General features: G+C 45.6%; 6 protein-coding genes across 12 annotated transcripts in view; 3 read left to right on the forward strand and 3 right to left on the reverse strand.

The window, feature by feature from the left end:
• RAB11FIP4 (RAB11 family interacting protein 4) overlaps positions 1-33,183 on the reverse strand; it is a 56,347-nt gene extending 23,164 nt beyond the window's left edge. For 2 of the 6 annotated variants that reach the window (XM_042832942.1, XM_042832944.1), the window contains exon 1: positions 14,682-15,003. Coding sequence is in view for 2 of the 6 variants with exons in the window: in XM_042832945.1 (XP_042688879.1) it covers positions 4,905-4,937 (33 nt within the window). In the remaining 4 variants the exon portion in view is untranslated. Of the gene's footprint in view, positions 1-4,848; positions 4,867-4,904; positions 4,962-14,681; positions 15,004-32,711; positions 32,801-33,121 lie in introns of those variants that run through there. The other 4 variants (XM_042832945.1, XM_042832941.1, XM_042832946.1 and 1 more) reach the window with 3 other exon arrangements.
• A 38,477-nt stretch (positions 33,184-71,660) lies between these two features.
• SCPEP1 (serine carboxypeptidase 1) lies at positions 71,661-80,836 on the reverse strand. Its single transcript, XM_042833121.1, has 13 exons — positions 80,761-80,836; positions 80,373-80,509; positions 79,461-79,550; positions 78,435-78,590; positions 77,904-77,978; positions 77,627-77,699; positions 76,740-76,777; positions 76,419-76,547; positions 75,293-75,377; positions 74,415-74,528; positions 73,662-73,799; positions 73,201-73,364; positions 71,661-73,073 (listed from the first exon to the last, which is right to left on the reverse strand). Exons 1-13 carry the CDS (start codon positions 80,813-80,815, stop codon positions 73,008-73,010), a joined length of 1,320 nt encoding a protein of 439 aa, XP_042689055.1. The 5' UTR covers positions 80,816-80,836; the 3' UTR covers positions 71,661-73,007.
• Positions 80,837-80,935: 99 nt separating this feature from the next.
• COIL (coilin) lies at positions 80,936-86,097 on the forward strand. The gene is made up of 7 exons (XM_042832962.1): positions 80,936-81,186; positions 81,296-82,445; positions 83,195-83,281; positions 83,959-84,006; positions 84,606-84,681; positions 85,363-85,451; positions 85,877-86,097. Exons 1-7 carry the CDS (start codon positions 80,936-80,938, stop codon positions 85,964-85,966), a joined length of 1,791 nt encoding a protein of 596 aa, XP_042688896.1. The 3' UTR covers positions 85,967-86,097.
• A 1,220-nt stretch (positions 86,098-87,317) lies between these two features.
• Positions 87,318-96,584, forward strand: TRIM25 (tripartite motif containing 25). Its single transcript, XM_042832961.1, has 8 exons — positions 87,318-87,963; positions 88,848-88,943; positions 89,477-89,710; positions 90,216-90,372; positions 90,969-91,052; positions 91,482-91,547; positions 92,129-92,224; positions 92,895-96,584. The coding sequence occupies exons 1-8, from the start codon at positions 87,358-87,360 to the stop codon at positions 93,425-93,427; spliced, it is 1,872 nt and encodes a 623-aa protein (XP_042688895.1). The 5' UTR covers positions 87,318-87,357; the 3' UTR covers positions 93,428-96,584.
• Positions 96,585-97,367: 783 nt separating this feature from the next.
• DGKE (diacylglycerol kinase epsilon) lies at positions 97,368-110,814 on the reverse strand. 2 transcript variants are annotated; one of them, XM_042833068.1, is made up of 11 exons: positions 110,342-110,814; positions 108,567-108,726; positions 108,074-108,193; positions 107,047-107,190; positions 106,047-106,204; positions 105,729-105,780; positions 105,469-105,582; positions 105,053-105,124; positions 104,323-104,450; positions 103,763-103,874; positions 97,368-98,144 (listed from the first exon to the last, which is right to left on the reverse strand). In XM_042833068.1, the coding sequence occupies exons 1-11, from the start codon at positions 110,803-110,805 to the stop codon at positions 98,118-98,120; spliced, it is 1,551 nt and encodes a 516-aa protein (XP_042689002.1). In that variant the 5' UTR covers positions 110,806-110,814; the 3' UTR covers positions 97,368-98,117. The 2 variants fall into 2 exon arrangements, with proteins under 2 accessions (XP_042689002.1, XP_042689000.1); XM_042833066.1 differs by having other exon boundaries at positions 97,368-103,451.
• Positions 110,815-111,992: 1,178 nt separating this feature from the next.
• CUNH17orf67 (chromosome unknown C17orf67 homolog) lies at positions 111,993-117,607 on the forward strand. The gene is made up of 4 exons (XM_042833100.1): positions 111,993-112,070; positions 112,712-112,812; positions 115,541-115,680; positions 117,219-117,607. Exons 1-3 carry the CDS (start codon positions 112,016-112,018, stop codon positions 115,655-115,657), a joined length of 273 nt encoding a protein of 90 aa, XP_042689034.1. The 5' UTR covers positions 111,993-112,015; the 3' UTR covers positions 115,658-115,680; positions 117,219-117,607.
• The last annotated feature ends 22,072 nt before the right edge of the window (positions 117,608-139,679 follow it).

Here is a 139,679-nt window from a genome sequence, read left to right on the forward strand (position 1 = left end):
CACTCCCATATAAACAGCAGTACGTTTACACCATGTGAGCTGTAAACTTTTTAAAGCACATGTTCTTCCCTCAAAATATTTTCCAGTTGTCAGACAGGTATGGAGATGTCCACCTATCGTTTGTTCTGAGCTAATAGGAGGGAACTGTCAGAGGAAGACACAGAAGCACTGCCCAGGAGAAGGAAGGAACCCATGGCTGCAGGTCCTGCCATGCCTCACAGCCTTCAGACAGCTTGCCAGGGCAGCATGGAGGGCAGAGGCAGTGCAAACTGCTTCCATCTCCTGCTGCAGCACGGGAAGGGCACCATGTTTCTCCAAATAGCTGAGAGTTTAAAATCTCCAAGGGTTCAAGATGACTGTGCAGAGTGTTTTTACTAAGCTATTCAAATAAGAAGCTATTTCAGGGCCACAAATTAGGTTGCTCAATGCAATGGCTTCCTCCGATTGTGTAGTTACTCAAGTCTAACACTTGAAGCTCCATTTAAGGCAAACCCTCACACATCCCTGCTGCAGCCACTTTGGGAGCAAGTTTATCCCTGAGATCCAAATGCTGCCACCAGGGCAGCATGCTGGAAAGCCCCAAGGCAGGGACAAATTCTGGATGCGTTGCAGCGTGCTGCAAGCAGATGCTTCATACATAACATTTGCATCTCACACAAATGTAAGATTCAAGGACAGCAGGTTTGGATGAAGAGCCCAAGTCTCAGCCTCTGGGCTGCTGATGCTGAACCACTTGAGCAGAGGTTCTGAAAGGCTGCTCTGTGCGCTGGCAGGGAGCTGATGTGCCTTTTCCAAGAAGAAATCTCAAGCTGGAGCCAGCCTGGGAGCAGCAGGAGCAGGAATGTTTACAGTCCGCTACCTGTCACTGTAATTGGCCGTAATGGACTTGCCAGACCTCATCACACACAGGGGCCAGATTCAAACACTCCTTTTCACAGGTCATCGCTTATGCTCTGGAAGCTTTAACATTAAAAGACTTTAGCAGACAGCTAATTTGATCCTCTAAAGAAACCAATAAAAAGAAAGGCTCCTTCCCAGCACTTTGAAGCTGCATCTCATCACTCCCCAGGCTGCTTCCCACTGCTGAGCTATTGTATGCTCACCAGTTGTCACTGCAGGCTCAAAACAGGGAGCAATCCTTTGCAGGAGTAGAAAACATCCCAGCCTGCAGCTTCAGGATGGGGTCAGCACATCAGCCAGAGTTCAGGATAAAAGCCACCGTGGCCATTTGGCACCCTGTTCCAATACCCATCAGGGTCACTCCTAGTCTGCTAGGGACAGCTTCCATTCCCTTCCACATATCCATCAAAAGAAGTGCCAAGTGGCCTCATGCTGGCTTGCTGTTAAGGATGTCACAAGTACCAATTAAAAACTCCTACGGTAATCACTCCTCTAAATACAGGAACAAAACCTAATCACCTGAAGAAGCATCTGTAACATCTTGGGCACAAAATGCTGTTGGCTGTGCAAGCTGCCAGCCCCCTGGTGACACAGCCACCCAGCACAGCCTGCAGCAGTGTTCCTGCACCCACTGACCTGGGGCAGGGTGCCCAAGAGAGGCAGCAGGAGTTGAAACACATTCAGCTCAGCATCACCTCTGCACAAAGCAGCACCAGCCCTTGGTTTGAAGGGCACGGGTATACAGCAAAAATCCGTGTTTGTGGTATCTGCCCCAAAAGCTCCGCATAGCAGGTAAGGTGTGACGGCCTCCTGAGAAGCTGTGGCCTTGAGATGAGATGATCTCATCACAAAGCAATGATGAGAGGACAGAGAAAGTCACTCTGATTTGAGACACCGTGTCCTGGGTCTGACACTTGGGTCTGCCCTGATCCACGTGCTGTTTTAGTGCCAGCACAGCTACCAGTAGGACAGAGCCGACAGCAGCATTAATCAGCACATTGGCAGGGACAGCCAGTGACAAAATTACAGAGGCTGCTGTGCCCTGAGCACCACATGGCCAACCACAGGCCAGTGTCACAACAGCCCTCACTGACATGCAGGAAGCACAGAGCCGCAGCTCTCAGCCAGGACACGCAGTATGGACCAGCCTGCAGACCAGGGTCTGAGCAGAGTTCTGTCTGCATGTGAACACTTGTACTGTGTGAAAGAGAGCAGGAGGCTGCTCACAAAGAAGTGCCTTTATTTTAAGCCTCTTAATACAAGCACAGCCCAAGCACTCACTTTGTACTTCGGTTTAATTACCCATGTCCGTGAGTTACAGGATACCCTTCCCAGCCACTGTTTGCTGCTGAGGAGGCAGCTGAGCCTATGCCATAGCTTGTTTTCCTTGACAAGCCTCAAGGTCACCTAGTTGGGTGCTGGATAAACAGCAAAACCTTGCATCATGCCTGCAAGGTGCTGCGGGCACAGAGCTCTGCACACAGCACTGGGCTGTGGGGAGGGAAAAGTCGTCCAGGAGCAGCAGTGAGCAGAGTGAGGAGCAGCACGAAGCATGCTGTCACACAGTGACAATTCTGCCATGTCTAAGCTCTTAGCAGCAGCCCTGGTCAAACTCCTTTTCCACAGGGAGTTGGGGAACTTCAGCACGTACTTCTATATTACTTTAAGTGACCTCCAGGAAATAAAAGCACCTAAAGATAAATAAAGGAAACAAGACTTCTGCCTCATACCATGTATTTCTGTCTTCCTACCCAAGAGGGATAGATTACACTACAGTCTATAGAGATGAGGAACAGGAGTGATTTCAGATCCCAAGGGGTGGAGAAACATCCCAAGCTTCCATAGCACACAAAGAAATCCAGCCACGCTTGATAATAAGTAGTTTATGCTGGCAAACAGAGGGAAAGCATTAAGGATGTGGCTTTGCTCTAGTTTACATGGAAGCACTTCCCAGAGCTCATTGGTCAGCCTGAAAACAGACAAGCCGAAAAAACGAGTTCTCTTTATGCTCAGGAAACACCGCAGTAGTGCTGAAGTGCAGATCTCTGTGAGCAGGACGAGCTCCAGGACCTCAGCAGCCCTTCAGCAGCTGAGCAAACCAAAGGCTGAGGAGCTGCAGGAAGAACTGGAATTGCAACCTTCACGCAGCAAAGCTTGCGAGTTCTGAACTTGGACAGTTTTCAGCCTCCCCATCTGTGTCTGAAAGGATTGGTTTGTTTTATTGTTATTGAAAGACTCAAATTCCTAGAACAAAGTGAATAAACTGTATTTGTAGATGGGCTTCCCTTTATAAGTTCTTTAAGTCTGCCAAGCACATCATAGTGCTCAAAACATGACAAAGACAAGTTAAGATCCCAGTGAACTTGGGCACATTCAGCAGGCTGCTTTCTCACTTACACGATAAAATTAAAAACAACCCACCATGGTTTGTTGTGGAGTTTGCAGCCATGCACAAGCAGGAGATATTTCTATCCTTGAATCCACACAGACAAAACAAACAGGGATTGAGCAGAAAATGTTTGTAACAACATTCATCTGCACACCAAAAATGAGATTCCAAGCAGAGTCACATCCAAAGACGCCCTGCAGCCCTACAGCTGCAGCACTGTGCCCCAAGCATGGTTATGCTGGCAGAAAGTGCTTACAGAGTGCATCTTATGTTCAGTGCAGTCTTCGACCTAAAAGACTGTAGGATGATCAACAGGAATTCAATTATTATGCTACACTTCAGAATTTAAGGGGTCAGCTGCCCAAACACAGTGAGTGAGCACTTGGACTCTGAAGCCCAGCTAAGAGCACAGCAACCCCCGGGAGTTTTACAGTCATGTAGAACATTTCACTAGAACACCACATCCGAAACACTGAAAGAGTGGATAAAGGTGTGCTCCCGCAGGGAACCATGCTGGTTAATCAATAACTAAGGCAAAGCTATTCCATTCCTCTACTGTGCTGGAAGGGAAGCGTTCAGCCCTGCAGCTTCTGCATACGGCTGAGATTCCCCCACAAGGCTGGGCCATCTGCACAGCTTCCCAGGGGCAGCCATCATCCGCTGCAACTCTTCCAGTGGCAAAGTTAAAGGACATCAACTGAAAGGGGTTATAAAGCTGCTTAAAGCCTACCACATCCAGCAACGGGAACAGCTCAGGCTCCTCTCTGTTTGGGCAGGCACTACCAAACAGCTATGAGAAATTCCACCATTCCTCCCATCGCATGAACAACATTTCACGGTACCAAATGTCTACCACACTGACTAACACCACACTGCTCCCCCCATCCCAGGAACCTGAAGGGCCGTTGGTAGAAAGTTCTCCGCATCGCTGGTGAGACCACACTTCATTTCTTCTCATCGACAGCCAAGAAACCATTAGGGAAAAGCAACCCGGCCCCAACTGGCAGAGCAATCCCACACCGGGCAGGAGCGGGACCATACTTAACGGGAGCAGCAACAGTAATACACCAAACGGGACTGCAAGATCCACATTCTCGAACACAGGTAGCACAAAGCCCACACCGCGAGGCTTCTTCCAGATCAAGCTGCCGGTGCCCGCAGAGCCGCTAAGCTCGTACACCTGCCGGAGGAACGATCGCCATCGCAGCACCGCAGAGCCGCCACCCCGAGCCCAGCGCCGGCACCGCAGACACCGCCGGTACCCGCAGGGCCGCCCATCGCAGGGACCCCGCGGCGCAGCACCGCGCGGCTCCGCCCAGCAGTGCCGGGGAAGCGGCCGCGGGGCTCGCACACGAGGTCTGCGGCTCCGGACCACGCGGACTGCCGGCCGCCTACGATCCGCAGACGGGTGTTTTCCCGGCCGTACCACCGGCAGCCCGGCGCTCCAAACGCTCCGCTCGCGCTCGGCACCATCGCACCAAGGACGCGACAGATAACCACGCGCCCCGAGCGGGCGCTCCCCTCCCGCAGCGCCGCTCCCGAGGACGGCCTCCCCCTACCCTCACGGAGCCGGCACGGGGCTTGAGGCGGCCCCGCGGCACCGCCGTCTCCTCACCCGCCCGATCCGAGCCGCCGCCGCCGCCCGCATCTGTCCGTGCCGCACGGAGGTGCCGAGGTGAGGCGCCGTAGCGCCGCCCACCCCGCGCAGGGCGGCCCCGCTCCGCTCCGCGGCAACAGTTGGCGGCGCGCGCCCCGCCCCGCGGTTGCTAAGCGACGCGGGGGGTCCGGCGTCACCGCGCGGCACCGGGCTGCCGTGACGTCACAGCGCGGGGGCTGCGCCTTTCTCGCCTTTTTTCACTCTTTTTTTTTTTCCCCCCCCTTTTCTGGTTTTTGTTTTGTTTTGTTTTCTTCCATTTCCGCGGTTGACTTTTCCCGTGACGAATCGTTCTCGAATTTGTTCCCCAGCGCCCTGCCGCAAGGAGCTGGAGCTGAAACGTGCATTAGCGAGGCTGATTAATAATGAAGATAATGGCATCGCCGGGATGCACGGACTGAAACCCACGTCTCAATTATCTCGTGAGAACCGGCATCTGCAATCGGGGCCTCCCACCCCACTCTCTGTGTCGGTATTTTGCACAGACCCTTCTGCACATCACACTTGCTCTGATCTTCACCTCGTCTCCTCTCGTCTGATTTTGGAGTGCTTCCCTTGAAGCAAACGCAATGAGAGCAGTGTGAATTACTGCGGCATTATGATGAATCACATTTACTAATGCAGCACCGACCAAAAACAAGCCCTCATTGGGCCGATCGCTGCAGGAATGCACAGCCCGTCTCCCAGAGATCTCAGTCAGAATGGGCGAAGACTCCGAGAAAGAGAAGAGGTGGCAGTGCAAGTGCAGCAGGAAGGCTGTCCTGTGGGCAGCCCGTTCCTATGGTGTGTGGGGAAGTCAGCAGGGGTAAGGAAGTTGGGATACAGAGAAGCAGCTGGGTGCAGGTTGAGGCAGAGCTCCCTGCCCTCCCCACGCTGCACACCTGGCACGATGGGGTCGGTGCACAGCTCCAGCAGCACGGATCAATGCTGCACACACAGCAGGCTCAGCTCCAGCCCTGCTCCCGCTCCCAAAAACAAAGCCCCAAGTGCCTGCAGAGTCTTGCTCCAGCAAGTCAGGAAGCAGCTCTTTAGGCTGTATGCTGTGGGTCAGACCATGGGGGGCTGCTCTCCCTGTGATCCCCATTAACATTAATAAGAGCAGAGTTCTTGCTGGTGCGCTGCCATCCTGGCTGTGGCAGGCAGGCAGCAGATCAAACAGTACGGGTCGTGCTGAGGGCTCACAGCAGCAGGGAAAGCACTGGAGGCAGGACAGGGCTGGCTGAGGGCCCATTAGCATCAATTCCTTGGGCCTGTAACAAAGTTGGACATAACTACTGCATGCAATTATAGTATAAAGATGTTTTTGGGGGGTATTCCATTGGTCTCTCTAGAGACAAGCTGCTTGCAACCTCTTTGCTATCGGTAGGCTGCACTGTGGCTGCCTAATGAGGCTGTGGAGAGGTTCTGGTTCTTTGCAAAAGCCTGTGGATAAGAAGTCAAGAGGAGGCCAGATAGCAGAGCTGCAGAGGTAACCCCTCCAAAATGGGGATCGTTGCTGTCTGTATCATCAGGCTGTTCAGATCAAGCTCTGAAGGTGCCTCATAACAGCAGCTGTTAATCCACATTAAAGCACCTTTGTCAAAAGCATTACAAAATATGCCAGGCACACAATCTGTTCTATTCAGCTTTTGTTAAAAGGCCCAGAAATAAAAAATGAAATAAAACAACAAACTACAAGATAGAACTTAAGGGAAAAAAACATACTCTGTGCTTTAGAGATGGGCCAGAAGTGTGCAGAACGAAGGCATGGATTTGTGCACCTCACTCAGAAGAGCTCTAAGCTCAGAAAGGAAAGTGTGAGCAGGACGCAAGTACCTCTGAGCTAAAACCAAGGTGGAGCCAAGCAGCTCCACGTCACACCAGAAAGGTGTAATCACCCTTAGACAGCTGTCTTTAAAGTGGGAAAATAACTGCTCTTCTGAGGCTGGAGTGACTGGAGGTTTATTGGCTGTTTCAGCCAAGCAAACAGACGAGCCCTGGCCACATGGAGGGCAGTGGGTTCGGACGCGGGACGTGGTGCTCTGCTGGGCTCTGCTCCCCACAGTCTGTGCAACACAGGCTGCTAGACAAAGTGCACAGCTTTCAGAAGTTTCAGCTCTAAGCATGTCTTAGTGACAAGTTTTTAAGTTTTTGGGCCATACTCTGCGCAGTAGAATCTATAAGAGAAAAGAATTAGCTGGCCAGGACAGGAATAATTCATGCTTGCCATGCCATAGCATGCCTTAGAAGGCACACGGCTAACAGCAAGGCTGCAGAACAGAGCAACCTAAAGCCATGCAACACCTGTACTGAGCTGATGGGTGCAACTGCCCTTCAGTGCTATTGCTTGTTTGCATTAATGCATCCCTTCAGCCACACAACCACATGCCGTTTCCCACTGGTCTGGATTCATTCAGGAAACGGGCTGGATGGCGTTCAATTTATCTGCAACTATTCAATATCTGCTTTAGTCTCCTTGATCAAAGTGTAGCTTCATGTCTTATTTACGGCTACTACTAACAGCCTGCTCTGCAGACAGAACTCTTTATTTCCCCCCAAGCTCTTTCTGTGGTGTTCATCACTCTGACATCTGAGTGCTTTGCAAAGATTAATTCATCTTCATAAAGCCTCTTCAAAATGAGAGAAGATGCTATTCCCATTTTGCAGATCAGGAGCTGCTGCATAGACAGATTGAGGTCAAACATATCCACTCACGATCGGTCCTAATATGAAATGTCTCAGATCTAATCTTTTTAAGATATCTTCAAATATAACACCAAAACAGAAATCTCCTGTTTGTATGTTAAACTGGCTGACTTCTTGTGAAGCCTGGCAGTACAAGGATGGGAGATGTGTGGGAGCTCTACATGCTGGCCACCAGAAAGAAGGACAAAAGCTTTCCAAACGTCCAGAAACACTGGAAGCCATGTGAATATAGAAGACTTTATGAGCCCTCAGGAAAGCAGCAAAACGTTTCATGTAAAACTGTGCACGCAGGGATTTTTCTCTGCAGTTTGTAACACAGGACTGAATCCCAAGAGCACAGTTTAAGGTAAGAGAATTGCAGGTTCTCTGCATTTCTTGGGATCTGGCCAAGCACGAACAAATACAGAAAGCTTTGTAGTGCAGGAGACCACCCTGGGAAGTGAGGCTTTTGTTTTATTAGTGCCTTAAAAGCATCTGTGGATCAAATGTGCCACTATCACTTTACACCATGAAAATACTGCCCAGGGGACTCTCTAGACTCATCTTTACAAACGCTGATACCTCTTTGTCAGTTTTAATAAAAGGCAGCTACAAAAACAAAGTGGGCCATGTGGTCTCAATGAAGCGAAGACTGTGGCAATCAATAACAGAAACAATCTGCACTTACTTGCTGGAAGAATTTGCTTTTAGCAGCAACATCTATAAAACAAGACATCATTCAAGACCTCCCTTTGATTTTTCTAGGGACAGTGAGCTCACTGTGCCCAGAGCACATCTGTGCTTATAGACATTTTCAAATCCAGGACGGTGTTTAGACTGATAACATGACCATGCAATGTATGAGATGTGAATTGCTCCATTTCCTATTACTTCGCCTTTCTGTGAGCTGTGGCACTCACTGCAGCCCCTGTCTTTCCGTTCTTGCTACATTCCCAGCTCTTCACTTCACCAAATGAGGAACCAGATGTTTTCAGTTCCTTCTGTCCGAGAAGTACAGCAACACTTGGAAGCAGAGGAACTGGCTTGTCAGGATAAGTGTGCTTCAGTAATTAATGCTAATAAAATATCCAAGTTATGGCTGCTGCAAACCTGTCTGCTTCATAGAATCATAGAACTGCTCAGGTTGGAACAGACCTTAAAGATCATCGAGTCCAACCGCAACCTAACCACACTACCCAACTCTAACAACCCTCTGCTAAATCACGTCCTTAGTTTTAGTATCGTGGTTCATAGGGTAAGTCAGGAATGGCCTCAGCCACACTATCCAGAAACAGAACTGTCATTCTCTGGTAAGGCTAAAAAATAGCAACCACCAGCATATTAACAAATGGATGGAAAAAAATTTGCTTTCTCCATGTTATGCCTACTGAGCATTTCAGAGGCTCGGTTGGATATTGTGCACACAAGTCCAATCTCGGTAAGAACATACAGATTTTAATTTGAAAGTCACACATGGACAGTCTTATCAGCTGAAACATGAATTGTATTCCAACCTGAACGACTCAATACATCAAAGTTCATCAAAACAATCCAATTTCCAGCCTGGGCCACCCCCAGCACATCGCTCTATCTCTGCGATTTGTGTTCCCATTCACCCCTGTTGGCATTCATATTGATATCCAGCAAGGCACCGACTCTCCTCAGCTCTGCTTTGTAGCAGGAACAGACAGGAAGCCAATTTTCTGCAGCACCAGAGGGTGACAACTCAATATTTTCCACAGCATGGAATTCCTGGTGAATTTTCACCTCGAAGTAAGATGAGATGAAGTAAGATGATGATCTCATGGTTTACCTAAGAAATGGAGCTTAGAGCCACTGCTGTGTTGTTTTTTGTTTGGTTGTTTTCTCCTCAACTCACAGAGGCACTGTAAGGAGAGGAACAGTAGCGAGAAGGAAAGAAAACAAGATTTTTGCCATGGTGAAAGTAGTGCTTTTGAACACAAAAACACGCAGACAAACCTTCTGTGCAACTAGAGCCATGTCCTCTTCCTCTGTGCCATGCTTGCTCAGCCACCAGATCTCAGACCCCATTCTCAGTACTTTATTCCAAAATAAATCAAGGCGTTGCCCAGAGCCGAGGCTCCCTGAGTACACAGCACAGTACTGTGACATGGAGCAGCAGGAAACCAGGAGCTAAGTCACTACAGGTCAGTGATCACTGAGAGAGCGAGCAGCAAAGGAGTTTATCTGGAAACCAAGCATCTCAGAACAGTTGATTTTCCTCACACTTCCAGCTGCTTCACCTTACCAGACAGATACACCAGTACAGCGTTACCTGTTCCACCGAGATTTGGAAGCTAAGCCCTCCTGAATTGCCCAGGTGAATGGGATTAGTGGGACTTGCTCCCCGGGTATTTCTACAGCACAGGTAATACATAAGAAAAGACATAAAACTCAGTCCAAATACCACATCAAGCTGCTCCACAAGTGCTGTGGGAAACAGGCCATCTAATACAGAGACAAGAAAGCAACCCAGGTTGTCCTTGTCCAGGGATTCCGTGCTCTGCCCTTTGCTCGGGCTCAGCCAACTAGAGCCAGAGCCTCACTCGGGACACAAAGATCCCAGACCACAAGACATAAAAACATTTCTGTGCACTGATTGCCTCCTCACAATAACCTCATTATCACAGCTGTCAGTCACTGGGACATGCCGGCCACTAGCATGGGAACTACTGATAAGAGGTGCTCGCCCTCGAATGCTTCTGCTGTCTGCAACAAGGCAGGTCCTGGCAGCGCTACGCTGCGCTCTGCCTCCGCCAGCACATGGATGGGGCACAGAGAGCTTCCCTCAGCCTGATGTCCAAACTGCCACTTGCATGGTGCTGAGGACGTTCACACCATCATCTAGATTTGTGTCCCACAACTGTGGCATCCTGTGATCAGACTGAAAAACCTAAAGGCTGTTTCCCTTACAGATCTTCCAGTGCATAATTCTTGTATCTCCTCGCTAGCCCCCTGCAAAGCAGCAATCCAGGAGCTGTGAGTTACCAATCACTCACTGCGTATGCGACCTCTACTTCATGCCCCCCACTCCAGATAACAGGGGGCTGTGCTCCTAACATGGTGATGTACAGCCTGATTTGTTGCTCATATTTGTTGCTCAGACAGTGCTGTAGCAAAGAGAATTTGGTCCCGAGTTATTGAGCTGGACTGTGAAGCGATTTTAAGAAAATCCAGAGAAAATCTGTCACCATTTAAAATCAGCTGGAACACCTCTTCCAAGGCAGAGGTGTTTAAATCTTACAGAGGACACTGAACATCCAATGCTTGAATCAGAAACTGTAACAGATGGACTCAGAGGGCTTTTTTTAATTACGGCTATTAGTAAGTGCGAATGCTCACAATGACAAATGCAATTTATTTTTAGTTTCTGCTGGGAAATTAGCCTGGGCTTCTCCAGCCCTTTTGGTCAGACTGCCTGCTTTGGCACAGAAGCACCATGCCCTGTCTGACCCCCTGCACGGTGTCTGTCCTGCCGCCTTGTTTCACTCCTCTCCCAGCTCATGTGAATATTCTTCTAACCGGAAAAGTCTAAAGAGCGCAGTTCAGTTAATCTGGAATTATTCACAGTGTAATTCAACCCTGAGTTGGATAGATTAACCCAAGAGTTGGTGAGATAGGGAAGTCTGGCTCCATAGCCACAAAGACATTATGAACAGAGATGTCTTTACTAAAATCATTTCTTCTGCAGTTATTTTTCAAAGTCAAAGTGGCAGCAGCAAGGAGGGAGAATGTGGCCACATGAATCCATCAACACCAAAGCGACCTCGCTGTGAATCCTAGCAGCAAGAAACACGAGGATTTTGAATCTGATTCTCGTGGCCATTTCACTAGTTTACAAATGCAGTCTTAAACATTCCCAAAAGATCACTGTGGTAAATACAAACTGTGATAACAACTGATGTAAAATGGGGCTATTGTTTGTACTTCACTGGAAGCAGTCAGGATTTCATCCTGCAGTTTGTGGTTTCTTCTGGGATCTTTGCAGTAGTTTTTGCATATATTACAAGTTTATTCCAATAAAGGCTCTTTTTTTGAGACTGAGAGCACCAGAAGGGATGTGGGGAGACCTGGGTTATTGCACTTGCATGTCACAAGGAACATAAACCAGGCTTCATTACTATTCATAGGACAATTTGCTTTGCTAATACATTGACATGGGACTCTCTCCAAGAAGCGGGTCTCAGCCAGAGAAACAACTAATTCTGTTACAGGCTGCATGGTGGATTTTGCTTGTTAAGGTTTTCTGGAGAGGTTTCGTTGGGTTTTCTTTGTTTTCAGGTAGGGCACTATGATTTACCAAGTCAGCCACCACTGGGGCTGTGCCGAAGCACCTTGCTAGGATGGATGCTGCACAGCACTAGAATTGTTTGCAACCAGGAAATATTGTCGTTGTGTGTTTGGTTTTGCTCCTTCCTTTTCCCCAGGCAATGGGCACTATGGGGAGAGAGCATTTCACGTGATTAATTTCCTGCTGTGGCAGAGAGGATGTGCTCCGTTCTTCAGCTGTGTTTTTGCTCACTGGTGCTCAGACAAATGACTGAGCTGTGGGCAGTGATCTGCAGCAGTGCAGCACTGCTCTGAGCAGAGTGCAACAGCTCTGCCAGGACCGGCTGTCTTTCCCTCCTGAGTGATAGCAGCATTTTATCATTAAATCATAATAAGGTACATCACAGAACTCCTCAGCTGAAACTTATCTTTTATCTGCTGCTTCTAGGAAAAGCAATGATCCTTTGATATCCAAATATGCTCTAGCAGATACAGGCAGCACCCTGCAATAAATCAGTGAGCGTTTCTACCAAAGCCCAGGCTCAAACCTACTGACATCAATAACAGACCTTCCTTTGACTTAGGAGACATTTTGTGTCAGTCAGTCTGTTGTCTTTCATACAATCACAGAATGGCCTTGGTTGGAAGGGACCTTAAAGATCACTGAGTTCCAATGCCTGCCATGGGCCGGGATTCTGCCACAAACACCCATGCAAAGTGTCCCCCCAGTGCCAGCCCACCCTGCCTGCTGGGCAGCCCTGCCTTCTGCCTGCAGATGGAATCAGGACATCTGGCATTTCCCACTTTTTGGTTACAGATATCCACTTCTTGCTTACAGTGACCAGCACCTCTTATGGAATTACTCCTGAGGGTCTAACTGAACTTGTTTGTAGGGAAAAATAACACCTTATGGCAACTCAATGAGATCCACCAGCCTAGCAACAGCAAAATCTGGGATAACCAGGCTTCAGATTAGGCTTGTTTCATGCAACCTGCAGTACTCTGAGGTGTCAGCACACTGCTGGCCTCACTTGGCTGGGCTCACAGAAGGTGGGCACCGTGCCCCAGCCGTGGCTCCCATTGCCTGCTGGCAGCAGGACACCAAGCTCAGAGCCACAGCGCTGCCAGGGGAGCAGCCCAAGCTGCAGAAGGCTGCATGTGAGAGATGTCTTTTCTTGAAAATATCTCTATTAATAAAACAGTAGGGAATGTAGAAATGCAGAGTTATCTCAGAGTAAAAGGTTTCTTTTGGAGCTCCCTGAGGAGGCAGAAGCAGCTTGTTACGGAGCTAACATGTCTTTTATGGCCACAGCCACATGAATAAGAAATATTTCAGTGTGAGGAGCAGTTAAGAGAGGCACAAAGCAGGAAAGCCAGGCAAGCAGAACAAGTGGCTTTGAGTAACAAAACCTGCAGCCATTGGAAAACCTCCTGAAAGGTTTTGAGTCTGAAACAATCCATGACCTAATTAGGTGGCACCGTTACTGGAGAATACAGGAAGGAACAGAAAGGAAGGATGAGGAGATGAAGAGGAGACACAGAGAGGCCCAAACACACAGCTGGCAGCCCAGGCAAGGGCTGCCCAAGGTGATGCTCAGTGAACGAACACAAGTGCACTCAGCAGGGCACAGACAAGGGGAGTCTTGCCCCATTGCCCCATGCTTGTGCACAGCCTCCTCCATTACTAAAATATAACATTTTCCTCTAAGTGGGAGAAGTGGGTTGGGAAACCTAACTAGCCTTTGGGGAACAAGTATGGCAGCAAACTAGGGCAAAATACTGTAAGGATGTCATCTGCATCTTACAGCTGGGAGAATGGCCAGCCCAGCCCTCTGCTGTGCCTGCAAGACCCGCAGTGAACACACACTCCTACAAGCATGCTTCTATTGAAGATGTGCTGCAGTCTGTGCACGTCTCCGCCAAGAAATGTTTCAGCCAGGACTGCGTGCATACCTGCAGTGTGAGCTGCCTGAGCCAACGGCATGCAGAAAGGCCCATGCTCCAATCACAAGCACAGCATGGCACTACTGAAGGCTGGGCACTCTCTTTGAAAGTGGCAGCTACAGCGCACAGGAAAACCAGCTTTTTCCCTGATGTCATACAAATGCAGGCGGCTCAATCAACAGTACAACCACAAAAGTCATCTTTCTTCTGGGTTGAGGTAACCTCTGTAGGGCTGGTGTTTCTGCAGTCACTTTACCCACATTAAATACAAGCACAAATGCTTCAGAAAGCAGAAAAGTTCAGGGGGAACAGAGTGCACTGCTTGTTTGAGTTCTGCATGAGAAATTAGGAAGTACAGCCTAGCTCAGCTAAGATCTCATGTTTGAAACAACACCTCTGCACTACGGTTTCTGTCCTGGGTGCAAAAGGGGCTCAGTGCCCACCGCAGTGCCGGGCTGCCCTGTTGCATCAGCAGTGCAGGAAGGGATGTGCAGAGCCCATCAAAGGCAGGGATGGCTCTGGGAGGCTGCCCCAGCCCTCTCCTACAGGCAGCTCTGCTGTAGGCAGCACACATACACAATGAAAAGAAAAAGCTGACAAAGGGAGAAGGGTTGGGCTCAGCTTTCCCACTCTGCAAGATCTGCTAAGACTCATCTCCTTCAATCTCCCCCCTTCCCATTAATGGCTAGTTGGAGCAGTTTCACGCTGACTGAAAGCAGAATTCTGTGTATTTTAGCTTTGTCTTTTAGCATGATTTACTGCCCTGATCTACAACTTCCTTAACAAAAAAAAAAAAACCTCTGGGGAAGACAATTAATCATTTCTTAAAGCTATACTTACTGAGAAGGGCTGTGGAAATCTCCGTAGGATACCGCAGGGTCTCCAGTCTGTGAGCAACAGCCGCGTTTCTCCCTTGCCTTAGCTCAAAGGGACACGAAGCCAGAGCTGGAACTGCACTGTGCGGTGCAGATGAGGCTCTCACAGTGCATCGTTGCCAAGAAACCCGGGGCAGACTGCAAAGCCTGTGCTCTCGCCGGGCTCAGGCATTCCTCCTGGAGCTTTCAGCCAGCGCGGCGGGCACAGCAGGGCTGGGAACAGCACTGCTCCCCTTGGTGCAGGTACAGCTCAGCTTCCACACAGTGCTTCCAGTTTGAAATACTGCTTGTGTAGCAAATCATTTTCTATCTGGAACTGGAAGTAGCTACTTTTGTCTTACTTGTGAAACAAAACAAATGCGGTTCCTCCCACTCTGCTCTTAGCCAGACAGAGCAGATCGCAGAAGCGATGGCAGGACTGAAGTGTGTCTTCAGCTTTGCTGCCCAAGTCTGCAGTAGAATCAGTTATTTCTGAACAACTCAAAGAATCTGTCATGCCAAAATTTCATGACCTGCAGTTGAACAATTCCTGCCATCTGGAAATACACAGAATTCACACAACCTGCTGCTGCATGAGATGCAGCAATGCATGTGAATCGCCTTTTGCATTATGGGAACAGATCCTGGGCAGTCAGGTCATGCAGTTCCACACAAGTCCCCAGACCCTATCCAAAAGATCTCACAGTCCAAACCCTCTCTGTGGAGAGCAATAAATAAACAGAAGAAAGGAAGTCACAAGCCTAAAACACAGCCAAAGCCAAACCTCCACTCTGAAAACATAATATCTTTCTGCACATCTCAAACCAGTCACAAGGTGACATCTCAGGCTCCTACTCATTTGAATTTCTTGTTTTCTTCAGAAAGCTTTTACTGTGGCAATGGTTATTCCATATCTTAGTGGTGTAAAACACAGCTCATGGCATCCTGCACCAAACCAAAAGAAATGGGCTGGCATCTAAGGATCCCCTTTTCCATTGCTCGTATGTTACAGCTGATGCTGAATACACTCCAGCTTTCTCACTAAACACTTATCTTAGTCTCTGCAGGTAAATTGATAAGAATAAAAATAATTACATTCTGGAATTCAGATTGATTTAACGAATGTTTTCTATATATATATAAAACACATTTTTTTTCCCCTGTGAATCACACTTTGGTAATGACTTCTCATCTCAAATTAGGGTAGACAGTGTTTTTCAATATCTTTCGATTTAAAAACGTTCCCTGCCCTTTTCTCTTGGTTAATCATAAACCAGCTGAAGTTTATCTTCAGACTGAAACAACAGGAGTTCCCATCACAGTGTGTATCCCTTAAAATGCCTACATTTGGGCATCCTCATTCATGACAGAGGTGTACCATCAGACTGCCTCAACATGGTCACTCCTGCAGCAGCTTTACCTAGAGCTGCTGCAAATGACATGACATGAACAATAACTGAAGCCTGTTTAGCTCTGGAACTTCTAACATTCAGATCTGTGCACCAGGGGAAATGCGCAGACCCTTAATTTTGTTGATGAGTGCTTCTCAAAGTGGGAGAAGTCGAACAGTTCAAAGATTTGTGTTTTCAGCAGGGATATACTTTAATCTTCTTTCCTCCCAGATTTACCATCCTGTGCCTGTAAGTAATTTAAAATGAACTCCTCATACAAATCCATGTGTGCATCATGTGTAATGTGGCTAAAGTACGAGTTAAATGCACTTTCCCAGCAGGGCTTCTGTTCCTGATTTCAAACAGCAGTGATGTAAAGGAAGGTGGCAGGCAGAAGGAGGGAATCCTGGCTTCCCTCTTGCAGGGTTTTCTTGCAGGAACTTTTTACAAGTTATTCTCCAGATGATTTGCATTTACCCTTACAGACTATTTTTAGCTGCTTTTCTTTCAGCACGTATTCTTGGAGAGCCTCTGCTATTTATGTGGTCTCTGCTTCCCTGCAGAGCAGCTCCATGCAGCTGGGTGCTGAGGCTTTGCATGCCTTTCCTGCTGTGCACAGTGCACAAGGAAGCCCATCAGCCTCCTGAGGTCACAAGCAGCAGCCTTTGTCACCATGAAGATAGGCAGTGGAAAGAAAACAAGCCAGGGGATAGCAAACATACTCCATGTCCTTAGAGTGTTTGCAGGGCCATTTGGGATGGGCGAAGGTCTGATGGTCTGGACACATCTCAACAGATAACGTGAAGCTGGTGGTGCAGACAGGCTGTAAATACATACAAGGCAGCGGGGTGCAGCTGAGAGCAGAAAAGCATGAGAAAATCGCTGCAATTCTGGTAAATCTGACCCCAAGTCGTGAAGTTAGGGTCACACAGTTTTCCCAGCTTCAAAAAAGGGGAGGAATTAACTTGACATTGTGTCCATGGGCAGCATCAAGGCAGGCGTATGTACCCTGGCACTGAGGATTAGTTGTACAGCTTTGACACAGCCCCTGTGGGACATGGTCAACAACAGCCCCAAACACCTACATAACATTACCAGCCCCACGAGCAGCAGAGCGCTTTGTGTCAGGCTACACTGCTTTCTTTCACACATGGGAATAGCGTCACTGTAAATATAAATAATAAAGCCACAGAAATTAGGGCCTGTCTTGCTTTAACTATACCCACACAAAAGCCTATTGTTATGAACCATAAGAGTTTAGTGTTGAGGTACCTGTCTGTCTTCCAAAATTTTCTAACAAGTCTAAATTTGTAGACTGGGACTCATACACACATACAGTGCATGCACACAGCACAGACATTGGGCTACTTAACTAAAACAGAAGCAGATTAGCTAGCAAAAGAGTGAAATCACATTTAAGGTACAAATAAGAAGTAAGCTTTGAAGAAAAACTGCAGTTTTTATCTGTGCAGTCTTCCCTGGCTTACACATAAATCTCCCCTTACCAAGGAGAGATTCAGCATGCTCCAGTATGTATCACTGCCTTTTCAGATTCCACAAGTATGGCCCAAGCTTGTTGGCTCATAATGTGCTAGGTTAGGAAGAGCTCCTAGGGAGCCAACATATGGGTGTACTTAGGAACACATTAACAGCTCCAGTAGAGCAACTACGTCCATTACACTGAGCAGTGGAGCTGTACTCTTCTCCTGCTGCCAATCCTGCAATAATTAGGGCTGCGGTGTGGTTCAGCAGCCTAAAAGAACTGGCAGACCAAATTAATCCCACGAGTGATTCAAGGAAGACAGAGGAGTTACACCAAGAGTCATGGCCCTCCGTGTTTCTTTCCTTGAAGCTCTCCTTTGGAAATATTAGCTACTTGGAGGCTGAATTCTGGGCTACTGAATGGCAATTGGACAGCTACATGGGAAATAATTACCTGATTACAAGATGATTCATTAGTATTTTGTCAAGATTATCCTGGCATCTAGGGAATACACCGCATTTCTTCTTCGTTCCTTACAAGATGATGACAGCAGCATAAAGCACTTCTGTCCCAAATCCCCACAGAAAGGAATAGCAAAAGAGCACAGGCAGCAGTGCTCTGTACCCAGGGGTCTAATGAAGGCAGAAAAATGCAGGGCAGATTGACACAGCCCAGTCCTGTGATGACATGTCAAAATCAGACAAGGAAACAGCTTCACAAACAGCAAGAACCAAGTGAGATCCTACCCACACTATCCTCAAATACACCAAACGAACCACTCAACCACGAACTCACAGTCCCACACGGGGAGAGAAACAGTTTCTGGCAGCCCATGCATTGCAGCATAAGCATGCACTTTGTAACCATCAGCTCCACATCAAGCATTGCAATAAGGCATAGAAGCCTGACTGGAGGATAACAGCACATGTACCTCTGGCTCCTTAGACACCAGCAAAAAGCAGGAAGGCTGATACGGAGGGGAGAGGCAAGATGTACAGTGCTAGCTCCTAACAGCTTGCAGCCTGACCTCATTAGTTGAACAGGACGGTTTGTACAAAGGTGTAGCAAATTTGTAATGGCTCTCTTGATTGCTTTTATAAAGTAGAAGTAGATTTGAGACCTACAAATCTTTCTAGGCTTCACAAATAAGTGTAGGTGAGCAAGAAAGGAATCAGCCTTCAGCAGCATCAGAACTCTACTCTTCTCCTTGGTCAAGGCACAGCATCCTGCTTTGCACTTTGCCTTTCGTTCAGGCAGGCTCTGCAGAGCTAGGGAACAAGAAAAAGCTTTCTAGAAAGTTATCAGCCCATGAAATTTAGTATTCAGCTCCACCTACGTGCATAAGTGCACTGCTGAATTTTACATGTGCTCACATACAAAAGCTGGGCCAGCAGACAAGGCACCAGCTGAGACAAAGGCACGGGTCCCCGCGTGGTGACCGGTGTCTCCCATGACCTCAGTGGCACACAGTCACCTGGCTCCTCTGCAAAGCAGCCTCACTCTCCCACCTCTGACGTGGGCCTTAGCACTGCAGAGCTCAGTTCGTGTTCTGCAAACTTGGGATGAATAACAATTTTCCAGCTCCCAGAGACACCATGAGTTGAATTCATTAGAGCCCATGAAGCGCTTTGATAGTATAATAATAGAATAGGTATTGTAGATTCTATGCTAATTCCTTCATCTACATATCTGTGGCTGCCTCCTCCAGGAGTTTAACAGATATATGGCATGCAGAATAAACACCTCAGAAGTAACAAGCCTCAGTACAAAGTTTGCAGATCACATGCACATCTTGCCACTGGTGAATGGTCACCCTAAAGCTGCCTCTCTGGGACTACTGAGAGCAGCCTCTCATGAGATGATGGAAAATCAGTGCACAGAGCCCACGAATTCCGCTGCTTTGCACGTGCTTTGCACTTTTAAAAATCACCCACTGACAAAGACCATGCTGACCACATCTCTGGGATGGAGATGTGTGGCCTCTTGGCTCTCTCCCTCCTTCTGCGTGGTGGAGTCATTAGGGCTCTTCTGCTGGGCCATGTCCTGTCAAATCCTTAATTCCAGATGAAGCAAAGTGCTCAGCTGCCCAACACCTTTGGAAGCAGCACGAACTGACCCCTGTGCATGTTGGCACGCAGAGCCTCCAGCTGTCACCTCCCTGGGAACACAGCCTTGCAGCTCTGATGCTGAGCACCCCGCAATGAACTTTGCCTCTGTGCTACCCCTCTGCCAGACAGCTCCTGGTTAATGAGTCTGTGTGAGCCCAACTGGCTCTAGACAGTATTTTCAAATGTGACACTATGAAAGGAAAAAAAAGAAATAGGTCGAGGTGATTATGCAGAGTGACTAATGATTGCTGCATGCTAAGCTGATATGTGATGTCTGCCTATGTTTTCAAAGGTGCATAATAATATGTCCTTGTCTGACCTGTGGTTTTGCTGACACTTTTCCTGAGTTAATGTCATCTCAAAAATGCCCATTAGGCTGGAAGCTTGAACACCCACAGTGAATGATGCCAGCAGAGTGGAAGGGCTAGCAAACTTCACAGAACTCCTATGCTGAGGACATGTCTGTGGCTCCCAGGCACGAGGCTTTAATGCAGACTGATCCTGGAGCTAGGGAGGAAGAGAAGAGGGGGCTGTTCTGCTTGGCATTCCTAGGCAGGAGAGCACTGCCAGCCTGCCTGCCATCCAAACAGCCAGAACAGGTAAAATTGTGCTGAACCTGGACTTCCCTGGCCAACAAACAATGCAGCAGGCTGAGTTGCAAAAAACAGCCTTTCATTTATCTCACAGTTCTTTCAGGGACAAGGGTGTAAATACAATCCTCGAGAAATCTCCTTGACAGGTGCAGACATACCAGGAAAAGCATAACCTCTGGTTCAGCCTATCTGTGAGGAGGATCTGAACCACATTCTGCCTCAGGTGACAGAGGTAAGCCATCACATATGGGCTGCTGGGCCTGATATGGAGAGGGAATGACAGGGGCAGACCTGCTTAGAAGGCAGGACACCTTCTTCAACGTGCACCAGCAGTGCATTGCCATGGCAAGAGCAGTCTGTGAGCAAGCAACAGGGAGCAGCACACACAGGGCCCAGCAGTGCTGCTCCAGGCTCCCTGCCTCAGCCCCAAGGTGCTGCTCAGAAGTTAACAGGGATCAATTTTTGCCCCATTGTTAGATCTCTGCAATCACAGGCAGAGAAGAATATTTTTGCACAAGCTCCTTGATTTACCTCAACTAAAGTGACAGGAATACTTCTCCCACTTTTTTTAACAATTGCTTTTTTTTAAAAAAAGAAAGCTTGCCTGAGCCAACAGCCTGATTGTTCCCTACATGCATTTGTCTCCCACCTGAAAAAATCTCGTCTGCTCATCCTCTATCTTTCATCCTAATTAAATAGTAATGTGAAGTAATCAGCGGCATTGTCAGTGGCTCTGGTGCTGCACAGACACTTTTGAATATACAACATTAAAAGGAAACAAAACCAGATCTTCCCCAGCAGCTGCAGCAGGACCAGCTGTGTAGGCAGAAACAGCCCTGCGACACAGGTGGAGCTGCACTGACCCAGGGAGAACCTCTTGGGCTGCAGGACAGCCATGATTCAAGTCCCAGCAGCTTGCAAAGTGAAGAGAGGTGGGAGATTTAAATTGGTTGGAGGAACAATGTTGTCCTGGTGCTCTCCTATGGAAGGACTGACACCATGCTGTCATTAAAGCTGCCCTAGCTACCTGTAGGGGCTTGTAAGCATCACACATGCAAAGATAAGAATGAACCCAGACTTTGTCAGTATGACTGGAGGGAATGGCCTCAAGCTGTGCCAGGGGAGGATCAGGTCGGAAATTAGGAATCAGTTCTTCAAAAGAGTGGTCAGGTGCTGGAACAGGCTGCCCTGGGAGGTGGCCGAGTCCCTGTACCTGGAGGCATTCAAGAATCGTTCAGACACGGTACTGAGGGACATGGTACAGCGGGCAATGCTGGCGGATGGTTGGACTGGATGAGCTCAGAAATCTTTTCCAACCCTGGTGATTCTATGATTCTATGACTGTAGTGCTGGCAGAAGGTCTGGGCTGTGCACTGATGCAGGTGAGATAGGTCAGGCACGGACACCCTGCCTCCAACCCCACAGTTTCACATTTCTGCACAGATTTGTGACAGATTTCATCCCCACTATGAGAACCCTTCCTGTGCTGTATGCAGTGTGGCTTCCTTACCACTTCAGGACAGAGGAAACTACCTCTAGTTACCTTTCAGTTTCTGCTTCTGTAATCCAGTCAAATTAAAATACTGAAGAGCTCTTAAACACTGATCCCTGCCCTCAGTGCTCGGTTCTCCCTTCTTATTAATTACACTTAATACAGAAGCATTCAGATGCTTCAGAAAAGAGCTCCTGTTAGGCAGAGTTATCAGCAGGGGGGAAGCTCTGGGACCCCACGTCATCTGTGAAGCAGCTACAGATGGCAAAATACCATAGGAAATAGAAATGCCTATGGGTCCATGTGGTTCTTGTTACCACCAGCTCTTGGGGAAGTGGTGTGAGTGTGAAGGCAGCCCCAGACTGCTGGAGCTGGAGTCAAACCAAACATGAACATTTTGGTCTTGTAAGTATCGATAAGAAGAGTTTCTTCCCTTTCTTATGTCTTCATTCTAAAATGAAGAGGCCCTGTTCTCCTACAGGAGAGGCAACATCCCACACGAATGGCACTGTACAAATGCAATCCAGGAAAATCCTCTCTTCCTGTACAGGTTTTTGATCTGAAGAGATTATATGAGCTAGAGGAAATGTGTGCCACCCAGCAGCACAGCAAGTGATGCTCTTGCTCTAAGTCAGGAAACATCTGAGAATTTTGTTCTTGGGGAAAAAACAGCCATTTTTACTAATTGTAAAGAAAGTGACCCAGGACTTTCCCCAGCCCTGGGATTTGTTTCACAAAGCCCAAATCAGTGCTGCCAAAGCACACCTCCCTGCTTGGCAGGGCACGTCCTGTGGCACTCAAGTCCAAAGACTTTCCCCTTCAAGTACTACAACACAACATGGGACGTTTCCTGGTAGCAACATTTTGCTTTTGTGCAGTAATCTGCACAAGAAAAAAAAAAGAGAAATCTTACTCAGAATTCTTTTACAGGTGAGGAGATTTATCAGACAACAGGTGAGAGCTCTGAATTCACTGCACAACACTCCCTTTGATGGTGCCTCAGTAATATCTCACTGTTGGCTTTGTGATAAGACAGCCAGAAAGGTTTCGTGTGAAGTTTCTAAAGACTGCAGAAATACAACACAGCAATTCACTCTTTCACTTACTGACAGCTTCACAGATGAGAAACCTGTGGCAGCTCCCAGAGCTGGTGACTCAGAAAGGAACGGCTGTTATCTTCATGCTGGGGAGTTCAGAGGTAAACAAATGTTTATGAAAGCCAACTTTATCTATTAGTCTCACACAGTGCCACGCATTGCTCATATCAGACCTCACAGACACAGTGAAATCCTGACTTCATTCATTATTTAGGTCTTCCTCCTCCCTTTTCCACAGGATTAAAAGCAACTCACAAATCTTTCTTTGGAAACGTCTGTACAGGTTCATTTTAAAAATAAAGGAGCACCAAAGTATCTGACCAACAGTTCTTAATGGTTCCTCAACATGCCCTCGTTCCCACCCTTCCCTGGCCTCCTGTGAGCACTCCTTGGGGCACAGCAGCCATGTGGTCCATCTCAAGACAGAAGGCACTTGCTCCAGTTACCCCAACAAATCTTCCTTAATGAGGTTAACCTTCAAGGACACGGTAATGAAAAACTGATGGGAGCAACAAAGTGCAATAAGCCTTTGAACTTGCACGTGCCAGCAAGAAATATGGAACAGTTACTGTTAAAGGAAGCTTCTTGTGGGGGCTAAGCAAAAACACTTGAGGTTCTGTCTCTTGCTCTGCAGCTGGGAAATGATGGGAGCACATTCGGTCTGTATCAATTTAAAAGTTCCTCCAATTTTAAATAAGGTTAGGATTTCTATACAGTGTTATGAATGTATTTCTACAATGGGCAAGAAAGTTTACCTAAATATAGCACTATTTTACCAAAATAGCTGGATAAAGCTGTACAATACATGGGTTAGCTGTCCTCTGACAACCAGGAACAAAACAAACTCCTTTGCAAAGACAAATTGCTTGTTATCACAGCCCTATTGACAAAGGCTGGGAAAAGCTCCAAGGAATCAGCCTTTTCAATATACATTTTTATAACCTTACTGTATCTATCGATGCCTTTCCTTTCCAAACACTTCCCAGCCCTGCTGGTCGGAGAGCAGGCTGCCAGGTTTGTGCTGTCAGCCCCAAACACTCCTTATTTGCATCAACCCTGTATCAACGCTGCCATGGCTACATTATTACTCCACTTTAATCTTGCCAGCAGCTTATCATAACGCCTTGTACCAAAACAAGCCTGAGTTCCAGGGCACACACTCACCCAAAGGAGCTGCAGTATCTCACAGCCCGCTCCCCAGCTGACACCACAGTCAATATCAGCCCATACGAAACAGTGAGCCAAACAGCAAAGCTCTCGATTAATAAAGCCTCTCAAGGGTCTGATTAGCCTTCCTTGGATTTCTGTAAACTTAGGGAATGTAATAGTTGAAAAAAGGGGGAAAAACTGTCATGTTTGGCCAGATGCTGGAAGCACACCCAGCTGGGCTCCGCAGCGCATGGAGCAGCAGTGCCCGCTCCTGCTGCCCTGCGCTCCAGACCTCAGCAGCTCATCCTGGCATGGCACTCCCTGACAGAAGCTGCATTTCTCTGCATCTCTGTTCCAGACATGGCCTCTGTGTCCCTGATTAGAAGAAGGTCAAGTAGCCCGTATCTCTTTTTAATTTTTAATGGCAATTTCATGCTGTTATTTCAGCGGCTGGAGGCAGTGCAGCGCAAATCCCTCCGGAGCAGTTTGTGGATACTCTCTTGCAGTCTGGCCTACTTTACTTCCCTGTTCAGTTACAAATTGCTTATCACAGCCCAGATGTGTGGCACTACTGGAAATGTGCACCTTTACCCATCTAATAAATTCCCCACCGTACCACATAAAAAAAATGTATTTTGATCCTCCTCCAGTTTCTAAAATTAGAATATAATCAAGATCTAATTTTTTTGAGCCCAGCTGAGTGCTACAGTGCAAGTCTAATCAGCTCAGTTCACACCATTTTGGCCCTGGGCAGCACCAGCAGTGCAGAGCCAGCAGTGGGCATGGAGCTGGGGAGGCCAAAGCCCACCACTCTGAGGGGGCCTGGGGCTTTTCAAGAGCTGGGTGTCAAATGTGAGGACAAGGAACCTGGAAAGGCATCCCAAAGCTTTCACAGCTAGAATAGCATCAAGAAATTTCCTTAACTTCATTGGTAATTTTGGTGGCAATTCTTGAAGCTATTGAAATGGAGTATTTGAACTGTAAAGCACTGCAGGCAGCACAGCAGTAATTGTGTGATGGAAATATCGTCCGTAAGATTTCACCCTGGGAGGATTTTTATATATGTTTTTTTTCAAATATAAATAGGAGAATTCCTGGCAGTATATGAAGCACTTTTGTTTTGAAGAAATGAGAGAGGCTTCCTCCAACAAAACGCACTGCTCTCAGTCTGATCAGAGAGGCTAAAAAGCAGAAAAAAAGCAGGGAAATTCTCTCTGTTTGCTCATGCAAGGAGGGATTCCACTGGCTTTGTTTAGCTAGAACATTTCTTTGTGGTTGGCTTTCTCTCTGCTCTTTCATAACCACCTGGAACCTTGGCTTTATCAGACAGCTTTTACGTATCTGCACGCTTTTCTCCTAACTACAGACAAATCATAAAACAAATCCAAACCTACTTTAGACCATGATTCTTAGTCCACAGAAGACCTTATATTTCTATTGCACCACCTTCCTGCTCAAATATATGCAAAGAACACTGTGTAGTCCTGTATCTTTCATAAACGCAGCACAAATCTCCCCAAGAGCAAAAAAAAAGATATGAGGTGGAACGGGAAGCAAATAAAGAGCGAGTAAGCTTCAAGTTCATGAACTGAAGGGCAAAGATACCCTCATCCGTCACACGAGTGCCAAGAACCCCCAAATGCTATGTACACCACCTCTCATTTGGCCACTTTTATTACAGACATGTTGACATTCCCCAGAAGGCCGTATATCAGAATCAGGACAGCTTCACTGCTCTGACTGAGCAGCTGTATTTCTTCACAGGAGAGCAGTGCAGAGCGTGTGCTGTCACAGTATTTCTCTTGCTTCTATTAATAATGGTTTATTCAATACAGGTAATTAATGTGGATAGATTCTCAGCATAGCAAATAAAAGGACAAAAGGACTAAACCGAATCCGTGCTTACCTGAAGGATTAAATCAATAGGATGCAACTTTCCTGATAGAAAGAGATCAACTTTCAGCTCTCAGATGTTATCCAGCCTCTACCCAAAGAGCCCAGCTTAGTTTATCCATGGAGAAACATGGCTAGGAGGAACATTTTGCCATGGCAACTGACAATTCCAGAAAAAAAACACCCCCAAATATGTGCTCAGCCAGAAAATGGGCAGAGGAAAAGCTTGAAGATAATACTTTGGAAAGAAAGAACAGATGAGATGGAAAACGTCTCTTAAACATAGGTTCTGTCAGAGAGAAATGTGACAGGCTTTCAAATAGTAAAGCTTTTGAACACAAAACCCTACCTGGGCTAAGAACGGAACTAACTACACAAAATACAGTTGTGGATAACACGAGGTGCAGATGTGCAAGGTAACAACCCTGCTGGGGCCAGGAACAACATTGTGACGTTTTGCTCCCTTGCTGATTCGAGCTCTCCAGCCCAGGTCCTTCAGGCCTCAGCCTGTGGACTGAATCTGGAGCAGCATGGCAAGAACGGATTGGAAAGCATTCCTCCCAGCCTGGGAGCACCCAGATTTCAAAACATTTTCTTGTCCCAGCTCAGGATGAGAAGGTCAAACCTTAAGGTTGCTCTTTAATACAGCAACCAAGCAGAAACAAGTCCAGGGAAAAGTAATTTCTCCTCTAAAAATGTCAGTGTGTGATGTTCCACCAAATCACAGAATTCAAACTGCTTTTGAAACAGAAAACATCCTCAAACAATCTCCTTTAAGGCTGCTTTTGGAGGAGTCAGCATTTATTTTGTTGGAGGACATCTCCCTTAGCCCGAGTGCAAATCTGCTCCTCCTCTGAACAGCAGCTCACCAGGACAGCCCTTGCAGTCAGTCTGAGCAGCCAGAGAGACGCATTTCTATGCAGGTGTTTTGTACCAAGAACACTTTGTATGTATGCACAAGCATATAAAATATAATTCTGAACATCGCCAGGTGAAAGCAGGCAATTTCCATGTAAATTAGTCTCAAATAGAAGCACGCTGTGCTTTTCATTGCTCTTGGTAATTGTTCACTGGGGGTTTCTTGGCAGATGTAGTTAATATTGCTTTCTGGTGCTCTAGAGAAAATAGAGGAAAAAAGAGCTGCTGAGTGTTGCCCTTAGAGGTTATAACTAAACTCTAATCTCTGATGACACACCATTACCTATGTACAGTCCTACCTCAGCCTACCTGGAAACATGGAGATTTTTGCCTGTAACCGCATGGCTGTGCTTTATGAAGATTTCAAACAGAGCTGAGCTTAGAAACCTCTTCCACTAGGAAATTCAGGCAACAAACGCCTCAGAAAGAATGCCATGGTGTGGGCCTAGATTTACCAGGGACTGAGAAGCAGAGGCTGGGATCAGTCCCTGGGCTGGGCCCCTCAGAAGGCCATCCCTGAAGATGCTGACTGCACTCTTGTCCCATGGGATGCAATAAAAAGCTGAGGAGAAGGAGAATCTGGCAGATTTAGGAGCATCAAACATAAGCCAGATTTCTCTATCAACACATCCAAGGGAGATGCGAGACAGAGCAGTACTTCCCCAGCTGAACTATTGGAATATATCGACATCCTAAGTTTTGATTACTGCAGGAACGAAGATCCAGCCTCCAGCTTCTGGAGGAGAGACATTTGGATGGGTTGTCCCTAATCACAGCACGGGTCCCACAGTGACAGCAGGACAGGAGAGCCCACCAGCGCCTTGGTAAGGGGAGCAAATGACAAACATGCTCTGTGCTGATGGCTGCACAGCACGAACAGCTCAAGAACCCCCAGCACAGGGAGGCAGTCGCTGAGCATCTGCAATGCCAGAAGCACAAGGGGAGCCAAGAATGACTGAGAGCGTGTGGGTGGTGGAGAGAACTGGAGGCTGATAAGAAACAGAAAAAAATAAAGCTTCAATTTGCTGTATTTAACACTGCTTCTCCTTACCACGTAGGTCGTGTTTTTCAATTTGCTATCGGTTAGAAGACATTTCCAACTTCACAACTTCGCTTCTGTGCTCCTGCTAAGATGGGAGATCTGATATCCTTCACTCAAACTGCCTCAGCTTCCAGAAGGAAGCACAGTGAGGTCAGTACATCCGGCACACACGGACCCTTTGTGATCCACGTGGAAAGACATTTTCTTGGGGGCTCAGCCCTGCCAAGTCTGCACCAAAGACAAAACAAACCTTATCAACAGTTAAGCTGTGGAGGATGTGTGGTGCTTTCTTTGGGAAAGATCTGGTTTAACTTGAGGCATCAAGCTAGTACAATTCCTTGACTGTTATTTCCATGGTGGATAACACCCAAACCGGGCAGAACAGACTTCTGACTTTTCTGAAGCCGGTGGGGGACTCCTAATTGCTACTGAAAATATTTTCAAAGAAGTGGATCAGCTAGTAGTCCCAAATCCATCCCAGAGGCAAACACGATTTATTTGTCATGTTTCAACAATTCTTCTGCTGTTCATAGAGTGTAATTAATCACTTGGCAGGCAGCGAACACATGCAGGACACAGAAGGCAGCTCATTCTCTGATGTGCAGCAATCATTCTGCACCTTGTTAACAGGCAGAGTCACTCTTATTGACAGATGTGAGCAGCAAAAAAAAAAAGGAAAACAGCAGCTCAATACAGGACCAGTGACTAGGAAATAAATGGTCTTGTTTAAAACAGGGACCCTGGGATCATTGCATCTTACAAAGGCTCTTCCACTGGTTTGCACGTACAGCATTTGGGCACAGATTTCAGACGAAGGGATTCCTCATCTATAAGAACACCTACCCTGCTCTTCACAAGCAGCTGGTGAGGTATGCTGCTGCCTGGTCTCACTGGGAGAAGGCTCTCGAATCTTTCATTCAACCTGCTCTTGTTATCAAATCAGGGGATGGCCACTCCAATCTGAACAGCCAAAACGTGCCATGTGAAGTGCTGAAAAATCCAACTCCTTTTGCCGATTCCCTTTTCCTCTGACTTAGGAGCTGAGACAGAAGAGCACTTGAAGCCAGGCAACTCTTTCCCTGAGCCTGCAACACAAACCTTGGCCAGAGAGATGCGGATGTAGCCAGCCCAGTTCCCTGCTCCCAGCTGGCCAGGCGCCCAGCAGGGCCCAGAGCCAGCTGTTCAGAAATGCGAGACACAGGCACTTTGCTTTGTTTGAGCTGCCTGAATCTGGGTCTGGGTTTTCACTCAGATACTTCAGCGGTGGACTTTCTGTTGGTTCTCATCTCCAAAGGCTGCCCAGGGCTCTGAGGAGCTTGCAGAAACTTGCTATGGAGCAAAACCTGCACAGACTTTTGGCTTTGGCTACAACAGCAAACAGTGGGAAGAATTTGGGGTGGATAGACTGGCTTCTGCCACACTCTGGGCATTTTTCTATTGTCCCTCTAAGGGCTCTAAGAGACAGAAATTACACTGACAGCACTTCGCTGATGCAGTACCTCAAACAGACCACAATACAGACCCGAAATACCAAATCAACAGACTCCATTCACTCACAGAAATGTGGGAGTATTCACAGGTCCTGGAGCCGAGAGGCTCTACAGCTGCTAACTTGTGTAGCTTGTTGCAGAAGAGACCTGCTTCCCTAGTGTTTATAACCACTTCCTTAACATCCTAGAGGACTTTCAGCAGCAGTAGTAACATGAGCTTCTCCTGCATAGTGCCAGAACCCCGTGGTGTAAGCACAAGGTTGGCAGCGGCACAAGCAGGTGCTAACTCAGATCACCTCATCTCCTGACACTGCAGCCCAAGGAAAAGCTCAGCAGAAGCTCCCAGTCCCTCCTAACCCACCTCTCCCAGCACAGCTGCATCTCACAAACTCTTTTTCTACCTCTGTGAAAGAGCCTCCAAGGATGTATGGCAGAGCAGGGACTCAAACATTTTGTTTCAAATCTGACAGGAGTTTCCTATTCTCTGCATGCACTCACATACTGTGTGCAGTCTGACTCAGGGATGAGTGAGACACTTCCCTTTAATACGAGAATCCTGTAACACCCAATTGCTGCTCTTTGCTATTTATGCATCACACCCCAACAGACCTGAGCTTAGTGTTCTGTGTTGGCCTGAAATACCATCCTGACACAGCCTCTCATTATAGGCCATTAAAAACCTTCCATGGAATGGCCTTTGCAGTTTAAATTGCATACACAGTATATTTTTCTCCTTCTGTTTTGGGCAAAGGTTTTAGATATTAAAAGCTCATCAGTTTTTGTTCTTGTTTACACTAAAGAAAAAAATAGGTAAAAACAGACCATTTAAAAAATGTCAAATGAAACGTCCCACTGGTATCTGAGGATCCTGCATATCAATTTAAATTAAATTGCATTCAGTTGGTTTCAATTAAAGGCTTGAGGTTTGTCAGTTTCATCTTCCCCCATTTGACTTGAAATACACAAACAGGCTGATGAGTTCAGCACCTTACTGTGGCTCCTGCCTCTACCTCATCCCACTTCTTGGCATTACCTTCACTTCCTCAGGTTTCTGCTTCACTTTGGACTTCAGAAAGCTACAGGACAGGCAATAAGCCCATGGAGAGAAAGTCAAAGTGACAGCAGAGGAGAGGAGAAATAATGTAAATGAGGATTACGTCTCTTCTTCCTTTTCTCACTCCTAAATCACATCATGAATGCAGAGAGACTGCATACCAACAAACCAGCCCAGTATCTATCTGCCTTTGTCTAAGCGCAACCTTTCAGGTGCAATAAAAGAGATCATTCCCTTTAAAGTACCTACTTGTGCCACCACAGCAGATGGTCCTTCTGCTGCCTCCTTCTCCTGGCTGCACCTGAGAATTAGACAGACGTGCAAAGGCTGTACTGGGATGAATGTCAGATTAACAGGCAAATGCAGTTTGTGCCACTGGGAGCTGCCCATAAGCTCGACTACAGGAATTCACACTCAGTAAGGCCTGGGAAACACAGAGTGAGCTCATGTTCTCAGCAAGTTCTTCGTTGGGAGCTCAGCACAAAATTCAGAGATAACCTCAAATCCACCCAGGCCTCAGAAAACTTCCTCTACGGAAAAGCTCATCTTCCTTCCCCATAGGAGGGGCTCCTTAACGCAGCCTGTTCTCTGCCTTCTCTCAGCCCTTAACTGACATCTAGTGAACAGTTTCTGAATTGCACCTGAAATACCTGGAAACTGCAGGTAACCGAGATGCTCTTCCTGGAAGGCAGAGCTGTGCAGAGGAGCTGTGAGAAGCGTGGAGCATCGTGCATCATTTCCTGTCCTCTTACCACCACTTCTCAGAGGCCACACAAACACTGCATCGACCCAAAGTGGGCAGACAGTTAGCTGTTCCTCTCCCAGAGGCACAAATCTAGGATGCAAAAGGGAATGCCAAGAGCTGCTCTCAGCATTAGCAGCAAACACAGCTCCCACCTCTTCTGGCTGCTGGGAAGCTTTGCAGCCACGTCTCTTAGCTCATCTTCAAGCACCTTCTCTGCAGTGTGCCCTTGGTTAATAGCAACTCCCAGAGGAATAGAGACCCAACAGCCATGCCACCTGCCTTCTAACGAGCCAGCAACATCTGCACAGCAATAGGAAAACATCTAGTGTTTGCAGAGAGACTGCTTTGCATTTTATAGTCTCTATCATCTCTTGCAAAACAGGGAGTTCGGTTTATGGTATCTATTAAGGTTACCAAGCAACAGCATTGCGGGTATCTATGTCACCAGTTACAAAACAATACGGTTTCAGAAACAAGCAGACACAGTGTTGTCAGCCCTCTACCACCCAGGTTCTAAAGCCAGCCTGTCATCTTCATCGAGTGAAAAGAGACAGCAAGCTCAGGCAACTTCTGTCCATGAAAAATGTTTGTGGCCAAATTCTGCCCTTTTGTTTGCAGTCACAGAGGTGTCCTTCAGTCCTGTGACAGACATTCTCTGCACTGAGGTGAGGCAATTTCTCTACCTTCTGCCCAAAAAATGGAAACTGTTTTGTGTGTTGCTATGAAGCAGTGCAGATAACATGGACCAAGGACAAGGTCCATGGCGTTTACACCTCCCACCACATGCTCCAGCAATTAAGTTCAAGTGCTGAACCCAGCTACACACGAAGGAGTACAAGGAAAATGGGAAATCAAGATCTTGGTAGAAATGAGGATTTCTCCTATGCATGCTGTGGGAAGGCATGCACAGCTATGGCATTGCACACAGTCCAACTGTTAACACCTCTAACCAAGGCACCAGCATGACACATTTGGATTTCAGGCTTGTTGTTTGGCCTCAGTTCCCCATCTCTTCCACACCGACTCACTAAAATTTTCATCACACAAAGTATGTGTGTAATGGGAGAATCTTTTCTCCACACCTTCAGTCAACGTGAAACTCTTTTTTGTAGTCTGATTTTCCAGCCAGATGTGTCAGAGCTGCAATGGTGATTGGTGCTTCCTCTGCTGAGCTTCTCGGCTCAGTAGCTGGGCAGCTCTTGACCTGTAGACTTTTGCTTCCTAGATTCACGACTATTAACAGGTCTTCCCTACTGATTTAAGCTGTATTTCACACAGGGTAACTGTCAGCTGGCCTCAGAGAATTTAGGATTTGATTAGCATTGCTGTTACAAGCCTCACTATTTGCTTGGCTGTGAAGGGAGTCATCCTGTACAAGCTCGCTGGCACCACACAAGTGAAAAACACTGATTGTATCTAATTAAATCAGTCAAACTTCACAGGTGAACAAGTCTTCAGAGCCCTTCTGCAGATCATAAACAACAGCATTTGTAACAACCCAGCTACACAGCACTCCTGAGACTTCCTCAGCGCAATGAGACAAAGTTAATGCTCCTCTTACCTGGTAATAGTAATCATCATACTGCAGCTCATAGTGCTGAGGCCCAGAGTTTTCAGGGGACAGAACATCATTCAGTAACTCTTCACAGCCTGGAAAATAGGAACAAAAGCAAATGATCAGGCTGAGTTTGTCTTCCTAGAGATTACATGCACAATGAAGGAAGAAGCAGAGTCACAGCTAATCTTTATGTGCGAAATTTGAAAGTTAACTCTGGAATATATATATAAATAGCTGAAAGAAAGCTCTGCCTCCAGCATGAGGCACTAAATTGGTACCATCACACTGATGCTGACTCACCACGAATGCTCTGAGCTACAAGGAAATGGAAAGCTGGACATCATTTGGTTCAGTGACTTGTTCTGCAGCATCAAGACCACCCCTGACCAGCACCAAGCTCAGGATTCACAGACCTGGTGCTAACTGGTGTCCACCTGATGTTAGTGTCAGCAAAGCTGCTTCTGATTCTCTCCTGTCTAAGGGATGGACTGGGCAACATGTCACAATTTCCCCTTCAAAAAGGGCTCAGTCACAGGGCACACAGTGTTTGGCAAGCAAACATTTATGCACTGCCATCGAAGACTTTCAACTTTTGTGTTTGCTTTTGGTAACCACATGAGCAGCTGGAAAAATCAATGCCTGCATTTCCTTCAGTCCTTCTCTCATCTGAAAACCTGAGACAAATATAGAAACACTGAAATCACCAGATGTCTCATTCCACGTTAATTACCACTGACTGCACTTGGCATGCAGAAGGGGCTGCAGAAGGCAGCAGTGTCAGGCCAGGTTAGTTTACAATAACCAGTTTACAGCCTTGGGCCTAAACTGTGTGAAACCTCAGCATGCACACACACTTGGAAGCCGCAGTTATTCAGCGCAATACCTTTGGCTGTGACCTTCTGAAAAGAGACAAGATATGAAACATTTTGCCTTGAGAAGACATCTTTCTACTTGACTTGCCTTGTCTGTCTCCAAACATTTCTGACTCACGTACGAGCTATCTGTTTCCCCTGGTTTCAGTATTTTGTATGTCAGCATGTGCTTGACTGAGGTTACTTTCTGGTCCTCTTCCAGAAGAGGATTTTCTTTTGTGCATTTTGACATTAATATCAAAAGCTTATTACTCATCAAATTGCTTTGTGCCAGCACTCACTGTGACAATCTTTACAGATACGAACAGCTTGCTCTGCTAAACGGCCTCTGAGTGATATGGGGCATGTACCCATCAAATTACCTCCACAAAAGGACAGAAGGAAAGAAAATAAATGCCAAAAGTTGCATAGCAGTGGATGCACACTGCTGCAATGAGGATGTGTTTACACAATTCTAAACATTCCCAGTTATACCTTCAGCCATAAATTTAAGCCTTATATTCCTAATGAAATTGTACTAGCAGTGCTTCCAGCTGAAGACCTCTAATCAGTCAGTCTTTATTTCAGCCTGCTAGACAAGCAATGTGTCACCTCCCTCAGCCTTCTCCTGTGACCAGCATGGGGCAGCTCTCCCCACTTCCTCATGACAGCCACCTGGCACGGGCTTTGTGTCCTGTCCAGGACCACAGAAGCCAATCAAGCTTTTGATCCATTTCCAGAATATCACCAGGCATTTAATCCAATTTGGCATAGCTCAGTTTGGCAAATGGAGACAAATCTTGCTTGCACTGAAGTCACAGACAGAATTTCTATCGACACTGACAGGCTCAGGATGTAGGTTCATCTGAGACAATCTCTGTAAAGGTGACTTTTTGTTAAGAAGATGTTTGAGGGCACAGCAGCTGATGTTCCCCTATGAGAGAGGTTTGCTTAGCATGGTTGGCATGCTGGCATCACAGCCTGGGTCTCCTTATTGTGCTGGGAAGATCTGCATGTTATTACAACTGGTAAAAAGGAGAAAAGAAAAATGCTGAGAGGTCCTTTTCCTTTGGGATTATTAAAATAATAATTAAAACATCACTGCGCTCTTGCAGTCATCTGGACCTGATTCAGCAACCATCAGATCAATGGAAAGATGCCCATTGGCACCAAGAAGCTTAGGATTGTGCCACTGTTTTTATTCCTGTTTAGAACTGTATTTAAAGAATTAATTCTCTGTTGCTCTTTCCCCCCTGCCAAGACACAAACTGGAATCCTTAACCCTGGAAGGCCCAACCCTTAGCACCAGCAAGGTGGGGTTTGGCACACTGTCAGTCAGTACATCAGTGTTCTTGCTAAGTGTTTTTCAGCAACAGTGCTAAAACATCTCACCTTTTGCTTCCCTTATCTGAATGATAATTTTGCAAGTACTCCAAGGGGCATAACATAAAGAGGGGCCTGTATTAACCTGCAGTCTCAAATACAGTGTATGTGTCTTCTTATTACCTTAGCATATTTTGGCTTGCAGCCTGGGATACAGCGGTGAGCTCAATTCAAGTGTCACAGACAGAAAGGAAATTAAAAAGTAAAAATCAAGGTTTAGTCTGGCAAATCTCAGTGTAGAAACATGAAGGCATTGGACAGCAGTTTGCTCAGGGAGTGCTCTGGCCTGGCACACAGGGTGCTTCCTGCTGCTACCGTCTCTCTTGAGGAAAAACATTTTGGCTCTGCTTGCAGAACTGCCACGATGGATATTTCAAGCCATGCAGCACTGTGCACTTAAGGCTACAATCTGTCCATAAATAACCCATTGCAAATAAAGGAAGGAATATTTTCTGGCTACTTTAAGGATCTCCTGCACGGAAATGCTCTATTATTGCTGTAATTTCATTTTCCACAAAACAATAAAACTGAAAGCCACTTATATGGCTGTTTGGAGCTATTTTATTTGAATGCCTACTTACATCACAAGATTTTAACATGCTTAATATTCTGTCTGTCTTGCTGTGGCTAGGAAAATTTCCTCGTGTACATTTCTGGGCTGCACTTGGCAAACAGATCTAGCTCCACTGCAGTCAGTGAGGCAGTAGAAGAGGCACAGAGCAAACCCAAGAACAGCTTCAAGTCCTTCCATATTTATCAGCACAGCTCTGCAAAGGGCTGCCCTCTGTGGAGAACACCCTGCGGAAGGGCTGCACATCACATAAAGGGTGACACAGATCCAAAACAACCTCACCTCTGGAGGTGAACACCAATACCAGGTCACAGAAGGATGGAGGTGGGGCTGCTGGATTTCCTTCTCTGGCCAGACAGGTGCGAGGTGAGCCAGCACTGACCATACCACCATGTTCTCAGTTCTCACCCAACAGAACACCGAGTTCCTCTCTATTCTAGTTCTGTCTAAATTATTGGAGTTTAACACAGATAAAACAAAACAACCCCAACCATTTAACAGTGTTAAAAACACAGAAGTAAGCACAGCTCCATTGGCCACTGATGGATGAGGGAGAAAATGTGACGTGGGAATTATTTGCAGAGGCAAAGTGAAGTAAAATGACACGACTTGTCTCTGGTGAGGGAAATTCTGCTGCAGAACAAGAATTGTATGTCATACCATAACCACTACATCATTTATCCTCTCTTCTTGTGAAAACACAGATATCCCTTGAAAATACCCAGCTAAGATTAGCAAACTCTCAAACACAGTGCTGCCTGTCCCAGAGAAAGGACAAGATCATCTTTAGCCCTAAGCAAAGATCATGCAAACGTTTTCCAAGTCACTGAAGGGGAAGAACCTTTAACATTTTCAGTTTGCTCAGGATGCCAGACATGATTTTCCTTCCCACATCATTTTACAAATTTGCCTTCAGTTTCATCTGAAAAGGAAAAAAAAGTTTTTCACACTCTAACATTCAATTTGCAAACAGATATTCTGGCCACAAATAAGTGCAATTGCAGCAAACTGATTTCCTGCAAAAGCTAGAAGGAGAATTAACCCGTCCTGTGTCAGGCAATTTTCACAGGCAATTAAGCTGTTTTAATACCATAGGAAATAAAATCTGATTACCTAATTGAATGAAGTTGGTTTCAGGCGTTTTTCCTAAGACTGATAGCTTCTCACTTCACCTACCCTGTATCCTTAGTGGTGTATGAGACTCATTTGTGTTTCAGATTGAGCCTTAGAAAACTGCGATACTTTTAAGAACAAACCACATCATTAAAGAGTGTTCATTAAAGAGTGATGGCATTAATCACAATAGCAGAGCTCAGCTCTTCATCATACCCATGGCAGCCCCCCCCCAAAGCCAGCCCATGTACCAGTGCAGGTGGCCCAGCCTCTCCCCTTATGAAAGTCATTGTCCAGCACAGCTGTCACTGCTGCTTTCGTGGTTAAAATAAGCTATTAAGTTGGAACAGATTCGCCTTTTTCTTCTGATTCTGCATTAATTTGTATTCACGTGGTACCATCTCATCTCTGAGCTGCAACACCAGGGTCAGCAGGGGGAGCTCGCCCTTCATTTGTCACAGTGCTGGGTTTTTTTTAAGTATCAAAGCGGAGGGACTACTGGAAAGACAACAGAAATCTTAAAATAGAAAGCACAGATCAAACCAAATTAGATCCTGCTAGACAGACCAAGAGCCTGGTCCTGCAAACACGTCTGGCTGCAGAACCTAGCAGCCTTTCGAGCACATTAGAGATAATAGTTCCACTCAAACCTTCAAGCACTACAAGTGCCGAAAATATTTACTGAACGGTGCAATAAATTCAGCACAGCGAAAACAGCCATTGCTGAGCAAACTGTAATGGATCCCATGCTGACCCTGCTGAAATCAATGGGAATTCAGGCTGAGCATGATGTTCTGGCTGCTCTCAACATCCCTGCACAGTGCCACTTCAGACACTGTTCTGGCTTTGACACAGCTGCTAGGTGAGAGGGTACAGGTGTTATTTGATGGCAATTGCTCTCCAGACTAATGCAATTATTAGAAATAAAGTCATGCAGTGAGCAGATAGCAAAGGCAGTAGTAAAACTGTCATACTCTGGTACTCAAGTGAAACTGCTTCAAAGCTTCAAATTTGATGGCAAGCCTGTCCCTGGCGCTGGCAGAGCCTAATTGCATGGGGAAAATAGCCTAGACAGTAGGGGTTCCATTCAAATGCTGAGGCAAAGTGCTTTAACCCACAAAGGACAAGCAAAAAAGAAGCAAAGCTTTCCATAAATAGGACTACCTGAGTAGTGTTCCAACCAGAGACACAGCAGGAGCGAGCTCCTCCAGCACACCTCTGCCCCCCACTCTGACACCTCCACTTGGAACTGATCTCTCCATCACTTCTGGAGATGCCTGCTGTTAGTGGGACTCCTCAGCACATCCTTCCCCATGGTTCCTGCTGTTTAGCAGCTGAAGATTGTTTCTTCCACCTGAGAGTCCCAGCAACTGCTGTGGATGTACATGACTCACACACCATGAGGTTTATCTAGCTCAGGAGCACTAAGAGAAGGCAAGGCCAGATGTCCACTTGCAAAGCACCACAACACCTGGCATTTTTACCGTGCAAGACAGAACAGTGCCCTGTTTACGCAGGAGAGCGGCCAAGGTGCAGTTTTGGGACACAGGGCTTGAGGTTTCTCCTTGCAGGGAGTTGCTACCACTCAGTTACAGAGCAGACACTGAACAATCTGATGTTTGGATACTGTGCTCCAGCATTTAGCTTTCAGCCAAGATCAATACCTGGATCTGAAAGGGATTTGAATTTATTCTAGGCGCTTCAAGCCTGATGTTTTAAACACCAATTCAAGACAAATTGGACTACCAAAAAACCCTGTATTTTGCAAAAAGGTTCTTCAGTGTACCATTAAGGCAAGTACATGTGAGATAACTTAATCTGAAGTCTCATAAATGAGAAATATGGCAAGGCAGTAGGATAGTAAAGTTTGATTTTAGACATTTGGCTTCATGAGCTAAGAATAACACAGCTTCATACTCCGTCACTGAAAAAAACACTGATTTATAGTAGCATCTAATTTTGTTCTACTAATCTGATTACCCCAAGCAATTGCAATAGGCTGGGAAGAGTCACAGTCATACTCTGCTGCTGCCAAGACTAATTGCTTTTGTTCAATAACAAGTCTGCTGCTATCGTTGGGATGTGGCTGCACTGAAAAACAAGAGGTGGAAGCTTCCCATCCTGAAAGGCAGAAATACCTTTTTTTCAAACTTCAACATAACCACTTTGTCACTAAGGGAAAAAAGCATAACTTCTAACTAAAGACCAATACGACTTGCTCATACTGTGAAAATAGAGCCAGATCTTCTTAAGAGATGCTACGAAAGCACACGTAACAATGTCTTATCAGAAATAGATGCAACTGCTCCTGCAAATACATGCACTTGGCACTGACACTGAGTGCTGACAAAGCTAACGGTGTGCTAAGACAGCTCCACGTGATGCTGCAGAATTGGAAGATTTCTCTGTGTCTGTTCACACACTAACAGCCATCAAGCGTATCATAAGATGCTCCACATGAGAACTTTAAGGTACTGATAAACTGTGAGTACGGTATATTCCAGGGTATTTGATTCAGCCATATTTTTGCAGGGCTAGACCTGAGGACATGTGTGACCCATTCCCACAAGGTGAGCAGGGGTGGAGGTCTGCTAAGTCACAATATGCCCACGCTGTCCACCTCTCAGTAAAGGAAATGCAGATGCCCGTTCCTTCACTGAGGCTAATGCCCACTGGCTCCTATTTACTGAGAACAAGGGCACTTCTATTACAGAACAGATGTGCTCAAATGCAGCAGGGGGGAGGAGTGAACCAGGAGCACATCTTTAGACTGTGAATTACAGAGGGTTAACAGGTGCACAGAGCTTGTGTATTCTTTAACCTAGAACCCTGTTTGCTTTTAGAAAAGGAGAATGTCTAGTGCAGGCTATAGAGTTTATACATCAATGCGTTAACTTTTCTTTAGGGCTTTTCAGTGCCTCCTGTCAAATACATCAATATCACCCTGGGAGGTGCCTCCATGCACACGGACTATGAGCAACTTCTCACTAACTTCACATAATTACACACTATCCTCTGTTACCATAAACATTAATTAACGTGGCTATGGTGCCGCATTCTTGCATCATTATGGTTCATAAGAGTTTAATTGCAGCAGACTTTCCAGAGGGCTCCTCCCAACCAGGCTGCAGTTGCTGTGACATTCCCTTTGCCTCTGAAGCGAAGCACGGGAGCTGTGATGGCATTCTGCATTCACTAAGGACATACCAGGTGTCTGGAAAAGGACAGACTGAGTTATTTTGCTATGGGAGGCTAGAAGACTTAAAACAACTGAAGTCTCTCTGCCGTTCGCCCCACTGTCCTTTGGCAATGCTATAAATGCACAGCAGTGCCTGTGCCTTCTGAACAAAGGAGATGGTTTGATCTAAGTGGTCTCTGCCTTCCAGGCTCCTTAACATGTCCAGCCTGTAATTAACTCTTAATTCCAATACAAGCACCTAGGTAGTCTGAAAACATGAAGCAGCTGTACCTTGCAGATAAGAAAAGTACAACAGTCTTAAATTTTCTAGTAGGGAAATTAATGCTCAAGGGTTTCCTAACTTCCCTAAGTAAATCAACAGCAGAAGCAGAACCTGAGAGCATCAGACTTGGGTGCTGCCTGCCAACCATAAGGCTACTCCTTCTTCTGCTATTTTTTCCTGCTATGTCCACATCACATCTGCTTTGAAAAATTAACAGTAAACCAACATACAAGCATCTGTGCATGCAGGAACTCTAACACTGCTCACCAGTGATGCATGAATTGCTCAAGAAGCAAAAATATACTGGCTCTGTTCCCAGAGTTGCCCTACTGTCACTACAAATGATCACAGTCAAGAGAAGCAGCAGCCAGTCCAGCCGTGCTGCTTTCTGCTGCATAAACATCAGCCAGTCTTAGATAAGGCATAATTGCACTGCTGCACCAAGCAGCACCAGCTACACCACGAGTGACGTGGCCAGGAACACTCAGCTCTCACTGAAGGGGTCACCCAGCAATCCTCACAAACACAGAGCTCAGAAACACACTCAGCTCTGGGTTTTTATTTTCTAATTCCTAAAAGACCGAAAAAAGAAAGCCAACATGGACTGCTGGGGATTATAACTGTTTGTGCCTGTGTGAAGCAGGAAAGCATCCTGCTGCTCCCTAGCTGACGTACTGGCTTTGATCCTTACATTTCCTGCAACCAGAGAAACATTGGTAGCACTGAAGTGGGTTATTTTTAAGAAACATGCACATACCTTTGATAGCAAAAACTCCATGGCAGAAGTCCTTAAAATTGATTCTTCCCAAATCATTTGGGTCCAAGTACTTTGCCAGTTTTTCCACCTGAAAGAAAAGATTATAAAAATGCACATTGATATTGGTGAACCACCTTTTGTCCCACTGGTCTGTAACTTCCACAGAACAACTGCAGTGTCTGCTTGAATCCTTCAAACCACTCTGCAAGCAGAAATCAGGTCTTACAATTGGATAATCCGTGTCAAGAATGCTCTGACCAAAGTTTCTACACGTGGGACACATCAGTACTCCTCCACACGGACCTGGAGTGTATAACAGGGGGCAGCCGTGTGACCTCACCTGTCATCTGTAATGAACAGTGCTAATAGGTCTGCTCCCCCTGGGGCCCTCATTGCTTATATAGTTAACAAGTTAAAGCCTTTCTGAGCTCCACTCCATCAAAAGTTACAGGGGAAGGAGAAAGGATATGCACAGCCCATTCATTCCCTGAAGAATCCAGACAAAAACAGTCAACGCTCTTTGGCCACTTGGAATCAAACAAAAACTCCCTTGCCACAGCAGACGGCACAAGTCTGAACAGGAAAATACACGAACATTAAAAAAAAAAGTTGTGATGTGTTCAGTACAGCCAAGCAATGCAGTTATTGCTTATCATCTCAGCTTCACAGTTTAGCAGTTCAGATCACTACTCACTGTAAAATGAGATTATGTTGAATTCAAACACAGCCACCAAATTGGCATTTGCCCCAAAGAAGGTCTGGCAGATTTTTCCTGGGGATGCTGATGAAGAGGGAGAAAAGCAGTCTGACAGGAGGGGCTGTTGCGTTGTGATGTTTGGAATAAAGGAAGCGAGGCTTTCCACAGAAACACAGAGCTGAAGAGGGAAAACCAGGAGAGAGGCAGAGCAGCCCAGAGAGGTGGGTCTGTGCTGGGACACCCAGCTGGCCGCTCTCCCATCACGAATCTGCTGATGGCACTGTACAAGCCCCTCTTATCCCTGTGCCTTCACATCTCACACCAACAGCCTCTCACTGCCCAATCAGCAGCACTGCTGAGATCTTGGCTGGACTCTGACCGCACAGAGCGCAGCCCAGATGAGAGGAGCAGGTGAGAACAACAGGTACTGTGGGGTGCAGTGCCATCCTGGTAACTCCAGCACGAGCTCAGAGATGTCAGCCTGCACAACAGCAAAAGCCCAGCTGGAAAGATATGCAACAAACGAATCCAGGTGACCTAATTTCTCAATGTTCTGTGTTGCTGTTTTATAAACATGCTAGCAGAAACCTAGCAGTTTCTTAAAGCCCTGCAGATAGAGCAGCAATGTGTGCACATAATGCCTCTTCCTTCCTTCAGATTCTCTCTGTGTTTTTAAGTTCTCTATATGCTAATAAATGCTTCAATTAGCCAAAAGCCTCACTTAAGATATGCAAATCTACAGCTAACAAAGGTTTTGGGACAGTGAGATGCAATTCCTCAGAACACAACAGCTTCTGCTCCTTGCAGGATGTTTCCTGTCCCTCAAGTCCCAGCAGCACAGCAGAAGATCTCCCCAGCTCTGCTGCATGGTGCTCTTCATCCACCCCACACCACTGCTGGATGCTGTGCATGGAACAGAACAGTGATGCTGTCACACAGATAACAGGCAATGAAAAACTCTGCAGGCAGGGTCACTATCAGAAACCAATGTCACAAAAATATCAGCAACCGGACAATTGCTTTTTATTGATAACATACACCCCGTAGTACCATTGTAGAATTCAAATAGAGCAATAGGAGACAATCCCAGTGGCTTTCCTTGCTCAGGATGAAGGCTGGGTACCACCACTGACACAGCAGTAAATTAACAGTACAGTGGATGGCAGGTGTGGAAGATAAAAGAGTACATTCCCTCCAAGTCTTTGCTTGAGACATTTTATTCTAGGCAGGAGGGCTGAACCACAAGATATCCCAGATGAGCAACTTTGATCTCCATTCAGACACAGACTTTAGACATCATCCTCTCAACCCATAAATTCTGTCATGATGTTTTATTCTGGATCGTCAAAAAGATTCACATTTTACATTCAAAGAGCCATGAGACCTTCCTTCCCACCGATCTCCTGGCTAATTCAGACTGTCTGCTTTCATTTTGGAGGCATCCAAACAAAGCCCAGACTCGTGCCCTGCGAGGCCTGGCTCCTCTCTGGATGGGACAAGAGGGATTTTCCCACTGATATCTCATTTTGTATACACATGAAATACAGCTCAATATACAATACAGGCAGACAAAACATCAAGCAGAATCCATGTATAACAAAGACCTGGCACAGTTCCCTGCAGATACAGACATTTGGGCTGCAGGTCCTGTAGCCACAAACACACCTGTCCTAATGAACACCTTGCTCATCCCTCGAGACACAACATGCATGTAGGGCTCTGCAGTTCCCATCAGCAGCAAAGCTTCCAGAAGGTGGGCACTTCACCAGAAACCACAGTGTGAGTTTAATGCATGCAAGACCAGCTGGAAATCCTTCCTGAATCCAATTAAACAGATACAGGCTCACTACTGGAAAGCAGGGTCACCGTTATCCTGCTCACCTTAACAGACAGCATAAACGTTACAGAAAGATGAAGCAGCAGCAGAAATTCCTTTCTTCAGACTATTTTTGGATGCACTGAAAGCAGCACAATCACACCAGCCATTGAGGCTGGCAGCAGCAAGATTTTAGAGCTGAAAAATCTTCCTGAGCACCACACACAGATGTGGCAGTTGGTGTAACAGCCCCATCCCAGGGACAATGATGAAGACCTCGGAGTGGCCACCAGCTGAGCATCAATCTCCTCACAGACACAGCAGCAGCAGATGATCAGACACCTGTCCTCTGGGCTACAGACCAGCCCATAACTCTCCCTGACAAATGGCAAGCTCCCATTGTTGCTATGCAAGTAAATAGCATTTCAGATGCTTGCAGGGTTGCTCTGGAGAATCCTATTTCCTGTAGGTCTCTTGCTAAGAGGCAACAAACTGTTTTTTACGTTTTAATACAGATTCCTGCAGGCAGCTGGGAAGCCTCTGCACAATTTAATATTGTGCCACAGCACAGCAGTGTCACTGGGTGTTCCCAGCAAGCCTGGTATGCTAAGTGCATTTTCGAAAGCTGATCCAGTGATTTTAGTCCACCAGTTTCTCAGTCACATAGAATTACGTTTTCTAATCAAATGAAAGGAGATACTATATGCCCAGATGTGTTTGTTATGGAGGAACAGAGAATATATTCATTTTTAGGTCTGAGCACTGTCTTAGCAGTAAATGAAATTATCACCTAAACAAAGTGCTTCAGTCTCCAGTTTCCCCCAAATCCAATTTGGCAGGTTCTCAATTAGATTCTGTAATGCAAATAACTGACATCAGTTCAGGAGAGATGAAGAACTTACAGAACAGCCCACGGGATCAATGCCAGTACTGCTCGCATCCTCAGCCAGCGCTAACCAACACAGCGCCCAGCAGAGGCCGAGGGATACGAGGATTTTCATCAGCTAGGATTATATTTAGGTAGGTAGCTGCATACAGTTAGAGCACTAATGCACACACGTGCACAGAACATAAAGCCCTGTGTAGCTGTGCAGCTTTGAGACCCTAGTGCACTCGATCAAGCACGTTTAACAGCTGTTTTCTGAGATTCTTCGCTGCAGGGACCATCTTATCTGCAACACCTAAGAGGACCATCAGACAGGGCCTGTTGGGGTCAGAACAAAAGCAAAATCCACTACATGGTTTAAGCAGCACTTTCCAGTTAGTTCCAGACTGAAGGCATTAAAATTCAGCAGTTTCAAGCTATGGCCAAATAAGCAACACCATCACAGCTACCTCTAAATCTTCTCCGCTGTCCATATTGTGCCAACCATCCTTCTGTTCCACTTTGTGGAAAAATAATGTTCTAGCCTTCTCAGAAGGGGTTGGCTCCCAGCAATTAATCAGAAGAAGTTATAGCACTTATTTATTGCCCTGAGAAGGTTAAGGGCTTGTCAGTCCAACAGCTGGGCTGCACAACATTAAAACCTTCTTTGCAGTCAGCAGCCCCATGGGCTTACAGATACAGCACTCTGATAGCAAACAGAAGCAGCAGTGTTTCAGCCCTGTAGCGAATGGGACGCACCAGCCATGGATGCAGTTGGACTCCTGAGGTCCTGCACCTTCAGGCAGTGCTGGGCTCTGCCTCCTGTGCAGATCCCTCTGCAAAGGACAAAGGACTGCAACACCAACTGCTGCCAAAATGCAGTGCTGAAACAACCATGTGGTTGCTGCAATGCCTATGGGGAACGTGCCACGCACTCCAGAGCTGAGCATCATAGATCACTGAGATGAGCTGGAGCCAGAAACTCTTCTCTGCACCACAACACAGAGCAATCCCCCACCGTGTGGGTCAGCACAAGCAAGGCCTGGATTGCAAACTCTTTCTTCATTGTATGAAGAGAAGAACGGGGACAGAAATTAGCTGAATGCTCAACAGCCTATCCAGCTCTTCTGGCAGCTGCAAGGGTCTCTAATGAGCTCCTCGGTAGACATCCAGTATTCTCAAAGAGAAAAAATAAATCATTTTCTGCCTTGGGAAACAATTGGGGAAAATCATACCCTTTGTCCCTATTGTTTGGTTTGTGTGGATGAATGGGTGATTATCCTTTCTGTGTAATCAGCCAAAGCATTCGCCTCCTCTCCATTGCATTTCCCAGCTATTCTGAGTGCACTGCAATGTGATGTTTTCCCCGTTGCCTTCTGATAAACATGAACAGCCAAGGAATGACATAAAGAGCCTCTATGATGAAGGAAAAAAATCCTTGAGAAAAGGGACAGAGCTCAGAGTGAAGGAGCAGTTTTGTAATCAGCACAGACCGTGGCAGAGATGCACATTAACAGCTCAAAAGCTCTGGCTGCCACACAGAGGTGAATGGCAAGGTGCTGTGGCACACACTTTGTAGGTAAGAGCCTCATGTATGGGCACCTCCTGACCAAGGAGCCCTAATAGGACTCCTGCCCAGCTCTTGTACTCATGCTGCCAAAGCAGAGAGGCATTATTTTGCAGCAAAGACTTTCCTACAAGAACCTCAATCCTGCTGCCATCTCCAGGCAAGAAGCAGCTCAGACCTCTACTGACCTCCCCTAATTTTCTTCAAGAACTAGCTAGCCCAGAGGAGATTTATTCACACCAAGAAAATCTGTTAGAATTAGCTGCAATTTACTTCTCAGGGCCCCCACACTGGCTCCATCCACTAAAACCTTTCAGCAGGATCCAAGTCACAGCTAGAAGAGGCCATTTGAAATAGATAATTCAGCAGCCTGCCTTCATACTGCAGGAGTCCGTGAGCACGTCTCACTCTGTAGTGCGCGCAGGGAGCACCTGGGAGCAGCAGGATTGGCAAGACAAGTGCTGGCAGGAAAGGTCAGACCGTGCTGCAGCAGCGACATTTGGGCAGGATCTCCTGAAGCAGAAGCGTTTGTTCAAAGCCTACAAAGACTTCCAGCAAAAGGAGATTACACATGTAAATGCTGCAGGGAGGAATTAGAGGTTGCCACGCAATTTACAGAGGAGGCAGCAGAACTGTACTCACTTCAATTTGAACGGACTTCAGGGCTTCAGTGTCCTCTCCCACCAGGGACCGCTGCACGGGGCTGTTTGTTTCACCACCACTGCCAGGGGGCACAGCTCAGGGATGCACAGCACATTCCTCTGTTACTTTGCCCTGTGCCAGCTGCAGACATCCAGCCTCCAGCAAGTCGCAGCCTAGTATCTTTAGAGACAATGTTCGTTACAGGCTTCACCGTTTTCTTGCTTACATGAAGCCCCAACATGATGAACCTAGCTAGGAATGAGCTCCATTGAAAGGGCTGCTACTAAAACCAGCCTGCCATATCTGAGCTGCACAGGCTGACAGAACAGAGCAGTTCAGGCAGAAGGAGCCTACTAACAGTGAGTCCAACCAACCACTTCAGGGCTAACCAAAAGCTAGGGCGTATTATTAAAGGTATTATCCAAATGCCTCTTGAACACTGACAGGTGTGGGGCAGTGGCATCATCCACCACCTGCCTAAAAAATCTGTTCCACGTCTGGCCATCCTCACAGCAAAGAAATTTTTTCCCAATACCTTGTCTGAACCTCTCCTGGGCAACAGGAACACACTGCTATGGAACAGCAGCATCTTCACCGCCGGTTGGTAGGATTGTTCCCACCCTCTGACTGATAAATAATAGCAGTGCAGTCTGATACTCTTTTGGTTAGCTTTGTAAGCCAAGTCCACACAGACAGAATATGTTTCAAGCACTGCTACGCAAGGGCACAAACAGAAAAGGATACGTAAGTGAAGGAAAAGAAGTAACTGTTCACATCTACATAGAGGAGGACTGCGTTCTGACTGTCTGGGATTTACAGATTCCAAAAGGAATGAGGATTCTCTGTTAAATTCTGGCAATTCTGGAAAGGAGGGTAAGATGAGTACAATGTTTTATCTTGCAGTATAGAGACCATACTAGCACAGTTGTGTTATTAACATTTTCATGAGAGATGCTGAAAATCTAGAAAGATTAGAGAACAGACATAACATTCAAGGGCTGTGGAAATGCATCGTACAACCAGGCTAAGAGTTTTCGCAGTAAAAGGGAGACCAGGAGCTGATTCATTACTAGGCATAGGGATTTGTGCAAACAGAAAATGGCAGGTTGTAAAGGACACTGGTCCAGTAGATGGAAAACAAAGAGCCATTAACCACAAACTAAAAGCTCAAAATAGAAACTAGGCACACATTTCTATCAGCACGGCTGGTTACCTATGAGAACTACAAAAAGGAAGCAGTCCACTCCCGCTTATCTGAGACTTTTTGAGAAGACAAGATGCACCAACCCTGACGTTTCCCTTGCTCAGTGCAAGGGGGCTGAAAGCTGTGCTGCTGCCATTTAAGGACACCATGCTAGGCAACCTGGTGCTCTCTCTGAACCTGCCTTCACGCCCATGAAGTGTGTCCCCATGTCACACAGGCAAGCTGTGGAGGGCCTGCATTTAGGAACCACAGGTCTCACAAACATCCTGCCCCGGCCCATCAGTACCAGCAGACTGTGTCTCATAAATTACTCATGCCACTCCAAACAGCATCACGAATTTCCATCAGCTGCTGTCTGATCCCAACACATGCAGGAACACACATCACTGTTGGAAACAATGGCTTTACGTTTGCTCTGAATTTTGATTTCAGTCCCTCAGTGCTTTACCAGCGGGCTTCGAGCCGAAAGTCGACTTGTCAGTAAGTTTTGTGCAAGCAGCAGCTGTTGTTACTGCTCCTGCTTTATCTTGGAACACCCATTTTACCAGCTAGAAGGATGATCCTGGGACAATGTCCTAAACAATGTAAGCAATTTGCTAAAGTCTTGCCTCGACTTTGAATTAATTCCTAATCTTGCCAAATCCATCTATTGTGGCTGCAGTGCAAAAAACTGATTGAATTCAAGAGAGTCCATTCACTGGCTTTTCTAGTTCAAGGATGCAGAATTGCATCTTCTTCCAAATCCAACCTGCAGGCAGAGGTAACTGCACCAGCTGCTGCTACAGACAATACTACTACAACTCTATTTCTCACGTAGTTTGTCCATCCTACTGCAGTGCAGCAGCTGACAATGAGCAGGCACCAGGAGCACAAGACCAGCATCTCCACAGACTCTTCCACCATCCATCAGCCCATATGTGAGAAGCTCTCACTCAAGTTACTTCAAGAGAGCTAACGTGAGCAGAAGGCCATTTGCCTCCTTCCCTTTGATGCTGTGTTGCAAAACAAAACGTTTGGCTGTGCCCACCGATGCTTCAACAGTCTATGGGGAATCCCACACAGTCTGGAATACCATGGGAACAGAGAGCAAGGCTAAAAATATGCCAGAGCCATCTGTTGGCTCTCCAGTGATTTTTCGGTGTTGTTCTGGAAACAAAGAGTTAATGTGCTGAACCGTAGGAGAACGCTGATTCACTCACTTGCTAAAATAAACAGGGCTGCATTAACACCTTCTCCTCCACTTCTACCAGAACTGAAACCACGTCTTTCTGTAAAAATAAGGCTGTTAGCAAAAGCTGTGACAAGCTGAAACGAATTGTCTCATCCATTAGCACATGTCAAATATAGCACAAAACAGTCTGATCTCAAGAGATGCAGTTGGTCATGTGGGCGCAGCAAGCTTTGCCTTTAAATGAAAAGGAAGATGTTTGGGTTGCAGCTGCCTTATCTACAAGTGATGCAGCATGGATTCATTATCAGAAAAAAAAACCATTCTCCCTCTCTGCAGCTTGTGGTGTGTGTGATCATCCCCACCAGAACATAAAGGGAACTTCCACAAAATAACAGTTTTCATGGCCTCCAGTTGTGAGACATCAGCCAAATGGGATCTGCTCCAGGAATAATTATCACTTTAAAGGAAAACTGGGGAGAGGTGGGGCAAACAGCACCGGCTCCTGAGCCAACTCTTTCTCAGCGCCTTCCTTGCTGACACATCTGCAGTCACACTCCAATTGAGGTGCAGTCGCATGCGAAGAGCAGGCACGATACAAAGAGCAGGCACGATACAAAGAGCAGGCACGATACAAAGAGCAGGCACGATACAAAGAGCAGGCACGATACAAAGAGCAGGCACGATACAAAGAGCAGGCACGATACGACAGATAGCAGCAGGAGGGGGCTGCAGAGGGATGGCAGAACTGAGCGAGGCTGAGCTGTCCCGCAGGGCTCAGCACAAACCTCACACGCCCCGTGCCAGCTCCTCTCACTTATGAGAAAACAGCACCCAAAGCCAAAACGAAGCTACAGAAAATAGACCGAACCAGAATCTGAAGCTAATGCCACCGCCACAGGTACTCTCCAGGCTGTGCAAGAGTGATTTGAAGTGAGAACTTCTCACATACGGGCTGATGGATGGCAGAAGAGTCTGTAGATACGGTGTCTTGTGCTTCCAGTGCCTGCGCAGCGTCAGCTGCTGCATCACAACAGGATGGAAAAACTACATGAGAAATATGCAAGATCAGAACAAGGCCCTTTTCTGTCAGCTGTATTCTGGTACTCTATCAGGAACGTGGCCAAGTGCAACCACAGACTCCCCAGACACAGTACCACCCAGTTTTGACAGCAGAATCCTTACAGGTTGGATATCCAGCCTCAAAGACAAAAAGCAGGGGTTACACTTGGTCTCTTCTCTTGACCACGTGCTTCCATTATTACTTTCTGTCCTCCGTGCATAAAACTATCCATACACATGCAGCCAGAACACACTGCTGTGTTTCACACCAAACTTTCAAACAGGAAAGATCACAGACCCAGCAGAGGGCTGCCCCACACAGCACTACTGGGACATCCTCAGTTCTAAGCCCACTCTCCCAAAATCACTTTTGAACCCAGCTGTTAAAAGGGAGCACGCTTGGCCTTTTGAATGCTCACAGACAGAGAGGATGAAATCTAGGTCATGAGATCTGATCTCAAATGCAAAAGCCTAAGTAGCAGTCCTGAAATTAAACTGAATGAAAGAAATTTCACAGCAAATTAATGCTTTGACAGAAATCCCAGGAGGACTGAGTACTGGATGAATCTGGCACAGGGAGACACATTAGTTAAGATGACAAACATCAGGCTGAAAGGTATGATTAAAGGAACAATCTTCCACTTAGCTGAAAAGAAAGATGCTTCACCTTTCTGAAAAGCGTGGCTAGGAGGAAGCATCCTTCCCCAGCAAAGCAGAGGAGGAATGTGCAGCAAGTACCACCTGATGGGGGGATAATTACCAAGTATGAAACGAGGCTGACAGGTCTGTTCAGCAGCTGACTGCACTGACATCAAGACGAGGGAAGCACAGCTGAGCAGGCAGTGGTGGAGCACAGAGCTAGGACTGCTGATGCCCAGAGGATAACGCTGAGCAATGCAATAGCTCAGAAGCCCCCTCGTACTTCCATCTCCCACCTCACGAGCCATTCCCCCATATAGGAATGCATCATTAAAACAGCAAAGGAGCAAGTTCTCATCGTATAAAATGACACAAATCTACACTGTCCTTTGATGTACACTGAGAAAGACATTAAAGGGAATAATTAGCCAGAACTTGTGTAGGTGAAATGTAAAGCCTGTATGCATATGAAATACATTCTTCTCTGCCTTAGAAGCTGAACAGTGGAGCTTCATGTTACAGTACATGCTATACTCTCCATCCTTATATCTGGTTGATACTATAGGTGTAACACAGAGCAAAACATTATTTCTAAGCTAACTAAATCCCTTCCAAAAAAAAACCAAAACCAACAAAGCAACAGACACTCTCCTGGACTCTTCTTTGTTTCACAGTTAATCAGTTTAAAAGCTTTTGACAATTTATTGATCCCTTGTGAAATCCCTAAATAGGCAAAAGCTGATTGCTGTGCATTTGCCCGATCTTCTACAGTGCAGTTTTGCTCTCAGACTCAGAGCAGCTACTGCTGCCTTCTCTCAAACTGAGAAAAAGAAAGTGCCTGTATCTATTTTTCTCCAACATAAAGACGTCTTAAAGGAGTTACAATCAAGAGGTGAGAGCATGCAGAAAGCACAGGAGATTTACAGCACAAGGCCCTCACCCAGCTGCATTTCACTGCGCAGCGTTGGATCTGAGGAGCCCTTCCACCCCTAACACCTAAACGCATGCCAGCCCCAAGAAACCACAGCTTGATCTGTGTGCATCTCCTGGGACACCATTTCTTTCACGTGGCATCTGCAAGCTCTCCTAAAGCAGTTCAGTAACAGGGATGTGGTTTGCTTTTCAGTGATAAGGCTCAGTAAAGCTCTGTGTATGAAATGCAAGGTGGGATGCTGAAAGTCTGAAAGAAGGAAGCTTTCTGAGAAGCTTTCCATTTTACCCTCTCGTGTACCTATACTATATAGACTTTTAATTTAAGGACAAAAATTGCAGACTAAAGCCTGAAGAGCAGCTGTATAGCAGCAGGTACAGCCTTCTGCCTCTCAAGGTTTCTCATCCTGCCGTTCAAACCGAACACAGCGCACTAAGATGTGGTCTGATAGCTCGTTTTATGCTTGGAGACTCCACACATTGACAGCAAAGGGAATCTGTGGCAGCCATACGCAGGCCTGAGTTGCAGGCCAGTGCCTCAGATGGACCAGACAATCTGTCACTGCTCGAATAAATTACCTGCTTGAAGAAGAATATAATACGATGCTGTTCTCAAAGAACACACCATGCTGTGCTTTCATGACAGTTTATGCTGCATGTACTGACTGCTCATTCATGGAATTTTGCAAACATAGCTTGGCATTTACTGCCCCAGGGTCTTCCTCCTTCAAAACCAGAGCAACACCAGCAACTTCTTTCAGGAGAGACAACAGCATGGAGCACCACTGGGTCCATAAAGCCAGGAAGCTGCCCTGGAGGGAAGGTGAGACTGAAGCTTTCAGAGCACAGGGATCAGGAAAGAGAGCAGCAAGGGCAGGAATGTGGGTATTTGGATGGAAGGAAGTCAGTACCTCCAACTATTTTCTATTGCTGCATATATCAGTAACTCCTCCCTGAACCAGACTCTGGTCTCAAGCTGACAATTTTGAGAACCTCTTTCTCTCTCCTGAATATCTGCCCAGGAGGCCTTGTCTATAACAAAATGCCTGAAGGTGGGCGTTATGTTTCCTAGCTGGTTTTCCATCCACTTACAATGGCTTTTTTTTTGCAGTGATGAACAGTCCCTCAAGATCTCATACATACTGTTGCCCTCACTAAAGCAGAATTCTTGCAATGCATATAAAACACTCAATGACAAGGATGGGAAGACTGCTCCTGTCTAGAAGACCAAGGCTTACCCTGAGCAGGAGCTGCTGACCCTGCTCCAGCATGAGCACACATGAAGGGAATTCTGCCCAAATAAAGAGCTGCACACTCATCTCCTAGGGAAAGCCAACTTAGGCTGCTGGATTACATTAAAGGAGGTCAAATGTTAAGTAAATCCTCTATCAAGAAAGGAGGGCAAGTAATTAATAAGGCTGATTCCATGCTGAAGTGGTCTGGATGCTGTACACGTGTACATTCACACTCACTCCTCCCAGCACCTCCTGCCATACAAAAATAAGCCTCTGTTATTGAAGAAACAGCTCAGCTCTCAGGAGAGTTGTGTTAAATTACCAGCTCTGTCACAGAACCAATGTTTTGATTATGGCATGCACTGGAATAACACCACAGTACTGTACTACAGTGGGTAAGTGGCATGTATCACAGATGTACAAAAAGGAGCAAATGCCTCATGCAGTCTTATATAAAACTCATTAGAGACACCAAGACTAGCTGGTTTGAAACTATTTGGCCTGCACTATCATTTACTGTAACACAGCTCTCACAAGTGATATTCAGAGATGGAGATTTTAAAAATAACCCCTGCAGGAAGAGAGGAATAGAGAAGAAATTGTTTCTTTGCCCCAGCCAATAGATTAGGCAGCAGCTCACAACTCCCAAGGAACTCTCGTTCCAGTTCTGCTCTACTAGCAAGCCTGCATTCCCTAATGGCTCAGTGGCAGATCATTTCTGGAAGCCTAACATGACCTAAATATGTGCAGAAGACATACAAGAAGGGATTTTGGGTCTGTCTGTGGACAGACAAATCAGCCAAAACAGAGCTCAGACAAGACAAAAGCTAGCCATCAGTGAATCGATGCAGGACATCACCCTGCCATTAAGACAAATACATGTAGCTGCTAAGTCAGTTTCAAGCCTACTTAGCTAGTGGTCTCTCTATGAGCTGTAAAACTGCATTTAAAAATAAGAAGAACCACACTTGCACACTGCCCTGTGCTTCCCCAGCACAAACCTTTCTACTGAAGCCAATGCAAAATCACATTCTTGTGTGCAAGCTTTCCTCCTCTGCTGGTCTGAGTCACAGGGTCCTGTCACAAGCTCATGGCACACCAGCAGAAATGCTGCTCCTCACTCCTTCCCACACCACTGCCACGTAACTGCAGCGAGCTGTAATGCTTGCACAGGTGTTGCACAAGTGCAAAAAGGCTTCCCAAAAAGCACTAGGAGAGGTTATGAGAGCAATTATGCCTATGTAGATCAATGGTCTCAGCACATTGTATTACATCACATCAGTTTATAGAGTACCTGGGAACAATCTGCAAGCAGACACAACACCCAGACTTTACCTAATGCTTTCAACTACTTTGTTTAGTAATGTTGACATTGACTTCAGGTTATTGCTGAGAAATGGGCAGATATGGCAAGAGCAGGCAATGAGGCACAAGGTACCACTAAAGCTGACACAGATGCTCTACATCCCAAATGGAGATGGAGCAGCACAGCACAGAGAGAAGTGTGCCTCAGTGCGAGGATCTCCTCCAGCCACAGAGCTGAAACAACTGCAACACTCCCAACACTGCACTGCAGCAGATGCAAGATTTAGCAGTTGGCTGGTTTAGGTAAAAGCAAGCAGGAAAAAAATTCTCCCCTGTAATCAAAGGTTTTGTCAGACTCCTTGTGCCACTTTTTCTGCTAGTGAATGCACTGAGAGTTGTGCAGGGGTAACAGAGCACAGGCAGCCTGAAGTCCTTTCATATAATTATTAGTTGTCACCTCATACAAAAGACAGTCCAGAAAGGCTCCTGCTGGGTCTGACGTACACATAACTTGTTCTTCTCTAGCAAGGACATTGCACAAGTGAAATGATTTGGGGGCTCTACTTTCCTCCAAACAGGAAATTTTGCCCTTTACAGCTGTTAGAAATAGCACAGACAGCAAGATACTGCAAACCCATGGGCTATTTGGAGGAAACAACGAAGGCTGAAGCATAAGAACCTGAGTGTGGAATATTCAGATGGCAGCAGTAAAACACCACATTTCACACAGTTACTGCACAGAACAATCCATCAGATACTCCAAGATATTGTAATACAGACTCCTTTTTTCCACCCAAGACATAAGCTTGCACTTCATACCAACTGCTAAGCTGACAGATATCTGCAGCCAACACAGCCCAGTGACAATGGTACCAGCAGCAGCTGATGTATGTGAGGAAAAAGAATGCAAACATGGGTCACTGTGAAGCTGAGCACAAACAGTGCTCAACAAAAATAAATTGTGAAACTGATGTAAAATAGCCACAGAAATGGAAGAAAGGGACACAGCTCTTAAAGTACCGTGTGTTCTTATAGCTCTGGGCTGCTGATGCAGTGTGAATACAAAAGGAGCAAGGGCAGACATACCTACCAGTGACAGACCCTTTGCCAAAGGCCTCTGCTCCCTGCTACGCATGAAAAAAGCTGATCACACGAGTGCTCCCACTCTGCACGGCAGCCCTAAGAAATACACTCTGATTTTAATCCTAGCAGTTCTTGTGCAGCCAGTAAGCTGCAGTATTCATGGGCAACACAGGAAGGAGGAGACCAGTCCAATACTGGTGAGCACATGCTTCCCAAGGACAGCCAGCACTCACTGCCCTCTCCTGCACGCCGGCTCCTTGCAGCCCACAGCAGCTGAGCAGGGAGCTTGGGCACTCTTTGCCCACAGCTCTCTGTACCTGCATCACTGGAGCAAGCCAGAGACCTGCTAATGTTTTGAATGGGGTTTATTAATTGACTCTTGTTTCTTCACTGTGTTACGTAGCTTCTTTGGGAACAGAGCTCCCCAGTTTTTAAGCATAAACCAGTACAGCTCCTTTTACTCTAATAGAAAAACTATAGGCCCTGTTCCAATCTCAGAGTGACATCTATCAGAATTTCATTACAGCTCAGACAGTTACAGCAGTACTAGAGTAATGGAGAACAGTTACACCCTCCAAGGACAAAGCTAAGTGCTAAAATCCTGAACAGAAATTTGTTCATCCAATAACACGAGCAGAGAAACTCTGATTTTTTTTTTTCATGTGGTTTCTCTTATTTGTACTTCCAGTGTTCTCAAGAGCATCAGAGGACAGACGTTCTCTCTGTTGTTATCCTTTATGCCAATAAAAAAAAAAAAGAGCATGAAACCTTTGGGATTTTCAGCAGTGAAGACCAGCGGTCGTCAGTCACAGGAAAAGATACAAGAAGAATCCTGAGAGTCACAGGTAGCTCAGCCAGACTGCTGCCAGATACAGATACAGCTCCTTCACATCATGCACTCTCATGCTGACTAATGCATCTCTGCAACACGCTGTCAAAATATGTTGACAGACCTTCAAGTAGTGATAGGAACCTATTTTATCGCTTATCCTCTGACTGTAATCCCACCAGACAGAATTGCACGCGTCTTTTTGCTCGCAATACACAGATTATCTAGTGCACAGATAAAGCCCCACTTAGAGGATACTGTGTAGATGGTTAAACATTTATTTAGGTCTGGATAAACAGTGCTGTTGACACTTCAGAATTGCAGGGTCCGAGCACTCTTTGAAATCCCTAACATGCCAAGCAGCTCCCCAAGGATGCAGAACCCCAGATGAATGAATCCTGTGGTTCCTCTCTAGCTGGAAGCACCCAGAGGAGCTCTGGCTTCCAGACCAGGAACAACTGCAGTATTTAAAAAGGGGCTCCAGGAACAAGAGCAGGCAGATGAGAGAAGACCTCACAGCGTTTACACCGAGCTCCGCTGCTTTTACTGGCAATCACAGTGCTGCTCACATTGCCTGCAGTCTAACAAACTCATCGTGTGACAAGGACAAAATTTTTCTTTGGTCAAGAGATTCTTTTTAATTACTAAATTTTACTGTTGTCTTCGTCAAGTCTGACATTAGTGGGCAGCAGACAAATGACTGCATTACAGTTTCTGGGGGGCAATTTTCTCTCAGATTAAACCTTCCTAACCTGAATCATACCCATCACTACAGCACTTTGACATACAGACACTAGTTTTGTTTCTTTTTTCTTTTTTTAATGAAACCTATGCTAATAGGAAGAACATCTTTCTTCCACCCAAAATGTTGGCATATAAAATACAGCTCTGATTCCACTGCCATGTTCCTTTTCTTACTTAGATTCTTGCAGCTTGTCTTTAGCACAGAGAGGGAATAGGACATATTTTTAGGACACTAGATATGAAAGATTTAACAGCAGAAAGGAAAATGACAACTGGAAAGACTGCTGTTCCTGAATCAGCCCTGCCAAGGGCCTCAAAGTAGTGCTGTAGGCAGCAAAAGAAAGAGAGGCTGACAGAGGAATTGAAAATAGACCTGAGAGAAAGCAAAACATGAAGAAAAAGAAAAGGTTTAGAATATGTTTTTCATTATGCACGAGCACATATAAAGGTAATTAGCAGCTTTCATTAAACATTAGCATGCATAACAGCAGCACAGACATCAGTGAGATTGCTCCGTGTCTTAGGTCTCTGCCTTTAAAGTCTGCAAGGTTTCACTATGGAAGTCATTCAGACAGTGCGTGCACTTGGATAAGCCAAAGATTTCCTGCACGTGTTTTCCTTTTTCTGGTTATTTTGATTAAACTGATTGCTCCTGGCTATGAAGAGCACAGCTCTCAGGAAACAGGGAAGTGTATGCAAAGCTCATCTTGGGTGTGATTCGAGCACCTTTTCTGCTCCTGGGTTATTTCAAAAGGTCAGATGTAACTGTGAACTGTAAATGAAGCAGATACCAGAGATCCCTAATATTTTATTTTGTGGCATGTGCATGCAGGCTTTCTCACTGCTGCCTGCAACTAAGGCAACTCTCAGAGATACTTAATAAAGTGGAAGTGATGTATTTTTCCTTAGCTCCCCCCATTAAAACACACCACAGTTATTCCCATCTTTCACTTGAATTTACCTGATTTACATACTTCCACGTTCTATGCCAAACAGGCAGTCAGTGACCTGTGGTAGCACTGGGCTGTTGGTGACTGGAGCTCCCAATGCATCTGCTTGTTGGCGGCAGTTTCTCATAGCGTCTGCCTCCAGATCAAGCAGCTTGTTAGAATATGCTGTATTATCATTTAGCCTGGCATTATCTCAAAGCTTTGACTCAGACCTGCCTTGAAGACATGCTGTGGCACACCTGGATTAGCAAGCTCATTTCCCTCCCCAGTCTGCTTTGCTATTCTGAAGCTGACTTTGTGGGGCAGCCAAGCAGTCCAACCCCAACTCAGCACAGCTGCAGGGTACATGCTTATTTCTGCTCCCAGTTGCCCAGTAGGACAATTTTCTGAAGCAGGCCTGCTGAAGTCAGGGCACTGATGCTCAAAGCCAAACATGTGCTTAAATGCCAGATCAGATGCTTGCAGATTCAAATCCTCTGTCATCCCAAGTTTCTGGCTCCCCATTTTCTGTCAAGAACTCTGCCAGGGTGCTGCACAGACCCTATTTGATTAAAGGCTTGCACAGTGCTGCCAAATCCTTTTCCCTTATCCAGCTACCTTGAACTCAGATTTTAAAATTAATTCCACAGAAAGTTTTGGCAAGAAACCTCTACCGCAAGCAAAAATAAGCTAACAAATTTTAAACACTTGGCCAACTTCACTCTAGCATCTTTATTTTCCTTCCCTGCTACTTCTGTTATTTTAAAAACTAACACATTAGGAATTAATACAGGCTTTCAAGTCACTCAGCAGTGCTCAGGAAGGTCTGATAAATCTCCTGTCCACTTGCTGCCCAACAAGCCTGCCACGACCCAACCATGAGAACCCAGGGATCCACACAGTGCAGCCCAAGCCCTGCAGTCACCAACAAAACTCCTGTCACCCTGACAAACCCACAGCCTGACTCACCTAAGGAGCTCCACACCCAAGAGGAAACTGAGTTTCTCAGCAGTCGTTTGCAATTTTGGTGTGCTGAAGAAGACACCTAAACTTCAAGAGAGCGGAGTGTTTTACCTTAAAAGCAGGAGGGAAGCCCAGCTCTGTCTGCAGGGCTGCAGTAAGAAGCTGCTCCCACTTGCTTCTAAAAGCCAGAGAGGCTTCTGGTCCCCTTCTGATACTCATCCATTTGATGTCTACAGGTAGTGCTAAAAGGACAATGGGCTCTGAGCAGTAATACAGCACGATAAAACCTGTCTTCTCGGCCACTGGTTAGTGAGTGTACAGCACCACTGCATTCCTACTAGCAGCACCAAAAAGAAAAAGGAGGAGGTAGCAGCACTGCTGCCTACCATCCAACACACTCTCCTTCCTCACCACACTACTGAGCAAGCGCCAGGCTGTAGGAATCCAAGCCTCCATTTTAGGTCTCCTACCACGTGGCAGATCCTGAATATTCATGATCTATTAAAAGCTTTGAAAGTGTAAAAGCGTCACAGGAGCAAGCTAATTGATTTAGTCACACAGCCATCACGATCACTTACAGCCTCTGACCCACGCTCACCTTATCTGCTATGCAGTGACCCACTTGGAGGAGATCTTCACAAGAATCATATCTTAACAAGGGTCTGCACAGTACCAAGCAGCAGACACCATGGAAACACCACCTAGAGGAAACGAGCACTCCCTCACTGCTCACAAAGCACACAACAGCAGTTTCCCATAGTGGGGAAAATTGCTTTCATGAGAACGATGTGCTACTGTGTGTGTGTTACATCCCCAGTCCTCCCAGGGCTGACACAGAACTCAACGACTCTTTCCAGTATCTGGGATCCAAACCCACTGCTTGGTGAATGACACAAGCTCCTAAACAAGTGAGTGCTACACAGTGAGGAAAGTGAAACAAAGGCTGTCGTGGGCTCAGGAGCTGCCTCTGGTGGAGCTGAAGGCAAGCGATGCAAACTTCCCTTTGTGTGCCCAATGGATGGCAGGATTCCCACACTTCAACAGCAGCAACACAGCTTAGCTCTGTTAAAAGCTAATTAAAACCTGTGCATCAATGGATTTTTAATTCCCTCTGAAATTTGTCCTCCTTGACAAATATCATTTTGTCATTCATTAATTATTTTTCTGGTTACATCTTCCCACTCTCAGCTGTAAGAGGAAGACGTTGTATCCTAATACTTGACGTACATTATTTATACACTGCTTTACACTGCCTGCAAGAGGCAAAAAGCAAATTTAGACTTCCACAAATGATAGTTTCCAACAGCAGTCTGTTCAAAACCATTTCGTTCTCTACAGGTGACACTCTGGACTGTGTGACAGGGAGCAATAGCACAGCACTGCCCAGCAAACTGTGCTTGGTTAGGGGCGTACCATTCCCAGGGGAAAAGGCAAGGTGCAGCTTTCCTCAGTGCAAGCTTCCATGCCTTGTAACTGCTCAGTGAAAAGAGCAAAACAGACATTATTGTACCTCCCTTCAACACGTATCCCAAACCACACCGCCATTCTTTTTTGTCAAGCAATCTCACAGAGAACTGAAGAACAAAAAAATGCAATTCATCCTTCACACTTCAATCTAAAATTCATGAGTTTCACCAATGTCCAACTGCAGCAAGGGAAGTGAGGCTTCAAATGCTCAAAGACAGAGACTGAGGGAACGATCAAGCAACGACAAACACAGCAGAGAAAAACTGGAATCTTCTGTTCTCCTGTACCATCCTGCTTTAGAGCTGCTCCGACTTCCTGCACAGATCCACGAGATTTCTTACCAAAGATTACACGCTCCTAGTCTCTTTTCGACTGCTTGACACTTTCCAAGGCTTTACCTGTTGCTCTATTTCCCCACACCAAGGATAGCTGGGTGCTGAACACAGCTCCAATTAGGCAGCAGAGAGATGTACTGAATGGCTTATTTTCTCTCCCTCCCGCAGACTGCAGACTCTCTGTATGGTACCTGATGCACAACGTGGTAAATAATTGATTCTTTCAGCTTGCAACGCAAGTAAAAGAAATCAAAAGCTTTTTTCCTTTTTCCTGTTTCATAGGGAAAAAAAAAAGAATTATTTGTGCTGAACTTTCACTTTTTGTTTGCCATTTGGAATGGTTCAGGATGTGATGAGTTTTCATTATGAAAGAGATAGAAAAGTCCTGAAGTCAGGAAAAAAAAAAGAAAGGAAAAAAACTAAATTGGAAGTTCGCTTTAGACTGGGGCAACCACACTGTATCACTCACAGTGCGTTATCTTCAGCACCACCTGCACCAATGAAATCAGGCTCCTACTGCAACTCTTCAGCAACCTTTTTTTCCCTGAGATTTCCCTCTAACAACAAATGCAAAACTCCCTTCTGTTCTACAAAGCTATCCAAACTGCTGGCTCTACTGAGAAACATTACTGCACCATGAGAACATCTGTACTTCAAGATGCTGTGCACACATCTGAAGAACAGTTAAGTCCAGGGTCTGAGTGTTATTACACTCTTGCCTCAGCCTGAATTCCCAGATCGATGCCCTCACTCAGCACAGCACTTCAAACAGCCTCTGAAGTCAAGGGCGCTGCCTCCAAGCTGCTGCTCAGGGCTGTCCCTCCATTTACAGAGCAGAACTCCCCTCTGGACTGCATCGGCAAGCCAACGCTCTGCCAGGCACAACTGGACCCAGCAGTGCGTGGATCTAGTGGAGAGCTATATAGCAATTGGTACAGAGTCTGCACAGAGCCTGGAATCATGCTGTACAAAAATTACGCTCCCATAAAATACATTTTTGTATGAGGCCAAACTGCTTTGCTTTGTTCCCATTCCGGCACATCTGTTCCCATGCCGCTCGCAGCTCAGACAGGCCAGCCTGGGCAGCTGAGGCCATCCCTGCTTGGCCAGGTCAGCCTGCAGCACCCTGTGCACCACCACAGCACTGGGCCACGCTGAGGCCATCCTTACAACAACCAGCAGCTGGAGCAGAGGTCTCAACAAGGGGAGCATCCACAACAGCTCAGCACGGAGATGGCAGGATCCTGACTTCTGCCATGCCATGACCACAAGGCCGTGCCTGACCTGTGGCACGATGGACATCAAAAGCAAATAAAGCAGCAGCAAAGGAAACAGCAACAAAGGCAGGTTTTACTGCAGGGCTGCAAATCCTATGGTCAGCACTTATTCCTTTGCAACATACACTGGTCACAGCCCTGATTCTGATGGGATCAGGATTCCTTGGGTTGAACTGCCCAACTCCCACCGATGCTGCTTGTCGTCCCGTAATGACAGTGACATCTCTCTTCCTACATCCCTTCTCCCTTCATTAACAGCACACCTCCCTTAGGAGCACGCTGCTGCCTTTATCTCTCTTCCCAAGCAGACTCTATTGTATTCTGACACAATACCACAAATACAAGAGCCTCCTAATGACAGCCCTACTTTTCCCAATAGCTAACAGCACTGAGAAATGTAGTCCTGCCTTTACTGGAGGATTCTATACTGCTTCAGGGTGACAGATTACACTGTTGCATTTCACTTTCTGAACTTCTACTAGCTACTCATCCAAACATACACATCATGTGGTTTAATTAGGTAAAATATGTTCAACTGATCCTATAATCACTTACTACAAAAACAGTGAATATTTGGGAACAGTTTCTCAAATCTATTTATACCACACAAACATACGGATAAAGCTGTTTTATCTGCTCATTTCTTTTGGTTTTTTAATCATAACAACAGAAGCGTCATTGGAAAAGAATATCCCCATATTCCAGAAGCCATCTGGATCATCCTAAAACAGAGGGCTACTGCAGCACTGAGCCATGCCCTGAGCTCGCTGCTGGATGCAGCACGGCACAGCCTGCCATGGGGACAGCCCCAAGGGCAGCCCTGAGCTGAGGGCAAAAAAAGAAGCGTGGTAATGCAGGTGTAAGTGCAACATTACACTTGTGAAGATGTATTTGAGCATCCCAATGTAGGTACTTTAAAAGCTGAGACCACTCTGAAGAGAGAAATGGGGTTGGTTGATACCTCTTGCTCCTCTAAGCCAACAGGACACCTGCTCCATAGCAATCCCACCACCTGCACCTCTGATTTCAGGAAACCAAACAGAGGAAGTCTCAGCCACCTCTAAGCTTTCCACTTAATGAAGAAACAAATCCAAAGCTGCAGTGCTAACCCCAAAGTAAACACCACAGCAGCTCTGCAGTCCGAACAGCACTTCTTCCAGTGTACTTCTTCCAAGCCCATGTGCTGTGCAGTCACTGTCCCTCCTGCAGTCTGTTTTGCCCCCCCAGCTCATTCTGGTCACTCCCGCTGGAGCAGAACACACCACGATGCTGAGCAGGACGCAGGGCTTAGGAAAGAGCCCTGCTGGCTTTGGTTTCAACTGCACACAGAATGTGATGGCAACACTCGTGGCCATAAGGAACCACTTGCCTCTTCTCAAAGTGAGGCCCTTTAGTTGCAGCCTCAGTAAGAAGGAGCTGAGATGTATTACAGAGTGCTTTGTTTACATTGGCAGTGCTGCTGTAAAACCATGTGTTTCATTCACCTTCTTATCACTGCCCCACAAGGAGCCCCACACATGGCCAGCTGCTCACCAGCAGCCACACAGGTCCCTCAGTCTGAGACGCAGCACTGCAGACCTGAGGAACTCTCAGAACTCCATTCCCAGCTCCCGAACAGGCAGCCTGACTCAGTTCAGCTATATTACAAAGCCACGCTCTGGGACTGCAAAACGTTTGTAGACAAAATGAGCAGGAAATGATATTGTAAACTACACAATAAAAAATTAAAAAATCACGTTTATGTATCCAAACATTACAAGGCAAATGATTTCTTCCCTGCTATGTTGCTGTAAAAGCACTGCTGCAGTGCGTGAGTCAACCGTGCCAAACTGCAGGTAACAAACAGATCAGCAAGCACCAAAAGCTCCGTGCTGGGATCACCCCCAGGGCTGCAAGGCCCTGCATGTCCCCCCTCTCCCAGATCTACCCCTCCTTGAAGCAATTGCATATAACTCACTTTTCAAAGCTTAATCGTGTCACAGGAAGAAAATCGGTGTGTGTTAGAAACTCCAAACCATCCCTTGGATGTGCAAGAGTAAATTTCTAGAGAACCGGCAGACATGTCGCAATTTTACAGCTCAACCGCGCGGAGTGAATGAGGTGTGGGGAAAGGATGGCAGCAAAGGAGAGAAAAAAAATCACACGGCCATACCTTTGAAGTGCAAACATATTACATAACAAATTAAACTCCTGAGTGCTCAGCAAACCTACAGCTTCCTCTTCATAACAGCGCCTCAGAAGACCTTTGATTAACAGCAAGTGCTAAGCTGGCTCTGTCAGCTGTTTGGAAATCCACACTCAGTGTACACCAAAAGGCTGTCTTAAACACATTGCTCTGAGAGGCTGCATTGAATTAATAAAACTGCAGCAACAGGATTAATCCACAAGCCAAATACCCCCTTCGCGCCGTTCCACAACTACACATTTTCTAAGTAACTCAAAATGATATGAATTATCTGGGTTATTAGTAAACAGATTTTTAAGGAGTCTGTATGCGTGGCAGCTTTGCTGTTATTCAGAGAACACTGTCACACGGGAGAGCCCTTTGCATCCTGTGACATCTCGGCAAGTTGATCTGCACTTACAGTAATTATTTCCAGGAATATCAGAGAAGAAAAGTCATAACTCCATTCTGCCTCCATTCAGAGAACGGCAGTAACACTCTGTAACATTTACATCTTAATGTCTCAGTGCCAAAGCCTTTTTTCTCATGGATGTGGGCATGGGGGGAGCTGTGCTCAGGGCAGGGCTCTGCCACGTGTCCCTGGACAAGTTGGAAAGGAGCTTTGCGTGTCTGCCAGGACGGCCAGTGCAAGCTCAGCCAGCAGCCACTGCCTGCTAGCCGGGTACCATGCAAGGCTGATGCCTTTACTGTCAGCCCAGAATGGTGATACTCATCAAATGGAAGCAACTGAGCATGGTAACTGAGCTCTCCTCATTTCAGTAGCTTCTTTTGGCCAAGAAGTTTCATCTATCCACACAAAAAATCAACTTGTTTTCAGCTACTTCTGTTCTATGCTACTAGAAAACCACTGACTTCAATTACATTACTGTCCAATCACCAGAATAATTGATTTTGGCTAACAGACTTTATTAGCTGCTCAGCTTCCCTCTCAAGTCAATAAGCATTTGCTGATCTCACCACGATGAGGTTACTGCCTCAGCATCCACGCAGTCTGCACACCTCCAAAGATGACTCCAACTCTCAAAAAGAAATAGTCCACATATTCAGCGTGTTCCACTTGTTGCAGAAAACTGAATGTAGAACTTAAACAGTCTGGCATAACGAAACATCAGCTGGCACTACCCTGAAATACACATTCACACAATCCTCTGCCAGACCGGGGTTTGCCGAACGCGTCGCTCAGAGCTCCCAGACACTCAGCTGTGAGTGCGACCCAGTGGGAACCAGATGGCAAAAGACTCCTGGCATCTTTCAGTGTTATGTGAAGTGTTTCTTCAGCTCGTGCGTACACCACCCAGCCACACTGCTTTGGAAACAGCCCTGCACATCTCTCTGCAGATCCTTCCACAGACAGACCCTGCAACAGGAAAGCAAGGCCCAAGCCTGTTATTTTTAAGCACTGAACCAAAACGTCTCACGCTCAGAGTTTCTGTTGTCAGGAGAAATAAAGAAACACCTCTGAAGGATGAATTTCATCCTTGGGATCTGTTACCTCAGAGTGTTCAATTGCTCATTAAAGACCGTAGAGGAGTTAGATGCTTACAGTCAGATGAGGAGAATAGAGACCAGAATGCTAACTGAATTGCTGAGAAGAGTGAGAAGTTTCACAGCTGTTTCTATGGGCAAGCAGGGCTCAACGGCCGTGTTGGTAACATGCGATAGCTCAAGCACCACAGAGAGATGATTTTGCTCATGGCCAAGTTAAATAGCCTAGCCATTTCTTAATCCAACTGAAACACATTCCATGTTCATAAGGGCTGGGCTGAAGGCCGGCGCCGTGCCTGCAGGCACTGCTAAGGACCAAGTCCTGGACATGTGGGATGGCCACAGCTCTGCACTCCACAGCAACAGCAGGAAAACAGCCAGAACCACTTAGAGCTGGTGCTAATAAGCAGTAACAACAACAGAATATTGCAGCATGGAAGCAAACTTGCTAAGAGTGCTTCCACAGCTGGAGCACTTTGCCTGAATGGCTGCTTGGGCACAAACACTGCTCTGCTGGGCTGGGCTCAGTGACTGCAAGCACAAGGATTGCTGTGTGGGGATCAGCAGCAGTGGTGTGGTGTTAAAAGAGAAAAGAAAAGCATCACACTATTAGAGGTGAAGGCCTCTGAAGTAAAATAGTAAAAAAAAAAATAAATAGAAATTCTAAAATTCATTACTTTGAGTGAGCAGGTATGAGTCCCGTTACTTGAACAGAAAGTTGCTGCCTTGCTGCAATGCTTTTCCTTAGGACAGTTTTCAGAGAGCTGTAGGTCTTTCAGGAATAATAAATTTCAGCACGTTGCCTGCACACACATCCAGAATAAAAAGTAAGAAGTAGAAAGGGCATAGAAAGATAAAGAGAAGACAGAAAGGCTGAATGCCTGAGCCACAAGCTGCGGGGAAGCAGGCACTGAGAATGTATAGACTGCAAACTTTGGAGGGATTGAGAAGGTAGAGACATGGAAAGCTGAGTGTATCAGGTTGGCACAGCTTAAAGGACAGAGATGTGACCATTGCTAAGAGTCAGAATTATTTGGGCCACAATGCTACAAAACAGGGCCCTTCTGTGGCCAGAATGACATTCACAGGAGCAAATAACAGCCCCAGGGTCAGCCAATCTTCTAGTGATACCAATGAAAGGTTTCTTTTGAATGCAAAAGGAGACAAGGTGCACTGTGCCCAAGAAGTGCTACATCCTCAAACTTGCTTTCAGCGGCAGTAAATACATCCTGATGCGTTAAAGCAAAGCATGCTCCAGCAGTGTCTCTACGCAGCCTCCCCTGAAACCTGCAGGATGTCACCGCTGACAACTGATGCTTTTCTACTGCCATCTCTGTTGAGATTATCAGTTTCATTCTTTTCTTTGTTTCATTTCAATATTCTCCTCCCAATAGGCTCTGATTCACCCCGGGCCTCTGGGACCACCCGAATCCTCCTTCAGAACCTGCTCGTCCCTCACAGCCTCACACATCAATTTCCAAGACCAAAACGGATTGTTACGATCCAAGCCGTTCTGTGACAGCCCGTGGGACCGACCTTCCTCTGCGCTGCCAGCGATCTGCCTCCAAATTAACGGAGCGATTCTAACACAACACATCTGGCAACAAGGGTTTAGAAACAGTTCTATTCGTTTATATAAAAGCGTACAACTTACCCGGAGGCAAATAAACCCACAGATCGCGGCTCTCTACTATTGTTCAAGCGCGGGCCCCGCGCGGCCTTGTTTTGGTGGATGAAACAAGAAAGTAAGGCTTCTCATTCAGCAGCCGTTTAGCGGACCTGTGGCTCCGTGCAGGCAATCAACCTTCTGTCTGCCGTCCCCGCTCAGCAGCCGCGTTCGGCCGCCAGCAGAACGCCCGCACCGCGCCGCTCCGATCCTCGCAGCGGCCGAGCGAGGTTTTTTTAGGGAAAGCGTTTACGGCCCTTCATTGCAAACTGGGAACTGTTCCGAACCCGAGGCGTGTCGGCACCTCGACGGGTCCGCATCCCGCTCCGCGATGCGCGGATTTACAGCGGTGCCACCGACGGAGCGGCCGTACCGGAACCGGGCGGGAAAGCCCGAGCTGCAACCGGGATCCGACGAGGGCTGGGGGGCTCGGAGGGGCTCCGGGACCCCCGGGAGGGGCTCCGCCCGACCGAGCATCGCGGGGAGGCGGCTCCGGGACCCGCCGAGCGCCCCGCGGGGGTCGGGGAGGACCGAGCCGCGTCGAGGGGCGTCCCGCTCACCTCATCGCCTTGGCCGAACTGCAGCCCCAGGGCGACGAAATGCTCCACCCGGATGAAGCCGTCCGCATCCTCGTCGCAAACGTCGAAAACCTCCTTGAGCTTCCGCAGGAACCGCAGCAGGCCGGCCGGCTCCATCGCGGCCGTTAGCTGGAGGCCGGCGGCGCGGCCGCAGCAGCCATCATCGCCTTCAGCGGGCGCGTGACATCAGCTCCGAGGAGCGGGGCGGGAGGGGACGGCGAGCGCGGGAGAAGAGAGGGAGGGAAGGAAGGAGGAGAGCCGGGGAGGAACGAGAGCTCCGGGCGGAGGGAGGGAGGGAAGGGAGAACAATAGGGCAGAGCTCGGTGATGGAGAGGGAGGGGCGGCGAGGGGCAGGCGGCCGCCAGGGGGCGCTGTGGGACGAGCGGCGGGGCGGCAGGTGCGCGCCGGGCGCGAGCGGCGGCTGAGGGAGCGCGCGCCGGGCGGGCGGAGCGGGACCGCGAGGTGGCGGGAAGAAACGGCTCCAGGGAAACGGAGCATCGAAGGGCACGGGCTGCGGGCGTCGGCATTTCGTTACAGTCGCCACCCTCCATCAGTGTCACTTCCACTTTGTTTAGTAGCTCGGTGTCAGAGCGTTTAAGGATCGCACTCCCAGGGCTGGTGACACGGGCTGCAGCTCGGGCTGTGTTCCAGCACAGTGACAGCACGTCACCCCCTGCCGCATCCCGAGCCAAACCCTGCTTCCCATCAGCAACTGTAGCTCTGATTAGCAAGGTAACAGCTGCACTCTGGTCTTTAATTACTCCTTTTTTAATTTTATCACTTCTCCCCAGTTACATCCTCTACTAAAATGCCATAAACAACAGGCAGCAAAACCAAGCTTATTTCTATTGCTATCCTGCCTGAAACCTCATCACCGTTACTCAGGAGGTAAGGAAGTTTTCTCCCTCTTTAGCTGCCGCTTGCAGCCGTGCCGTCATCGCAGACCTAAAACACAACACGCTCCATTCAGCTCCCACAGTTTCACGCCAAGCCCCCGCTGAGCGCCCAGCGCCGCTCCCAGCCGTGCCGCGCGGACCGGCGCCCCGCGGTACCCGGAGGTCCGCTCGCGCCCCCCAGCGGTCAGACCCTGCAGCTACAGCGGTTGGTTCCACAAAGCGCACCGGTCCACGAAGAGGCACCAAGCTGCATTCTTCCAGGGAGGGGACAGACCTGCTAACTTCTCACTGCAGGCAGTCGGGAGAGCTTCTGTTTGCCTCCAATTGTAACACGCAGCAGCCTCCTGAAAGCCTTAAGGGTGCTCGAAAGCACCTGAACTTCTGCACAGACCCTGCATTCGTTAAAACAAAGGCTGCTATTTTGCAAGTCACCTCGCAGCTGTAATGCCTGAGGGCACACCAGCCCATGTATTTCCCTAAGCAGACTCACCCACAGCACACGCAGCGTATGAACTGCTCACTAAGTTGACTCTTACAGCTCTAAACAAAGCTTTCTGAAGCTCTGCTTTCCTGCCCCATCCTAGACAGGACTGTACAGCTCTAAAAGCACGTTCCATCTGTGACTTATTATAGCTGAACAAGTGCAATTCCCATTCACTGCTGCATTTAGCAACAAGATCTGGGTCAGAATAATAAAATTAGAACACGCTATAGCACAGTGCTGCTAAAGCCAAACAGCCATTACTCACATCTCAAAACAGATTGCGGGAGCTGAGTCCAACCCAGCTGACTAATAAGAGATAAAGCACAGAACGAGAATATTTCTGTAAGACAATGCAGGCACAGCATTGTTACTGCTATGACCATCACTGGACCAAATTGCCTGTTGGATTAATGGTGTGAGCAGTCTGACCGTGCCAATGAGAGCCTGCAGGCAGCTTGCTTGTAGAGAAACAGCCCTGAAAAAGACATTTTTAGGAACAGCAAAACAATTAGAAAAGCAGAAAAGCCGCTAGAAGCAGCCTGGTTGAGCTAATTGCCTTCGAAAAATGATTGAAGCAGGCATGATCAGATCTACAGGCTGAAGATGCAATTATTCCAGCTGTTTGTTACACTTGGATGATTCACAGCATTTAAGAAACCACCACAGCCCTATTTATCCTTGTTGCTACCTAGGAATCTTGGTATTGATACTGACAATAAAAACGGGGAGAGAACAGAGATAAACTCACAGATCTGAAGTAGCTTCAGCTAAAGTATAATTTCTGCCTCCTTGCCTTACAGTTACTTTCCGTGGGCTGGGGAGAGATGGGAGGAGTCCTAGCATGAATTGCAGCAAGGCCTGAAGACTATTTCAACCCAAAGATGGAAATTCTGAGGTCCCTTACAGGCCTCTTAATGTTCCCATCTGGTTTAGAGCACTGGCACATCAACGTTGTCAATGCTCTAATAATGCCAGTACTGAACTACCTCACCTGATTATCAGACTATTGAAAATTAACAGCCAACACACGAAATTTTTAAGGGCGATTTGCTTTTCTTGGAAGCATTTTAAGTGGTCTGTAAAGCGGGATGGATTGACAAGCACAGCATTAAACCATTCATCCAGCATATCTCCACACTTGCAGATATATCCAACAGTTTCCTCCTACCTCAATCATCAGCCACAGTAAGAAATAAAGAACATCTCCCCACGCCAAACAGCAACCAGGATGGCAGAGATGAGCTGCTCTTCTCACTACAAAATCTACTGTATAGCAACTACAAAAACAAACCAAAGCCCCACAAAAAGCAGTGTTCAAAGAAACCTCACGAGGGTGAGCCACACTACTCAAATTATTACAATTCCTTTGCCACTGCCTGCCAGTCAAATAAATTGTTATTTCTTTCCTGAATGTCTTCTGGAAAACATGAGCATACCCCAGAGCTCCAAAGTGACACACACAAATTGTGCTGCCATACAGCAGAATGTTTACAGTGTAACAGGCATAATGTGACAGTGAAGAAGTGCTCCAAGATCCCCATCTCAGTACACAGATGTTCTTTTGCTGCAGGTTTGAATCATGAGATAAGCAGATGTTGCAACATTTCAAGATGTTCATCTTCTCAGAGACAGCTCAGCACATATCTGCATGTTCACCCCCTTCAGCCTCACACTTTAGACATGAAGCCAATGAGCATTACATACCAAATTCCCTTTAGGAGAAGCTCAAGTGATTCGCTCTTCCTCCAGCAAAGCTCTCATGCCAGATCATTACAGATATTGCCCCTGCACAGCCATGGTCACAAGTGAGACATCTCTTGCCTCCCACATTCATTTGTTCATAACAGTCTCAGACTCTTGCACAGAAGAGCTATAAAAGCCAGACCAAAGGTGCATCTTCCCAGTATTCTGTGTGCTAGCAATCATAGGGCACCAGAGCACACAGGTTAAGGCACAGTGTATGCTGTGACACCAGTTACAGAGCCTTTGGCAAAGTAGATGGAACTAAACTTCCCTTATATTAAAGGACTGCTGCTTATTTGTTGTTTGCACTTAAATGGCCACATTTAAGAGCCTGTCTCCAGCAGCCAACATGCTTAGGTTTGGCATAGCCCCTAAAACCAACAAGTCACCAGTCTTCTTGAAGCCATCTCCCACCCCCCCCATCTCTTTGACAAAAGTGGAAAAACCTAAAGAAACTAAGAAAGTTGGGGCAAGAAACAGGTATTCATGGCACTCAAAGAGCTGAAGCTGGAGGCAGTATGAATGAATGTCCTATTAGATAGAAAAAACATAACAGCAGTAAATGCTGCAATAACATTTTCTCAGTTCTTTCCTTCTACCAAGCCCTGCAGTGCTGGCTGTTTAGGCATAACACCAAGTATTGTGCATAGCAGGATTCAGGACTACAGACCAACACAAACATGCTTGCTTGGAGTTATTTTGAAGTATTCCACAAACGCTGATGTGTAGGTTTACACACCTCTAGAGCTATCCTCTTATGTTCACCCAGAAAGAGAGCAGAAAAATTGCCAATTTGATGCTGCTTAGCAATTTCAGGTGGCTCTTCATGCTCTTATGGAAGATATCCTGAGGAAGGGAGGGAGAGGCTGCAGACCCAGCATGTTCTTACTGTGCAAACAGCCATGAATACTTCACTCTCAAGTATGACTGCATCTGTTCCCACTTGCAGAGGCTTTACACTGAAAAGCCAAAACAGAAGAGATTTTCAAGTAGCGAAGTCAGTATAATGCTCAAGAGAGAAATTACATTGAACCTCTTGTATTTATTAAGATACATGTTTGAAAAGTCTGGATTTGCACTGCTAAAGTTCTCATGAACACAGTTCAAGCACAGAACAAGAAGGAAAGCAATTAGTAGGTGCCAATACTCCATCTGCTGGGAGACTGCACGTGTGTTTACATATCATTATGCCTCAGTCTTTGCTAAGCCAATGATATCAGACATCTTATGATAGTTTCAGTTGCAGGAGGAATTGGCTGGTTGCTATTCATTTGGTATTCTGACAGCTGGAACGAGCTGTTATGCTTCCTATCAGACAGTGATAAAAAATGGTCACCTTACACTCCACAGCAGAAGTCAAATGATGTCTGATCAAGTCTCCTTTTGACAGTATTCCATATGAAATGTTGCTTCCAAAACAGGAAGTCTCTACAAGACTTAAGAGATCTAGAAAAAGTAATGCAAACACTGGCTTTTTGTAAACTCTTGTTTTAGATACTGCTATTGACTTCCAGTATTATGCTACTATTGTTTCAATAACATTCTGCTTTCCACTCTCCAGCCTATGCTCAGAAGCTTGTAGGAGGCTTTAGTTCATAAGGATTCTCTTCTGCACAAGAGGGTATTAGCAGGGCTCCTCCTTTGGCATAAAGGAAAGCAGGAATTGCTGCTGGATGTGCTTCAGGTGTTAAGGCTAAAGACAAAATTTGGGTCATTAAAAAGTGAATGAAAATGAAGAAACAGGCAGATGAAAGAGATCAAGACCTCCCCTGGAAGGGAGGTTGTGAGAAAGCCTGAGGAACTGTGCATCCTAATTCACGTATCTCATCTCACTGAGATGGGCTGCAGACCCTCTTGTGCAGGTCTTCTATCCTGGCGTCTTCAAATTTGCAACTTCTAATCCAGCCAGGTAACTCAAGGACAAAGGCCCAAGGACAAAGAAAGGAAATACTTCAAAACCTCATAAAGCAGGTTTGCTCTTAGAGAGGAACAAGCAGCCAATCTATCAGGACAAAAGTCCATTTTAGTTTTGACGTTCAAACAAGATGGGGAGGACAGCTTTTTTACAAAAGCACAAAATCCTTCCAAGACAAAGGCAGAGGCTTACAGCTTACAGTTGTTTATGACACGGGAATTATCTTGGAAGAGTCATTAAGTATTAAGCAAATCACATCTTAGAAATTCAAAAGCAAGAGCATATTCAAGGAGAAATATGCCTTTTCATAAACACTTTCAAGCAACATCAGGATGATCAGAGAGGCTGTGTCCAAATACCAGTTGGTCCTCCTGCAGCTTCTTTGTTCTCAAACTCGCATTCCACAAGAACACTGGCACTCAGCAGGAGGCCATGCCAGCTGGCCTCCCTTTCCCTAGTGCTTCTGCTGGGTCACCATCCTGACCATTTTCAGGGCCATCTCTCCTTGATCAGATGGTACCTAGCATGGAGATGAAGCACACAGTAAGCAGCTGCTGTAGAGAAGACAACAGCAAGAACATACACATGCTCAAGTTTTCTTGTTGGTAATGATGCACCCTACCTACCCCAATAGCTATATTATTTACCATGTGCCCAGCCTTAAGAATCCAGAAGAAAGCAAAGTTCTCATGGGCCTTGTGGAAAGCAGCTGTATCCGTGGATTCTGGGGACACATAAAGCGCCTTCCACCTCTGCTGGCTGAACGCCTTCAAGCCGGGCCATTTCAGTTTTCGGATCCATGCCTCCTGGCCTGTTAGGAAGGATTTAGATTCCTGCATGCTCAGATTCTAAAAGCAATGTTGCTGTGCCTAGAAAAGCTACTAAGGATGCAAATAGTTTTGTACAAATAGAAACAAACCAACGGAGAGAGAAGAACTGTCTCTCTCACAAGGGTATTAACAAAACATTAAGAGCTGCTCATTTATAACTGTATTGCCTGTTACAAAGGAGATCTGCAGAAGAGAGATCTAGCTACCAATGTTATTAGTGACTGCACATTCTACTCATTACCTGTTCTGCTCCCAGCTCAAGTCAAAAAGCCTCTTACCCATGGTGTCAACAATGAGATCCAGCTGCCCATTATAGACTGTGACGCTGACATTGGCTGCTAGGAGCTGATCAACAATGTCGATGACAGGCCTCATGAAGTCCTCAGCCATGTTCTCAAAGACTTTTGTGGACTGACCTGATGGAACCAGAAAGGAGACAGAGTTTAACTGCTGAAAGATGTCACTCCCAAGCTGGGACAGAAGCAGCTGGACAGGGGTCTCAACATACAGCTCATGGCTGTGTAAGAGCAAGGCTTCACATGAAGCATCAGGCAGCCAGTTAGAGGAACTAAGAGAACCAGAAAGCAGCCACACTCACACCAGAGCTCACACAGCACTGTTGCTTCTGGCTCTTATTACACACAGAGTGCTGCCATCAGTCCTTCTAAACCCTCCTGTCTGCTTTATACCCTCCCCTTCACACCATCCTGCACAACGCCAGCACTCTGGCAGAGAAAGACTGACAAATTCTCTCAGTAAGACTGCAAGGACATAAATCAGTTGAGGATCTTCTTTGGTCCCTGTACTTTTAGCTGCTTGGCTAATGACAGATAAAAGCAGTAGAACCAGAACTGTCTACCACTGGCCTGCTGTTACATTTTCATTGTCCTCCATCCCAAAAAGAGGACTTACTGTCACAGATGAAAATTTAATGTGAATGCTTACTACAATAAAATATCTCCCTTCAGACTGCAATATAGTGGAAGGCCATAATACACTCATTAGATCCACACTAACAGACAGGAAAGTACCTCCCCATTTTACACAGTCAGGAATAACTTTTAGTTTCTTTCTGATAGGTCCATTCATCAATTCACTTAGGTTGTTCTTATGCATGACTTCCACGTGACGTTGGTAAAGCCTAACTGAAAGAGACAAAACATTTGGATTAGTTGCACATTTAAGACAGCCATCCTGTATAAATAACAATTTTCAGTGCTACAGTCACAGCTAAATTCTTCTAGTGAAAATGCACCACCACAGAGAACAGTTTGTAGACTTATAGTAAAAGTCCCTGATGCCAACCTTCATTTAAGTCAAGAGGTAATATGGGAAGAGCCCAAATATCCATTTTCACTTCTGGCTCTCACAGCACTTCTCCAGGAGAAGCTTCTGTTTCAGCCACTTGGCACAGATACATCTCAAAACAATTGTTTTTGTGCTGTGATGTTTTACTTCTGGGAATCAGTTGTGCTATTCCCTCCCCCCACTGAAGGCAAGAAAGAGATAAAGTGCTTGAAAAAAGCCAAGTATTTTTTTACATGCATTAGCACCATGTAACTAGACTCAGACTGTTTATATAGATGGGACATTTTTGTATCCTAGCTTGAAGACAAGCAAAAGAAATAAAGATGCAACTTAGGTCATTGTGACACACTAACTACTTCCTTGGAGTAATTGTGCAGAATGCATAGGTGGAGGTGTAATCTATAGAAGGGTTGCTCCACATTCCTGTTAATCCCTATTTACGCAACAGCAATCAAGTTCTTCTCAAGAGACCATCAATATCCTCTGGATCCAAAGGTCCACTTTAAGGATGTGCTGACCCAAGGCTGTTCCTATGGTCTGAGCTGATAGCATGGGAATGCAAACAGAGCCTCAGAAGTTCAACTACTTAAATATGACTTACCAAGATGAAAATTTTCTTGTTCATTTGCTTTCATTTCTGGAACTTCCTTAGTCATGATGTTATAAAAGTTCACATTGTCTGTGTTCTGAAAAGATAAGATGTTTAGCACTGCTCCTCACAGCAGAAGGTTTTTGTAAACAGATTCCCTTCCAAAATGGAGAGGTTAGGAAGTGCTAAACTTTTCTACAGATCAGGAAGGTATTCATAGAGAAACAGTTCTACAGTTCATAAAGAGCTTTCTCCAGACTACATGGTTTGTGCTCTTCTCTGAAAAGGGTGTGAAACTACAGGAAGCTGCAAGTGACTGCAGATTGTTATTACTCATGACAGAGACAGCTGCAACACCAGATGATGCTTTCAAATGCAGTTCTGCTGGATCCAGTCTAGCCCAATGCTGCCTCTTGCTCAACATCCACCTAACCTACAACCCCTGAACAACCCAAATGCCTCCTCTAAAACATGGGACAGACAGCTGTCACCCTCACCCCTCTTCTGGAATTGATGACATCTAGAAAAGTCTAAGAATCATTGAATGACAGCTCCAATGCAGACAGCGTGCTGCATCCATAGGACAAGTGCAGTTAATGTTGCCAGCAGAGAAGTTACTCAAGTTTCGCAGAGCTGCTCTCCTTTAACTGTTGAGTCATAGAAGATGAGAGGCACTGGTAGTGAATCAGCACACAGGAGTCACACTACAGGAAGAAGTACCTGCACCTTATGTTGATACCTCAGCTGGAATGAAAAAACAAGCAGGCTTGAGGAGAAAGACAAAATGGGAACCACAAGTTCCTGCCAAAGAGCAAGAAGTGACACCAACTATGTGAAGGTTATCAGAGAGAAAAAGCAGCTCTAGATGAGTCTTTCAGTTTGAGGAAGCCAGAATTTTTCTTGTACTAAACCACAACAAGGCTCACATGGGCTGCCCTTCCCACTGCCTCTTGCAATCACAGTGGTGCACAGCAAACAGCTCTTTTACATCAACACGTCATAAAGCACAAACAGCTGAAAATGGCTGGGCAGGATGTGGGAGGGATGCACACGAGCCCAGGGCTCATTGAAAGAAAAACCTGAAGCTGTGTGCTCCCCTAAACACTGACTTCTTATTAAAGCTGCTCAAAGATCTCACCTGTTCAATGATACCTTCAGCCTTACTCCAGAGCTCAGTGGCCAGTCCATACTCATTTTTATTTATTGCATCCATTATTTCTTTAGCAACAGCAGTCACCTCTGCTAGACCATGATCATCAAGGAGAGACTGGAAGAGAAACATATGAGGACAGCTTTATTGATAGTTTCACATTCATTTCTCAGGAACAGGCTTCAGATATCAGAAATTTCATACCAAGAGTTAATTAAAAAAAAAAAAATAAAAAAAATCAACCTCCATTTATACTACATAGCAGTACAAGTTCTCAGGAGAAGGCCAAGAGTTTAAGAAGGTACTCACAGTGCTATAAAGGTAGGGTCCCCAAGACAGCACAGAATCTAAAAACAATAATAAAATGAAAAACAACAGAATAGATTACAAACATTAAAGGCTTTTTTTTTCCTTTTACTTTTAATTTTCCGTAGCAAAAATGGTTGTGACAAAAGAAGTACAAGAATTGTTCAGTAAAAAGGTACAGCCAGCTTGTTTTGCCAGAAGCTTGCACAGCACAGAGCAAGTTCTTCACTAATCCTGAGAACCCCTAGAATTACTTCAGTGCCACAAGCCTCCTAAGCATCAGTCACTGAAATTTATTTAAAAAACAAAGAAACACACGCTCTTGCTGAAGTGTTCTCACCCCAGAACTGTAACACATCAATACGTTACAGGGAGAGAACCCTCCCAGGCACAGCCTGAACTGATCTATTAGCAAATATTACTGAGGGGGAAAAAAAAAACAAACTAGTTTTTCATCCTTCACCAGACACACACCCTGTCTTTCTCAGGTCAGCAAGGACATCAGGTCCTCAGCACAAGGTCTTCTTGTGAAAATAGTGAGAAAACCTCAGTTGCAAACTTGTGAACCATTTGGTGGCATCACTTTAAATGCAAATCACCAGAGTGGCTGTAGAAATTTACACAGACTTTTCACTACGCTCCACTTCAAATGCAGCTGTGCTCCTCACTGACTTGGCTCTCAGGTTGCTCAAGATTCACATACATTCCAAAGGCAGACACTTCAATTCACTCCTTGATATATTGAAGTATTTTTAGTGACTTGATATACCAGACTCTCTAGAGATGGCATTTACTTAAGGCAAGGCTGGCATTTTTGACTGCAGGTATCCATTAAATAATCCAAAAAATAAAAAGTAAAATCAATGACAGTCTGAGAATTTTCAACATACCCAGGGGAGAAATCCATGAGTCCCCAAGAGCGACCCCGGCAAAATTGCACTTTATGCTTCCTTCTTGTACAGCCTTGGTGATAAGAGGAAGAACAAAAACAAGCCTGCTTTTAGTTGGGACCTTAGAACCAGTTTTCTTCACACAGAAAAAACCCAAACGACACAAAACCAATCAGTTACTGGTCTGACTCAGGCAGCAGAAACAGCATGATCTAGGAAACACAAGTACTTGTAGAACATCACCTTCTAACGTGAACTACATCCTCAAATTACTTACCTTATGCAGCTCTAAAGCAATGCCAGCAGCCATTTTACCTCCGTAAGACTCAGAAAATATGTAGAATGGGACGTTCTGGTGAGAGAAGCCACACAATGAACCTGTTAGATGGAGGACAGACCCCCAGCCATCTCCCACATCCCACAGCACCCAGGGGTAGGCTCCCCACCTTTCATTTCCAAACCCTGGGGATTTTTGAGTCTCAGCTGCCATAACATCCTGGTGTAATTACTAAGGCAAGTTCTGAAGTGGGCCCCTCAGTATTTTGGAACTAGGAACAGCCAAGAGCCTATGTGCTTCTCAGATCACAGCAGACAATAACACAGCCTTCTGATTATCTCACTGGTGCCAAGACCAGCAATCCATGATATCACATCTGAACTGCAGAAAATATGAGACAGTGGGGTTATACCTGCAGTGCCTCCCCTGCACACTACCTGCCTCACCTAGAAGGCTGCTCACCAATTCCTTTTGAGACCTGTTCAATTGCAATGAAAAACAGGATTGTAACCCGTAATTCAAATCACCTACCTGAAATTCTGTTCTGTGTGTGAAGAATTCATTAAGAAAAACCATCATATCGGAGACTACTGTGGTTAGGTTTTTGGCAAACAAGCTGCAGTCATCTACATAGCTGAATCCAGTGCCCACAGGATTGTCCACAAACAAGATACTGGCTGCCTGCAACTGCAAAAGCAGAAAGGTTTCAGTACTAGCAGAGCACCAGTACAAACTTCAGTTTTGATGGCACAAAGATCTAACAGCCACTGCATCCCCAACCCTGAAAGAAACTGGAGAAAAACTGGGTACAAGTCCAACACAGAGAATGGTACAGGTGGGCCTTCTGTCTGTCAGAACGCAGCAAAAGCTATCAGCTGGAGCTAAGCTGTAGAGTTACAAACTCACAGATAAAATCAAGGGATCCACACAGAGGTAGCTAGGATGGATCAAAGCAATGAGGTTTATTTAAAAAAAAAAAAAAAATAATAATGATACAACATCTTTCAATTTGCCCAGCATGCAACAGGAAAGGCACCCAGAACTCCTAACCATCCAAGGGCAGCTCACTCACATGAACCAGGGACCTCCCAGATAGTTAAGACTCTTAGTTGCTCACAGCTCAGTGAATAAACCTCTACTTCCAGAGGCAGCTGTAATTACAGCTGGTTTCCCTTGAAGTCATAAGAGGGTTGTAATTACCAGCCACTGTTTATATGTTGCCAGCCACCTAGAAAAGCCCTCAAGACTATAAGCAACAAAGCTATGATCAGAAGTAACATTTTCCTAGAAATTCCCCACTCGCTCCATTTCCCCCCAGCACACATTCATGGAGGCCTATGTATTCCATCAAAACAAATTAACAGGCCTCCTCTTCAGTTCTTAAGAAGGCTATTAATATAAGCCATTGTTATTAGTCTGACTACTTTAAGATAAAGCACCACAGTTCTGTTGAATTTTAAATGAAACCTGTTCTGTGTGCATTTTAACCTAGCAAGCACCTGCTTACACAGGCAATAAGTTTTGCAATCAATAATTAGAAGCTGAACTCTGTTATACCCAGGTTGTATTTCTTGGTTTCAGTTCCTTGTCTAATGGACCAATCTCTTCAAAGTTCCCAAATCCACAGCCTGAAGATCCCGGACCTCCCTAAGGGGAAAGAGCAAATAACTGAGTTAGAAGGCAGCACACCATAGATGTGGGAGACAGGAGCAGAATAAAACAACCCAGTAAGCACAACATCACACAGGAAGTTCAAAGTGCCCTTTGCACTCCTCAGCAACTTGCAAAGAGGGCTCTGTTCCTCACTGTCTTCCACTACACACACACTGCTTCTGATCAGAGAAGTAACCGCCCACATGTGAAAGCATCCAATGAGTTGCATGCTGGATGCTGTTTGAGAACTTTTACCCTTATTTCCTTAATCCCAAGTACAAAAATCAGCCAAAATACAGAAGTTTGAGTCATAAGGTGTTTGCTCTTTTTAAGCAGCACATACAGCACACACGTTTTACTCTTCAATAACACAAAGAGGTAAGGTCCAAGTCACCAAGTGGCCACATCCAATATTCTTTTCTGAAACGTTGTTCTGGCGGTGAATGCAGAGCACACACTGACGACCGCTGTCAGTTGTGACTGAACGAAGCCAATCACGGTGACAATCAGCCTCTCTCGGTAGCTTACAGAAGCTCCCTTACAGAACTCACCTCGGATCTCTGACCGCTTTTCCCCCTCCCACAGCACTGCTCGGGCTGCAGGCACCGCGGAGCCTCCAAGCCGCGATACAGCACGGCACAGAGCACCGCTGCGGCATCACAGCTCCCGGCAGCGTCTGCTTCTGCGATTTGACCGGGACAGGTTATCGAGAGCCGCGACGTGCCTTCAGCCACCAGCATTCCTGCCCACTAACCCGAGCGTTCTCTGAAGGGCTGGAACGGGACGGCCGGCAGCGCAGCACCGCGCTGTGCTCACCTGCAGCCAGAGGATGAGCGGCAGCTCGGCGAATCCCGCGGTGCGGCTGTCGGCGTAGTACAGCCACCAGAAGATGTGCGCCTTGCTGCGCACCTGCACGTACCCCCACAGCTCCCGGGGGGGCTGCAGAGCCGCACCTGCGGGCAGAGCGGCCGTCAGCGGGGGGAGCAACGGGCGGCCCACCGAACCCGCCCCGGGACATCGCATTTCAGCCTTGGGTGTGATAAACAGAAGCACCCCGCAACGCCGCGCTGAGGCCGCGGGGATCGCCCCGCTCAGCCACGGCCCTCCCAACGGGGCACAAGAAACGCCGCGCACGCGGACTCCAGAGGCTGCCCGGGACACGGCCCCGAACCGACCCGACCCGCGACCCTCTCCCCGCCCGTACCTGCTGCCAGCGCTGCGAACAGCGCCAGCCCCACAGCAGCACGCAGCGCGCCCATCCCGCCCGCGGCTCTCCTGCAGCTCCGGGTCCGCCTTTCCCGCCCGCCCTTTTTGTCCCAGACGGCGTGCCGTCCCCCCGCCCCTCCCCGCCCCTCTCCGCCCTTCCCCCTGCCCCCAAGATGGCGGCTGCCGGCGGCGCTCCGGTGCGGCTGCGGCTGCAGTTCGATTTCCCGCCGCCGGGCAGCCCGGGCTGCGCGCTGTGCTGGTTGCTGCTGGAGCCCGGCCAGGCGCGCCTGGTCACCGACCTGCTCAGCATCATCCGCCACCGCTTCGGCTTCAGCCGCCGGGCCCGTCTCAGCCTCTTCTTGGACGGAGCGCTGCTGCCGCCCACCGAGAGCGCCCGCCTCGTGCGGGACAACGACGCGCTGCGGTACGGCGGTACGGGCGGGATGGGGGGGGAGATACGAGAGGGAGGGAGGGAGGGAGGGAGGGAGGGAGATGGGGGCGATGCTGAGCGCCGTTTGTTTGGGTCTGTGCAGAGTTACGCTGGAGGAAATCGCAGCAGAGGGGTGCGAAGAGGCGGACGATGACTTCTGCGCACCGAAAGATGATAGAAAAAGGCACAAACGAAGGCAGAAGGCGCAAGGGATGTCCAGAAGCGGAGAAGAAAAAAACCAAAAGGAAAAGAAAAAGAGTAAACGTAACCCGGAGTGTTCCTCTGGTAGGGAGGACACCACGGGAGATGTTTCTGACACTCGGAAAAAATCCAAAAAGAGAAAGAGAAGGGAAGAAAACAGTGGGATGGTTCCCAGATCTTCTGAAGGGAAGAAGGGCAGTGCTGACAGACCCCCAAAGCTCCAGAAGGCACAGAGGGAGGAGCGGCCGGCAGCCAGAGAGAAGGACGGGCAGCGGGCAGCAAAGGTGGCCCATGGGCGGGCAGATGGCAGTGCTACTCTGATGGCTGCTAAGAGCACCTCCAAAAATCTGATACCAGAGGTCCGGAAGCAGAGGGTGGGAACATCGGAGTCCTCCAGCGCGTCGTCCGACATTGACAGCAGTGAATCAAATGTAAAGCACAGTAAATCTTCCTACAGACCTGCAGCAACAGCGCTTCCCAGAGACAAAGCACAAACTGCAATGACTGCTGTTGCTCGTAATCAAATGTCTAATGCTGAACATTGCAGTAAGACTGCAGTTAGTAAAAACGCTAAGAAATCGCAGTCCTCCAGTTCAGATTCTGACTCAAGCTCCGAGGATGAAAGAGCAGCAGCAGCACAAGGCAGTACTGCAAAGCAGGCGCTGCCCAACAGTGCAGCAGCAGCACAGACTGGGCCCACTGGTGCTCCCAAAGCCAGGAGCTCCTCCTCCGAGTCGGACAGTTCCGATTCGGAAACACTCGTCATTAAAAAACCTGCAGCCAATGCTGGACTGAGTAATTCCATAGCAACAAATGGTTCCAAACAGTCACCAGCGGGAATCCAAGGGCCTGCTGCCGGGCCAGGGCGTGGGAGAGGGCGTGCAGCAGGAGAGGGGAACTTCTGGAGAGGACCGAGGGGCCGGGGGTTCCGGGGGATGGTGAGGGGCCGGGGCAGAGGAGAAAGCCCTGGCTTCTTCTATAGTTACAGCAGTGAAGGCCAGAAACAGAGGCAGTTACACGAAGCTGTGACAAACACTTCTGTTCCTGTCCAGGTGAGTGACTTACACAGTCAATGACCAGCTCTCTCACAGCTTTAACTGTACAAATAAAGTACAGCATGAAAGTAATTCAGAAAAGCTGAAAAATGTAAGGGTAAAGGCTGGTAGATCTGAACAGTAATTCTGATGTTCGCAGTATATATCCTGCAGAAGCATTTATGAAACAACACTTAAGTGATTGTACTGGTGGAATAATTGCTATGGGCTACCTGGAAATGAAGGCACAGCACTGTTCACAGGGGTGCAGAGCAGAGTGCAGCTGATATGCCAGCAGATGGCACTGTGGGTGGAGCAGAAACTACAGCCAGGTTCTGTTCCACAGCAGCTCCCTGGGCAACATCTGGAGAACTGATGTTACTGACTTTAAATGCAATGCTGGCATGGGAACTTGGTGGTACTAAGCTGTAGATGTGCTACCCTGGGCTGCCAGTCTGTCATTCTTAGACAAAATGCCGTCCTTCAGGTGAACTTTGCTCATTATGCACTCGTTATAATACCAAAGCACAGCCCCACCCCAAGGCACGACCTCCCCTCACTGAGCACTGCTCTGAAGTCTTTAGCCTATACCTTTAAAAACTCTTCCCCCCCAGGTGAGATTCACACACTTGGTTACACTGGGTGCTTCCCTGGGAAACTCAGAAATCTCTGTGGAGTTGTTTATAACCTAGCACACGTGTGGCCAGGCTGTATTATTCTTAGTTCTTTGCAGACGGTGGATTTATCAGCAGCTGTTTGTTTTGCAGAATGCTGTGGATGTTCCCAAGAGAGACTACAGCGTTCTACCACTTCTAGCTGCCCCACCACAAGTGGGAGAAAGAATTGCCTTTAAGGTAAAGATCTTTGGAGGTTCTGAACATCAGTAGGTCAGTGTTGTTTTATTCGGGCACTGTAAGTTTTGCAGGGAACCATACATAGTCCTGCCAACCAAAAGCTTGTATTTTAGAATTGGATCTGGGACCGTTGCCTTGAAAGTACAAGAATTAGGAATCCATGAATTATTTTAATCTCGCTTGCTTGTTCATTAGTCAAAAATCTGCTTTAAACTTCAGTGTGTGGTTCAGAATTTCCAACTGTCCAAATCTCTGTAGGCAGCTCTGAAGGCATTCACCCCTCTCTTGCTGTCTTTCTAACCTAACAGTTTTCCACAGAATAGAAAACACCACTGTTTGGTGTTAGCATCCCTATGTTCTTATTTCTCTCTGTAGTGTTTCTACAGTATTATTACAAAATTAGCCATACAAATAGCTACACTTCACTGCAAAATAAAATGATTTTTTTGAAAGAAGTAAAGAAAAATGAAATAATTGCTGCTGAGGAGACTGGATCCTCTCCATGATCTCCTTTCACAGCCTGACCTGAACCGGAGTCCTTCAGAGCAGTGAGTCCTGGCAGTGTGATAGGCACTGGGAGCGGGGTGCCTTGGTCCCTGTGCTTCCCATTGCTGAAGGAGCCGTGCCTGGGGAGAGGATCAGGAGAAGCTGTCACTGATTTGTGTTTCTTTCAACAGCGCTTGGAACTAAATGAGAACTACAGTCCTGAAGTTTCATCATATAAGGTATTATTTTTTCTCCCTCCTTAATTCACTGAAAAAACTATCATGTGGGGTAGAACTTCAATATTTTTAGGTTAATACTATCTCTCATGTCACTCTGCAGACTATTCCTGGTGCAGCAGTAAAATCAAAACTCTAAAACCTGAAACTAATTGAAAATGTGAAAGGTGTAGCAGTTACTTAAAAAAGAAAACAAAGAGTATTAGAGTATTAATGATATCACTGTTTTAGAGATGACAAACGCAGGCCTTCAAGGAGAAAACTGTAGCTGTATTTGAGTGCATTGCTCTTGAAAGTCAAGACAAATTCCTGGTTCTGGTGTAAGTAATTCAGCACCTACTTGAAATAACTTGGTTTCTAGAAAGGTCATGATTTAAACTACTGCCAGGTCAGTGACAGGATCATGAGTTTATCTATGCCAGAAACTGCAGAATGCTCAATTGTAATAGCTTGCAGATTTTGTATATATAGAGAGATAGAAAAAAATTAACAAACACATACTTCCTGTAATTGTAATCCAGTATCACAGTGGTTGTAACATGGAATAGTTATCCAGTGCTGAAGTATATCCTATCTGATTCTTTTCTTGTTCCCTTGTAAAGGAGGGGAGAATAATCAGTTGGAATGCTGATAAAAAACAGATCGAGCTTGAGATCCTTTCCTCATCAGCAAGCCAAAGTACGTACCCTGGGACACTGAATGCTTGTTGCTTTGTGCATCACTGGGGAGCAGCCTGTGTGAGGCACTTGGGACCATATATAATCTCCTCAGCTTCTTTCTTAACCTCCTTCTGTCCCCATTCTTTCCTTAAAAAGTCTTCCACTGGGTGTGGAAGGAGCCCATGCAATGACCTGGCAGCGAGGCTGTGTGTGGCACCTGACCTTTATACTGGTGGGGATGAATCACCAGAGCATTTTCTCAAATTTAGGCAGCACATTTGGATGAATGTTCTCAGGCACACGGTTTTATTAGATAGCCACCTTACTTTTGGTGTGTAGAATTCAATTCTTGTCAGATTTTGTTAGAGTTCTAAACATTGCTGAGATGCTTGCAATTCAAAAGATGCTGAGAGAGCTCATCCCTCACAGGCTGGTAAGGTGAGGTGCTGTTACAGTGCTGTGATAAAGGATAAGTACAGAGTGACACTCCTGCAAATGCGGTGATCGCCTGAAGGAATGGAGCCTCAATTATTGGAACTGCTTGGAGTAATACTTTAAACAAAAAACCACATCCTACCAAACAAACAAAACAAAAAAAGCATGCATCCAACTGTGCCTCACTTTATAACTATGGTAAAAATGTAAACCTTTTGCTTTTTGTTTATAGTTAACTGTTGGTTTTTTGCTTTGTTTTAAAAAGTTGCTAAAGAGCCAGGGAAGTTTGATCTGGTTTATCAGTCTGCAGATGGGGCTGAGCTGATCGAGTACGCCGTTCCTCAGGACACAAAGGTACGTGCTGCCTTCTTCTGAAGGCGGCCCCGTGGTTTTGCTGGCACATTGCCCTGCTTTACAACACTGTTCATTTCTGTCCTTTTATAATGGTGCATTTCATTAAAGTAAATGAAAGCAAAAAAAAATCCTTTCTAACAAGAATGTGAATTATCGTGAGATAATAAATTCTTGTGTATGATTTCAATTAATTAGATTTAGAAGGTCACCATTGTGTGTAACTTCTTGGCTCAGTTATCCACGAGGTTCTGCTTTTCCTACCTGCACATTAGCAGGTCAAGGCTGATGAAGATCACTGAGTTGGAGGAATGATCCGTGACCTTTGTTCTGTAGTGCTGCTGTTCACATCCAAAGTGTGGTGCAGAAGAAATTGCACCTGTCTGTACTCCTTGTACGTGCTAACATTGTCTGTATTTTGCTTCCAGATAACTGAAAGTTGGGATTCACTGATTGAGCCCAGATTAATTGTTGAGCCTCCAGTTAACGGATCAGGCGTTGAAAACGGAGCAGTCTGAGATGTGAACATGTGTAAATACTTGTGTGGACTTGTTTCATGAGAAGCTGCCTTCCAGTTCTGAGGGCAGCAGGTGCACTGGTGGTTATTTTTCGTAAATGGTTTTAAAATAAACACTGTTTTCTTAAGGTATGGTTTTGTGTTGATACGAGAATGCTTTGTTTAGTATAGATTTAATATAGATTCGATTTTTTTTTTAAATAGAATCTTAGTTTTTATATTCTACTTCTGCGAGCTGCAAAACTGGAATGGTTTGATAGAAAATATAAAATATGACCTTGTGCTGTGTTGGTAGCTCTGCTGCTATGTTCTGTTTTGTCTAGAGCAGTGTATCTGCTATACAGAGCTTGCTGTAAGGATAATTAAAAACCGCCATTGAAAACAATATACATTGACATTCATGAGTCTTCCTTTACCGCAGAGTGTGACACACATGTCTAGACCTTACGGTTCTGTACAGGGTTCACCTGAAAACATCAAGAAAAGCTTAAGGATTTTAAGCTTCTGTAATTTAGAGAGGAAGATGAACGGTGTTGGTGACAGAACTGTGCCTAGAACCAGTGCGATACAAATGAATCCCAGACAAAATGGTGTCCCAGCATGTTGTCAGCGGGCCGTGAAAACCTTCGGAGCCGAACCCTTCTGCCCTTCCAGTGCTGAAGTGTCTGTGCTGCCTTTGTTCGGAACAAAACAAGAAAACCGCACCGGCTGCAACAAACGCCCGAGCAGCCGCGCGGCGCGGTTCAGCACCCGTCCGTTCCGAGGAAAGCTCTGCGGTGCCGGACAGCCCCGCGCCCTGCTGCGGCCCGCCCCGCTTCTCCCGAGCACAGCGGGCGGCCAGGGCTGCGGCCGCTGCCCTTTGAGCTCCCTGCTCAGCCGCGAACCCGTGCTTTGCTCCTGACTCACTTTGTGGGCTTGAGGAAAAACCAAAGCCCCCCCCAAAAAAAACAAGAGCAAAAACCTCGGGTGGTTTCTGCCCGCACTCAGCGGTGTCAGTAACAAACAGTTACTTCGCCGGAACCGCCCGCACCAGCGCCCGCCGGGCTGCATCCCGCTCAGGGCGGTCGGAGCAGCTCCCGATTGCACCTTTACGAGCAGCCGATCCGGCACAGCCCGCGGTGACGCCGCAGCCGCCGCCCGCACTCGAGATCCCCCAGCGGGACGCCGCTCGGGGCGGCCTCGTTCCGTCCCGGCGCGCATCCCACCTCCCCTGACATCGCTGCCCCGGCGCTTCCCTCACCCCGCCCGCCCCGTCCCGGCCGCCGCTCCCGCTGGGCGCAGCCCGGGCCGCACCCGGCGCGCCGCCCTCGGGGCGGGGAAACGCCACGTAATACTCGGGAAAGCAGCAACCCCAGTTTCGTTTCTTCGGGACCGGGCGGCAGCAGCGGGAGGATGGCGGCGTTGACCAAAGCTCAGTCGGAGCCGAACCTGCTGGCGCTGGAAGAGGAGCTGACGTGCTCCATCTGCCTCTGCATCTTCAGCGTCCCCGTGACGGTGCCCTGCGGGCACAACTTCTGCGCCTCCTGCCTGGAGCTCACCTGGTCCGACCAGGTGCAGGACTTCAGCTGCCCGCAGTGCCGCACCACCTTCCCGGGCCGCCCGCAGCTCCGCAAGAACACGGTGCTGTGCCGGGTGGTAGAGCAGCTGCAGGGCGCCGGGGACAAGAAGGACGACGATGAGTGTGAGGAGGAAGAGCGGGAGGTGGCAGCTCCCATCTACTGCGACAGCTGTCTGCAGGCAGCCGCCACGCAGACCTGTCTCACCTGCATGGCCTCCTTCTGCCCCGAGCACCTGCGGCCACACCACGACAGCCCGGCCTTCCGCGACCATCAGCTGTGCCCACCCGTGCGGGACCTGCAGCAGAGGAAGTGCCCGCAGCACAACAAGCTCTTTGAGTTCTTCTGCAGCCAGCACAGCTACTGCATCTGCTCGCTCTGCCTGCTGAGCCACAAGCTGTGCCACACCAGCCCGCTGCAGCAGGCCAAAGACAAAGCCGAGGTGAGAACGGGGTGACCAGGAGCAGAACTGTCTGCAGACACTCCCTGGGTGATGGCAGAACTGCCCGTTGTGTGCGAGGGCCACGGGTGGCAGAGTGCCAGCAGCCACACATGGGCTGCAGTCCTGTGTGTGGTTTGGCAGGTAACTGTCTGCCCTTCCACACTTGCCTGAGTGTGCCTCCATTGCGCGTGTGTTCCTTCTCTCTAAGGCTGTGCTGTGGCTGAGCACAAAGCAGTGCTGAGGGCAATCCCTGCTCTGTGCCTTAGAGGCCCCAGCAATGCTTGGCCTGCGGCACAGCGCCCAGCCCTCTGCACGGGGTCTGCTGTGTGGCCTGAGAGACTGCAGGCAGACACTGCACAGAGTGTGTTCTAACAAAGCAAAGAATCATAAAAGTAGCTTAGGGAGATCTGTAGCATGAGCAAAATGAGCCAGGAGCTGTTATCCGTGGGGCTGTGGGGAAGGAAAGCTGGCCAGTGCATCTCACAGCACTCAGAAGTGATCCAATCACATCTGAGAAATAAAATGCTCTGTTAAAACGAGAGGTGAGCAGCAGTATTTACCCAGTGCCCAAAGTCCAGGGTAAAAGCTAAAGCAAAGTTTATTTTCAGTGCTGGGAGCTGCTCTGCTGATGAGAGCATTCTCCCTTATCAGGAGAATGACTCAAGGACGCCCATCTTTTAGAAAAGGTGGGGCTGCTGGCCCCACAAACTGCATGCATGCAGGAGAGCACAAGGAGCAGGGTTATGGGTTTTAAATGAGTAGTACTGAATGCTTACAGTGGTTATCTAGAGCTCTCAACTGTGATTCTTACTTCAGTAACCATGACCCGACCGACAGCACAGCAACACCTTTTCTAAACTGCTCTCTCATCTCCTCTCTTGCAGTCAGCACTGAAGAAGAAGCTGGCAGAGCTGCACAGCCAGAGTGAAAGATCTGTGCAAGCAATGAACTCTGTGAAAACAATCCAAAGTCAAGCTGCTGTAAGTGACAACACTTTTGCTTGGCGTGTGTTGGCTCCTGAATGCTGTTTGTACTCCTGTGGCAGTAGTTGTACTGAGATTGCCTTGTCAGGAAAAAACCTCACTGAGAAGGACAGAAAAGAGCCATTTTGGCAGAGCCAGGCAGCTTCATGGCAGATGGGAGCAAACGCAACTCCTGACAGGGGTGGTTCTCACCCACACAGGAGTTACCTGAGCAGTAACTGGGATGAACCCATCCATTGCCACTGCACCAGAAAGTGTGCATCTGTGCAGCCCAAGCTAAAGCATTAGTGAGCAGCAGCTGTTCTAACTGTGAGATGGCCTGGCTGTCCAGCCCCGCAGAACAGACACAGAACTGTCTTAATTTCTACTTAGGAGTAAATGACTTTTCTTTCCAAACTACATAGAATACATAGTGAGTAATTGGAGTTTACATGCTCCCCAAATACATTTTTTTTTCTTGCAGTAGTAGCAGCACTTTTCCCCTAACTGTTGGTTTGAAACCAGTTTCTGCCTGTTTGTGTCTGCTCCAGGAGGCAGCTGCCAGAAAGCGAGATTTGCTGAGAGCTGAATTTTTGGAAATTAAAGCTTTAATAGAAGAAAAAGAAAACCAGACCGTGAAAGTAGTTATGGAAGAAGAAAAAAGAGTTTGCAATAAGTTTGATTACATATATAAAATTCTGGGAAGCAAGAAGAATGAAATTCAGTCTCTGAGAGACCAGATTGAGATGGCACTGACCGAAGGTGATGATATTCTCTTTTTAAAGGTAATGTGTCCTTTAAATACAAATCTAATTCTTTAGGTTTTTAGAAGCAGAATCACAAAAAACTGCCCTGGTAGTCGTGCTTTCCAGATCCTTTAGTCAAATGATAATGCAGTCATGTGCAAGACCCTTGTATAACAAGATGTACTGATAAGTACACAAACACAAGTGAAGGAACGCTGGAACAAACTGCTGTCTGCGATTCCACCTCTCCCCAGTTCAGCCACTATTTGTGCTGCGTGCAGAAAGGCCTCTGAGGGAGAGCTCCCCTCTGTGAGGTGTTACATCTCCGTGCTGTGAGGCAGAGCTTTCTTATTGCTTCAGCTATCAGGAAGTAATGCTTATGGGCTGCTGAGTTGCTGCTGAAATTTTGCCAAGGCTTTGTCTGATTGTCACCTGTGCTCTTTTGCATTTGAGATAAATGGACAAAACCCAACCCATTTAAAGTAACCTGGTTGTATTTCTCACATAAATTGCTCTGCATGAGATTTTCCGTTTCTCATTTCAGAGAGCAGCAGCACTGCAACGAACATCAGTAAAAGAGGCTTTTGTCCCAGTGATTGAAATGGACCACAACATGATACATGCTGCTTATCAGTCTGCCATTAACCTTAAAGACGCTGTCAAACTGGCAGTGAATGTGCCTGTGGATAAAAGAACGGATGGTACTGTATCACTGTGGGAACTGGCATTTTGTGCCTTGGCTTTGAGTTCAAATGAGAGAGATTCCCCCTCCAATCCAAATATAAAAACTAGTGCAGCAAATAGAGCCCATCAATATACTTTGTGTCTTCCAACTTCCAAACAAAAACGTGTAGTCTGGGCTGAACTATATGGGAACAGAATGTGCTGGTGACTCTTACTTTTCTCTGTACTTGGATAAGTTATGAGTATTGTGATACTGTGCCCCTCTGGCACAGCATGTCCTTCATTTTTTTTTAAAGTAATTTACATTTTTATTATGTAGTAGGGTTGGATGCAGTCACGATATAGATTTAAGAGGGAAACATAAAATGCCTTAGGAGTGATAGGAGTATGGTTAAACAATTGTAAAGGTACTAATGGTGTCATTTTATAGAATAAAGCCCTACTTACCGAGTTAAGCAGGAGTCTCTCCTGGATTGGAGCATGGGTAACTTCGGTGCAGTTCCACTTCTGCCAAGTGTCACTTAAGTTCTGATCACACACCTGAAAAAGAAGGTTGTTCATGCATTACTCTTCTTGGCAATACAGACCGTAATGTGAAATATTGCCCTTGCAGCAAAACCACCTCCTGGGAAAATGAAGCCACCTTCAATGCCTTCTCCAAACAAACCTGTTTTTAAAAAAAAGCTTGCTGCAGACTGTAAGTATTGAAGAACATCATCCTGTCCTAACCATGGCTTTACCATTAAAGAAGACTTCAAGCACGTACCCCAGAGCTTTCTGCTCTGGTGGTGATGCAGCAATTATGTATAATGGGCACTGGGCCTGGGAAGGGCAGGATGTTTTGTGCTGTTTAGTGATGGATACTGTGTGAGCTGCAATCTGCACAGATTCAGTACCATCAGCTTCAGCATGCATGTGTGCTTGTAGTAGTCAGTGTGGATGGCAAAGTGAAGCCAAGCCTCCAACCTCTGGTTCCTGCAGTACCCACTGCTCTTCTGCCTCGCAATGCTTTGGAATATTTCTTCTTTTACTTGTACTAAACATCTGGGTTGCTTCTTCCATCTACTTATATGAAACAAATTCTGCTTATGAGCTAATCATGTTCTGGTTTTTTTCCTCCTCGAAGCACGTACCCACAAAGAGAAAACCTCTCAACAAATGAAAATCACTCTGCTGGAGGAGACAGATACCCGTAAGTAGTGATTAGAGGCAGCCTCCAACATTTTGATGGGCAGATTGCTTCCATTCTAAGGCTGCCACTTCCCCCGATGTGTTCCAGCCTAGAGTTCTGGGTTGATGACCCTCTGAAATGGGAGGCAAATGGTAGGTTGTGTTTCTTGTGTAGCACTGCAGTATGGGTGGCCTCAATGTGCTGCACTGTCAGCTTTATCTATTGCTGCAGTTCCAGAAGAGCCATGATGATGGAATTACAGTTGGCAGAGAGTAAACTGTTAACTTTTTTTTTCCAGAGGACAAAAAGAATCCCGTTAAATTCGGGAAGTTCAGACTCTGATTTTCACTGACTGCTCGTAAAGTGATAAGCAGATGATTGCTAATGGCGGTATATTGTGTATATATATATATATGTATATGTATAGTGTGTAAAGCTTGACAAGACAGTGAGCAGCCTGAGCTGATACTGAAATGAGCCCTCCTCGCAGCACACAGCTAGTCCAGATAACTCTGGAGATCTACTCCAACCTGAACCTCTCTGCTTCTGTTATGCATGTGGAGCTTCTTCCCAACTGACCAAATTCTCTTCTGTCAACACAGCACCAAGCGTGGGAGCACCAAATGCTGCAACTGCTGCTAAAGTGAAAGAACTTATCAGCAGCTTCCTGAAAAAAACCAGAGTGGAGCTTTTGCAGTGTAAGACAGAAAACATTGCACTATTTAAAGATGAACTCTCTGTGCTTATTGCACTGGTGCCATGTGACTTTTGTGGTCACCTGACAAAAAGACTTATGAGGGGTTTTGTTAAGTAGGTGGCCTTTGGTAGGTTATAAAATAGTTACAAGTTTTGAAGCGTTAGGAGGTGGGAAACTTAACTTAAGTGATTCTTTTGCCAGATGAATCAAATTAATCTTCAGCATCCTGGTATTTGTCAGAGAGTAAATGAAGTTTTATCAGTAACATCTTTTGATTTTTCCCAGATGACTGCACTAGGGGGAGTCTAGAAAAGCAATGAAACCCGCTGTACTTTTCTTTGGAATTAAATGCAGGCCTTGTGTGAGCCCACGGAGGCGGTGATATCCTTTCACTGCCAGATCAGCAGTCTCCCTCTGCTGCTGGCATATGTTTGGGTGGTGAGGGAAACCCTGGGGCTGTAGGAAGGAAGGATGCTTACCCACTGCTGCCTGCCTGCTCAGTGACACAGAGCTGCAGGTCAGCCCAGCAGCTACCACTGCAGCCAGAACTGCCTGCGCTGTGGAGGAGTGTTGAGCAGAGATAGAGATGTCGAATTCTGCTGCCTGCACGGGAGTGAATAAACAGAAGTGCGTTGATCTTTATTACCTCCTGTTGATTCTTGTCTTTGCAGATGCTGCTAATGTCACACTGGATTTCAACACAGCCCACAACAGAGTGGCTCTGTCTGAGCGATACACCAAGATGTCCGTTTCAGACATCCTACTGAATTACAACCACCACCCTCAGCGTTTCACCGACTGTCCCCAGGTGCTGGGGTTCCAGTGCTTCAAGAGAGGCATCCACTACTGGGAAGTGGAACTGCAGCAGAACAACTTCTGTGGCATTGGCATCTGCTATGGCAGCATGGAGCGGCAGGGCCCGGACAGCCGCCTGGGTAGGAACAGCAGATCTTGGTGTATCGAGTGGTTTAATTCCAAAATTTCAGCCTGGCATAATGATGTTGAAAAGTGCTTACCCAGTACAAGGGCTACTAAGATCGGTGTGCTGCTCCACTGTGATGGAGGGTTCGTGCTCTTCTTGACTGTTGGGGAAAACCTTAACTTGATCTATAAATTCAAAGCCCAGTTTACTGAAGCTGTGCACCCTGCCTTTTGGTTATTTTCCAGTGGCACTGTCCTCTCTCTCTGCCAAATGAAACCATAAGGCCTGGTACCTTCATGTAGTTTGCCTGGATACTGACATACAGATAATCATTCCCTGCAGCATCTCATCTTTGCAGCTATAAAACATATGTTGAATTCATAAATATTTACTTATTTGTCTTAGTCTAAGCAGTGTCAAAGATTCTGGGTTGGTTGCTTTTTCTTGTTTTTGTGGGTTTTGGTGTTTTTCTGTTTTTTCTTTGCATGAAAATTAATGACTCTTAGGTAGTTTAGGATGTTGGATGATTCTATGGCCTGCATTGCTATAGCCTTTAGGTAGCGATCGAGTAAAACGATGACGCTAAAAAGCAGAGAGAAAGGATTTGCAAAGACTACAATACAACCCACTAACAAATGAGTTGTTCAGTAGCTGCTGTAGATTCTGCAGTTGTTGTAAAGGATCTTCAGTTTTCAGGCCTGTGTTTCACAGGTAGCAATATGACTGTTTGAGAAGGAAATAGGAGAGATTCCCTGAAAAGTGTTTCAGGCTTTGAGGTTGGTCTCTGTTTTGCATTAACTTTTTCTCTATATTCAGACTGTTGTCTGCGGCCAGGATTTACAGTGCGTGTTCTCAGTGTGTGACTGCCACTGAGCTGCAATGGAAGGAACTGTTGAAAGAGGTAAATTCAGGTCTTGTAACACTCGGTTGTAAAAATTGTTACGATAGATCTCATTAGAAGCTGATGGATAAGACATGGTATCAGAATCACCAGGAAATAAATGACAGTGACTATATCACAGAATATTTCAGGAAGATATCCTGTCTAGCAGTGTGGATATGTAACAATAGTCTATGGGTTGAAGCATTCTGTGTCGTGTTCTGACCCACAATATGCTTCACATCCTCACAGTGAAGGCTCTTTGGAGTTTCTGTTGTGTGTTGAGGAGTTTAGGGAGTGTATGTTTGGTTTGTAGAGGAGCATAAACATGCTGTTCACTCAAAGCAGAGTCTCCTGTCATAAAACCTTTCCCCTTTGGAAGGCAGGATGTTCTCTGTTGGCATATTTTCATTTGCTTAGTGGGTAGAGACTGGATTTCCTGTGGGGTAAATATGTTACTGTGACTCTGATTTGAGGAGCACAGTGCATAAAGAATGATGTTTCCTCTTTGTGAGAAGCATCCTTTGAAGCCTACAAGAAATCAGCGCAAAAGGGAATACATTTCCATCTCCTCTGAAATGGATCTTTAATTCTCCTGGTCTTCTTTGGGTTGTGGTATGTTCCCAGAAGTCCTCATCATGTGCAGAAGGATCTGTACCTCAGCTTTTCTTAATCACGGCTTTAAAACAATCAGTAGGCAATCGAGGTATTTGGATCTCTGAGGTATTGAGCCTGTTCCTTGGTGATGACTCTGGACTGACTATGCTAGCTCTATGTCTTGGAGTTCCCCATGGAGAACAAGGAAGCTCATGTAATGGAATTCTTGGACTCCAGTGGGATTTAGTATGTGCTGAGGAAAAAAACCACAAAGCTACTTCTGACAGTTTGAAAGGGAACTGTTAGAATGCTCAAAAGAACCTCTGACTACATTTCATATTAGTCAAAGAGTTTTAGAGGGCAACTTGTAGGAACTTAAACTTTGTGGTCTTTGGTTACTTGGTTTGAAAGCTCATAGTACTTTGCAAAGGATAGCATCATTCTGATACTTCCATTCCTTGGTCCAGAATGGTATATGGAATTGATGCTGGATCTAAAAGTGCGACTGCTTTTTTTGTAATGGTTGTTCTATTTCAAGAGTCCCACCCTTCCAATGCACTGAAACACTTCAAAAGGCGAGGAAGGAGGATGGGTCCTGTTAGGAACCAAGAGTGCAGTCAGAACTTCTTTTTCCTGCATTTCCAGCTCTCCAGCTGTGGGGACATGAGCAGTTTCATCTGAGAAATCCTTTCCAGTGAGCTGCTCAGCCATGGCATGGGGCTGCAGATTCACCCAGTGGGATGCTGGAGGAGTACCCTGTCCCCTTTTTATGGGGAAAAAAGGTACTTCAGGGGCATGTGCAGTGGAGAGAGTCCAGCTCTTCTGTTATCTTTTTGCTCTTTGGGTTTCAAAAGGGTGTCAACATTAACCTCTAAGTCTTTGGATTTCCTTTAGCCATAGCATGGAGTGACACTCAAGCTAAGGATAGAAGAGCTCTTATTCTGCCACGGTGGACAACGGTAGATTCTTTAAATGTGACATCAGCATGTATCATGTAAGACATGTTCTGGTTTACCATGAGCACTGAAACAAGCCTTCCACTGTACTATAGGGGGTTCTTGTTTTTGGTTTGCTTTTGTGCCAGAAATGAACTAGAATAGTAGAATGAAGGTCTGTTAGTTTGGAACAAAGAGAGAAACGTACAGCTGCCACACTTCTGAAAGGTGTTATTTCAGATATCTCTGGATTTATCAGAACATTGGGGCTGATATAACAGAGTCAAATATTAGTTCATAGAATGGCCTGGATTGAAAAGGACCACAATGATCATCGAGTTTCAACCTGTCTGCTATGTCTAGGATTGACTTAGTTACAGCATGATTAACTAATGGCTTAGGAAAACTAGAGTGCTTTTACTCAGCCAGTAATACTATCAAAGCTACAATGGTTTTAAATAAAACATAAACACAGATTCCAGTTACACTTTTCTAAAGAACCTGACTTCATCAGTCTAGAAAGAAAATGAATCCTGGTGTTAATAAAGCCGTGAATGTTACATGATTTGCACACTGATGTACAAATGAGAGTAACTGGTGAGATCCTTACCCACTGCATGCCTTCATCTGTATTAATTTTTCCTCAATGAAAACTAGTAGTAAAGTAGTAAAGTACTACAATTAGTAAATGCTTGTGCATGTCTAGATGTGCCAGTCGTGCTGCTATCAGCCCTGAGCTTCAGCACAAACGGGAGCTGCTCAGTGCTGCAGCAGTTTCAGCTCGGTATGCTTCTCAGGGCAGCAACACTGATTTTATGGCTTTTTATTAATTATTGTAATTATTAATGTTTTATTGTCACACCTGTCATCTCTTAGATATCGTTGATCATTTCAGTTATCTCAGTGAACTGATTTTTTTAATTCAAGAAATATTAATTGCAAACCCGAGCTCTAAAGGTTTTCTTCCGTGCTCAGACTTGAAGCGAGCAGCACGGAAAGCAGAAATAAAGTTGCTGTCCTGTTCAAACCACTGCTGTCTTACTGTGTGACGCGGTGAGGAGCACCAAAGGGGGGAGGGAAGGAAAGCCGTGCGGCCTGAGATGAGCCGTGCACCGCCGCGTCCATGGAGAACCGAAGGGCTGGGATGTTCAGAAGAAAAGCGGATGACCTTCAGCGTCCAGGAGCCGCAGCTGTCAGGGAGCAGCAGCGGGCGGCGCCTCCTCAAGGCAGGGCGGGCGGGGAGCCAAGTGGGCGCCATGTCAGGGCTGGGAGCCTGGGGTAAAACCCCACGTTTCTAACATTTCTAAACGCTGTCCGTAAGAATCAATCGATTAAACGTTTCTAATTAAAGCCGGTCGAGCTTTTCGCTCAGGGCTCTGCAATTCCGCCGTCTTCGGCGCAGTTAATTTCAGTCATACCTCTTACGAATAATCAGCGCAGCGCTGGCAAGGCACGACGACGGGCCGCGTTCCCGCCGGGAGCTGTGAGGGCCGCGCCCCTGAGGCAGCACAGCGCGCGGCGATGGCAGGACGGGCTGTGGGGGCGCTCGGCTCGGCTCAGCTCAGCGCGGCCTCGCGCGGGCACGCGGGGCTCCCACAGCCGAGGAGCAGCGGCGCTGCGCCCTCCGGACCTCGACCCGTCGCACGGCTGCACGGCCCGGCGGGACGGGACGCTCTGCTCGGCTGCAGGCCGCTCTCCCGCCTCGCGCCCCGTGCTGAGCACCTGAGCGCCGGCCACGTTCGCCGGCAGGCCCGTGCAGCTCCCAGAACTCATCTTTTGCTTCCGTGCGCAGTGAGAAACAGGAAAATAATGAGTTTAAATACTTTAATCCACACGCTTTAGACCAGAGATAAATACAGCACAAACAACAGGACAACACAACAGCTCGTCAGGACGCTCAGGAGCAGCCAGTCCTTGCAAAATGTGCACTTGCAAGGCTCTGTGAGGAGCGCGGCGCCGGCCTTCCTCCAAAGAGCCTTGGGGAGCTCAGCCACAACAGGCTGCAGTGCCACTGACTACCAGGGTTTCAGTTTCACTTCTGTTGGGCGGGGTTCAGCCCTGACAGCTGCTGTGACTGCACGAGGTGCAGCTTTTATAGGCAGAACCTCACCCGGGCAAATAACACATTATTACCCTTATTATGACTGGAGTGAACGTGGCACTAGCCCACAGGTCAGTGCCAGCATCACCTGCTTCAGAAACATTGGATTAAGCCAGCGAGAATCGCAAACAACACAGAGCTGCATGGAAAGCTCCAGATTCACAGTGGGGACGGCCCAGCTGCTGGCAGTGAGGGCTGCAGTCCCACTCCTTACCCCCCCTTCCGAACACCAAAGGAGAATGTGGCATTTAAGAGCATTGCCACATCAAGAACCATGTAACCACTCGCCTTCAGAATCTGCATTGGAGGTTCAGTGTTATGCTGTAAGACCTCACGCAGCTGACAGCACCGAGCATTCAGATCTGCTCTGAGATCTGTTCCTGGGTGTGCAGAGAGAATGGTGCAGATGGCTTTTGTTGAGGTTGGACACTTAAACTGCATCATAAGGAAACAACTGTTTCATGACCATTCCTGTTCATACCATGCCTGTAAGAGAAACATAAAACCCACCCAGTTCTAAATGTCTTTCTTGGTTGATAAAACTGTTTACAACTTCCCCTTTTGGTCTATTATTTGCATGCTAAGCTCAGTGTTTTTTTTTTTTTTTTTTTTTTCTTTCCTTATTTAAAGCAACTTCAGAATATGCACACACATCCAATACAAATTCCAAGTCACAGTAGTTCCAAGCTAAAGAATAACTTTTCTTTTTTAAACTTTTAACATGCTGGTATTTTCTTGTAAGTAGTTATTATTAGTTACAGCTTTTCAGAGTCACGTTTGTACAGTATTCTGACCACTCATTACTAAATAGGAATAACTACTATACAGTTGAAGTTACAAGCTACAAAAATAAAAATCCATTCTGTTTAACTATAAAAACCCTATAAAGAGAAGATGGCTGGAGGTACTCAAGGATTACAACATTGGTAGGTGACAAAATGGCTTCTGAGGGATGTAAACTTCAAAGAATGCAGAATGCAACAAACTCACAACATGAGCTCCCACTTAGCCCTAGGAGAAAAGGATTTATGCTGAAAGCTGTAAACAACTGGCAAATGAAGCAGTGCAACAATTATATACAATAATAAAGAGTTTACAGCACAGTAAACAGGGTAGTATTAATGAGAAGTAAAATTTTACATACATTCATACTTTCAAGCAGCAAAGGCCAGATCCTCAGCTAAAGCATGACAGTGTAACATTACTAGTTTTAATGGAGGCATGTGGCTTTACTCCAGCTGAAGTCTGTCCCTGAGATGCCCAAAACCTGCACTGGGTATTCAGCACTCTGCTGTGCCTTTAGAACAGTGGCCTAAACAATGCTGCAATACAGAACCTGTAAATTCTCTCAATACATCTAATTGCTAAATGCCCTCTGTTGTTTCTTCCCCGCGTTCAAGGTGCAGCTATAGTGTCTCAGAGCAAAAATCAGAGCATTTTTAAGTAAGTGGTTCACATTCACCAGGATCACTGATGCTGCTACTCTTTTTAAATCTGATATCCTGATCTACTCCTACTGAGTACAATCTTGCTTCTTTTTTAAGAAAACTGCAAGTAGTGCTAAGTATGAAATACAGAACAAAAAAGGATTTTCAGCTAGAACATGTGAAGGTTCCTATGTGTCCTTCTCCTACCCACAGATTAAGTAGCTATGATGCAGTGCTGCTCTTCCAAAAAGCATTCCTAAGTACTGTAACATTCATACTGTTATGCTGTTTACAGCTAAGGTACAGTGCTTCAAGTTGGTTTGCTTTAACCAGTTAGATATGATAATATACACTGAAAAAAAGCTGTGAGCATCACTGCGTGTAATGCAGAGGCAGCAGGAACTGAAACAAGAACTTCAACTCCTGGTTCTGAGAACCTGTGGAAAATGTGGACACTCATCCCCAGCAGCAGAGAGCAAAAACTGCACTGTGAGAACAGGCCTGGGGGCTAGGAATGCTACGCCTGAGGTGCCCGTTCTAATATTTCCCAGGAATTATCTGAATAAATCAGTGACTGAGGCAACTGAACAAGGTGGGCTGCTGTGTGAAACCATTCAACGTGCTTTGCTGACAAGTTAGCCAGCATAAAGCATCGAAGAGAAAGCTCAAAGTGGAGAAATGCATAAATAAAGAAGTCCAACGAAGCCCAAGACAAAAAGTTCTGTGCGTATGGAAATGCACACATGCACCCTCCTCTCAACATGCACACAAACAAACGAGGTTGGAGCCAGGCAGGAAGCCATGCACAGGAAGGCTCTCCTTCAGTTTGCTGTTTGCATTTCACAAGACTGGGAGCCTACAGCAAAGGATGCTACAGAATGTGACCAAGCTTCTGTAACGCCAGCATGTTCAAAATCAACTCCTGGCAACCACTTTTGAGTGCTTGACAGTTTTTGTTAGTATTCACTCTCCACATTTTACCTAAGGTTACACTGTATGAAGACTGCCAGAATAACCTACTCATTGTTTGCCTTTATTTTTCCTCATTATTCATCAGTAAGAGGGCAAGGGAGAATCCTTCTGGGCAGGCTGTGAGGCCCAGCTGCAGAATACCCTCTTCTGGGTAAACGATGTACTGCAGTATTTTGAGGTTTGCAGTGCTTTCAGGGAGCTATCTGTACAGCAGCTATTTGTACCAGTGCTTTCTGTACCAACAACATTAAAACAAAAACATGTAGCAGTTTTAAAGCCACAACACAAGTCAACATTAAACAACTACTGCTATATTACAGGCTACAGAAAATAATCTATGTCAGCGTTACAATCTGGGAGCCCATTGCTCACATTCACTTTTAAAAGTTGGACCAAAATTTAAACAGTCCCATAAGAGTAACTCAAAATAACCAACTCTATTTGCAACACAGTGGAAAAGAGGACACATTTAAATGAAAGGACAGAGCACAGGAAGCAGCAGCAAGACTTCCCAATGGATCCTAGTGCTAACATCTGCTTAAAAAGCTTTTGTCGTCATGCATATGACAACTATATACAGTTGCAATAGAAGGATGACCACATGCCCGGTTGGAAACTGGACACATACAGCATATTCTCCACCCTATCAATGCAAATTTACAAGACTCTCTCCATGTCTGTAACAGTTAGACTTGCCACCTATTGCTTCCTGCAATCACCAAGTCAGTTCATGAAACAAACCTCTTTACTCCCACACCCAGGCATGGAACGATCTGTGCAATACAGACAAGACCATTTACCAGGGGCTCTGCCAACAAACGCACACCTAGATGTTACTTTCAATTCTCATCCTCCTTGCTTTCTGCAAAGGTACTGATAGATTTCCATTTCCCAAAGAGTATTTCACACTCAGGACTGGATTCCTGGCAAAGTGCACTAAGTGTGCGTCACTGGAACCTGCCCAGGCAGAACAGATGTGGAAAACCAGCTTACCTACCAGCAAAGAGGGGAGAAAAGAAAAGCGAAGCTTTCCAAGTCGTTTTTCTAGATGTTGGGAGTTTAAAGAAGGAAGTTTTTGATCCGCTGAAGATTCTTAAGCTATAAGATAATGTGAAAAATCACCTGATCAATGTCAGGGAGCTCTTAAATTGCACTCTGAACAGTTCAGATCAAGCAGCCAGTGGGTGCGACTTCTTGTGAGGAAATACTGCCCTTCAGAGCACATCCTCTGCTTTTCCAGAGCCATCTGTTTGTACATGGGAGTTACGTGAGAAGCACAATGTAGAACTTAAATATCTGTAGGATGCTCGTGTCTGTAAGTTAACAAATAAAAACAACTTTCCACTACAAGGCTTCTGAAGCTACAAATTGAAACTCTGTAACAAAACAAAAAAGTTAGGGCAACAGGTTTATCTAACATTGCATGTTTTTGCATATTTTAAATACTTTTTACATAGACCTCTATATTTACATACTATAAAACAACTCAGCTGAGGTGTGGGAGGCTGATGAATGAGACATTTCAAATGGTATCTGCCTTACAGTTCATTCTACTCCGATCACATTTCCAGATAACCAGCAGTAGTGCCAGACCTAGCACGTACACTTCCTAGAATGAATACTATCAATTTAAACATCCAGATAGAACTACAATTAAGGGTTTTAAAAATACTAACTTCCCCAAGGCTTAATAACTTATTTTAAAATGTAAATAGCTCATTCACTGTTAATGCAAACTTCTTTTTATAGATTGTTGAAAAAGTTTCTTCTTGCAAGACCCAGAGACAACCTGCCTTACCTAATGGTGTCTCTCACAGTCAGCATAAAGAAAAATGAAAAGTGATGGGGGAAATTTGACAAAAGCAGCAACATTTGGAAGTTCAGGTCCCTGATCTTAACTCGTAGCTCTCATCTGCTGCGGGTTTAATATACCTATCAGAAGAAGAAAAATAGGAAGCAGGTTTTCACTTCTGTTAACTGTGAAGGTGTTTTCACCTGAGAAGCTTCAGATATGTCAAAGTGACAGTGTACAAGCACTGGTGTATGTGTACTTAGCCTTCAATATGAGTATAAGCCACTTACTATGGCCCTACACTCACATGGGGAATGACGACTCGGGGTCGATAGAGATCTGATTCCTTAAGGGCCAGTCAGAAATCAAACGTTTAATTCCCCCTCCAGCCCAATGAACATGTGAACAACTGAACCTTCTAACCTCTGCAAACCTAGCCCTCCTCCTCAGACTGAAACAGTGAACAGATGGACTTGCTACCAATTGTTTTCAGGTAATTCATAGCAAGACCTTTAAAAAGCCTCTTGAATACCCTAATAATGATGGTTTGCCAGCCATCATCATTTAAAACCATCCATATATACCATATATATTTTGAACAGCTCCTTTGTCAAGTTTTCCTCCAGCAAGCCTCCTTAAGAATTAAAATGCATTGCTATTTACAAAAAGTAGAATTAATCTCTCACTGAACTGAAGCAGGCAGTCAGAGGATCATCCAGTGCAAATCACGGTACAACTATTTCCAAGCTGCATTTTGGGTACTAGGGCTTACAAAGCCACTAACAGAGTCATTTGCTAACATACCCCTCTCAGAAACCTTTGGTCCAAGAACATCTTACTTGCAAAGTGCCTTGCCAAGAGCCCCCACATCCTCCACTTTCCCAGTCAAACCTATAAGATGTGTTACTGCACAAGCAGGCACACCAAAAAGAATTTATCCTGCTCCCAAGAGATGGCAGCCAGGTGCAGGCTGTCCTCAGAAAAAACAGCTCATATTCTACCTATTCTGGTTTTCTGTTATGGAACTGTCCCCGGGAAAAAGAAGAGGTGCAAGCAGGCTGAACTCCCAGTGGTTCTCCTTTCCAAGGGTATACACCTTTTGCATGCAATACTGCATATGTGCACAAGATGTGATTCTACAGCAGGGAAGAACTGCAGCATCTGGCCCTTCCCTCCCATCACAGTAACTTGTCCAGCTGGAGAGGCTGGCTACCACTGCCAGTCTAAAAGGCAAAACAGTTGTGGTAATTCAGCTGCGAAAATGTTTGTGAATGTGAAACCATGGTTTCCTCAACCCTAATTAATTCACAAGTATGAACCTTACAGCATAATCCTTAAGCTAGATCAAGCATTCTCAGTGTTTTCAATGGGTCGAAGTTCTTCACTGCGTTCTGTTGCGTCCCACGGAATTTAAGCATCTTCATCTGTCTGCTCTCTCACGTGCTCCTGCTCAGACACGCTGGATGCGTCGTCGTCTGTTTGTTCACCCGAATGATACAACATCAGTGCGTGTGTCTTATGAGTTATGGTAACAGTGCATGGCCCCTGAGCCCACGGCTCTCCATCCACCTGCATTGGCATCTTTGAACTCTTCAAGATCAGCTAATGTTAAACAGAAGAAGACACAATCACAGCAGCTCAGTGTAGCTCTGAAGATACCTTTTTAAACTACAGCGTACTGATGTTGCACAGTTTGAGACTTGCAGGAGAGAAACTTAGAACATAATTCCTTGTACTCATAGGCCACCGACCACAGCAGCAGAAGTTGTTAATTATGCATGTCAGCCTTTGCTAAGTAAAGAAACATTCAGCTCAGCTGCGGACTGAAACCTTAGGCCATACAGATGAGTGCCTGAAGCTGTATGCTGCGTGCTGAAAAGACTTAGGGAAACACGTTCATAAAAGCTACTTACCCTCACTGTATGTGCCTGCCCTAGACGAACAGGATTGGCTAGTTTCACCTGAATCTGAGCACAGTGGAAGGAACCATGAACTCCAACAACTTCCAGAAGTCCATCATCGTGCCTATGAATTGAGAAAGCAGGCTCTTTTTTAGGGAGGCTTATGAGCTCTAGAGCACACATCCAAACATTACAGTCTTCCATTGTTGTTACCATAGAGAAGATAAATGTTACAACTATTTATTTCTCCTGAACAGTAGGTCACACTGAACAGCAAGGGAAGCTGTACAAAAGCAGGTCAAATACTGAGCAATACTCCTGGTATTCCCTACCTGGCTACTGGCAATTACAGGTATGTTGCATTCTGAGACTTACAGTGCCTGTTTAAAGCCCTTGATGAATTTCTGTTCTAGAAATTTTTAAGTCTTCTATCTTTCAGTCATTTTAGTCCATTACTAATCCAGAGAAAAAAAAAATAGCTTTTTTTGGCAAAGAACTTTGTCCAAATAATTTTTGGAAGCTCAGCCTCATGGGCATTTTAAGGGAACTATGGAATGTATTTATTTGTGTACCTTGCCAAGGGATAAGGTTCATCACCCATTCCTTCCCAGAGCCTACAGCCACCTCCCCAGTATCCAATGTTCAGGACAATGATGCCTTCCAAATTGGGTAACTCGATTCTCTCACCATCCAACTCTAGCTTTAAAAGAGAAACAGAAGTTAATTATCACATAGTGAATTCAGAACTGCAAGAAATGCTAATTATTCTCTTTATCCGTTTAATAGACTTATGCTTGAAGCAAGAAAAAAAAAAAAACAACACAAAACCAGCCTGTGAGCTAAACAGACCCTGGACAAATAGGATGGATTTTCTTCTCATACTTAAAAAAAAAAAAAATTATTTCTGATTTTACGACAAGATCAATACGTTGTGCTTTGTAATTGTAATCAATTTCTGTTAATAGAAAACACAAAACAAACAAAATGAGAACACACAAAAAAACCTTATTCGTGTAAGTCTCTGGTGCAGATTTTAACTCAGCCTCTGCAGCTGAACTGAGACCTGAGCCAAGAGCTGAAAACATTTCAGGAATTCTCTGTAAGCTCAAAGGCATGAATTCCATGAAGCAAGTTGCAGACAGCAAAGGAACCTGAGCATCAGGAAAACTCCACACAGCGCAGAGCTGTCCTTACACAAGTGTCCTTACAGAGTAAACTGCAAAGCTTTTTCCCTTTCCTTTTGTAAGGTAAATTTTTATACTCCACTATTTGCCTAGTAAATAAGGAAGTTAAAAAACTTACCTCAACTTTCTTGTTAAGATCTTTACATTCCTGTACTAAGCAGTCTTTGGTTCCATAAAAAAAATAAACGGCCTGCAAAAAACAAGGGGGAAACAGAAAACACTGTTAGAAAAAGGCAACACATATGAAGCCTACTGTAAATGTCATGTGCTGTCAGGACCAAACCTTATCATCTAACATGCACACCTAACACACCTGCACAACAGGACAGCTGTGCAGAGACTGCACCAGTACGGTTCACTAATGCCTGAAGACACATTTTCTTTCAGAATGAGAGCTCTAAAGACTGAAAATCAGCTGAACAGAAATGAATATACAATATTTAATTAGAAGAACTTACATCACAGGAGGGGGAAAAAACATGCGTAAGACAAGTCAGAAACAACAAGGAGAAAATGCCATTTTACCCAACACACCTTATTAATAATTCTGCTGGAAAACAGAGAGGGAGTCTTCTCACGATGGGCATGGAAATTTAGAGCCATAAGAGCATCGGGTCCTATAGAAAAGTAGTTGTTCATTGTGAATACCTGTAAGAGAAGATTTCTATTTATGATCTTATCAAGTATTATTAATTAGAAATTAAAAGCCACCACAGTTAATGGGAAGTAGGTAACCAGAAAATACAACTGTACAGGTATTCCACAGAATCCGTGCTTATAATTGCAAGCCATACCTTTGGCTTCCTTAAGTTGTAGTATCCTTTGCTTGTCACTTGAACTTTCCATCTGAAAAACAAAGCTATTATTTAGACTTGTGACAAAGAAACTACTCTCAGTATCAGAGCAGCTAAGGATCTCAAAAGACTCGCATTTAATTGAATTGCATCATAAAGGAGGTAAGCAATGCAGAACAACTAAACATAGGCTAAGTTTGGACCTCAGTTATTCTGCAGTTTCCTAACCCACTTAGGAATTTCACATCCACTGCTTTAATTGGATAGACCTATGGTAATATTTGGTTCTACAGAACTGACCTTTCCACTGCTACCCACCTGTCCAGCACGATCCCATCTGCCTCCATCACATTTCGTAGGATCTGTTCCACAGGGACTTCTCCAGCATAGCCTGCACCCCAGCCCAGTGTATTGGACAGGTCGTTACCTGTTCCTAGAGGTAAAATTGCAACTTGTGGGATGAAGCGTTCTTGCCCCTAGGACACAGAAACAGTGCACATTAGCTTCTTTTCAGCATTCATTTTCCACCTTCTCTCCCCTAACGTTGGAGTTACATAAGCACCATTAACCCTCAGAGCAGCTTGTTACCCAGTGCTGAGCGACACAGCTGCCACTATGAGCACAGCAGGTGGCCAGCAGAAGCACTTGCAGTAAGGATAATGCAAATAAAGGCAACGTCAAGCCATGGTGGGGAGAAAAGAAAATGCAAACGCAGCAGAGAAACAGTGCATTATTAATAGCAAACAGAACAATCCCTCAGGAAAATGATGCTTTGGTTCTGGAAAAAGGGAAGCCTGAACTACTTGTCCCATTTCCCGACCTGCTGCAGTAAGTCACTACTGCTGTTACTGTGTGCACCTCTGGGGAGTGACACAAAGAACACAAAGGCTGCCAACCACAATGAAACAAAAAGGCTCTCACAGCACTGAAGTGATGGCAGTTCTGAAAACCCTCGCATATATAATACTACTCAATTATGGACAGCAATTTACATGCCCCCAGAAACAAAGCCACTATGTAAGGTTCAGCAGTGTCACATGCACAAAGTGTCCTGAACAGATGCAGAGATGATGATTTCTTCAGGCAAAGAGCAACATACAAAATATCCTGTAGCAATTTTCAAATAAGCTTTTAACATCCAAAGCTTTTATACATTTTTCTTCATAACACAATGCATTTTTGTCCTCAGTACACATAAGCAGTTCTGCAATTATTTTTCTATAGGCTCATTCAGGAAGATGTCTGTGATAAAGGCAGGTAAGAGATTAGGCTGCAGCACTTCTCACCATAAGACAGCTTTTCATTTGAAGTACAATACCTTTATCTTCATTTCATCGATGGCATCCAGGACCCAGCCTACTGTACCATCCCCACCACAGACAAGAACCCTGACAGCATTGCAAGGCAGCAAGGAACAGAGTTGGAGTGCTTTAGCAGGCGTAATTTTGCTTAAATCAAAAACCTAGAACAAAGAAAATAAGTTCTGCAAGTTCACAGAATGGGACTCAGGATTTGCCTCACAAATAAACAACTTCAAGATGCTCATTCTAATACAAAATAAACATTCTCCATAATATCACATAAGCAAATGAGCTGTTTTGACTTTTTATGACCTGGATTCAGTCTCCCAGGGTCACAAAATAGCTCCAAGTGCTTCACTAGCAATAAATGCCACTGATAAATCAAGCTGACCAAGTCCTAAGAAAATCCTGTATCTAAAAACACTACAAGGAATTTTCTGAAGATAAAAGACTTCAGTTTAAAGTTATTCTAAGATATTCAAGATACAAAGAGGTCTGTTTTTTAAAGCCTTACTGGGATGCCTTTAAAACAAAGGCGCAGTGTTTTCTATTAGTCTGTATTCCAAAGCACTCTTTTGAACTTCAGAAGAGGAATATTAAGGTGCAGCCAGGAAATCCAAGGAACAACTCACTGCCGTCACGTCAACATCCTGTGCTGTCAGGGGAAAGTGTCAGCACAGAGCAACGGCCGCCAGCACCGCCATTCCACGAGAAAGCAGACACACAAACCAACATTTCAAATGAAGATCTAAATATTTCATTTTCTAAGAACCAGCAGACTACTTCGAGGGCCAGATACTTGTCACCAGAATGCCTGCATGTATTACACAGAAAACGTGCAACCCTTAGAAGAACCAGAACAAACACAGAGGTGGGAAGGCCCCACATTTGTCTTCCTGTAAACCTGTTCTTTCTAACAGAACAAACTGCATGAATTCGTTTCCTTTACTCTCCCTCAAGATCTTACTGCCATTACGGAAGCAAAGTGATGCTGATTCTAATTTCTGTTTTTATTTTACTATAGAGGCTTCTCACTGCAATTACCTGAACAGGGTTCAGCAGAATTTTAAATTCTCCTAGTAAAGTCTCACCCATGTTGTTCCCACTACGAGTGTTTGCCAGCACGATTACTGGGATCCAGTGCTCTCTGCAGTAAGGGACCACCTGCAAAAAGGCAACAATAAGTAACTTGCACTAATTCTGCCTGGTTGAAAATGCCTCAAGTCTTGCTCCAAAACCTGCCCTGTTTAAGTGCTGGTTAGCTGGAACTCATCAAAATAAACAAGTATTTTCAGCACACCAAGGCTGAACATTTCCATTCTGTAGTGTCCAGGACAACAAACACTGCAGAGTTAGATAAGTAACAAAATATTACAGAACTGTTCAAGCAGTGATGTTTCTCATACACAGTTTTGGTATGCAACAGTTCTTGTGATGTAAGGACACTTCTTCCCACACCTTTACCAAATTTTCAGATTTTATTACAAAGCAGAAGCCAGACAATGTATATATATAAAAGGAAGCAGCAGACAATTACCTTTTCATAATCAGTTCTTCTGTCTTTACGCATCTGGTTGATTGCAGACAGGTAGTAGGGTGGAATAATCAGGTCTCTGAATTCTCCAAACGTGCACTCCTCAATCTTTAAACAATCCAACATGCATTCATCATGGACAGTGCACTGACACCACACACACCTGGAGAAGAGACCAAAAACCGAGAGAATTCATCCTCAAGTAACTGGCATATAAATGTTGCACATTTATTTTAGAGAGACTGGAAAGCACTCACATCACATGCACTGCTACAGGTAATACTCTAAGCCCGTTACAGAAAACACTGTGCAGTCTGTAGAATTTGGAACGACAATCTGTTGGCTACAAAGACAAATACAGAACTTCATCATGTCACTGAATGTTTAGAAAAACGTCTGAATTTTGTGAACTAAATTACTTTTAAATTAATTACATGCTTTTAACTCCAAAAGTCAGACGCTACAAATATTCACTTGCAGCCAGTGCAATATAAAGCCACACTCAGAGCTCATATGTGAAACTGAGCTCCTATCCATCCTTCCTGAGCATATACTACAGTACAGCTCACTAATTTAAGATGTTACTGCTACATTAAATGCCTTTTAAGTATATTTCTTAATAGTGGTAATATTCTCAAGTCTGAAGCCCAAAACATTGCACTTGCACAGTACTGTGCAAGGCCCATTGGATTTCGTTATGCAAAACTGCTCAGCTTTTTGGCCTATTCTAGAAGCCATCCTGGAAAACAGAGTAGAACAAGAGGGAATACTGCAACACCTCCTGCCAGCCTCTGCAAAACGTTAATCCTCACTTGCCACATCCAAAGCCTGGGTTTAAGCAGCTGTGAAAGCTATTTTTGGAGTCCTTCTGCTTAACCCAGCACACAACTAGAGCAGCAGAGATATCTGCCTGCACTGTAGACAGTGAATATCAAGACACTGCGTTTTCTCCCTCTCACACTTTTGATTCCCAAATCCGGACCCTTTTCTACTCTGCTAGGCACACTCTCAAGATCTCATTTCTGACAGTATGCCTGTTTAGACTGAATTCTGCTGACTTACTGCCAAACTGACAGTATGACACAGGAGTAAAGAAAAGCAGACAGCTGACATCCTCTGGGAAGGCAGAGGTCACACTTTGCACTGCTCACAGGATGAGGACTATCAGCTCTCTATCCTGGCCCAACATCTCATGCTGATAACTTTAAAAGCACCCTTGCTGATGCAGTATGAGCCCTTGAATGTTGTCTTATAATTTCTTTATCATTATTGCCACAAACTGTAACAATGGACTATATTACACCAGGTTTTAAAACCTTCCTATTTGCTTATTCTGGGTGTTTCTAAAAGGGAAAAATGAAACAGTTATGGTAGGGTTGGTTGTTCTAGCTGCACTGATCAGATGCCAATTTTACAGTTACATGGGCATTTTTGGCAACCTGAAACACGTGCTGTGCCACTGCTGTAATCACACCGTACAAACAGGCGCATCAGAACTTCCTCATGCCTGTCCTCAAAACACAAGCTCTCTTGGGCTTAGTCTTCTAGATGTAATTATATAGCAGCTAGCATATCACGATGGAGAAATGCAATTAAGAGAACAAGCAGACACAAGAGGCAACGTCTTAACATATGAGTGAAATTATTGACCACAACTCATTTTGTCATAGATTCTTCCACACAGTTTTTGTGGCAACGTGCTCCAACAATACCGGGGTAAATACAGCACAGAAACGGCAGCACACTTTCCCACGGAAAGCCAGTCTCCACCGCAGTACCTGTAATCGCAGAGCTTGGGCTGCGTGCCGCACTGCTGCTTGCACACCACGCAGTGGCTGCAGAGCGGGACGTTGCCCCTGATCCAATGGTGCGGCATAGAGCCGCGGGCTCCACCTTCGCTCCTCATCACGATTTCCTTGCAGAGGAAATGCTGGTCGGCCTTCTTCAGGCATCCCTCGCAGACGCGCAGCCCGCAGCAGCTGCAGAAAGTGCCCCGGAGGACGTGCTGAGAGCACACGCAGCAGTAGGAGGGCTGCCCGAAGAGGTCCGTGTAGTGCCAGTCGTGCTCGCTCTTGTAAAAGATGTCACGTATCAGCATCTGCCGCCGGGAGCGGTGGAAGCTGCACCACAGGGTGATCAGCACGGGCAGGATGACGGAGCACAGCGTCCAGAACACCAAGCTCCGGTCCGCCACGACCGACGACATGGAGAAGGCTCCGCTCCCGCTCTCTGCTCCCGCCATCCCCACCGGCGCGGCCTCCCCGCCTACCCCCTCACGTCGCCCGAGGAGACGGCACGGCGAGGCCGGGGCCGGCTGCCCGCCGCGAGGAAACGACGGGCGGCTTCGGAAAGCATCTTCCGACCCCTCGCCGGCTCTAAGCGCCTCCGATCCCACCCACCCCGCTGCGGGGCCTCGGCGCCGGCAGGGACGAGGAACTCCGATGCCGCCAGCCCGGCCGGCCCGGCCCGCAGCGGCCGTGGGGGGGCGCGAAGCGGAAGCGGAAATGGCCGCGGCGGTTGCCGGGCAACGGGCGCCGCCCGGAAAGTGGCTGCTGCAGCCGGCGCCGAGGTGCGATCTGTGCCCGGCGTTTCGAAGCCTCGCGCCGCAATGCTGTGCTGTACAGTGCAGTGCAATGCAGTGCTATGCTGTGCTGTGCAGTGCTGTGCTGTGAAGGCTCCCCTGTAGCAGTTCTCAAAACCGACAGTCGGTGCCATTAGAAGCCGCAGTTCTTTGCGAGTCAAGAACAAAAGGTTCAGCTGTGAGCGCAGTCCGGGCAGTGCACTCATCATCCGGCCTTCCCACCGCATCCACACGGAACTGACTACAGTCCGGCTCAGCGCCGCTGGGCGGTGTTTGGCCCGTGACACCTATGAACGAAACACGTTTCTTAAAGTCCTGCCCTCGCTTCCCGCTCTGCTAAATGGTGAAGGCGTTTACCATCCCGTTTTCAAGCAACTTGTCCGAGGAAGAGTTTTCTGTGTTTTCAGCTGTGTGATTCCATTAACTCGATACAAATTTCTGCTTTGTGTTTGTCCTGCTGAGAGTTAAACCAGGTGAATCGATTCCTCTGTGTTAGAGACAGGAGCTTTTAACCATTCAGTTTGGCTTTCAGCAAAGCGCTCGTTTTTCTCAGGCAGCTGAGCCCATTGCTGTGCTAGGTGGAAAGCAGGCCTGTTTTCACACAATTAAAACACCCTGCAAAGATCAGAAGGCTCAAGTGGAAAAATGGTCTTCTGTTTTCCTCCCCTCAGGAGCAGAGCTATGCTGAGAATGTTCGAGCAGAGAATAGCCATATTCAAAGCTTCGCTCCAGATGTCTTCAAAATCGTACTGTAGGTCACATTAGTTAAAGCATCAACAAACATTTGTGACTGACGTAGCTACTTCAAATAGGCTCGTGCCCCCGTCAGCACTGCTCAGACTGGAACAGGCTGAGAGAAAGCAGAATCAGAATGAAGCAGTTGCTTGTGTTTATCTTCCTCCTGGCCCTCATGACCGCCTTTGCAGGTAGGAGTCTATATAAAATAAACCCGTGCATGGATGTGATTACGGAGTAAGAGATGCAGAACACATTGTCATAATATTAGTGCTTTGTATTTTAGGATCTTCATATTTCAGTTTTAATACTTAACTTTTTATACATTGCAGGCGTTCCATGATCTGACTTGGAACAAGTGAGCTATTGTATCAGATGTTTTACTCTCTGTGTGCACACTGCAGTCATTTATTCTAAAACCAAAACACCATTTTACGAGCTTATAATTTTAATATTATTTCACCAAACTCTCCTTTGCTTTACATAGAGAAATAATCTTGAAAAGTAAAGCGAAACAGAAAAGAATCGGAAGAGTTACTAACGTTAGTGATTAGATGGTGCTGTTATATTTTTTCAATTTAGGCAGTAACATTAATATGTAGGATTTGTTACATGCTGGTAGGACCAGACTATAGAAAGCACAAGTATAAAAATGGTTTAAAATTCCACTCGTATCTTCTGGAATGCAGTATCCCCTGGGAAGGGGCTGTAATGAAAGAACACTTTGTATATAGACAAAAATAAAGTTTGGAGACATTTCTTTTTACAACTGACAGATAAAACATTAACTTCATGGTAATTTCATAACTAGCTGCTGCTTTTCCATCCGTAGACACTTCACCAATTTTGGCTGAGAAAGAAGCCAAACAGATTCTGAGAACTCGTCGTGAAGACAGACAAAGAAAAGCTGGTTTCCCTGATGAGCCAATGAGGGTGATTTATGGCATTTACTTTTGCATTGCATTTATTAAAAAAAAAAAAAAAATAGGGAGGGGGGGAGTGCTTAATATTAGATTTGTACAGGTAAAATTCCAGAGAGTAAGTTATGGAAGTTACTTAAGCAGCCGAGTTCTTCTGTGAAATATTAAAAAACTCTGTTGCATTCCTTCAGTTTGTGTCAGGTAGCATTTTGTAAGTGCTGAACGCTGCTCAGGACATGTACAGTGCAGAAATTATGTATCATAAATGCCGGTTAGGTTATTGAGAAGCAGTGGCTTTTCATTTACAGAAATGTGGAGTTCATCAGGTTGTTCCTGAGAAATGAAATAACAGGAAATGTCTTCTGCTTCCAGCACGTTCTGCACTCAAGGCAGAAAGGAGGTGCAGGTGTCAGTGGTCAGTGTGGAGGTTGAGGCAGCTCTGCACCAGCTTTTAATTCACTTACTTTCATTTGCTTTTTTATGACTGCTACAGCAGTATATGACATTGTAGAGATTTTCAGCTGCTAGCTTAATGCAGCAGCATTCTTTTCATGTGTAATATTTACTTTTATTGATCTCTAACCCAAATTACAACAAAAGGAACATGAAAGAATTAGGAACCTTCTGTTTTGCATGCTTCAAGAAGATCTAACATACAGTTCTGCACTTCTTGAGTATTACTTAAGGTATTTTAAAATTAGTACCTACTTTGTTCCAAGGTAAATAAACCAAGCTAAAATTATATGGCTCTGAAGAGGCAAAAGCCACAGAATCCAGAAAGAACACAATAGATTGTGCATATATGAGGAGTACAGGGGCTCAGTTTAGCAAGGTGCTGGACACTTCTGAACTCCATAGGCACAAAGAGCACTACCTACCTTGTAAGGCTGAGCTCAATGCGTGCCAGGCTCGTGGAGACAGCTAGTGGTTTTCTCTTTCTAATGCTTATTGTATCCCAGCCAAAAAGAATCCACCTGGCAGTCCTGACCACACAGCACTTCCAACATACACTTATTTGTCAACTGTGACAGCCACAACAAACCAAAGCTGTCACAAAAATACTGCACCATGCTTGTTAACAATCTTGAACAATTACGAATGTACGACAGCACCAAGAAACCAATGGGTGCACGCTTCAGGGTTGGGTTGGTTTCCATGCTGTTGTTGAAGGTGCTTTGCAGTTGTTGACGATTGGTGGGAACACATCCCAACCACGCTAATGCTCCATATAACACCATGATTATATATACATTATGTAGTAAATATCTTAAATATAAAATCAAACAGCAGGAGAGTGAGATCGAGTTAAACTCTGTGTTACAGGAAGTGAAATGAGCTAGGGCTAGAGAAGCATTTGATTACTGATCTCTGCTGCTCTGCCCTGGCCACTTTGCAAACACTTCTCTGCAAGAAAACCCAAATGTAAGGGTATTTGTTTTGCTCACTGAAAGTCAATGTTTTCAGTAGAAAAGAAAATATCCTTCAATAAAAAAATCCATCCCTCCTCCCAAGTGGAACATGGAGATTTTCAGTTGTGCATGAAGGGCCATGGCTGCTGTATCCCTGTGCACAATTCTACCCCAGACTCAAAGAGAAAAATTGATTTTGTATGGATTCTTTGTAGCGGAATGAAATTAATGCTGAGATGAACCTGCCTCTGTTCAGCCTTTTTAAGCAAAAGCTGTTTGTCCAGGCCAGCTCATGCTGAGCTGAGGAATTTAATTTGCAATTCTTTGTGACACAGTTTGACTTCCACAGTGCTGTTTTACTAAAAAAGCCATCCAGTTACAGACAGCGAGATCTGCCATCTTTGATTATTTTAAAATGTCGTTTATGTTATCAACACATTTCAGTCTTACTTTAACCAAGGCGCTGCTTTCTGTCATGTAGAATCTTTCCAGTCATACAGTCCTGTTCTCTGCAAGTCCATGACGCAGCCCCACTGAGGGACTGGAGCCAGGGCACTTTGCACTGTGAGGAGCACAGAGCACAGCGATGCTCCTGCTTCCTGCTGCCATCCTGCTCCAGCCCTCTGGGCAGCTCAGAAAGCAGAGAACTGGATAACAGCAGGAATGCTTGGCTTGTGCAGAGAGTTTATGCTACAGCTTCAGTTGCTGCATTACCCAGTGTGCTGAGCAATGGGCTATCTGTCTGAAAAAATCCCTCTCTCTCCCTAGGCTTGTAAGCCCACATGCATTAGCACTGTAACTGTTTAAAAGCAAATTTTCTTCCTGACGGAGGTCGAGTTTTTGGCACATGACTCATTCAGTTCAACAACTTGTTGCAAACCCTCTAATTCGTATTATTTATATTTTACACACCAGCAGTCAGCACTGATGCAAAGTGGTTGCTGGAACCCTGCAGGGTACTGCCACAGATCTGATCAAATCGATTGTCAAAAGAGGCTACAACAAGCCTGCCTCTGAGATTCCTTTTGTAACCCAAGGACCAAAGAGGCTTCTGTGTGGATATGCCAATAAAATACGTGTATGCAGAATTCTTTAATTATGAATATTTTTACAAAATTCTTGCCCAACACCTTTACTAGTCTGGCTGATACCAATCATTAAGTATTGCTGCGTTACGACAAACTAACTAGAAATCCCATTTCATTACATCTGACAATTTTCAGAGGTAAGTTAATTGTCCTTGTGCAAGCTGTAAAATTGACCGGGTTCATTGGCCTGACATCAGGTCTGAGTGGTTGCATAATTAAATTACACCTTCTTGTCTTCAAGTAGGAGCACATGCTTTATCTCCAGCGCTTGGAGCAGAGATCAGAAGAGCAGTTCCTGGAACACTGGTTGAACCCACACTGCTTGCCGCACTGCAACCGGGATTTAGTCCATCCAATCTAATGGTCTCGCCTACCCTGTGACTGGTATGTATCCATTTCTTTTACAGTGCATATTTCCTATTTAGAATAAAAAGTAGAGCCACAAGCCAGAAGAGGAGAGAAAGAACTAGTGGCTAGAGAGGCACCTTATGCTGAAACGTGTCTGGCAGTGGAACAGGGCAGTGGCACCAACTGTGTCGCTGTAGTTCTGTTCAGGTTAGTAAACCATTTGATTATACACTGCTGTATGGATATAAGTTGGTAACTACATAACATGCTTATTAACTTTGCTTGATATTGCTCCTGTTTCTTTCCTGTCTGCTTGTGCTCCATTTCCAGTGCGTCTGTTTAAAGTCTCGTACTCACCTAACTTTCAGTAAGGGCTGTGGCAGGATGAACCTCAGTCTGCACCCTGAGGTGTTTGAGATGCAGTCTGACCTGCTAGGAGCGGAGGCTGTTCTGCAGCACCTCAGCTGCAGCAATTTGCTAAGTGCTGATTTTTTAAATGGAACTTTCTGCTTAGTACACGTGCTGGTAAGCATTAACACAGAGCATCTGCATGGGTTATTAGTTCTGTTTGTGATTTTCAACATCAGTATAATAGACAGAATATTTTCTTTCTTGCCTCCGCTTATCATATACATCATAATGTTCAATGGGAAAATATAGTCTGAAGCACAGCCCAGAAACTAGGCATTACTCATAATCCAACTGGTAACAATATGCCACATCCCAACAGAACACTGGGGTTGTGATGCAGTCATGCTTTCCTTTTTCCTTGTGTGTTTTGTCTGCAGATACACAAACTTCACAAACTGAAGATGTTTTGGGGGAAGACAGATATAAACTTGTAAAGTATAAGGATTAATCCCAAATTTTTCTAATTCTTAGTGGCTGTTTGTGACACTGAAAGAGAAGACACCTACATTTGTATATCCTGTATATCTGTATATGTACATACAGATATTTGTGTATCTGTGTATCTATATATCTCTATATAACAGGATAAGCCTTCCAGCTTACATTCTTCAAACAGACATGAGATTTCTCAGCTGGGATAAGCTTGTTCCCACCATAATGACAATGCTGTATCACTCACAATCAACTTCTCACCATAAAAACTGCAGATTCAGGAGCATACCTTCAAAAGCATTTCAGCAGTAAAATACAAAGATGACATCTGTCAGGGCTGGTGCGATTTGAAAGTTAGAAAGTTCATCTGCTTAAAATTATGCTAGGCATCTATCTGTACCTGTATGCATCTAAATGCCTTTGAAAACCTGGATACTGGGGCAGACTTCAATGGAGCTATGCTAATCCACAGTAAGCCAAAGGTCTGCAACTTATTTAAAAACAAAACCACAGGATTCCCAGACCTGAGCCCTGGGAGGTAAGTGGGCAGATTTCAAAAAGCCTTTCCAGCTGAGACACAGCTGAAAGCTGGCTCACTTCTATCCTGCTCACAGTGAGGTGAAGAATTAATGTTAGAAAAGTGCTTAAAAGATTTGAAGCCTTTTGTATGTTATTATTCTGGCCAATTTCTCCATGTGTTTTAAGTATATTTTCATTCTTTTTCCCTGCAGATCTCTTCATGGCTGTGGAAGAAGATACATAGTGTGACTGTGCTGAGGACAAGATTATTACTGCATTGGCTATGTGCTCATTGTGGAGCTGAATCTCTTTGCAATAATTACAATCTTCGTGCTATGGCAAAACTTCCAAACATAGGTAGCCAGCCATATTATAGACCAATATACATTTTCCACCTGTAAAGGAAATAGTGACTGCATGCATGAATAAATAAAGACTTTCCTCCAAGTTCTGAGCTACAGGCAAGAATAAATCACTAATGAGTCTAGAGGATGCTTTCTAAGAGGACAGCTTTAGTCCATCTGAAGTAAACGGAACTTAAATGGACTTTGGAGGAAATGTTAATTATAGTTTTGTAGCTTAAATAACATCATATGAAGACACAAACATTTATGCAACGCTGATCTATGTTCAATCACTTGATGAGCACTTCGTGTATGGTTTCATAATAAATGCTTAATTCAAATCCATCTTCACACGATTCTGTTATGCCTTGACAATATGTGCTAAAAAAGATTACTGGAAGTGAGGCTCAGGATTGCAAAGTGATTTCTTTTTGCATTGCAAGCATTTCAGTGTGAGGGCTTTCTACGTTCAGCAGGTGGGAGGGAAGGGGCAGTCTAATCACTCTGTGGTTTCACAGCAAATCTTTTCCCACTCCTTTTCATTCTCAGATCAGCCACATGTATCCAGCCATCCCCCTTCTGCCTGTGTGCCTTTCTAACTCATGGCTTGGTACAGAATATCTTGTACAATTGGATGGTAAACAGATGATATCTGCTGAACATCACGAGAGAAGTCTCAACTGCTCTGACCTAACAGTCATGATTTGTAACAGCAATAGAATTAGTTATGGACAGACTCAGCTAACAGCTTAGCTTCACTGCAGTCACACTGAGACCCCGATGACGGGTAGCTAAATTAAAAGCAATCTGATGAAGATAACATTACTGCATCATCAGAGCATTTATTAGGCTCAAATAGCACAACAGTGCTAATACACTTTCCTTCCAGTAAGATGACTCCCTTGGATGACTCCATGGAAATAATTTAAATCTCAAAGCATCAAAGGCTTACTGTCCCCAGCAGTCAAGATAGAATCACAGATTAAATCTGGGAGTGTGACAAAGTGCAATGAGGTTGCTACTGCCTCCATTCATAATACTCTTAATGTCACTGGATGAAATCTTGGCTTTGATTTCTCTTGCTTAATTAAAAAAAATCACAGTGATCCCAGTTGTGCCAATTTCCCCCCACTGAAATTTAAGTACATCTCTGAAATAACAGAACTCCTACTTACTTACATCCAGTCACAGGTTAGATAATTAGTGGGGTTAAGTGGGAGCTGCTAGGTCTACCTCAGTAACACGGAGCTAATCCTAATGCAAACTGATTCAAGAAGCCACGTCTTCCATTCACACAAAATAATTTTTGTGCCCTGCAAGTAAAACAGAGAAGCACCCTTTAACCCAGCTGAGAGAGTGCCAAAGAAGAGGAGGGCCAGCAGAGTACAGCAGAGTATTGGAAGTTTACTCAGCACTGGCAAACACTGCAGTCTAAAGAGAAAGAAGGCAAGAACATGAGAACTTCAGGCTTTTTAGACCCTGAAAAAACTCTTACTTTTTTCAGCATAAAAGGTGAACACTGCAGAAACATTATATTTAGTTCTAACTACATAAATGATGTAATTAAGCTTTTTCCAAAGTCCTTCAGCATGGCTGCTCCACTTTGATTTTGTTCTCTTCCTCTATACAGATATTTCCTTTAGAGGCACACTCTGCTCACACACATCTGAAGTTGAACAAAACAAGTACATTCTGGGAGCAGTTAGGGGTTTATTTTTGCCCATATCTAAAATCTAGAGGAAAACGATAGGCTTCAGTACATGCATGCAAACCATACATGCATGCAAACCATTAGCTTTCCCACTGGGTGAAGGTTTTTGATGATCTGTAGAACAGTAGGCCAATAGAGCTGAACAGGACAGCCATAGAAGGCTTAATATAAAGAAAAATAAAGAAGTGTTCTGCAAGCTGTATGCTGGAGATGGGAAAGGTGGCAGAACAGCCGATTTTCAAATGCTTTTACAGAAAAGAACTGCAAGACTTGGGAAGATCTTTCACCTAAGAAAGACAGAGGTGTCATTAGCTTTAACCACTGCCTGTTCCACATTCACTGCGCCTGGTAACATCGTCACCTCTCATGTGCAGAACTGACCACTAGATGCCAGTGTTTCCGCATACAAACTGCACCGCAGCCCACAACGGACGTTTGTCTCAAGATATTTTCGCATCCCTCCTTCTCCTCTCCTGTTGTGTTTTTTTTTTTATCTTCTTTTCTCAAAATATTCAGCTCAGATGACTGAAATTAAAAGTCACCCCTAAATAGGAGAAAAGAAGACCTTTAGAAAACGGCTATTATTTTTCCCCTTTGGATCCAAGATTGCAGTGGATGTGGATTTTAATGCAGTATCTGCCTGCTTATGTGGGTGCACCCTGTTACATCATAGAAGGAAATGGTTGAAAGTTTCACATGCTAGAGGTGTGGGACTGATTCAAACACAGACAGTGGGATGGGTTCTGTGCACTGGCAGAGGTTCTTCACTCGCAGAGTGGATCCCATTTGATCAGCCTTCAGTAGCCCCAGACTGAAAGCTGCAGACTCACTGCACGGTAACAGCTTCTCCCTTTGTGGCACGACATTATCTTGCAACATTTATTATCTCTAGTAGCTTAGGAGACTATGTGTTAGGTGCTGTACAAACCAGCACTGAAAAATCAGTCTGTGCCCAGAGTCTGTGTCTGAAATGTATCACCCCTCTATAAACAGGGTGGATAAATAATATCAACTGCAATTTAAGTATGCAACAATTCAGGGAGAAGAAAAGGCTGTGAGTTCGGAATGCATCGCTTTCTTCAGCAAGGCCGAGATGGAAAGACTTACTCAAAAACCTGATCAATACGACATGAAGTAGCTATCATATTGCCACTAACAACGTGGCAGTTCAACTAATGGTTTATTTCTAGCAGACTGCCTTACCTTTCAGAGAACATGCATCAGAGGTACTTAATTACTAAGACTGGAATTCCCAGAAATGCCACTGAAAGCAAATCGATCACTTCCTTCACTTGAAATCCACTTTCACAGTGGTGAAGGTAACACAGAATGCAAAATGCAATTTGTCTGTTTGTAGGTTAGATGATACACGGAGGCCAAACAGGTCAGTATACTCTTCTATCTACAGTGACAGAACTGCTTCCCTCCAGTATTTCTGAAATGTGAACATGAAGGAGTGAAGGACAGCAAATGCAGATGACAACCTCAAATCAAATCGTGTGTATGAAAATGCTTCCCTGCAAAACCTTCTTTTTTTCTTTTTTCTTTTTGTTTTACAACTAGTTAGAGCCTTGTTTTGGATGTCAGAATCTGGTTTGGAATTAAGGCTTCTGTTTCTCTGTCTTAATGAATGAATACAAAAACAAATTCTGAAACGGGAGGGAAATCAGATTGATCGAATGCAATCACTGCAGTAGGAATCTAGCTTAGTTTCTCAGTAAAAAAAAACAATTTTAAAATGACTAAAGAGATCAGATTGGACATCAGAAGGTTATCTGAGCCTTTTATGGCCTACAAAGGGTAGAAAATCTTGTGAGAACCGTGTGTCTTGAGATTTCTGGTATGTGATTAGAATTGCTGAGCGATATGTCTCCTTTTTGGCATTTTAATCCTTTTTCAGGTCTGGGAGGAGAGATGTGCACTAAAGTGAATAACAGTAAAAAGCAGAAAAGCTTTAATGAACTTGGAGCTCATACAATCACCCTTATTCTAGCACATAGGCAATCCAGTGCAGTGCACTGCAGGCTCGAGGCGAAACCAAAAGCCTGAATCATCAGTGCTACTTCAAATCCTAAGCTCATCTCAGTACTTCCTGCTTTCATTTTTGTTTTCTTTTTTTTGCTCCAGGACATTTCAATGAGTGTTGGTCAGCTGAAGTACAGTTTTTCCAGATTTGGGGGTATTTGGCTCTAAGGATTCATTTAGACATTAATCTTTTTGCACAATCATACAACATGAGAATCCTACATGTAACTATTCATCTGAGTGAGCCAACCTTAAACACAGGAGATCTTCGACCCAAGACAGAGCAAGAGGGGCATAATGTTGCTTAATTTTGGATTTTTCAGAATAAAGAGAAACCAGTGAGTGGCTCCAAAAAATGTATTCAGCAACGTGCTCCAAATGTTCAGAATATAGTTGGCTTAGAGCTTTGCCCTCGAGCTGTTTTGGTGGGACTCAGATTATCTGCCTATAAAAATGAGACCAGAAACCAGCCCACAGAATACCTGGACACCAACAGAGCCCAGTGCAATCAGGATACGCCTCTGTATGCTTCCTGTAGACTGCACAGGAATAGTTTCATGGTCAGCAATATACCTTAAGCAGATGAGAAGAATTATTGACACATAATTACTTGCAGGATAAGAGTCTGTCCTGGTTATTTGAGATTATAGGCCTAGTATAGATGATTTATTCAATTCACCTAGCAGACTGTTCATGTTTTGGTAGGACAGTTTCACTCTTGGCCAAAAACAAGCCTAAGAGAGAAAGCCCTATTCCTGAGGGTTCTCACAGCCTCTGTTGAGCTGCAGAATGAGGCACAGCTTCAACAGCAGAACGATGGGTTGAAGTGCAGAACGATGGCACTCCCTGTTCAGAAGAAAATGCACCAAGCAGTATCCATAAGATGGCTCCAACCTCACCAGGGTCTGGGGGTGATCAGTCACAGGTGATTTACTCAATCAGGGCTTGCTGCGTGTAGAAAAAGAGGCAAGCATGAAAGCTAAGTCTTAGCAGTAATAGGAATGGATCAGGTACAAATAAAGCATGCTTAAATTTATAATGAGCAAGGATAGGACTGACCTGCTTGTTCTAGGTCAGGATTCATGTCATCCTGAAGTAGGTTCTCAGAACAGGCATTCTACTGGGGCCCATTTCTTTTCATTGATTATGGATGGCCCTGAAGCCTAAAAAATTGTAACTGCATTTTATCAAAATATTATCTTCAACAGTTATGCTGGAACAGTAATTATGTAGCACCAGCATGGCTATTTTTATGCTGAGGCACTTACTCCCAGTACTTTGAACATCAAAGGGTGAAGAACACCCAACCCCAATGAAGTTCTGCAGCATCTTTGCTCAGAAATACCTGGAGAGGCAGGTGGTGTCCTCTAGGGAGGGAAAATCTTCATGCTCTCATCATAGAGCATTAGCAAAACTTTTCTGTACAAATAAATCCTGTCTAGGATGTTGCAGACCCTTTGCAGCACATGGTTTGGCCTCACTTTTTCTGGCAGAAGAGCAGAGCTCTCCCTCCTTTTTCTGGTAGAGTGGTACAAGTTTTATCTCAGATGCACAAAGATTCAGGGCTCTGAAATTCAGTCCAACAGCATGGCCTTCAACTCCATTACTTTAGATCAGACTGTGCTGGGAAGCAACGAAGCTTTTGGAGCAGTGCTGGTGATCTACCAACAGGAGAAGAAGGGTTTACACCCTACTGCTATGCTCCCATTATCAAGACATGCTTTACAAACCTATACATAATTAGCAGGGCACTTTTTTCCTCACAAAGAATCTGATAAAGGTTCTGGAAAATACAACTGTGCAAGAGGAAAACTAACACTAAGCAACAGCAACAAGAGCAGCAGCAAAAATAGTTTTATCCTCAGTTTATTAGTGCCATGGCACACACGGATTAGCTGTTTCCGTAGTCGTGGAAGGATACTATTATGATAAATTTATAAGTCCAATGGAAGACTCTTTAATTTAGGAAATAACAAGGCATCTGTGGCCAACCTGTACAAAATTTACTTCTTTATACCTCAGTTACATGCCACTGAGTATTTACTGAGCCTGCAGATATATTTACCATTCATGCAGCATCCCAAACCATCCAAGAGCACTACTGCGAGTCAGATGTGTTGGAATCCACGCCTTTCTACAACTGCCATGACTTAAAAAATACCTTTCAAAATGTTACGTTCACAAAGCAGAATCTTCCTGGAATCAATGGACAGGTGATCAAGGTTAAATAAGGACGGACATCTGCACAGCAAACGAAGGTTTCAGGATTCATACTCATTCGCACACCAGCTAGACCTGTGGCCAAGTGCTATGTAAGGAATACTGTTCATGACAATCCTGTGCAGCTGTAAACCTGGTTTGTTTCTAGTCAAGTTCTTTTACACTGCAATCACTGCATTATTCTATACTATCTACTACTATTTTAAGCTACGGCCATACTGCAATATTGTGTGAATCACATTTCAAGTAGGTCAAAGCAGAGGAAACTCTCAGACAGCAAAAATACCACAATTCAAAATAATCAGAGACCTTAAGCTTGAAAAATAAATCACTGAAGATATAATTAGAAAATAAATATTCAGGGCTTCATTCTGTAAATCATGAGTACATCTCACCCATGGAAGTCATCCAGTGAATTCCAACCTTCCACAGGAGTGAAGTTGCTACGGTGCGTGGTACTCAAATATTTTCTTCTGTTGTCACTAAATACAGTTTTGGTAACTCGTAAATATACTCACTTCCTTGCTAACAAGGAAGGGGCCAGCAGGCTGTCATTAAGGGCACTGTCTGGGATGGACTGAACTGCTACCAGCCATCTCCTACTTCCAAGGCTTGTGACATTCCCTGTTTTTTCCAGTTCTAATATTTCTGGGTGCTTTGAAGGAGGGCTGGGCTGCAGGCAGTGGGACAGCATGGCAGGCTGTGGCTGGATGCAGGCAGCCCTGCTGGCCACACATTCTTCAGCTGTGAAAACCATAACTGCCGTCTCATAGCACATCTACAACAAACTTCATATCAAAGCAAGAGTGAAACAAAGTAATAAACGAAGTAGATTTATATTTATGCTTGATGTTTATGTTTATACAAATATGTATGGAAATAGATTTTTTTATGTAGTTTAAGTTATAGAAACTAAGCTTACATTTAAACTGTGAATGGATCTGAATGCATTTCAGCACTCCAGCTGCAGAATCTGAAGTTTCTGAGAACACTGTCTGCCCAGAGTAATTTGTTTTTGAGTCCTGAATATTTGGTGCATTTCAGCATTACACCAAGTTTTGTTAACACAAATCTATAGCTCTGGAGGGGATTTGGCAGAGGGTTGATATCTGCTGGTTTATATAAGAGCCGTACCAGAAGCAAAATCTTTCTTTTTTATTTTTTCCCCTCCTTCTTCCCTATTTACCATTTGATGCTTTAGAGCTGCTCAGGGAAAGGGAGAAAAATGTTTTCTATTTCATACTGCACAGCTGTTGCACTGCTGGAGGAAAACAGTTTAAATATTAATATGGCTTAGAGAGCTAAAAGTATTTCTTAAGAGGCACTTCAATACAATGATTTTCGGCAAAGTGAACAGCCACAAAAATAGAGTCAACAACCCAAATCCCTCCAGTAAGCCAATGTATTTATTTGTTAGTGTGTGCCTGCAGAACTCATCGTGTGTGGCTGCAACAGATACAGCTGTCCAGCCCAACCTGAGTAAAGAATAGCTTGTGGGTGCAATAGTTTACAATGATCTCAGAAAACCTTCCTGTTCCCACCTGAAGCTTTAAGATTGAATTGGATTATCTCAGTTCTTTTAGAACATGACTCTTGAAATTAAACAAGACAAGGAAATAAATGAAATGACACCAAAGGTACTTTTTCCTTATCTGTTGCTCAAATTTAAGCCCATGTATCTCTCATTTATTTTCATCTTTGCTCCTCTGCTAACTCTGTTTTGAAAGGGATGCTCACAGAATACTATCGGTGGAAAAGGACCACAAGGATCCTAGCTGTGTACCAGCTTGTGCTGTTGCTGGTAATTTCCCTTTCTCTGTTTTAAATTCATTTCCTGAAATGCCTAAGATACTCTGCTAAAACTCAAGTCCTACTATGGCAAGCAGAGTTCAAACATCTCCCCACGCAACGTGGTGACACGTTCTGCAGGCGAACGGGCTGATTTTAGACTGCAGCGGCTGTACTCACCCAGCTGCGACAGGGTTAGGCTGCAAACTATTGTCGTGGTTACTGAAAATCTAGCTCAGCATTTACCATAATGTTAGCATTCTGACATCGTTTGCTGCATTTGCATCGTGACCAGATGTCACTGCCCACAAACCTCTGCTGATCTCCTGTGCTATCACACAAACACTGCGTGCCGCTGCTTTGATTGTTACTGGCCTGAGGTACTCAGGAACTATAAATACATCACCTCTAATCTCCTTAGATTTTTAGGGTGGAATAAGGGACTGTGTGATCTGAGCACAAATAAAATACCTTAATTTTGCTTAAATTAGCAGTAAGAGTTTTCATTTAACTGAATAGCTCCATAAACGGCGTGTTCTTATTTACAGTTACAATTTCAAAAGGACCTGAAGCTAACATTGAAGATGTAATGCATCCAAAAATGCAAGCTCACATTAAAGAAGTGTGTGTGCCACTCAATTAATGGACACCCAGTCTCCCCAAACCCAGGAAGAAGGCAGTCTGCGTGTGTGCGGACGTGGAAAATTGCTCCACCAAAGTTTATGTAAGAAAAATAGAATCCACTATTCTAAAAGAAGTGTCATAAAGTTTGATGTGCATTTCAAAATGTGTGCCTATTTCAAAAGCATTTTGGAACAGATATTCTCTCCTGCTCTGACGAGACAGAAATGTCTTTGCTTCCAGCTTCAGTGCCTACTCAAGGGGAGAAAAAAAAGGAATTACGCTTTCTGGCAGGAGTTAGGGAGTTAGGGCTGGAAACAGAAGACCTTTGGTTGTGGTGTGATTGAATCAGGTGAGGCCAGCAGGGACAAACAGGCTGGCTTCTGAGCGGGCTGAGTGCCGGCCCATGCCCTGTGCGGAATCAGCCTCCTGCCTTTGCTCTTTGTTCTTTAATTCAATCCTGGGGAAATCACAGTGAAACTGGGTGTGTGTGTGTGCAGGTGTGCACGTCTGTGTGGGGGAGGGATGGTTGGATGGAAAGACGGACACAAAGGGCAACTGCTGCCCCATTTCCCAGCACCTTCCACCCCATGCTGGTCACACCTTGCTGGGGCTCAGGTCTGACACGCAGAGGGACTTTTTTTTTTTCTTTCAAACCTGGGTCATCATTGCCTGCCCACCTCACAAACAGCATCACATCACATTGGCTCCTGAAGCACACAGATGGCTGAAATGCTGCCCGGCCTGTGGCACTGTGCCTGTCCGAAACACTGAGCAGATCTGGGTAAAGACCAGTTCAAAGCGACAGATGACCCCAGAGAAACATTCCATTGCTGTACCAGGCCAAACCAAACCTGTCTGTGGGACGTTCACAGTGAGACTGCCTGATGGAGGAGCCTAAGGGCAGCATGAAGTACGTGCCCTTACCTCCTCCTGTGCTCTGAGGATCTCCTGGCACACCCAGCAGTGCCCCAGGGTCTGCGCTGGCTTCAGTCCTTCCAAATTTCCTCCAGAAGAAAACCTGGAATATTGAGTTTGTTGACAATTTTTGCCTCATGTACTTTACATTGTGTTGCATAATTCTTTAGTTTGGTATCATTTCTTCAAGATTCAGGAACAGAGCTTAAAATAGAAGTGGCTATTTTAAATTGAGTTCTAATTGGCTTATGTAGCTGTGCCTGCTGAGCTCCCCTGCGCATCCTTTTTCTGTTTTGATATATGGCAACAACACAGAAATATGGCATTCTGGGATGTGAGGTGGCTCAGTGGAGGGGGATATAAACCAGATGTGTAACACAGCCAGTGTGCCCTGAGTGCACCGCCTGGAGATGATACAAACACAACCCATTTTTGAGTCAAAGAAATGGAAATTAGCTCCAAAAGAGGGAGGGAATGTTTCAGATCAGTTTAGAGAATAACAAATAATTTTAAGCTACCAAAATGAGAAGGAAAAAAAGAATATTTTTTTCTAAAATTGTGTAAAATGAAAGAGCCAAGAATCTTTCCCCAAGTTTTGATTAAAACTACGAAGATAATTCTGTGAAGTACCTCCAGTTCGTTTCTTTCAATGTTTTGCTAAACTTCACGTATGATTTACCTCAGAGCATGGTCACAGTAAGGCTGTCAGCCTGTCGCCTGCTGTCACCTTGAGTTTTATTCTAACAGTGCAAGCATCTTGCATGAGACCGGATTTTAGTACAACGATTCTACTCCTAAGGCAAGTCTTAGCAAATCATTTCAGAGGTTGCACCTGAAAATAAAACCTCATTTCAGGATGATTTTTTCCTCCGGGGGATTTTTGGTTGAATGGCCAGACCCTCATTTGTCATAAACCTGGACAGATCACTGATGCCATGGATATCAACTGCTATTAGTCTGCATTGTGACTGAAACTGGTCACCGTTCTGGGGAGCTTTACAGCTGTTCTGTTTCTTTAGTGGGAGCTGGTGTGTCTGAAAGCAGGCATGTGAGGCTGTCCTACAGGCAGTGAGAGCTCGCTCACACCAGCAGCTACCACAGGGATCCTGGACCTTGAGATAGATCAATGTAATGCTTCCAGACCACAATTCTAGCTCACAGACACCTCACCTGCCCCTTTTGGGATTGTTTTTCATTAGACTGTAGGTTTCTGGGAATTAGGCCCAGAGGATGCTGAAATCTGCATTTTGTCGGGCTGCTTTGTACCAGAGAACTGGTGCTTTGAAGCAGCACTTGTTGTCCTAAGCTCTGTGCTAAAACCAAGACAAGATGAGCAAAGGTGCAAAACACCGGCCTGGAAGATAGATGTCTTTCCAGGACCAGTCTGCATTTTTCTGTCCTGTTACTGGGTTTAAAGCTCCTCTTTGTCAGCACATCACTGCTCTTGTGCTAATGTGCCATACGCAAGGATTTTTTACAGTTATATATAATATTAAAGAAAAAGTTACAGATGCTACAAATGCTGTTACTGTCATGGGCCTGGACCTGCCCAGTCTTAGCGGGCAGGAGACCGTTCCCATCGTGGGGCTGTTTGGGAGCAGGACTTTTCCCTTTCCCCTCTTCCCGTGGCTGCTGGTGCCGCAGGTCAGCCCTGGCCCTCCCTGTTCCCACACAGACGGGTGGGGATCGGGTGGGCTGGGAAGGGGAGCAGAGGAATTCTGGTTTGGCATCCCTCGTGCACCGAGGCAGCCAGGCGGCAAGGAGGGGAGCGCAGCCGGAGCCAAGCACAATGTGAACATGGATTGCTTCTTTTGGAAAGGAGGAAACCCAGGAGCCACAACTGAAGCGCTGCTTTGCTGCTGGGATAACTCAGCCATGTGCTGCGTGTTGCCCCAGGTTGGTCCAGTAGAACTAGGACAACATTTCACTGAATTGGGAATTGGGCTATGTTACAGAACTGAAATACTCATTGTTTAGGTAATTTGGAAAAATACCTTGTTATTCTTCGGTTGACTGGTCTCTGGAACGTTTGGGATAGCATGCACATTGTGGTAAAGAGGAAAAAATGAGAACAAACAAGGGATTTGAATGAATTTGACATGCTGGGAGTAGTACTGCTGGGGGATGGTAGGAATTGGTTACTGAGAAAGAAGGCAGCACAGATAACTTTGTTCACCACTGAAGGGGTGCAGAGAGGATTCCCAGGACAAGGTGCTGAGGAACAGCACTACAGCAGAGGAGTTACCCAGCAGTGCAAGAAGTTTGCTGCCTGCCTGGATAGCCTCATCTGTGTGGCTCAGACGCTGCTGGTCTATCAGAGTATCCTTCAATGCTACTGAAAAAGCAGTTCTTCCATTCCTCTTCCCACAGATGCTCATTTCTGCACTTTCTGACACCAGCACATGCATTCATGTCGCTGCACTACTCCAATAAAGGAATTACCTGTACTCTTTTTGGTTGTTTTTTTTCTTAGTTGATATTCACTTTGCTCAGGTTCGTGGTCCTGCTCATTGTACAGCCATGCAAACTGCAGTGCTGGACAAAAGCAGGCAAGAGAGATGGCTTGGTGCAGAGGAAGGAGGAGAGAGCCCAGCACTGCTCCTCCAGCTGCAGCCAGATTTATGCCAGATGAAAGCGGCCGTGTAACCACAGCCTCTCTGAGAGCCCCCTTAATTTCACTTTGGGCACGTGAAGAATCGGCTATTGCTGCTGCTGAGTGAGCAGCACAAACAGGCTTTTATCATCTGATAGTCTCACATTTGCTAAACCTGTGATGTGCCTCGTGCTCTGCCAGAATTTTTGGAAGGATCTGTGGCAATTAGAAGGAAACACACCTAGGGACAATATCATTCCACTGTAAGGAAGCCAGCATGTATGCAGCACTTCAGCAGCTCTGTCTGCTATGAAAGAAATGAACTCAAGAGCAGACAAGAACTGATATGTGAAGTTACAGCGTGAGTCTGACTGCATAAATTAAAAGGACGGGAATGCAATGGATTTTGAATAGGTTCTTTCACATGACATGTTCTCATGGAATCAGGAGGCAGACACTGCAGCAAAAAAAAGCTTTATGGTGTTCCGAATTAAACTTTAGTATTTTTCTTAGCACAGAGAAGTTAAATGAAGTAGTAAATCAAAACATGTGTATACGTGCATGCATATACATTAACTAGAGATACAAAGTGTGGACTTCAGGAAAAAGGTGCTGATGAACAATACTGACCCATCCAGAATATTGTCTGTGTATTGCACAGGTTTTCTGCCTTACCCAAGATATCTTCTTTCTGAGCTGGAGCTGGCAGATACATGAAGTTTTGAGCTTCCAGCCTGGAATTTCAGGTTCCTTATGCAATTCTCTTCAAATCACTTTGTGGAAAGAGTTAGACCACTGCTGCCCTGAACCAGCTGACAGTCTGCAATGCAAGGTCTAGGGAAAGAAAAGGTATATTCATTCTGATGCTAGACTAGGTCAAAGCCTAGGGTTAAACAGTTCCTGTACATATCACCAGTGTAACTAGTTCATGGCTGATAAGAATATATATGCAAAAATAATTGGTTCAGAGCAGTGTTTATTTGTAATGTCCAATGCAAACAGAAACTGGCTTTGAAAGCCAAGTCAGGAGAAAAGACACCACCTGTTGACCCAGAATTCAGCCCTGATGTGTGGGGAGCTGATGGGAGGACATGGGAATGCAGCGCTGCACAAGGATAAGTGCTGAGGGGTTAATGCTGGTAATTCGGGCCTTCATTGGCTTCCCAGTGCATCTACACCTGATAAGTGGCTCTTCTCATAGACCTATGTCGTTAATTAGTGCTGATAATAGATCCATAATGAAGGAAATGCTAATTTCAAGCCCATGCATGAAGACTTAGGAACAGAATACTGTTCTGACTGCCCCCATCATTCTTTCCAGCAGAAATTCTGGCCTGATACCACGACCTACTGTGAAATCAAAGTTACCAGAAAAAATCCATTTACATCTGCACTCACTTAGATCCCTTGCAAGAAATAAAATGAATTCTTGCAAGGGACTCACTTAGCTGCTCCATCATTATACCTTTGCCATTTCCAACAGGAAGGCACCAAACCAACCTTTCCCGCACCCATTCCTTTTAACGTAAGGAGGGCAAAATATTCCCCAAGCAGAATTCCTTGGTGATTCTGACCATTTGTTCCACAGCATGACTGCACTGTGCCGTCTGACCCCAGAACTGTGGTAATGGCTGCCCTGCAGATGGCATTGCTGATGCTTTGGGAAAGGGCAGATTTCACTCCCAGCTCCACTCCCCGGGCGGCAGCAGCTGAGCTCTCCAGGCACTCAGTTACAAGTTAGGCAATACTTCTGCAGGAATCATAAAAGCAGAATAAATCAGGACGTGTTGAGGTGCAAGGACTCCTGCAGGTCTTCAAGAAGCTGCACAAAGCTATTTTAGGTCCCTGTAGTAATGACAGCAGTGCCGATGCTGGTAAGAGAAATAATTCCATGCCTGGCCTGCAAGAGACTTCGGACTATTTATAAAACTGCCATCTTTAAAAATGTTTTATCAGCCAGTGTGAAAGCAGCCACGGTGCTGAGTGTTTATAGTGAATATTATTTTTTTGCCTTTGAATCCTGCTTTTACTCTTGTAGGAGTTCATTTGATTTTGAGCAACTGAATATTTTCAGCTCAGTTTGTCCCAGTGTAATTCTTAATACCAGTGAAAGCTCTTCTCAAGTTTCTCACACTGATTAAGAAATATTTATTGATGCTCTGAACTGTTATTTTTTTCAATAGTAGTGCAGGCTGAAAGCACTAAAAATCGAAGAAAATTTGGTTTTCTAAGAGGACATACTTGTTAATCCTGAGTTAACAAGCACTTTCACTGAAGAGTTACCCCTAATTCCTATAAGCTGAATGCTCTCCATGACAGAGCAGAGAACTTCTGCCCTGATTTGACTGCAGCCTTTCACCCCCCAGCAGTTACTCACAGGCTTCCTGGGGCAGCTGCTCTCTCTGTGCTCACCAGCTCTCCCACCGGCCCGAGCCAAGGCCTTTTGGGGCTGACTTCCCTGACTTCCACCCTCTGACTCAGCCCCACTGCCCATGTCTCCCAGACTTGTGTGACAGTGGAAATTATTCAACCTCTAACTGTCCTATTAAATTTCAGCTGGTCTTGGCTACCGGCCTGCTCTGAGGGTTGCCTTGTCAGGATGCTTATTTACCTTCACCAAAACACCAGAAGTAGTTTAAACTGAAAACATACCAGTTAGGAGTTTCATGCAAAACATTCAAACAGTCTAAATGAAAAGAATGATTTAGAAGAAAAATACAGAGCTCTGCTGCAATTCAGCGCGTCTCTGCCATCAATAAAAGATACAGCTAGTCACTTCATTCAAAACAAAACTTGCAGTCTTTCAAAATACCCTCCCTGATCAGACCACCAAAGCACTTAGCTTCTCTCTTCTGCTCACCAAATATTTTTATGATTTTCCACAAGAAACAGCCAGGCAAAACGGTAATAAGCACTCAGAGCATGGGAGTACATCATGTCTCCAGACACCATGAAAATAAAATAAATCACTAGAGAAACAAAATTTTATATGGCTTGTTTTTTAAATCGCGTTTTTTTCTATAAGGAAATGATGAACAGAAGTGTGAACCAAACCAAGGAGCAAACAGCTATTCCTGCTTAGATCTTGGAGCACTGTTATTATCAGAAGAAAGCAATATTCAGAAGCAGCCAAGAGGTTCATGGCACCAGCCATGGTTGTTAGAAGCCCTTTCCCTTTAAGAACAGAATGTCAACATCAGAGACTGCATCTACTAATAAATAACACGCACAATTTTAACAATGAGGGCAATTAATCACTGCGGTATCTTATCTAGGGACGAACAAGATTCCTGTGACAGCCTTTAAATCAAGGCTTGGTGCATGTCTGCGTGTCACGCCGCGATGCAAAGCAGAGACACGAGAGCCATCCTCAGCCCACCTCGCTCACACTGACGTGAGTCCAGCAGGAGACAGGCAGAATTAGCACAAATTAATTAGGCCAATTTATCCAGCCTGTTGCTAGGCTAAGTTAGACCAGACTGCTCAGTCCTCAGCAGCGCATTTAAGGCTAGCCTGAGTGTCTTTACTCCTTCCTTGGGTCTGTGGTGCAGATGTGGCCCTTCCTATAGGAAGCATTGCAACTGAGAGCCTTGGGTGATGCAGGGAGCCCACACCACTGCCTGGGGTCAGATGCACGTGGAAGGCAGCATCTGCGCTTCATGCCTTACCGACCTCCATCCTGAGCAGCGTCAGCCACTGCCTGGGAGGATCCTGTGTGCCTTCCCCATAAGGCAGTATAGAATCCTACTGCAGTATCTGTTCTCATTAATAAGCTCTGGATATTCCTCCCATCCTCCCCTACATTCTCCCTCTTTCAATGCTTGTCCTTGGCTACCCTTACAGGCCTGCATGACACAGCTTCTGCCTCTGTGCACAGGTCTGAGCTCGGGAGCCACACCGAGCTGGCGAAGCAGGAGCTCTGGGAGTGGGAACATTTCAATCCCACTTTATGATTTGCCACCAGAAATCCAGGCACACACTGAAATGCTGCCCATGCATTACCGCAGTGTCTTCTATAAGAAAACATGGACTTCTGCCACTAGACAGACACAGAACCTAGTAAGCTATTCCCCACATTCTTCTATCCCCCTGGGCACCCTGTGTAAGGGAAGCCATTGATGCTTGCCATCAGATAGACACACAGGCCAGTAATAAAGTACCCATGATTCACTGCATTTTTATTCCTTAGGGTGCTTCTGAAGAGGGAGCTACTGATTTCTTACTTATGTTTAAATGATTTGTGAAGGGAAAAAAAAATCTATTTTATAGCCCATGCTGTTAGCCATGGGGGAAGCTGTTTTCTGTGAGTTCTGTATTTCACTTGATAGATAGCTTTCCTCTAATTATTTATCTTTACTTTGGTTGTTCTTAGGAAGCTCAAGTTTTCCCTAATCTTGTAATTTTGATCAGTTAAAAGTTGCTGTCTATTGGGCTAAACATCAAAGCCGTCCCAGTCTCTGCACTTACTCATTTCAGTGGGAGATTTCCCACCACGGAGCACAGGATCTTTAATGCCTCATCATTTATAACACAGTATCCCCCTCCCGTCCATGCAGTTACCCTAAGGATCACGCAGAAAGCAAAGGAGGTGAAGAGAAACAGACATGCCAAGAAGCTTTCCCAAAGTCGCATAGAAAACCTGGCAGAGCCAGGCAGAACCCAGGCTGTTCAACCTCCAGCCCTTTGCCCTGCTCTGTGGACGCACTGCCCCTGAGCTTCCCAGCTCCTGATGGGGCAACCCAGCGCTGGGCACGGGGAGCTGCTGGGCTCAGAGCAGCCCCCACCTGCTGGGGCAGGCTACAGCCAGCATCATCGTCCTCTGCACGCAGGAGCACACAGCACGCTCTGCCCATAGCCAAGGGTCTGGGCACCACGGAGATGGACGCAGCTCAGCAGCCTAAATGAAGGCAGCGGTCTCCACATTCTGCCAGCAAGGGGAATCCTATTCCCAAGACAGACTGGAGCCACATCATTGCATAATGTTTTAGAAAGCGCATCACCTCCTGGAACTCCCACGGCACGGCCCTCACCACAGGGCATATTTGGGTGAGTGGTGTGAATATGGCCCTTCTTCACCATTTCCTTTCCATATTAGTCACATTTAGTACCGCTCCGCTTTCCGCCTCTGGAAGCCTAGCATAAGCTCTGCATCTGGTCAGGGGAGAAAGCAAGCAAAGCATTTTCTGTAGGCAAGAATCCACAGCTCAAAACCACCTAATAATACGTCTCAGTTCTTCCTGACTTGGTACTGTCTGCATGGGAGAGGCCAAGGTTTGGAACAGAAAGAAGGAATTGGCTGGGACAAAAGTGCATTGGCAGAGCTCTGTGGAGGCACTCACGCAAATCCTGCCCACACTACATCTGGATCCATCCAGGGCTTTCATGATCACTGAATTTGCCAATCTTTTTTTTTTTCTTTTTCTTTTTCGAAAGCAAACAATCAATAAAAAGGAGAGAAAAAAATGAAGTAACTGCTTGGGCCCACATTTGTTGCTACTCAGGGGCTTCCCACATTGTGTCAAGAGAAGGCAAAGCAGGAAGTGTGCTCTTGGGGCCCAGTTTGCACCCAGCTCTTGGCCTCAGCAGCATCTGTTCTTTTGGGGAGGTTCAGAGGCTTAGATGTGGCTGATGAGCTCTTAAAGCTGCTTGGGATGAACAAGCATTGCTCAGGGAGAACTGGCTGGGAAGCAGCCTTTTTCTGTGCATTTTGCTGCTGAGTCCTTCAGGATGCAGGCTGGAAGATAAAGCTGCTGTGTGCACAGGGAGGCACTCTGAACATCAGCAGTGGTGAGGCAGCTTGCAGTCAGGCAAGGGGAATGCCTCCACCAGGACCTGCACAAACAGAACTTGCTTCCCCTTGTTAACTTTACATCCTTTTGCAGTGAAGATGGAATTAACCCAGAGACCAACTTATGAACCACCAGTGTCATCAGACTCTTCGTTATTATCAGAAGGCAGGTTTTTGTGTTTCTTCCTTTATCTTGACACCCCAGAACATCGGTTACCTGGTTCCCAATAGTGATATACAAGAACTTCTTTGGTGAAGGTGAAGGCAGCACCTGGTGGAACAAGAAATTCAGCAACACCAAATATGCCCAAGGTATTCTATAAAGAAACATTCCCCATGTTTGAGCACTGCTGCCAACTGTTTGTCATCATTTAACGTCAGTGGAAAGAGCCTCCTTTTCACAAGGCACCATCAGTTTGTCTTCATGGGAACAAGACATTGCAATAAGAAATCTTCTGAGGATTATCTCTTCTGTGCAAATTATTAATTCAGGGTTAAGATCCAGAACCATCCCTGACACACAGAGACTGCCTGAAGCAGAGGTAGAGATTCTGGAAGGAGCAACTAAACACCTCATTAACTGAGTTTCATACCATTTAGTCTGAGTGACTGAATATTTCCAACACAATTGAAACTGTGGTTCTCTGAATTAATGTTATTTTTAATAAAAGGAGGCGTTGAGTTGCCTTCTTTGGTGCTCATTGTGGAATGTTTCTAACTTCCCTCCCAGACAGACATGGCTGCATTTGAGTGATATTTGTGAGGCACTTGGAGAAGAAATGTGCTATATAAAATTAGAGATGATGCCAAACCTCAGTGTTGGATTAATATGTCTGTGTGGATGCAGAGGATGAAAAGCCACCTTCCATTTGATGGCAAGGTGTCAAATTCCATCTTTGTGTAAACTGAGGCAGGCAGTTAATTATAACAAAGTTCTACTGACAAAGAATCTGACCTTGGTCCGTTTGCCTGTATTGAAACAACCCAACCTCCAAGTCTGAGTGTGTCAGAACTTTGTACTAAAACTGACAGCTTTGTTTTCGGGGGCCTTTTATAAAATGGGATTTTTATAGCAATCATCTGTCGTCGTACGAATGGTCCTGCAACAAATGGTAGTAAAGTCACCAATCAGATGTTTTAGCAATTACAGAATTTTAAGAGCAAGATTTTTTCAGGTGAATGTTTTATGCACCCACCTGAAACTGCAAAGTGAGCACCTATCATTATCTGAAGAATCCGTCTCCCTTCCACGCTAAGGCATTCATTTCATGTTCTCTCAGACTCCAGCTGTATCCCTCCCACGGCTCTGTAAACGGCACAGTGTGGAAACTCGCTCTGTAATGCAGGAAAGTGGGACACTGCAGTCCAGCAGCATCGATTCTCTTTTGATTAAGAACTGAGCATTGCAGTAGCACGAATATCTCATGCCAGATCCCCACTGCTATGGGGGACGCGGCTAACACAGCCTTCTGCAAACAGAGCTGTGGGACCATTTTCAAAGTGGTTTCAGTGTCTCACTGGGAGATTTTTGCTGGCTAAATTAGCAAAGTTCAGAGCATACATTAGGTCTGTGACTCCAGTTAATGAGCCCTTTGTTTTATTAGATGAATGGGGAAGGAGGATCCTTTTGGAATACGCTTTTTCCCAGCAGAGTAAAATATCCACTGCTGAAAACAGCCATAGGTGATGCATTATTTTTTATATTACCCATGCAAGTTGCCCCTCACAAGTAACGAACACTCAAAACTAAGCACTGCTTAGAAGAATAAACGACTACCAGATTTTATCAGTACACAAGCTAAATTCAATGATTTATGAAGAAATCTTGGTCCCGTCTAATGGAATTTTCCCAAAATAAATTCATGTAAACAACTTGCCACAAAGAGGCAGTCAGTGCTGGCTGGTATGTGTAAACAGCTTTAACAGTTGAGAATATAATCTCCTTGACTGCTGGGCAGTCTGGGGAGATTCATGCAGAGTCTCCGTTCAGAAAACCACCCTTGGCTCGGATCCCCCTGACATCATAATGCCGCCCATTGCCGCCGTTCTGAGCGAATGTTACTATCATCACAGATGGGTAGAGTGATTCTGCCTCCCAAAGCCAGGACATTCATTTTTACATCCTCATCAGACTCTCGTGCTGCTATTCATGGGTAGGACCAGCGGGAGGAGGTGAGAGAAATGAAAAAAATTTCAGCTCCTGAATAAATGTATCACAGTGTGTTGGGTTCCCAGCGGCGGACTATCAGTGCGCCTCAGCCCCATTAACGTGTCACAGTCACTGTGTGCTTCCACAGGAGCCTCTGTTTGCACGGTCTGTGACTGCAAGGTGATGTCAGAGTTGATAAACTATCTCGCTGATGTTAACTAGTCCTGTTAGGAGATAACATTGAGAGCAATGCCTGAAAGTAATCTTTGCGAGTGGCTTAAACTGATTTGGACTGGCTCCTAAACAACCCAAGGCTCAGTACTTTCAAAATGAACAGAACCATTTTCCAAGTTTGCACCATTATCAAAACTATTTTCCTTCTCATCCTTAAAAGCAGCACATCACAGCCAGCAGCAGTTCTGCTGAGGTGAGTAGGCAGGCTGGCTGAGTACCACAACTGCAAGAGATAGTTGGCTTTTCCTAATAACTATTTGTAAATAGAGCATCGTTAGCAGTGTCTTGGGGATGACAGCTGCAGTACAGCATGTTCTACTGCTCTGAGGAAGAAGAAATTCTGCACAACACATACAGATTTCACAGACCAATAAGTACATGTTTTAGGCTTGTAGAACTTTCAAGGCTTTTCACAGCTAGTATTTCTGCATTAGCCTGATTTCCCAGCCCGTCTGCTAGACAGATGAAGACTGATGCTTTTTAAAAGGGACTGGTGATGTTGCGTGCCTGTTCTGGGCTCCCTGACTTCAGTCAGCCCTAAGAACAGCCTGATAGTTTGAGGATTTCCAAAAATCAGCTCTTTCGAGGTGTCTCAGCATAACACCTCATCAGTCTCTCCCCAGCTCTAGCCAGTGGCAGAAACCCTCCCCAAACACATCTTGCTGCTGAAGTCACAGCTGGAGCTGTGCGAGGTGCCAGCTTACAGACATGGGGAATTTCATCTGCCTGCAACCAGCGCTGCTGCTGGGCAGCTGTGGGCTGCGACCTGCACCAGGAGGTGACTGAAGTGCTTCCTTCACCTCTTGCTGTGTAACTCCAAGTTTAGAGCAGTGTGGCTGAGGTCAGTATTTGCTGCCGCTGCCCCCGATGGCCGCCTGATCAGCTTGCTGTGGGTAAGTTGTGAGCTCCTCTGGAATAGGTCTCGACTGTGGAAACTGTTTCAATTTTTAGGTTGATTTGGTTAAAACAAAAGGAAGCATCTTTAGCCACCTGAAATAAGGGATATTCCCCATGCATGGCTTTTACATTAGAAAAGTTTCATTTTGAAATAAGAACAGAATAGTTTAATTCAATCACTGGCACAAAAATAATACCAGTATCAGATAATGGAGACTTCCTAGGAAAGATATACCTGATGTCAGACAGCCTCGTAAGCAGGCGGCAGCCAGTTCTAATGGAAAAACAGCCTGTGAAGAATTCCCAGCATATTATATTCCCAGGCCTTTCAGAAGCTAATCAAAACACAGAAGCTATGTCTTCAGCAGATACAGAGTAACACCCTTGCTGAAATGCTCAGGATCGGGCCCGCTGCATGTGTTTCAGATGTTCAGCTACACTTGAACCCAACTCTCTTCTCACCCACCTAGCTTTAATCAGGTGTGACAGCGCTTTTAGTCAAGATGTGCAAAGCAGTGTGAATGAAATGGGAGGCTGAGATAGATCAGAATGACGGCGATTTACAATGACTTTGCAGAAATGAATCAATGAGGAGTAAGGCAAGGGAGGAGTCACCGTGCTTTGCACGTAATGTGCACACAACAGCTTGCGGGTTTTCAGTGTTGGGCAGCACTATGGTTAGCACACTGGATAGGAAGGCAGGACATAGTGATGCTCACAGTCCTCAGCTGAAGTGTAAACTCAAAACTTGGTATATTATAGCAATACTGAAAGTTTATAAACGATATTTCTAGAATTCTTGAATCGCATCCTTGTTATCTATGTTTCATACAGAAATCCTTTTGGAGAAATCACCCTTTTTATACTTCCAGTGGCCACTCCTGCAGCCCTTCCGTCTGCCAGTAGTCCCAATGACTGCTGAGCAAATGATGAACTGAGCCCTCAGGGTATTAGTATTGGAAAAAGCTGACGCTGCTTGGTGTGTTAACCAGACTATGTTTGACATCTGAGGTCAGCAAGATCACTGCAAACGTCCCATTGCTGATCTTCTGAGAAGTCTCCATGATGTCTGGCTCTTAAACTGCCCATGAGAGATGGCACAGCCTGATGGAACCCTTCTGCACGTGTGGTCTCTGTGGCTGCTGCTTTGTATCACTGCTTCTTACCTGTACACACAGTGTCTTGCTTTGTCTAATTATTGGAATGGCAGCAAAAACTCTATTAATTAGGTATAAATTCAAGAATTTGGACTATTGATTGGATCTAGTGAGAAGATCAAAGCTTCTCCAAGTTCTACTTAGGTGGCTAGGTGTAGCAATGCCACTGAAAAGAGGGAAAGCAGTCTAACACGGGAAGATTACCAGGAAATGGCATATGTAGCTTTT

Source organism: Centrocercus urophasianus, unplaced genomic scaffold, assembly GCF_019232065.1.
Source record: "Centrocercus urophasianus isolate 14NV4802_14NV808 unplaced genomic scaffold, USGS_Curo_1.0 seq_40, whole genome shotgun sequence".
Classification (NCBI taxonomy): Eukaryota; Metazoa; Chordata; class Aves; order Galliformes; family Phasianidae; genus Centrocercus; species Centrocercus urophasianus.

Bases quoted from the DNA above. Each gene is read 5' to 3' on its own strand.
- CUNH17orf67 (XM_042833100.1), top strand. From the start codon at position 112,016: ATGAAGCAGTTGCTTGTGTTTATCTTCCTCCTGGCCCTCATGACCGCC. The intron at 112,071-112,711 runs GTAGGAGTCTAT...TTCCATCCGTAG, and splicing joins CCTCATGACCGCCTTTGCAG to ACACTTCACCAATTTTGGCT. The intron at 112,813-115,540 runs GTGATTTATGGC...GTCTTCAAGTAG, and splicing joins TCCCTGATGAGCCAATGAGG to GAGCACATGCTTTATCTCCA.
- SCPEP1 (XM_042833121.1), bottom strand. From the start codon at position 80,815: ATGGGCGCGCTGCGTGCTGCTGTGGGGCTGGCGCTGTTCGCAGCGCTG. The intron at 79,551-80,372 runs GTGAGCACAGCG...CTTTCCCCTTAG, and splicing joins CGCTCATCCTCTGGCTGCAG to GGAGGTCCGGGATCTTCAGG. The intron at 73,365-73,661 runs GTAAGAGGCTTT...CCTTCCTAACAG, and splicing joins TCTCATTGTTGACACCATGG to GCCAGGAGGCATGGATCCGA.
- COIL (XM_042832962.1), top strand. From the start codon at position 80,936: ATGGCGGCTGCCGGCGGCGCTCCGGTGCGGCTGCGGCTGCAGTTCGAT. The intron at 83,282-83,958 runs GTAAAGATCTTT...TTCTTTCAACAG, and splicing joins GAGAAAGAATTGCCTTTAAG to CGCTTGGAACTAAATGAGAA. The intron at 84,682-85,362 runs GTACGTACCCTG...TGTTTTAAAAAG, and splicing joins TTCCTCATCAGCAAGCCAAA to TTGCTAAAGAGCCAGGGAAG.
- DGKE (XM_042833066.1), bottom strand. From the start codon at position 110,805: ATGGCGGGAGCAGAGAGCGGGAGCGGAGCCTTCTCCATGTCGTCGGTC. The intron at 107,191-108,073 runs GTAATTGCAGTG...TCTTTGTTCTAG, and splicing joins TTCTGCTGAACCCTGTTCAG to GTTTTTGATTTAAGCAAAAT. The intron at 105,125-105,468 runs GTGTGTTGGGTA...TGTTTTTTGCAG, and splicing joins CCAGCAGAATTATTAATAAG to GCCGTTTATTTTTTTTATGG.
- TRIM25 (XM_042832961.1), top strand. From the start codon at position 87,358: ATGGCGGCGTTGACCAAAGCTCAGTCGGAGCCGAACCTGCTGGCGCTG. The intron at 88,944-89,476 runs GTAAGTGACAAC...TGTCTGCTCCAG, and splicing joins CAATCCAAAGTCAAGCTGCT to GAGGCAGCTGCCAGAAAGCG. The intron at 89,711-90,215 runs GTAATGTGTCCT...TTCTCATTTCAG, and splicing joins ATGATATTCTCTTTTTAAAG to AGAGCAGCAGCACTGCAACG.